This window comes from Coffea arabica, chromosome 10e, assembly GCF_036785885.1.
Source record: "Coffea arabica cultivar ET-39 chromosome 10e, Coffea Arabica ET-39 HiFi, whole genome shotgun sequence".
Lineage (NCBI taxonomy): Eukaryota > Viridiplantae > Streptophyta > Magnoliopsida > Gentianales > Rubiaceae > Coffea > Coffea arabica.
This window is the reverse complement of record NC_092328.1, coordinates 14,837,245-14,975,409: the sequence shown is the minus strand read 5'-3', so window position 1 is coordinate 14,975,409 and position 138,165 is coordinate 14,837,245. Positions and strand designations below refer to the sequence as shown.

Here is a 138,165-nt window from a genome sequence, read left to right as displayed (position 1 = left end):
TTCTTAATTTAGTCTATTTTAAAATTATTTGCATTGATGTTATGTAATTTTATTATTTTAGCATTAATTTTACTTAAATTATATTTTTATCGTTTACGCGTCAAAATTTTTCAAAAGTTGCACCGGCGCGACTAATTGGAGATTTGGAGAATTAATTTTAGACTCGTAAGAATGAGTATTAGTGGTGCAAGAGGAACTACTTTGGAAGATTAGTATTTAAATGTTGCAATCAAGAAGGAAATTGGTAGTGCATGACACTATTGAACCACCATTCATGGTTGACCTTCTCAACCACCAAAAGTTAACTTGTCACTCAACCTCACATCACAATTCATCTTCATCTCCTCTCATTTTCTCTTTCTAAGTGGCCGAACACTCTAGCTCAAGAAGAAGGGAGAAAAGCTCCAATTTTTACCCACCAATCTTGCTCCAAGATTCATACAAAATGCTCAAAACCTTTATTAGTTGATCTAACTTGAAGGAATCTTCCATCTTGTGGTGAGTTCTTGGTGGATTGTTGGTGCAAAGCTTGGCTCCAACTAGGGTTCAAGAGGCTTTGAAGAGGTAACAAGTTTCACCCCTCTTGATCTTCAATTTTATACAAGAGTTAGTGGCGGTTATGGGTTGTTTGCATGGCATTTTGGAAACCCTAACCCAAAACTAAGCTAGAGGACTTGAGGATCTCGTTGTTTTTCTTGATTTAATCCTAGGTAGTAGCCTTGAGGTGAAGTTCTAGGTAGAGGACTTGAGGATTCTTGCTTGTTTGGTTGTATTCTTGTGGTTTATGGCTTGGTTGTTGGCTTGAAAGTTGGAAAGAAACTTGAAGATGAAGGGGGAAGATGCTGTCGAAATTTTGATGGTTTATCTCCTTGGTTTAATTTCGAATTTTGTTGCTCAAATGGCTGCAAAAATGCTTGTTATATGTTGTATTATGTATGTAAAAATTATCTCTCAAAAATCATTTCAATTGATTGGGTAAAATTTGAGTTTTGCAAAAAGAAGTAAATCTGGAAAACTGGTTCAGGATGGCCGACCATGGTATCTTTGACTACACATAAATTTTTGTACAAGAATAGAAATCAAGTGCGGTTTATGGAATTTGAAACTAGACACCAAGAGCTTTGTAATGGTATAAAATTCCCCTGCTAATATGTTTTGTACGAACCGTAGCGAACCAGCAAAGTGGATTGATCTACTTCTACTGTTTACCCGATAACATCATACAGCTGCATATTGTGGCTCAATTTTGTTCTTTTTGTGAAAAGAATTTGAACACAATTTCTTCTAATGATTTATAGTATTTTGAATCTAGTTTTCAACACCATAGACCATTCCCAATTTGGACTTGTGTAGCATTAGTTATGGCCTGATTTCAAAACTGTGTCGAAATTTTGTGACTAAAAATCCATGGAACAGGTTGCAAAAACCAGTTTTCTTAAAACTGTTGTATCTTGGTGTTGAAAAATCTGAATTGAGTTCTGCTTGTTGCGTTTGAAACTTGACTTGAAGTTCTTTCTGTGTTATAAATTTTAGAGGCTAATTCAATTCCTGTGAATTTTACTGAATTTTCAAACTTTATTGAAAATTAAAACTGTTCCTGCCCTGTTTCAATGAAACATCAAGTTTGAGCTCAGATTTGAATGATTTTTCAAGTTTTGTCACATAAAGCTGGAAATTTCTGGTTTCCAACAAAATGAACTTTTAAAAACTTCCAACTTCCTTTTGAGATCGATAGTCTATTTTAAGCTTGATTTCATGGATGATACAAGTTCTTTTGTGATTTTAAATTTTCATTTTGAATCTCGATTTTCGATGGATTAAAACTCTTTTGAGGCGTTGTCCTAAGTTCTAAGCAAATGCATTTTCTTCCTTGAATGCTAAGTGGCCTAGGCCCTAGGATATCCGTGAGTGATGATTGGTTAATATTTTTTTAAGTGCTCAAGAGAATTTCAAAAGGAATCTCAGTACGGACAACTAAAGGACTTAATTGCTTGCTTGATTTTGGAAATTGGTGAGTGTCAAGTGCATGTTTCATTTAATATAATTGAAATGATATGTGTACAAGTGTTACGTGCAATTGTCATGATTTATGAATTTGTCGAGGCAAGGGTGTACTTTATCGCCCTTGTCTTCTCCCTCTTGAATACTTACTACTTGTATATGAAATTGCGTGACTTGAACTTGTGCTTGAACGTGCTTGTAATCGTGAGTATTGAGCGGTAGCATGTACCACACTCTATTCGGGTAGGAGGTGCCTCTCATCCCAACTCAATATTATGATTGATTTTTAATTGATTTGAGCATTGTCTCATCGATCACTCATACTCGTGGGGATGCCCAAAATCCAATGGCTAGGCATTCAACCCAATCCAGTAAGGGTTTGGTTGAGGAGTTTGGTGAACCTTGGACTCATATACTTGTCTCGATATACTCAAGTAATATCAAAACTTTTTATGTTCAGGCCCGGTAGAGGGTGTAACGGTCGACGAAATTTGGTGAAAAATGGGTTCTACGGACTTGTTACTTGCTCGGTTGACCGAATGTCAACACTTGGAAATTATGGATCAAGATTATCGATGAAGCAGTGTGGATTTAGCTCCTGAAAGCTCTCGTATCTTTCATTGATTGTGCTTTTAATTTCTTTTGTGATTTTACATGAATATTATGGCTGCCTTTGTATTTATATGTTATTATTGCTAGATGTACCTGCTTGTTGCCTACTTTTCTTGGTCTCATTAAGCGTTAGCTCACCCCAAATTTGTTTTCCTTAACAGGTTTTGGGAGGTGGAAGTTGAGGATTTTAGACTAGTGACTTTTGGTCGAAACTAGTAAATCTTGTGTATAACATTGGAGACTTTTAAAGTGTAAATTTTGTTATATTTGGGTATTTTGGTTTGTAATTATAAATGGTAGCCTTAGGATTTGTGGCTTGTACATTTGAAGTATTTATTAAATTCTATATCTGGTTGACTTGTGGATTCCTTTTAAGCTTGAATAAATGGGTGAGTCCTGACGAGAGTTGGGTAGACGTCTTGTTGATACCCTAGGGTTCGCCCTAGGAAGAGATGGGGACGTCACAATACATATAATAATTAGCTCATTCCACAGTCAAATTTTACATTTATAAATTTTTAAATATCCCACATGTAATTTTTCGCAAGTATACGAGTCATTTATTGAGTATAGAAATATTAGGTGTTTATCCGACAGGAAAGATTGTCAATTACCAATAATTTTTGAGCTCCTTTATTATTTAGACTATAATAAATGCAAAAGATAAAATCTATGCTACAAACATGAAATAAAAGCAATAAAAATAACAATATAAAACTCCTAGAGGTATGGAATTCCTGACTACTCTTACAAATAAATTACCGGTTAAATGAATGCTATTATTTTGGTTAATTGTGACGTAATTTCCTAATATATGTTATACATGTTTTCACTGGTGTACCAACTATATCTCTAGTTAATTTATACATACTTACATGGTTATGAAACTAATTACAAACTCATTTTTTCTATAAAATTATATGAAACAAATCACTAAAGTCACAAAGGTGCATCTCTGCTTTCATAAGTGTACTTTCTAGATTTATCACTTTCTTGAATTAGTGCTAAATTCGAATTTTCATTGTAAACTTAACACCTTAAAATTATCACAATTAATGCCGATTAATTATGATTAGAAAAGTAAAAGTGATAAATAACTTGTTCAAAATAATATTATCAAATAACCAAGTAAATATCACTAACAAGATATAGAAAATTCATCCATAACTTTAGACATAAATTTTAACTACACATAAGGAACAAGATCCAAACTTGTATTATATCTAAACATGAAATCAAATACAAAAGAGAAAATGATAGGAGAGAAGTCACCCTTATCACATGAGTGTGAGGATCGAAGACAACCTAAGAGGGGAGTGAATTAGGTTATGTAAAAACTAATCAGGTTATGAGACAATTTTTGCTTAATATAAAATTTACTATCTTTTCTATGTGACCACACAATGAACAATTAATCAAAAAAGCAAGATTGCTTGGGAGTAGAAGAGATAATCAATTTAGAATTACCAGACAGTAAGTAGTAAGGAAGAAATAGCAAACCAATTTACTTCCAACCTCCTCTTGAGTTTGAGTATCACTTTATAAAACAAGCCTCTTCAAATTGATCAAATACAACTAATCTTTGTGTACAAAGGAAGGATCACTTCCTCCTTGCCCCAAGTTACACTCGGTCAAGTTAGGAAGTTTTATTATCACTCGAATAACCCTCACAAAACTGTACTATTGAAGTATTTTTCTCACACAAGAAGAGCTTACACGAAATTCATACAAACAAGAGTACAAATCTTCTTTGAAGAGTATTTTCTCAATAAAACTACTCTAGATCTTTCGTATTCTCAATGTGCAAAAGTGTCCTGAAGATAATTGACCATGCTCTATTTATATGGGACAAAAAATTTCTCTATTAATGCTTCCAACGGATAGAAGGCAGCTGAACAGTCAACTAGCCGTTGGGAGTGTCGGACGTCCGGTAGTCCTGTTTCTTGCGTCCGACAGCAGGCAGTGAGCTTGAGAAATTTTCTTCAATTCTTTTGGACGTCTGATACCTTTAATGCTTGTATCTGAAAGCAGATAGTGAAATTGAGAAATCTTCCTCAATCCTTTCGGACGTCTGGTACCTCCAATGCTTTGTTCTGAAATGCCGCATTGTTTATCGGACGTCCGGTGCTCTAATGTTTTGCATCCGATCGAAATCAGTGAGCTAGAGGAAATGTTCTAATTCCTTCGGACGTCCGGTGATGGAGTTCATTTTGCGTCCGAAGTTGCGCGATGATTATCGAACGTCCGATCCTGTCTTCACAAACGTCTGACAGCTTTCAACAACCTTTGTTTCTTTCAATTCACTTGATTTTTGAAACTGATTTGTTTCATAGCTGGAAGTGTTTCTTGACGAGATATTAGTATCATCCATTTGTTTCGTAAACACCAAAAGTTAGGGACTAAGATTAACAATGAGCTCTAATTCTCTATCTTTACTCTTCAAATTTTCTTCCAAATCTAACTACAAATACAAGAAGGATAAACTACTCTAACTATACTATACTACCCTAACTAATGAACTAAGAAAATTCTAATGAAACTACATTTTTGTGGAGTTTCTCTAGCTTTCCCAAAGTTTTTAAAATGTTCCTCAAAGGCCTCTATTTATAGAGGATTCAAGAGCCAAATTGAGTTGTTTTTAGTTGGCATTTTTGACTCTTGAAACTCTCAAAGGTTACTTCTCAAAGTTTCCATGCTCATCTGCTCATTTTCAGCCAGAATCTTTACAGAAAAAGTGGTCAAAAAGGTTGTTTGAATAGAGCACAAGTTGTAGAGTAAGTTGCAATCGGAATCCATTAAAACATGGGTAGAAAACGCGGCCTATGCCTGTGTTTTGGCCTCTCGTTTTGCTCTTTTTGCAGGTTTACTCATTTTGGACAGATTTCATCCTTGCTCTATTTTTTGTTCAATTTCAACTGATATTTTCTCAATGATGGAGGCTGAACTAACTCTTGCACAAAACATGAAAGTTGTAACCTTTTGCATTAACTTTCCAATGGCTCAAGAATCCAATTTAGAGCTCTGTGGACCAAAAAATTACCAAAATACTCTCAACTAGTCAGAACTCTATTTCAGCTTTCAACAATGAACATGCACTTCTGTATTTCGATATTTTAACAAGAAAAATGACTAAATTGGATTTTGATGTCTTCATACCAAATGTAAATCTATCTCTTAGTTTTAACATGGTATAAGAATCATCTCAATCCAATACTTGTAACTCAAGATATAGTCGAAATACCACAAGGTGTCAAAGCTGAAAAACTTGCACTTCATCCTTTCAGTATCTTGCACTTCTTCTTTTTATCACTTCAAATCATCAATAACCATCTAATTATCTCCTCAATTCATTCCATTTGATGATTGAATCATTAAACCTACAAAAATATGAGATTTTCACCATTAAAATCTATAGAAATGCAATTTTTACCACTTAAACCACAAAATGCATATTTTCACTAGAAACTTAGTTAATTAACTATAAAAGTAGTTAAAACACACTAAAACTAAATAATAAAACACGCTTAAAATATGTAAAATATGCACTTATCAAACTCCCCCATACTTGAACCATTGCTTATTCTCAAGCAATTAAGAATTACAAACCAACACTGATCCAAAATTTTGAAAATAAACATATATGCATAATTCAACTTCATTTTCTCAAAACAAGGTAAATGATCATTATGTAATCACTCAACTAAGCTTAAGTACACATAATATCAAGTAAAAGAGAGTCAATTATACCATAATTTTAACTAGTTCAACTCAATTTCTTATCCTTACCCGATTTCACAAACAAGTAACGCCTATGGTCAAAAAAATACTTCCTAAACCCATGATTAGGGGTGGCAATTTTTGACACGACCTGAAAACACGACACGAACCTAACACGAAATTAATGGGTTTGGGTTGAGGTTTCGGGAATTCGGGTCAGAATCGGGTTGGACCCGATGAACCCGAAAAGAAAACAGGTCGATTTCGGGTCAACCCGTGGTGACCTGATATGACCCGATATGACCCGTTTACAAATTAAAAATAATTTAATAAACATAAAAATAATTTTATCTAACTAAACTAAGTTATTCTTTTTTTCAAAGGCATTAATTACTTAATCCTAAATGAATTTATTTAATTTGTGTGAAGTTGAAATTATTATATTTGGATAAATAATATATTATATTATTTTTTACTTTTATATTGTTTTAATTTATTTTATATTTTGTTTGAGATAAAACACTTTTACGGTGTTTAATTTATTTTAGATTTGGTTTGGAATTATTTATTTAAATTTTTATTACTTGATTATGTAATTAGTTTTGTGAGAAATTGATTTTATTAGAAATTACAGTGATAAATTAATAAATTAAAATTAAGTTTCGGGTCATTTCGGGTCGACCCGCCAACCCGTCAACCTGAAATTTTCGGGTTCAGGTCAGCATACCTGACCCGTCACGGGTTGGCGGGTCGGGTTCGGGTCAACAGATTTTCTGGCGGGTTGACCCGAACCCGACCCGCCAACCTGATTTGGACCCGAATTGCCACCCCTACCCATGATCATCTTCTTATTCAAACTTAAAGAGGAATTTTTTTATATAGTATGTCTAACTATATACTCAAGTTTGTGAAAGTGTCTTTTTACACGAAAATCAATATTTTTAGATGAAAATTTTCGATTACTCAACATTTCACATTCTTAAATTGCGTTGCATACTCGTTATTCAAGTACCGTTTTACGTAAAAGTCAATATTTGTAGATGAAAACTTCCGGTTACTAACTACAGGAACCATTGGAATAGAACAACTTTTATTCTCTTTTTTTATTTTTTTTCTACTTTTTTCTTCTTTTTTTTTTTAAGTAAAGATAATAATTCTTAAAAGTATAATCATGAGAAAAATATTGCACTTATTGACCATAATTATCACTTAACTATGTAAAATCAAGTAAAGAGAAGAAATTTCATCAAATATGTAAAATGTAGAAATAATTTTCTCCACTTTACACCATATACTTTTCTATAAATGCACAAATTATAATCACATAATAGTCATTTCCAAATCAATTGAGAAAAGAAGTTTTTAAGTCACATATACTTATCTCAAAAGTAGAAGAAATTTGAATTACTAATGGTGCGGAACTTGTTGCCCTTTGGATAAAAAAAAAAAAAAAAACCTTTTGGGCCATTTTTGCAATTTTGGACAAGATTTTGAAAAAAATTTGGCAGAATTTCCTCTTAAAACTGAATGAAACTCCTTGCCAGCAAACCCAAGATTGACATCATTTAAGTGCAATTCATATTTCAAATCTCAAGTCCAAACAATCAAAGCAAAAGTACTACAAGTACTACACATTTTCTCCCCCACACTTAAAATACACATTGTCCTCAATGTGTAAGGAAAGAAAAACAACAAAAGATAGAAAGAAGTACTGCCCAGTGCAATGGCTAAGATCCAGATCAACCATGATTCATGAATCTTCGCTAAAAGACACAAACATCTACTAACACTGTCCAAAAGATCAAATGTAAAAAAAAAAAAAATTAACATCACCCTATATAAGAAAAGAAAAACTAAAAGGAACATAGAAGCAAAGCAAAATGGCAACTCAAGGTGTCGGCCCAACGCCTCCCTCACTAGCGAATCCTTGACCACCACCACTATCCCCAGGAGTAGTGCGAGACTGAGGAGTAATGCCTAAATGATCCTCCATTCAACGCATCATAACATCATAGGAATCTAGGCGAGCATCAATTCGATCAAGTCGCTCAATGACTTGAGTCTGATGGCAGTCTAGAATATCGAATAGTGCTAATAGTTGGAATGCTGTGGAGGTGGAGGAGGTGGCGGCGGCAGTGGAGCAAAAGTAGATGGCCCGGCAGAAGTAGAGGGACCAGTAGAAGTAGAGGGACCGGCTTTGCCTTACTCAATGTGACCAACTTGTCTTGATCTATCTCTCCCTGGACGAGGTAAATTATCTGTCGGAATGCCCATGCCAATAAGAGTAGCAACATTTAACTCGTCGATAGGTTGCACCGGAGCTTGCGGGATACCCTCCAAATTGACGCCTTCCCTTTCGAAAATTAAGGATAGGAGATATGGAAACCCCAATCAATAGGAAGTCGCACTTTTTTGAGCGGCTGTTCTTATGTTGCTAATGATTATATTCGTAAGTGGAATGCGAGTATAAGGAGACTTCTGGTTGTGGAACATGTGACCAAGAAATAGATATCGCTATGTCGAACCTCCCCTTGTCCACTTTTTTTAGGAATCACGTTGTGCGCCAGAACATAAATAATGAGGCGGTGTCAATAGTTGAACATGCGTACAAGGATGGCCTCTTTCCTCGATGAATAAAATGGTTGGTATTGTAGATCAAACCTTGTCATGGCATGTGAAGGGTCCCAATGCTTATTTAGCGAAGTAAATCCCTTCTTTAAATCAATGACCAATTCTTGATTATTGCACTCCAGAATTCAAACAATTGTGGCTTTAGTGATTGTCAACTGTCTCCCTCTAACAAAAGATCGAATCTCTTCACCACTATGGCCTCTTTTGTTGTCAATATTGACATAGAATTCTCGAACCAAATCAGGATATATGTGGTGAGGGAGAGTAAGAATAGGCACACATTCCAATAGCTCAAAAGCCTCTGTCATTCGATAGATGGCATCAATGTCCAGAACTATGTGCATTTCATTTATGAACTCTATGTACTCGCGCCCTTTGAACCAATCTTGATTATCTTTGGAAGTGAAGTGCTCGATATCATAGTTTGGAGGAGGTGGCTACCTAGATGTGCCTCTTCGCGAACTTTTTTATTGGGACACCGAAGATGGTGTCCTCTCGACTTCTTCTTCACTAGAAGATTCACGAATAATAACCCGTCCTCTTCTTACCATGGTATCTAAAAAGAAAAAATCATTAAGTTTCCTATCCACCTATCTAAAGTATAGCACACACTTACATTATACAAGAATTAAATCCTATAAAACACCAAAAAGAAAAAAATATAGTAACCGTATGCATTTAATAGAATTATCATTCATGTATAGGGATTACAATTTGTTCAAATAACCACAAATTCACATCGTCATGTCATAAAGAATCAATTAAACATTCAACAATGCTCAATATTAAAACATGAGAGACATGACATTAAAATTATCAAAAATTTATCAAAAATTGTCAAAATTATCAATTTATTAAAATAGACAACAAATATGTCCCAATTAATGAAATTGGCAATAATCAAGTTTATAACAATCCTTAATTAGCAACAATAATCCACATTGTGCCATAAACATAATTAAGCAAAAATTATTCCAAAAATCATAAAATTTATCAAAATTACTCTCTATACACAATGCAGATATTAAAACATCATCAACTAATTATTTTTAGCCATAATCATCTATCAAAAGAGCTCAAATAACAATCCAAGTTACTTTTTCAATTTTATCCAAGTATAGCAAATTAAAAATTTAAACAACTAATAATCCATTAATTTGCTACATTTGAACATGTAAACATACTTAATCAACCTTAATAAGCATAATGGAGGCAAAAAAATCAATAAATATCATCAAAAATTAGAAATTAAAAGATGTCAGAAAGCTCAGGAAATTGGAGAATATCAACTTTTAAAATACGAAGATTTGATGAAGAAACTTATCTCAATCACATAAAAGGATACTTGGTGATGCTAATGATGCAAAAAATCCTATGAAACACCCTCTAATTGACCTCTAATTGATGAATTTTAGAACCAAGAACCCTAGCCTTCAATCTTCTTAAAATCAATTTTTGAGGTGTTTTTTTTTTTTAGATTTTAATCTGTTAAAAAGGGTCTATGAAGGTTAGATAATGTTGGATTGATGTTTGTTTGCAAAGAAATGGAGTAAAAGAGAGAATTTGTGAAGGTGTGTGTGAAGTAGTAAGAAAACGCGGGTGCAAGAAAGAAGAACAAGATAAAGAATAAAGCTGCGTTTTCAATTTTTAAAAGAAGAAGAAGAAAACGCGGGGAGTTAATGCGGAATTGGTTGTGTTTCATAGGGTGCGTTTTCAATTTGGACCTTGCAGAATCGAAAACACATGGACTAAAAATATGGCCCTGGTCGCATTTTCTAACCTGCGTTTTCAGTTTTTGTTCGAATTAAAACAGGCATAAAATGCTGGTGTAAATGCAGGTATCCTCGCATTTAAGTTCGCGAAGTTACACTAAAACGTGACCCATAAATGCGAACCATGCCCACGTTTTCATGGGTGCATTTTTTAATTTTGCACTTTTAGTGTAGAATTTCTGCATTTTTTTAAAACCTCATTTTTCTAAAATATAGCATAGATCATTCTTTTGTCAAAATAAACAATATACGCACATATAAAATGATCTAAACATGCATTCTAAACCTCTTTAATCCATAAAAAATCACAATTACTCAATTTGAGGTGTTGAGATCTTTGATCAAATTTCGCCTTTTTCACCTCATTTTGCCACCTTTGCTTCTAGTTCCCAATCCTACAAATGAAAAGCAACAAAACAACTTAAATGCATAATTTAAACATAAAATCACACCAAAATAACACAAATTTAAACAAACATTGGGTTGCGTCCCAACTAGCGCTTCTTTATAGTCATGAGTTTGACTATTTCACCTCATTTTTCAAGGAGACTTTATTAAAGAATAATCCACCATTTTAGGACGTGGTGGATCATTAAAAGGTGGCGTGATAGGAAAAGCCACATAATCAAATGATATGAGAGATGGAAGTGATTTACCAAACTCAAGTGAGTCGTAGATATTATCTTGAATGTGTGTCACTTGAGCACTTACCAAAGGAACATCCGCTTGCCTTTCTTGGGCAATAATACCTTTTAAACCTATACTTTCAACATATTTCACAAGAGGGGTGAAACATGAATCATTAATACTCACCTCTTGAGATTCAAAGTTAGTTCCAAAGGTATTATCATGTGAAATGGATATTTCTTCATTAAAACAGACATTAGATGCATCATTTTCATCAAAATGCAATCCATTTTCACATGTAATATTCCCACCATTCATGCTAGAGTCACTTTGCACATCATTAGAAAAAATAACTTCACACAAAACATGCAATTGTTCTTGTATTCTACAAAAGTAAGAAGTTAATTCATCTAACCTTTCTTTAATCCTAGCAAAACGATTGGAGGTTGCATTAGCTAACTTTTCTATAACTAAATCAAATTGATTAGAAGATTCTTCTATAACTAGCTCCCAAGATGCATTAGAATCATTCGGTAACGGTTCACTTTCTAATTTCCAAGGTAAAGATGCATTAGCTAACCTTTCTATTGCTAATTTCCAAAATGGCTTAGAGTAATATTGGACACATTCGGATTGGTAATCATATAAACAAGGAGAAGTGTGACGGCCCCACCTCCCCTAGGGCGTACCCCAGGGTTCGGCGGGTCGCCTGCCCAGCTCTCGCCGGGACTCAATCAAACACCTCAAGTAAAAATGAAAATAAGACTACAAGAACAAGTGTAACAATAATTCCAAACTTAAAACATATATGTATATACATTTCGATCTCAAAAGGAATAGAACTCAAATATACAAAGGTTCTCAATTCTTCATACATCCAACCCTTGCCAAGCGCTAGGGTGAGAACCATTACAAAAAAAAAAAGTTCAAAAGAACTAGACTAGGCTAGTTTATATAGATCTCTCGTCCTTACTCGCATCCCCTGTTAAGGAAAACAAAACTAACAGAATGAGTTAAAAACTCAATGAGGTTCCAGACACATAATCAACTTAAACAAGGACATTAATCATGTAATAACAAGTAATCCAGGAAACATTTACAATATGAAGCAATGATAACACATTCATTAAAAGGATACATGCTCACATGGAGCCTTTCGTTCTTTCATTCACCTTTCATTTCCTTATTCCTCCAATCATTTTAAAATACATTTTGTAAGTGAAAACCCCTCCATTGACATTGTTACTCGTTCATTCATTTCATCATTCCCCCTTCTGGACATTGGTCAGACTCCACCCGACAACGTGGTAATACTCGAGTATACCAAACTTTCACCCAGGGTCACCAAATCGTCCAACCGAGTCCGCTTCTGGCTCGAGTCGACCGGTAACGAAGGGCAATGGCTCAATTCAGCCACAAGGCTTACATTCATGCACAACTAACAGTTAACCACTTAAACATTGAAAATTTCACATTTTATTTAGGTCGAGTGCGATAAAGTAAACACTCGCCTAACAAAATTCATTTGTAACAAACATTTATCATTTCATCAAATATCCACAACAAATCATATAGTTAATGGAAACATAACAAACAAAGAACACCCACCTATTTACGCAAAATAACGTCCAAAGTAACCCTCCGGGTAATACCCTCAATCACCGATGAATCCTAAAATTAATCAAGAGCATATATTACAGTTCATCTAGCAAAAGTTAGGTGAATCGAAGGAAATCCGAAGTACAATGTATATGCATGGTTGTTGGGATGAAAAGAGTACCTTTAGACTCAAAGACATGAGTAACGAAGAGTTTTCCAAATCAAACACAAAACTAAACTCAGAAAGTTTGAGAAAGAAATGAGTAAACAGTGAAGTTCAAAACAGGATATTTGTAGTTATTCTTCATGTTTAAAACGGTTAAAACGGTCATCCCATTCATCAAACAAAAATATATCCGGTCAAATACAATGTAACTCATCTACCACCCTTCGAGAGGGTCTAGGTCGTTCGAAGCAAAATAAACCCAACTTGTCACTAAAATCATCTTTCACTCATCACTTTTACTTACTCCAATTACAAGAAAATAAACGGACAACATTTCCCCTAATTTCTTCACTTTCTACCCTACAATCAAACACCAAATCTCACAATAAACAACCACAATTGCACATGTACATCATAGGCTATTAAACCCCCTTAAGATACAACCAATTGGTGGCTCCAAAACTAATTCCAATTACACCAAAATTGGAAACCCTAAATCTGAAATTATGCACACAAACCAGAAATTTCTTTAGACAAAGTAAACTAGCACTAAAACACTAGATATTCCACATATCAAAACTAGTAAATCATGGCTAGCCTTTAACCTTCATATATAGGCAGAAAAATTCACTATAAAACTGAAAATCCACGTATCACCACTTCAATCCAAGAAATCTTGCATAAAACTACCAAAGTGGCAACCACAAGCCACTAATTTCTAACTATTAGAAGCAAAGAGAGATGTTCATAGCAAAATACCTTAGAACCTCAAAGAAAATGGTAGCTTAGTCTTTCCCCCTCCAAAATCACTCCACCACAGCCTTTATTCCTCTTTAGTGTACACTTGAACGGAGTAGTTTGTGATTTCACCGGTTAAAACTCAAGATTTGAGCAAAGATTGAAGCTAGAAAATGAAGAACTTTCTCACTTGTTTTCTCTCTCAAAACAGCCGGCCAAGAAAGAGCAAAAATGAAGACCAAATTCAGCCAAAAACAAGATAAGAATGAAGGAAAACGGCCAGTCAAAGTTGGTTGCCGGAGCTGACACGTCACAATCTGGCCGGATTCCAAGCCGGATTTAGGGCAGTGGCGATCCCTAATTTTTTTCAAATTCCAACAACAATTCGGCTAGCAATCCGGCCAAGAACTATCCGGATTCGGTACAAAATTTTGCCACCAAAATTTTTTTCTTTTTTCTAAATTCAAACGACACGCTCGTCCGTTCTTCCAACAAAAAGACCTACATCCTCACTCAATTACACTTGATATACACAACACACACTCATATATATAGAATGAAAACTCTCCTTATAAAAATGGATAGCAAATTTTAAAATTTCTAGAAAAGGGGAGTGAAAAATAAAATAATGCCTAGAACAAATGTGAAAATTTTCGGGTTCTCACAAGAAGCACTATTAGCACGTTGATTATCCCAACCATAAGCATAAGAATTACCCCAATTAGGACCATATTGATCAAAATAAGGATTGTAATATCCAAATTCATTAAAATAATCCACATTTTGTGTTTGCCTACATGTATGAGTAGCATGATAACCTCCACACAAGTCACAAATCACATGATAAGAATTAAAAACATTAGCATTCCGCTTTTGCTCAATCTCATGCATAATGGTGTCCAATTGAACTTTTAATATTATAACATTAAGTTTAGCCATAAAACTCCTTAAGCCATTTTCAAATGATATCCCTTCGGTAATTTCTCGGTTACCTCTATTCAAGGAGGTTTGCACTTGGTAACCATCCATTGTCGATCTTCCACTTCTCAAGCATTGTTCGCCCATGTATTCTACTTTTCTTGAGTCGCCAAACATGTTTTCAAAGTTGTTCAAAAACAAATTTAGTCAAGAAGAATAGGTGACTCGACACATATAAAAGCAACACTAAACACAAAATAAAAGACTTAACAAGACACCACACATAACAAACAAGACACTAAATACAACAAAAATAAGAAAAGCAAGTAAAATTGTCTAAATTAATAAAGTAGTTTTTAGCACCAATATTGAGCAAATCTTCCCTGACAACGGCGCCAAAAACTTGACGAGCACAGGGTATACATATAACAATTAGCTCATTCCACAGTCAAATTTTACATTTATAAATTCCTAAATACCCCACACACGATTTTTCGCAAGTATACGAGTCATTTATTGAGCATAGGGGTATTAGGTGTCGATCCCACAGGGAAGATTGTCAATTACCGATGATTTTCGAACTCTTTTATTATTTACACTATCACAAATGCAAAAGATTAAATCTATGCTACAAACATGAAATAAAAGTAATAAAAATAACAATATAAAACTTCTAGAGGTATGGAATTCCTGACTACTCTTGCAAATGAAATTATCGGTTAAGTGAATGCTATTATTTTGGCTAGTTATGACGTAATTTCCTAAAATATGTGATACCCGCTTTCGCCGATATACCAACTATACCTATAGTTAATTCATATCTACTTTCGTGGTTATTAAACTAACTACAAGCTCATTTCTTCTATGAAATTACATGAAACAAGTCACTAAAACCACAAAGGTGCACCTCTACTTTCGTGAGTATACTCCGTAGGTTTATTACTTCCTTGAACTAGTGCTAAATTCCAATTTTTATTGTAAACTTAACACCTTAAGATTATCATAATTAATAGTTGGTTAATCATGATTAGAAAAGCAAAAGTGATAAATAACTTACTCAAAATAATATCATCAAATAACCAAGTAAATATCACTAACAAGATATAAAAAGTTCATCCATAACTCTAGGCATAAACTTTAACTACATATAAGGAACAAGATCCAAACTTGTATTATAGCTAAATATGAAATCAAATACAAAAGAGAAAGTGATAGAGAAGAAGTCATCCTTGTCACATGAGATCTAACTCTCCATCTTTACTCTTCAAATTTTCAACCAAATCTAACTACAAATACAAGAAGGATAAACTACTCTAACTATACTATACTACCCTAACTAATGAACTAAGGAAATTCTAATGAAAGCTACATTTTTGTGGAGTTTCTCTAGCTTTCCCAAAGTTTTTAAAATGTTCCCCAAAGGCCTCTATTTATAGAGGATTAAAGAGCCAAAATGAATTGTTTCTAGTTGGCATTTTTTACTCTTGAAACTCTCAAAGGTTGCTTCTCAAAGTTTCCATGCTCATCTGCTCATTTTCAGTCAGAATCTTTGCAGAAAAAGTGGTCAAAAAGGTTGTGTGAATAGAGCACAAGTTGCAGCCGGAATCCATGAAAACATGGGTAGAAAACGCAGCCTATGCCTGCTTTTTGACCCCCCGTTTTGCTCTTTTTGCAGGTTTACTCATTCTGGGCAGATTTCATCCTTGCTCTATTTTTGGTCCAATTTCAACTGATATTTTCTCAATGATGGAAGCTGAACTAACTCTTGCGCAAAACATAAAAGTTGTAGCCCTTTGTGTTAACTTTCCAATTCCTCAAGAATCATCCAATTAGAGTTTTGTGGACCGAGAAATGACCAAAATACTCTCAACTAGTCAGAACTTTGTTTCAGCTTTCAACAACGAACATGTACTTATGTATTTCGACATTTTGATGAGGAAATGACTAAATTGGACTTCGATGTTTTCATGCCAAATGTAGATTTATCTCTTAGCTTCAAAATGGTACAACAATCACCTTAATCCAATAGTTATAGCTCAAGATATAGCCAAAATATCACAAGATGTCAAAGTTGAAAAACTTGCACTTCATCCTTTGAGTATTTTGCACTTCATATCTTCTTTTTATCACTTCAAATCATCAATAACCATCTAATTATCTTCTCAATTCATTCCATTAGATGATTGAATCATTAAACCTACAAAAATATGAAATTTTAACTATTAAAATCATAGAAATGCAATTTTTATCACTTAAACCATAAAATGCATATTTTCACTAGAAACTTAGTTAATTAACTATAAAAAGTAGTTAAAACACAGCAAAACTAAATAGTAAAATACACTTAAAATATGTAAAATATCCACTTATCAACAATGATAATTGAAAAAAGAAAGAAGTTCATATTCTGTTCAAATTTCATATGGTATTTAGCTTGTAAAAAGCAACAGAAGTTATAGCAATAAATCAACAATTAAAATCAAATATTCAAAGCTCTTCACCTTTTGCACATTTTTGTAGCAAAATATAGATGTAACCAACCAATCTCCTAAAGGCATTTACACAACAAATGCAGAAATATCATATATATCTCATTGTCCAAAAGAAAAAAAAAATCCCTTCCATCTCATCTAAACAAACCTCTAAAAGAGATTAAATAGATCATTAACAAATTTAAGGAGAAATATTTCATAAGTTCGATTGGCATCGATCCTAGGTAGGGCGAGCCGCTCGCGAGCGGGTAGGGTTGCAAACGAATCGAGCCGCTCGCGAGCGGGTAGGGGTGGGCGCGGGTCGGGTACCCGCCCCATTCACCATTTGGCTGATCCGACCCGCACCTTGCGGGTCAGCCATTTTCTGACCCTTACCCGCCCCGCATAGGGTCGGATCAGCGGGTACCCGCTGAGATAGGGTCGGATCAGCGGGTACCCGCCCCACCCCGTTTATTATTTAATTTGTTTTAAAAAAATGATTTATACCAATTTAATTTTATATTTTACACATTCATTTAAGATTTAATAATTTTTTTCTAAAAAAAGGTTTCCCACCAAGAAACAAGCATATGAAGAGAATATAAGATAAAGGAAAAAAATTAAAAGAATTCAAAATCAATAAAAATTTGAAATAAGTAGCACAATTTTTAATATATATGTTCCACATTAATTAAACTTTTTTCTATAAAATATAAGATCATGGCCTTTACAAATGAATCTTGTAAATAAACTATAGTCTCTCATATTTGTAATGCAATTTGTTCAATAAAATTACTTATTTAGTTCTAACTTATTATTTTATAGTGTGTGTATAAAAATAAAAATAAAAATAAAAAATATATATGCGGGGCGGATCGGGTACCCGCGGGTTTTTAATTATGTGACCCTAACCCGCCCCGCATCTTAGCGGATACCCGACCCTCTTTTGACCCGATCAAATAATAAAAATCGGATATCCTAATTTTCGGATCGGATATGACGGGTTTTCGGGTTAGCGGATAATTTTGCCCACCCCTACGAGCGGGTAGGACTGCAAACAAATTGAGCCGCTCGCGAGCGGCTCAAATCAAGCTCGACTCGAGCTCGATCAATATCGAGCTCGAACTCGAGCTCAAATTATTAAGCTCGTAGTGTATATATATATATATATATATATATATATATATATATATATATATATATATATATATTATTTTTTTATTTTAAGTATATATATATTTTATATTTTTTAATTTTAATAGTAAAATTACATATATATCCTTAATATTTTATTATTTATTAAGAAAAAAAAATATTATTTTGCTTATTTTTTAAAAAATAAAATAATTATTTTTTATTTTTTTTCGAGCTCGAGCTTGAAATTGTTAGCTCGTCGAGCTCGTGCTCGAGTTCGAGTTCAATGAAATTATGTCGAGATTCAACTCGATTAGGCCAAAACTTGACTCGACTCAGCTCGTTTGCAGCCCTAATCCTAGGTAGGTGCTAGGATAAGGGTAGAGTAAAAGTGTACGTGGATATAACAAAAGATGCATCGATGACCCAAAAAATAAAGTATATATCTTATTGAAAGATTATAGAAAATTGACAAATTTCAGACAATTGGACATTACTGTAACTTAGTTTCATAATTTTTTTGAAAGTAGGAAAGGGATGAGATTTCAAAAGTAAAGAAGGAGAAGATAATAATTAATTCCACAACCTCTAATTTTTAAAATCTCAATCTTAACTATTAGAACAAAACCTCCATGGCTTAGCTTTATAATTTAACATAGAGTTTGTTTAAAAGTTTTGGATTCACTTTAGGATAGGGCTCCGAAATCTCCATTGTCATTTCCCATGCCAAAAATTGTCTCATTTTCTATTTTATCGTAACGTGTAAATTATTGAATGCGTACACTAATCTTTACGCATATCTAGATGGTATATTGTGTGTGCTAATCGATACCCTTTAAATGAGTTAAAAGTTGTTTATCCAACTTTTTTTTAAAGCGAGGTTTCACACATCCGTAGACTGTATACGTGTGAATCTAGACCACCACAATCATTTGCAGCTATCAAGCGAAATTAGAGATTGATGACAAAATTATGAACTGGCGGAGCCAAATCAACGAGTCACACCAAATAAATTAGATTACTTTTCCATATTTTCATGAAAGACATTTATTCACTATTCTACAATCTTAGGTTTTCTCCAAAATTTTTGCAATCCATGCAAAGTAGATTTTTGTCGAAATCTTAAATCCAACTGTACATTATCTTAAAACCTAAGTAGCAATTACAAAACACTAATGACAACGAAAGTAAATCCAACTGTATATTGTCTAATAATCCTTAAAAAACTCTTAGGCCGCGTAGTAAATTTAATGGATGACTCGTAGCTCTCTCATCTTACACAGGTTTCCTCAATTAAGAATGATTTTTATTGTTAAAGGAAAAATAAAATAAAAATTACGTATGCTTTTTTGCTGAATCATGTTATTAAATTTTAGTTCAGTAATTTTTTTCCCTCGATGGAGAGATTATTTTAGTTCAATTAACTATATTAAAATTTTAAAATTTTACTTATTTCCATGCTTCCATTTCAGCAAGTTTTTTTTTTCCTTTGTGGTTCTCTTTTTCCCTTCGAATCAGGAATCCATGATATCTCATTTCTTACCATTTCAGTCACATTTTCTACGTAAATTTATTATTACAAAAAACTCACTTCTTATATATTTCTTTTATTGAGATTCTTCCATATATACAACACGCACAATCTTCTTAGAATCTTGATCCTTGGGCTGTCATATCTTACCTTCCATTTATATCTCCAGATCAACGCCAATAAATTCAATGGAACTGAATGGAGAAAACCCTAGCTAAAGCAAAACAACAAACAACAAACCCTTGACCAAAAAGTTGTCAAAGTTTAGAGTAGCACAGGCAAAGGCACAATTCCACCATGGATACTCTTCATAAGAATTTGACTACAGCTGTGGAGCCAAATCCCAAGAGGTAATAATTTTTTAAGTTCATATCTTTCTCATTTATTTATCAATTTGTTTCTCAATGCTTTCTTGTGTTCTCGTTTATTTGGGTTTTTCCTCTGAGTAGGGGATTATCCAAGTTTTATGATGGGAAGGCCAAAACCTTTCATGACCTTTCTCAAGTTAAGTGTGTCAAAGATTTGGAGAAAAACGAGCCAGAGATAAACAAAAGGAGGAGCATGCAGATTAGAATGGAAGAGCTGCGTATCTCAGCAAAGCTATGACTGAAGTCATTGGTTTCTTTTTTGTCAATAAAGTCATTGGTTTTATGATGTAGATGGAGAATAGGATTATAATTTTCTAGGTTTATGAGGGTTTACATGATCTAGAAAATGTTACTACTTTTTAACATTCAGATGGATTTTAATTTAGAATAATGCCACAATAAAGATTATGTTTGACATTATATCAGAAAACAATTGCATATATTTGTTGTCCGAGTCAACCTTGTTTCAACATATAGCAGAAAATACTGTTCTCTTATGCAAATTTAGTATTACAGTAGTGGTAAGTGGTAAAGTAACGAACATCTTTGTGTTCCAATGGATGCTGTGAATTAAGGCGTGGTCTATCCAGTAAGGCCTCTAAAATTTGTGTGTTTTCTGCTTGAAATAATTTCAACATTAAATTTCATTCTTTGAATTACTGAATCCTACGACACTTCTCATCCGCTTCATTGCTTCAAGAATAGATTTTGGAAGTTTGCCTGTTTTTATTGCCCACTCTATGTATTTATATGCATGTATAGCAATAAAACAGGTCGAGGTATTGAGTGTTTCTGCTGTTGGATATTTCCTCTTCCATAAAAGGGTCCATGCAAATTGTTGCTGAGAGACATGGATTAAACGTAACATCTTAAAACAAATAAAATGCCATCAACAGTCAAACTGCAGCACCCCACTCAAGCCTCACACTCTGCGATTGAAAAATCTAGTAGAGTGTGCCACTGCACTCTTTTAGTTTATCCCTTGTACAATTCAATTATATCTCCCTCCTTTTTAGTTTGTTAGAATATTGGTGTCGCTAATTGTTGAAAAAAAAACACCAAATTAAATGGTCAAGACTACACGATGAAGATGATGTCAAAGTTTAAAAGCTTCTTATCCAAAGATGAAATTCGGAAAGTTAGAAATTCTCACAGCTTTTGTGGATAAAAGAAAGCCAGATAAGTTCCAGGGAATTCATCCATTGAGCCATTTGTTAATTGCTTGGGATCCTCTGTCTATTCTCTTTGTCCAAGTTCCCTGTCACATATTGATGACATAGCTTTTCATCTTTCCTAGCATCTCCCGCGATCATCTTTTAGGTTGAACTTTTTTCTTATTACAAATTGGATTTATTTTTACAATACGATTAGTATATATAGTAACGGGTTTAGATGATTAATAAATATACAAAATCTAAATATAAACTCTAAATTTTGTACATGTGCCAATGCATTTAAACCAATTAGTATATATATTGTTAGAAAAGTTTGTCATTCTTTACAACGCCTTACAAATGCATTTCTCATGATTTGTCTTATTGATTTGCATCGATTATGGACTCTACCCTTTGCAAGATTCTTTGCAGCTCCAAAGTTTCCATTTGTTATAATGATTTATTTTTTTTCCCAATAGCTCTGTAAAATGAAAAAAAAGAGCCAAAAAACAGAAGGAAAATAGATGAAAAGTCACTTCAATTTTTCTTCAGTGAAACGATGTGGATTGGTGGTGAGCAGAGCACTTGGCCAGAGATATTCGACAAAGGATAGCATCCATTTGCCCATCGTTGAATCTTTTGGAACTCAAAATAAAAAGACGGTGCATTAGCATCGTGTTAAACATACTTGTGAGAAATTATTGGTAGCTTGGGGAAAAGAAACCTAGATAGCCCTTAAACTTTTTATATTGTATACTTTTGACCCTCTAATCATTAAATGTATAATATTGCCCCATGAACTTATGACAAAATAGATACTTTTAACTCTTCTATCAATTTAAGTTGTTAACCCTAACGGAATATACCAAGACAATGTAGTTTTAATTTTCTTCTTTCTCTAACTATATTTGGTGGCTGTTGGCAACTCCCAACAGTTGACCAAAGATTGACTACCATTGACTGGCAATTGACCACCACTATCACTCGGTCAAATTTAAACCAATTTATACATTAGATTCTATTTTTTATTCCTCGATCTCAAATCTGGTCTCGGTTTTCTATGGATCTTGCTAAACAAAACTAGATTGCAGTTGTTTTCTATGGATCTTGCTAAACAACACTAGATTGCAGTCAAAGTTTGGATATAGTCTTATCTAGCAAAACTCATAGAAAACTTACGCCAAAATTGGAAGCTACAAGAGAGACGGAGTTTATAAGTTTAATTTCGTTGAGTATTATTGATTATATAATAGTGGTGGTCAATAGTTGGCTAGAAAGGTGTTAATAGCATTAATACATTGGCTAGGAAAAGAAGATGATCAAAACTACATTGTTTTGGCTTAAATTGATGGAAGGGCTAAAAGTATATGCTTTTATGAATTCAGGGTGCAATAACATACATCTAACGGTTAGAGGGCCAAATTTTAAATTTGATGACCATTTAGGATTTTTCCCTAATTCAATGCATAATTCTAAACTAAATAGAGAAATATCTATGGTTCCTTTTGGAATCATCCCTTAAATCTTGTATCTCTAGATGACGATAATTGTGTAATTTCAATTATTTGAAACTGTTACAATCTAACTGTCAAGAAATATTAGTTTCACCATCTAATAGGGGTGAGCGTGCATATTCGGTTATTAGATTTACAGAAATCTAAATCGCTTTCAAATTCGAATTGGAGATACCCGAATTCATTCAATTCCGAATTTGAATTCGGAAACGGTAATGAATTCGGGTTAACCGAATTCATTTTTAAAAAAAATTTGCTAAATCCTTTAATTGCAGTTTCCGGCCTAATTAAAATAATAAGTATTATAGTTATACTAAATATAGTTATGTATTATACCTATACTTATTAATTATTATTTAATTCTAGTCATGTATAAAATAATAAGTATTATAGTTATGTTATGTATTGTTGTATATTTGTATTATTATAGTCATATAACAATTAACAAATATTAAAATAATATATTGTACTTATTATATATTATTATTATCATAAGCACATGATAATACCATATACTAACTATTATTAATAGCATTTACCTATATAATATAATAATATATTAGTAGTATATACTAATACTAAACCAATTCTTTATAAACGAATTCGAAATCAGTTATTACCAAATTCATAATCTCATTACCTATTTCATATCATATTAGAATTCGGTGAATTCGGTAAATACCACTTTTGTACCAAATTACCAAATACCGATTTCAAATTATCAAATTGAATTTGAATTCGGATATGAATTCGATACGTACCGAATTTGCTCACCCCTACCATCTAATGTTGAGGTTAACTCGGTAGTATGATACTCAAAAAGAACTCTAGAATTTCGCACAAAATGCTTGACATCTTCATAAAATGGCTGTTTTGAAAAATGTCTACCATTGTTTCTTAGGGATAATTTCATAAGCCCCCTTTGAGGGTTTTGACAATTTTAACTAACTCCCATCTAATTTTAAAAATTATACTAACCTCCCCTAGAATATTAAGTTATTGAAAATGACCTTCATTTTCTCACTATTTAATAAGAAAAAGAACTTGCATTCTTAAAGAGACAAAAAGCAAAAATAATTGGAAAAACTTATAGGATAAGTTTTTTGCAACATTTCAAAATAATTGCCAATTGGAAAAACTTGCTTAGTGGATGATTTGATTACGGATTTTATTGAAAGTAATTGATAGAAGTAAAAACCATGATATACAGAGAGATGTGTTTTTTTTTTTTTGGGCTAGTAGCCTATGAAGCATCTTTTTGTGAGTTTCTAGTTTTTTATTTTTGCCAACAAACTATGTCCTAAGAGTATGATAGTAGTAACAAAAATGAAATTGCTAGTGGTGGTGTGACTCTAGTGATAGAAAGGAAAGAATATTTGAGAGCTTATTTTTTTATTGTCTTTCTTTTTTTCCTGTCTAGTTGCATGACAACCTATGATAGTGGTAATAAAGATAGATTTGGTGGTGGTTGTGGAAATAAAAAGAGAGTAGTGATGATGGTTTTGGTGTTAGAGAGAAGAATGTAAGGGAAGTTTATTTTTCCCTTTTTAACAAGAAGGGTAATTTAGGATTTTTATAGGAAATTTATGTCTTATTTTAGACATTGTTACCCAAATAGTAAATACACGGGAGTTCAGTGTAACTTTTGAAATTAGAAAGGAGATAGGTGAAATGAGAAACCTTAAGAGAGGTTTCTGAAATTATCTCTATTTCTTAAAGTTGGAAATTCTTGTCTGCTAATTCTAGAAAATTTGAACTTGGAAAAATAAAGTTAACGAGTTATGTTCTATACTGCATTATCTCCTACGGAAGATGAATTAAGATTATGGTCGGCTGTGAGATGCACTTGAAGTTTGAACTAGGTATTTATAGTTTATCACGTGGTTAATTATTTTAGTTAGTAGAATACTTAGTGACCTATTATATATCCTTGAAATAAATTAAAACTTGCTGTAATGTTTTAAACTTTTAGATACACTTATTCACCTTTTAATTTGCGAAGTCATAAACACATTTTTGGCAGGTTCAATTGCAACTTTTAAAGTTGGCAGTTGTTCACGGACAAAAATTGATGCCATATTTGAGCCAAAAGATACAGTACCACTTCATATCTTTTTGCCCCCACCATGGTTTTGTAGTGAACTAGAGGTAGAGGGCAGTTCAGTAGAATATTTGGATTCAGTAAAAGCATGGCTTCTGCTCTGGATATTTGTTGATATAATTTTACTCTTTATTTTACCACTACGTTTATTCCATGGATATCAAATTGGTATAGAAATGTTAAGTCCAACCGTACATTATCTTTAAACCTACGTAACAATTAAAAATAATTGCAAAACACTAGGTCTAGATTCCATGAGATCTCTACCACATAGGTTGGGTTACCATCTCTATTGACTACTTGTAGGTCTAGATTCCATTTCTCTAGAAGTTTGAAGAACTAATTTTCATCACATAGGTTTAGTCAAAGGATCGGCCAAATTGAGAGGATTGGTCAAATTCACTTCTGACTGCACATAATTAATGAAATTATTCCATCTTTAAGCAACTACTTTACAATATCATGTCTTAATTTCATATATCTACTTTTACAATTATAAGATTTACTTTTAATAAAAGCAATTGTCACTTGACAATCACAAAGTATAAACACGGGAGGCAATAGATCCTTTGTAAGGGTATATTAGCTAAGAAATTTCTTAATCAATCGGCCTCAGAACCCGTTGGTTCTAAAGTTACAAACTTTGATTCCATAGTCGATCTAACAATGATCGTTTGTCTAACAGATTTCCATGCTATTGCACAATCACAAGGGTGAACACATAACTACTAGTGGATTTTATCTCATTTAAATCAGAGATCCAATTAATATCAACGTGACCTTCTAATATAGTGGGAAATCCACTATACAGAATATCATAGTTCATGGTACCTCTTAAGTATTTCATTAGTTTAACTAATAGAGTTATTATCACTTTACCCCCTATAATTATATCACTACTATCAGTTTACCCCCTAACATTATCTTTTAGTCACTTTATCCCCATAAGTAATTCAACTCAACATGTTAAGAAATTTTGGACAAAAATACCCTTTTATTTTATAACATTACTACATTGTTATTATCACTTTATTCGTTTGGATTATAGTGATACAATCACTTTAGTTCTTAACATTATTTTCTATGTATTTTACCTCATCATTAATCTAACTAGTATGGTCAAAAAATTTTAAATATATTTACCCTTTTTATATATAATTAAAAATAAAAAAGTTGGAACGGCTATTCTTCCTTTTTTTCACTTTAAGAGATCGAAAAACATAAAATAAAAGGGTTTTCTCAAATTTCTTTTTTTCACACTTTTTAATACTAGGAAAAGAAAAAGAGATAGGAAAGAAGGAGACAAAAAATTAGATTTTGCAAAAAAATAATAAAAAAATAAAGAAAAGTCTAACATTGTCGTATTACTTTAAGATTGTTGGGATTAGAATTAGAATTTGGTGGTAAACAAAAAAGTGAAATAATTTTAAAATAATAAAAGTATTTAATTCTTTCTTATTTCTAATTTTTAAAAACAGAATTGAGCTCTCTCGCTCCCTCTCCCTCTCCCCCACCCCCTCTCTATCTTTCTATTTTTTTTCAATATTAATAAGATTGCCAAGAAGAAAGAAATTAATACTTTGACTTTTTTTGTTGATACTAAAAAGGAGAAGAGTTACTCTAAATTTTTTATTATTTTTATTATGCAAAGAGGAGGGTATTTTTTTCTAAAGTTTTTTAACTTCCTAAGTTGATTTAATGGTAGAATAAAATGTCTAAAAAATAACTCTAGGGGGTAAATTGATAATGAGACTATATTTTATGGGGGTAAAGTGATAATAATTTTAAGGGTTAAACATGTCTTTTCACTTTAATTAACAAACTCCATTAAGTTTGACCATTAGTCTTTGCGATAAAGTGACTAAAAGATAACGTTAAGGTGGAAATTGATAATAGCACCAAACGTTAAAGGGGTAAAGTGATAATAACCTTAACTAATGTAAATCAATGTTCATTATTGGGATTTTGAGTACATCAACTCAGTCTACGCAAAGAATAAGCTATATTAGACCTTATAAAATTCATTAGATGTATTAGACTCCCAGTAATCTGAGCATATTTAGACTGAACAATTGGGTCACCAAGATTTTTTCTCAAATGAGTATTAGCATGATAAGGAATGATTACAGGTGTCACATCAAAATTTTTAAACTTTCTAAGAAGTCTTTCTACATAATGTTCTTGTGACAACATAATAGCATCACTTCTTCTTATGATTTTAATATCCAATATCTTTTTTGCTTCACCAGATCTTTCATATCAAAATTAGAAGATAAAAAATATTTAGTACTTTTAACAATTTCGAAACTTGTAACAAATATAAGCATATCATCCACGTTCAAACAAATTATCATATATTAATTATTTACAACTTTAGTATATACACATTTATCGAGTTCTACATATAAGAATCTATCACTTATCAAAATTTGATTAAGTTTCTCATTTTTTATATTAGTTTATGCACTGTACAACATGATGACCGGGTTTCTCACAAACAAAATAAATGTCTTTCTTATTCTTGAAGTTGCATTATTAGGCTTGTAGTTTTGAGACTTATTTTCGTATCTTTTACTATTTCTTTGCACCAAATTTGCTTTAAAGGCAAACTCCTTGGCTTTAGCGGCATTTGACTCTTTTGTATTGGTATCTTCCATTAATCTATGGGTCACAAGCTTCTCAATGTTGAAAGCTTTTTGTTTGTGCTTCAAGCCATTCTTGCAGTCACTCCATGAATCAAGCAGTTTTTCAATCAGCACACTTGCAACAAACTTTTTGGGCAGTATGATTTCTTCATTCTTCAAATCTTCAACCAATTTTTAGTACTTGTTGATTTGAATCTTCATCTCCTTATCATCAGTCATTTGCTAGTAATAGTATTTTCCTACAATGAATTTTTGCTCGGTTGCATCTTCGGCAGTGAACTGCTTTATTAAAGCTTCCCAAATTATTTTAGCATCATTATAGCTGTAGTAGACATCAAATAATTTATTAGAAATAGTTTGTAAAATGGTGTGACTCCATATCTTATTAGCATGTTGCCATGATTGTTGAATCTTGTCATTAGCATATGAAGTTAGTTGTGGATCAACTAGTGTATGGGGAACTCCATTGACATCGAGCAAGAGAACACTCGTCTTACTATCTCCTGAAGTTTTCGTTGGCAACCACTTCAATTTTGGATATGCCAAGAAAATGCTTGGCATATGGTAGATTCACTAGTACAATAGTAGGTTGAGTTTAGGGTAGCTGAGCAGTATCATGAGATGGATTTGCATTGTTGGAGGCCATAGTTTCTTTAGATTGTAGGAATAAGTGAACCAAAAATGTTAACAATACTTGAGTTATGCTGGTGAGCCCTATCCTAAAGAAAGTATTTCGAGGTGCCGAACTATTTTCTCAAGATAAAACAAGCCTTCCTCTGTTTATTTTAGAGGGATCATGAACATCAAGATGTAGAGAACCAGCAAGAACGAGAAGAAGATAAGAAGAAAAGGAGAAAGCAACCATGAAAGTTCATTTGGAGATTGTTAAGAGTACTTGAAGGATTAGGAAAATCCACTATTCACAGGTCACCAAAATAACATTAGAAGGTTCAGAATTTTTTGGATAGGATTTGATAACAAACTCTAACGTTATAAAAGTGTTATGAATGTTAATTTTTTGGATGGGATTTGATAACAAACTCTAACATTATAAAAGTGTTATGAATGTAACGTTGTTGTGCTGAAAATTTGTTTTGGATAAAATTTTTCTAATAAAGTTTAATGTTAGTAGAAGATTTATCATAAAAATCACATATTCTGAACAAAATCTGTTTCTTATGGAACAAGTTAAAATCTTATCCATTGGGTTAAGAAAAAAGTAAAAGTAATTTTTGTGACGCCCCCACTTCTCCCTAAGGCGAACCAAAGGGTATCCGCGGGACGCCTGCCTAGCTCTCGCCAGGACTCAAGCAATTCCATTCAACTTATAGCCGGACCACTCAACACAAGCCAATAACTTAAATACAATAAATGCGGAAGTATTCAAACTTAATAATAATCATCCATTCTCCAAACCACACGTCAGAATACAGATTACATTTCGTCCAAAGGTTACATTTCCATACCAGAAGTACAATTTCAAAACCAAAGGCATAATCAAAAGTAATAACAAGCCCTAAACAAAAGTACATCAGAGGGCTTCTCCATTTTACCTCCGAGTTCAAACCTGTTAAGGAAAACAAATCTACAGGGTGAGCAAAAACGCTCGTGAGGCCAAGAACACACATGCAGACACATAGTTCAGATAACAAGTCCAAATAACAATTCAGGTAATAGCTTGCAAGTAATTAATAACGCCAACAAAGCGTAACCAGAAACAATTCAAGGATATAGAAGCTCTCAGGAGCTAAATTCCACATTTGCCGATGTCATTTGCATATCTCCCCGTGATGACTCTCCGTCAACCGGGTTGATATTTTCATATCCGTAGTTCACCACTTACTTCTCATCCGTCTACCATACACCACTTCGGGCCCGCACTACATTTATAAGGCGATACTATACGAGTATGCCAAGCGAGATCTCTCAATAGATCAAGCTTATCATTTGAGTCTCATGGCTCACCGAGGTTCCCGACCAAGCCCATGCCGGCTCGAGTTCCAAGGTCGGCCTATGAGTTTGGGCGTCCCCCATTTGTCATGTAAATGTCGAGGAGATTCACTCCATCGACATATGCAATCATAGCATACCATTTCATGTATTCAAGCATTTGATAGGTTTAAGCAGACATTTCAAGTCATGTAAACCAAGCAAATCATGTTAAGCATGAGTCATTCGTTTCAAATGAGAACGAGTGCGATCAAGTACACACTCGACTCCATTTTGTCAAAATCAGTTAAGCTAAGCATGAAATCAGGTGAATCAAGCATGAATCAAGACTTTAGGGTTCAAGTAGGCATACACTTGACACTCACCAAGTTATGCAAGCAAGTAAATTGGAGGAAGAGTTCAAACTTCCACAGTAGGGTCCTCTTGGAGGTCCTCGTGCGTGCCTGAGCAAATAATAGTGAATTATCACCCATATCCCAAATATCGAGGAATAATTCGTTCACTAGTATTACTCTAGGAAATTTCGTGAAAATGAACCTCAATTACTCGTAAATCGAGGTTCGAGAGAGGTTTAATAACATTCAACAATATTTAAGTCTTTATCTAGGAAATCGGGGATAAAACGTTTAGATAATATCAAAAGAATAAAGAGTTCTTGAAAAACTCTATTTCCTTGAAAGTTGGAAAATTTTCAGTTTTGTTATGAATCTTTGAAAAATCGTAACTCACTCGGCATAAGTCGAGAATTGGAAAACTTTATACCGTTGAAAACCTCTTAGAAAGTACTGCAAGTTCCTAGAAGACACTTTTCCATGAATCGAAGTGGAAAGTGTTCAAAAATGAGCCTAAAGTTGCTGTTCTAGATTACCAGGATTGAGCCGGGGTTGGTTTTTCGCTAACTTTGGAAATTCGGAAAAAATCACTCGTTACAAACCGGCCCTTGAAACTTATAACTCAATTAGAAGTACAAGTGAAGTTTCGGACAGAACAAGCGGCTCAGGAATCGGAGTTTCGAGCACCAAGATATGATAGCTCAAAGTTGGGAGAAATTCAAGACTGTTACAAAATTTCCAGATTTGGTTCCGACTTTGGACCTTTCATTAAGTGTCGAAACGGACTTGGATTGACACCAAATTTTGCAGTATAATACTCCCATATGACAGGTATCTCTCTATCAAATTTCATGGAAAAATACCCTCGGAAGGGTGGTCATTCAATCAACCAAAGTTTGGAAAAATCCTTAAGGCAATCTGCCTTTAAACTTTCATTACCCATTTCAAAACGTTTAATCAAGCAAACTATCCAATCATGGTTCATTTGTGAAATAAAGGCCTAAGAAACATCCATAATGCCTTTGGTAAGTGTTTTGTATCAAGAACATCAATTAACAAGTTCACTACAAGATCTTGTTCCAAACCAGTCCAACATTAGGTTTTTTTCCAAAACAGAGCAGTCCACTTGTTTCAGTCACAACTCAGTCAATTTAACTCGAAATCGAGCATGGCTTACGCCTTTGGAAAATACATTCATAGGGGTAAAATATCACAGAAGAAATCGTTTCCAAATTCGGCACCCATCTGGTTCAAATTCGGGCATCAAGTTGCTGCCTGAACACTTCATTCCAGATGAACAGAGCAACAGGACAGCGAACTTAAAACATTTGGTTCGGCTTGCTCACAAAGAATCAGAACGTGAATTATATACCAAATTAAAGCCAGGAATGTCTAGTTTCCAACGCCACCAACGGCACATGATTTCGACATCCGAGGACAGAGTTATAGCCAAAATACTACCACTGGTCAGAATCATACGCGAACAGTTTTCCAGACTTGCTAGTTTCTCAAGAAAAATTCATTTGCTCAATCAAACATCAATATTTTCTAATGAAATTTTTCACACATATAATACATCCTATAAACATCCAATTCAAGCCATTAGACCATTAAAAATTGGCCTGGAAATGGCCGAACAGAGCAGGGGCAAAATGGTCAAGTTTGGCCCTTGCTCTCTACGTGAGTTTTCTAGCAGTTTCCTTCAACAAATCCATAACTTAAACACTAATCTGATATCATAAACTTCATCAAGCACAGAATCAGCAACAACCCAAGAGTGGGAATTCATAGAGCCCACTTTTCCAACAATACAAGCTACTAGAGTGACGATTCTAGCTCAAATGCATAAATCAAACTTCATAAAACAAGTTTAAGGAGTTAGATGGCTACCTACTTTGATGGCTGTTCAGATCAGAATATTTCGGTCCCTAAGAAGCCTGAAGACAGCCGTGAAACTCCTCCCTTTTCCAGCCTAAGTTGTTGTCCAAGTATTGAGCTAGTTGTAGTTAAATTTTGAGAGAATTTGGTGGAAGTTTGATAGTGATTTGCATGGCTTTGGAAGAAAGAAATGGTGAGAGTCTTTGGTTGTTTCTCTGCAGCAGTTGGCCGACTATGAAGCTAGAAGAAAGGAAATGAATTGCGGTTCTGATGACTTCGCGTACGAAAGACGCTTGACGTCTATTATATTAATTACGTCAAATCAATTATAACTAGTGTCCTACGTGCGCGTTTTGTATCCGATTTCTCTTACGTTTGTTGCACTAGTGCACTAAACCTCTAGGGCTCTTACATTCATATAAATATTATGCATTCTTAATTGTCCCAAAATAATGGTCCAAAGTCCCTCAATTAAGTGCGCACGTGAAAACACGTATTTCTAATTTAGGCGTAATAAAAATTAAAACCTTTGAAAAATTCTTATAACGATCGTACCACTAGTTATTACTTGTGTGTTTAAACCTAAAATTGTCTATTTTAGGTCCATTGTATAGGTCTTAAATTTTTAGCTTATTGTAATCCCAATTGGCTAAAGTTTTTAGACACGTTTCCACTTTTTCGCTAAATAGGCTTATAAGAAAATACTTATTTATTTATCTATGTTTTTATTTTATTATTTTTAAAATGAGACACTTTAAAAATATAACGAACTATAAAATCATGTACTTAGGTCTAATAGGCTAGAAAATATTATTCGTGGCAAAAATCCAAATAAATAATTATTTTAGCCAAAATTAGGGATTTTAAAATAATGGAATTTTCGAATCCTCACAATTTTCCCCAATAAAAAGCCTCTTATCCATTGAGTAGTCAAATAATCATAAAATAAAATGACTCCAAGACTGGCCAAACTTATGTAATAAAATTATCCTAGATCCTTATCCTTTTGAAATATTTAACAAGTAACAACATTTTGGCAAATGAAGAAAAAAGGGATATTACTTGGCTATTGAATTTGGTCTGAGAAGGAGAACTACATTTTGGCAGAAGAAAGCAAATGGGATATTACTTGGCTATTGAATTTGGTCTGAGAAGGAGAACTTATGGTGCTTCAGGTGAAGGAGAACTTATGGTGCTTCAGATACTGGAATGTTGCAGAGGATAGTTTAAAGAACTCTTTTGATATTATGTCTATTTTCTCCTCAAATTTCAAGATATGGTGTAGTTCTGGCCTAATGAAAAGCACTTCCACAACTTAGACCACATGTATACTACTTAAAGAGCCTCACACTTTGTGCGAGGGGTGCCAGGTACTAAACACACTTTGTGCGAGGGATGCCAGTAACACTTTTGACCATTCAACTTAGCTAAGTATAAAATTTCCCCAATAATATCTATTACTCTAAAGGGCAAAAAAGCATTGCCCGCTATTAAACTATTGGAATTGCACACTTTTAACCATTCAACTTAGCCAAGTATAGAATTTCCCCAGAACTATCTATAACTATAGGACAAAAAGCTTTATCTGCTATTAAACTATTGGAACATTACACTTTTGGCCGTTCAACTTTTTGTGGTTTCAAATTTGTAAGTGCTAGACTTGGATCATCCAATATTTTTTTTTTAGTTTCAAATTGATCACTCAACCAACAAAAGTATTACACTAATAGCCATTTTGATGGATTTCGTCATTAAATCTGCAGAAAGCACTACACGAGTAGTTCATGTTCTGAAGACGATTGGATAATTAGTCTAACCATGGTTAGGTTCTTATTACCTTAAACCAAATAGAAGAAAACCGCAAGTCATTTTTACCCACCCAAATCGAGCAATTCATTTTCCAAAAACGATTGACAAATTTGTCCAACCATATTTAGGCTGTTATTAGTGATTACCTTAAACCCAATAGAAGAAAAAACATGAGCTATTTTTAGCCACCCAAATGGATTTCCCATCTCTAGATAAAAAAAAAAAAATCCAATTCATCGTTCTTCTACTTCCATTCGATCTTCAAATTTAGGAATAAAATTTAGAGGCCAATCACATCAAAATAGAAGGTAAAGATAACTCTAAATTATGCTCTTAGTTGTGGATTGGAGTACTAAAAATGACTCTTAATTACACTAGTATAGCACTTCTGTTAGTTGAGTGATCAATTAGAAATAAAAAAAAAAAGTTAGATGACCAAAGTATAGCATTTTTGTTAGTTGAGTGACCAATTTAAAACCAAAAAAGGTTGGATAGTCAAAAGTTTACTATTTCAATAGTTTAATAAGGGGCAGTGTTTTTCGCCCTACTATATGTTTATAATCATGCAACAGCGGAACCAGGATTTTGCTTCACAGGGGCGAACGTTACACAAATATATTATATGCTAATACTCATCATAAATTTTTAAGTTTTAAATTTAGAATAAAAATAACTATTTAAATATTTAATATCTAGGATTTATGATATAATGAAAGAAATTCTAAAGTAAAATAAAATTGTCTTTAAAAAATAGAGTTTAGCAAAAGAGACAATGCTTAAAACAGGTTTAATGGAGATAGCAAAAATTGATGCTTGATCAAATAGAGACAGAAGTTGAAAATTGTGGTGTTTATTTTGACTAATACTCCTGTTTTTCCCCCCATTTTTTTAGCTCAAGTAAATTTAGCATTAATAATTTGTGCCTATGGTTAAATTTTCTTTAACTTGTGTGCGATTTCTTCTCTTTGTCTTGTCTTTTTTTGTTTTATTTTGCATATTGATAGAGTGTTTCTTAAGTTACTATTTTAAAGTTATGATAATCATATCTAATAAAGGAATTATTTGGATAGCAGGTGCCTAATGAGAGACTCATTCAGATGGCCTCAGATGTGAATTTTTTAAAAAGCATAGTCAATATGTAACTGTCTAAATGCAAGGGTAAAATAACTGTGATTGTTTATAATCATATGGTAAGTTGAGTATAATTTAAGTTGTTTACTAGTACTCACTTGGTACCTGCTAAAAGAACGCATCTATTTGCTTAGTTATTTTTTAAAAGTTATACTAACTACTAATGCTATAAAAAATATTAAAGTGAAAACTGTTAGGTATGCTAATATAAGGAAATTAAGAGTTCAATTGCTATATATGTGATATGTTTTATAAAGAAAATTAAAGGAGACTCTTTAGTTATTTAAAAATAGTATATATCAAACATAAAACTAATTATATACTAAGATTAGTTTTATAATAAATTTATATATTATGCTAATATAAGAAAGCTAAGAGTTGGTTTCAAACAGTGACATTTAAATAAATTCTCTAATCAATATCTAAGTATGATAATGATAAATATGTTTGGGGCAAAGTGATGAAATTTGATTTAAAAAGTAGGACTTCATATATAAATTTAAAAAGCTTTTAGGGGCCTATATATATTTTTTAAGAAGTTTTTGGAGGGGGGCAGGCGGGCGGTGGCTACCCATGCCCGCTCCCGCTTAATTTCATCCCTGAAATCCTTATACTATATAAGAATGAGTTTGGGTCAAAGAATGGCTTTGAATTTCAACTGCAAGAGTAGGGGTATTTTGGGATTGTGAGGTTGTTTTGAGTGTAATTATAGTATTGGGTACTACTTTAGATAGCATGTGTATTATTGTGTTTACTGAAATATCCTTGTATTCTAAAAGATGCAATGATGATTTGTTCAAAGGTTTGGGTAGTTTGGGAATATGAGATTATTTGGTCATCTTTTCTACAATGGGTACAACCCATAATAGCTTCTTTATTGGTATAATTACTTAAATGTCCTTGCAGAGACATTCATTTTGGTTTGTATCAATTATTACTGTTACTTTGCTATTATAATTTGAAGAACTTCAAACGTCATTTTCATCTCAATTAAAGCAAGGACAATGTGGTTTATTAAGGAATTTATGATTGAGCATTAGTTTCAACTTCAATTCTTCAAATGTCTGCCCCTTCCGTTATGTTCCTTTCGTCTTCCGATAAATACTTATTTATATTGCCATTGTACTCTGGATTTCAATATGGTTCTCTGATGAAATTATTATTGGTAGTTCAACTTGAGGTGAGGTTTCATTATTTTTTTTAATGGTATAATTTGCTTTGTAAAATCGTAATTTCTATTGTTAGCTAAATGCTTTTATTCCAAAATTGGACACTCTGTTAGCACAATTTAATGTTGATATTATTATTTCCCCACAAAGTTGGTTGTTCTATACAATTAAAATGATGTGGTTTTGTTGGAATAGGTTTGGAGATACAAAACTTCCTCTTTTGGTCTACTTACATGGTGGAGGCTTTTTGATCAAATCTGCCTTCTCTCATACATATCACGCGCACCTTAATGTAGTAGTTGCAGAAGCTGGTGTTGTAGCAGTTTCAATTAACTATCGGCTCGCCCCTGAGCATCCTTTGCCTATTGCTTATGAAGATTCTTAGATTGCAGTCAAATAGGTTGCCCCTCATTCAAATGGCGAGGGTCTTGAGGTATGGCTTAGGGATTATGCTAACTTTGATAGGGTGTTTTTTGGTGGGGATAGTGCTGGTGGCAATTTAGCACATAACATGGCATCAAGGGTTTGGCTGGAGATACTAGACGGCTTTGATCTTGATGTGATTTTTCTCAATTGTCCTTATTTTTGGGGGAAAGATCTAATTAGTATGGAGTTAATGAAATTACAGGTAAAGGCTTATGTTAAGGGCATTTGGCATTATGTTCACTCAAAATCTATGAGGGTTGATGATCCATTGCTGAATCCTCGGATGGAACCAAACCTTTTGAGGCTAGGCTTTGTCGTTGTTAAAAAAGTTGGCTACTTTCATCAACAAGAATGTTGTGTAGATGCATCTTTAAGTGGATAATCACTTTGTTTATTACCATTAATCATTTGGGTATCTGTTTAAAGTTCATTTAGTCTTGTTAATGAAAAACTCATATACAAGTGTTTGTTTCAAAATATATGAACTGAGCAAGATAGCATGTATAATTTCCTTCTCCATCTTCCAGTATACATTAGATATTTTATTATTTCATATTGTTATTCAATGTGCGTTAGTTTTTTGATATTCGCTTGAACTACCGTAAAATCTTCTTTAACCACAAGCATCAAACACCCGTGCGATGCGCGGACATTCCCCTCCTAGTCATAATCATGTAGACGTGTGCTGCTTTCCTCTTGTAGTGATGCCTAATCAAGCGTTACCAATTAGAATTTTTATCGAGTTTCCTAATTAAAATTAATTATAGATAAGGCACATTTAATGTCGACAAAGCTACTAAACCACCAAAGAAAATCACATTAAACCAATGCACTAATGGCTCAGAAGTGTTTTTTATTTCCTTATATTATATAGGAATGAGTTTGGGTCAAAGAATGGCTTTGGATTTCAACTGGAAGAATAGGGGTATTTTGGGATGGTGAGATTGTTTTGAGTGTAGATATAGCATTGGGTACTACTTAAGATAGCATATGTATTCTAGTGTTTACTAAAATGTCCTTGTATTTTAAAAGATACAGTGATGATTTGTTCAAAGGTTTGGATATTTTGGGAATGTGAGATTATTTGGTCATCTTTTCTACAACGGGTACAACCCATAATAGCTTCTTTATTGGTGTAATTACTTAAATGTTCTTGTAGAGACATGCATTTTGGTTTGTACCAATTATTACTGTTGCTTTACAATTATAACTTGAAGACCTTCAAACGTCATTTTCATCTCAATTAAAGCAAGGACAGCATGGTTTATTAAGGAATTTATGACTGAGCATCAGTTTTAGCTTCAATTCTCCAAATTTCCACTCCTTCACATTCTTCCGTTATGTTCCTTTCGTCTTCCGGTAAATAGTTATTTGTATTGCCATTGTACTATAGATTTCAATATGGTTCTCTGGTGAATCTATTCTTGGTGGTTCAGCTTGAGGTGAGCTTTCATTCTTTTTTTTTTAAAGGTATGATTTGCTTTATAAAATCGTAGTTTCTATTGTTAGCTAAATGCTTCCATTCCGAAATTGGATACTTTGTTAGCACAATTTAATGTTGATATCATTGTTTCTCCACAAAGTTGGTTGTTTTGTATAATTTAAATGGCATGGTTTTGTTGGAATAGGTTTGGAGATACAAAAATTCCTCTTTTAGTCTACTTACATGGTGGCTTTTTGATCGAATCTGCCTTCTCTCCTACATATCAGGCGCACCTTAATGTAGTAGTTGCAGAAGCTGGTGTTGTAGCAGTTTCAATTAACTATCGGCTCGCCTCTGAGCACCCTCTACCTACTACTCATGAAGATTCTTAATTGCAGTCAAATGGGTTGCCTCTCATTCGAATGGCGAGGGTCCTAAGGTATGGCTTAGGGATTATGTTGACTTTGATAGGCTGTTTTTTGGTGGGGACAATGCTGGTGGCAACTTAGCGTCAAGGGTTTGGCTGGAGATATTGGACGGCTTCGAGCTTGATGCAATTTTTCTCAATTGTCCTTATTTTTGGGGGAAAGAGCTAATTGGCATTGAGCTAATGAAAATACAGGCGAAGGCCTATGTTGAGGGCATCTGGCATTGTGTTCGCCGAAAATCTACGAGGGTTGATAATCCATTGCTAAATCCTCTAATAGAACCAAACCTTTCGAGGCTAGGCTGCAAAAGGTTGCTGATTTATCATTTATGTTGCTGAAAAGGATATTTTGAAAGACATGGGGTGGCTTTATAAAGAGGCTTTAGAGAAGAGTGAGTGGGGGTGGAGATGTGGAGGTTGTGGAGGCTGCAAGGGAAAATCATGTCTTCAATTTGTCTTTTCCCAAAGGAGAGAATGCTTTGTCGTTGCTGAAAAAGTTGGCTACTTTCATCAACAAGAATGTTTTGTAGATGCATCTTTAAGTGGATAATCACTTTGTTTATTGTCATTCTTTGAATCATTTGTCTACCTATTTGAAGTTCATTTAGTCTTGTTAATGAAAAGCTCATACACAAGTGTTTGCTTCAAAATATATGAACTGAGCAAGAGAGCATGCATAATTTCCTTTTTCATCTCCCAGTATACATTCGATATTTTGTTACTCTATATTGTTACTTAATGTGGGCGAGTTTTTTGCTATTCGCTTGAACTACTGTAAAATCTTCTTTAACCATAGGTACCAAACACCCGTTCGATGCGCGAACACTCCCCTCCTAGTTATTATACTATATAAAAAGCACTTTGATTTCAATGGCTACTTGTGTGTTTTTTTTTAATGTCGACAAGCTACTAAATCACCAAAGAAATTCACATTAAACCAATGCACTAATGGCTCAGAAGTGTATTTTTTTTAATTAATACCATATAAAAAGCACTTTGATTTCAATGGCTACTTGTGTGTGTGTGTTTTTATCTCTTCGTTGTATTGAATGAAGCTAATTAGTGTTCGAGAAACTATTACTACAACAAACTCAAGAGTGTATCAACAGCTGGCTTTTCTGCTTCTTCCATTGGTTTGTAGGATGTTTATTATGCTAACTAATCATTTAGGAGTTGTTAAGAAGTTTTACTTTTTATTAGTGAAGTAAATTATTTTCAACCATTACAACTATACAACTAATCTTAGATTATCATTCGAACCTTATGTAGCATAATGCACTGGTTAGATATGTATACACGTTTGTAAATTAATTGTCCTGACCTTAATGGGGAAAAATTGTTTTGGGTATGTAGAAAGACAGCCTTGATCAGTTTTTCAGCCTTGACGGCTTTCTTTCACTCGGCTAAATAACTCAGCAACTCACTATATCCTTAATTATTGACAAGCGGTTTCAAGAATTTGCACCTTATTTATAACTATCTTTCTCACCAGATTCCTTGATTTTGATCTCCTACTTTTCTCCATCCTTATACCCTCCTCCATGATCATCACTTATGTGCATTTCATCACTCTCTACATCATTGCTGATCTAATGGGCTTCTAAGGTTTACTGTACATATCGAAAACAAATTACATGTTTAACCATGAATTTTTAGATTTCCTTCTAATCATGTTGTCTGATTTTTTATTATTCAATTCTTATGCTTGTTGTGTTTGATTTTTGCTATTGCCACTTTTTTGCAGGCACAAATAATGCTTGTTTGTTTAATTATATATCTTTTCGCATGGAGAAATATTTTTTTTATTCCAAGCAGAGATCTTATATGATATTTTTCTTTTTTTTTTCTTTTTCTTTTAACTTTTTCAAGTGATAGGCTACTGTGTATTTGTGCAAGTTAATAATTTATAGGGACAGAAGATATTTGATGAGATATACAATAAAATGAAAATAGACTTTTGAAAGTATTCCATTGGCTAAAATCTCTGATTTACTTCTATTTTCATTCATGCTAGTTCTTTTATAGATCCAATCGTTTATAACTCTATACTTGTACTAGTAGAGTACACTCATCATCAAGGATGTAGTCAAGTATTCTTCACCCTTTTTAGGTGCTCATTTAATTGGCTCCAAATACACGTAAAAGCTCTGACAATTAATTATAGTGGACAAGTACAAACAATTCTATAAAGTATTTTCACTATAATTGTTTTAGAGAATTAGCATGTACATAGCACCTAACTTTCTTAATGGAGTTAACAATTATAAATAGAATTTTGTGGTGACATTTTCAATTAAATCTTGAATAATTCAAACTTTTTGAGTTTTTTTCCATCACTAATATAAGGTAACATTTTTTCTAACATAAATCCAATAATTGAATAAATAATAAAAACGTATCATAATGTTTATATACAGGAAGTTAAGAAGTTATCATCTCAAAATTCTTTTAAAAGAAGAGTGAAAGTACAATGTGCACCATACAGGCACCAAAAACCCATTCCTTGCGCTGGATTCCTTGCCTAGTTATAATACAATGTATCACTTAACTTAGTGATTTAGTGCACTATGACTCATAGCCAAAACTTGGGTAAACCTAGTTTTCAAAGACCCAATGACCCAGATTGTGCCACACCATTTGATGAGATGATGTGGTATAATCTGAACCATTGGGTCTTTGAAGACAGGTCTTTCCAAGTGTGAGCCATGACTCGCAAGTCTATTTCAATGCAAAGAGTGACACACTCTGCTTCACAGATGCTAAACACTGGTTCACAACAGCAAGCGTCTCAATCCTAAAAAGAACAGCTAATTAGCAGACCCGCCATGGCCAAAAGACATGGAGGGTTGCTGCAATCGTGAAGGTTGGTGTTAGGACCGGGCCAGGAAATAGACAAACTCAAGTTAGCACAAAGTAGGCGGTATGACCGACCATATAATAGATAGGCGGTAGATACCAGCCATATAATAATTAGGCGGTAAAACCGACCATATAAAGACAGATAACAAAGCAAATAAAAGACACAGAAGATTTACGTGGTTCGGTCAAATTGACCTACGTCCACGGGCGAGGGAGGAGCAATATTTCTACCATGAAGAAGAAATACAAAAGCCGTAGGAAAGTGGTTCCTAGGCCAATAGGCACTTACAAAAGAGTTTAGAAAATATTCCTAAACTCAAAATAAGAGAGCCTAAAATATTTGACTGAATGGGCTAAATGACTTAAGAAGCTAATAGCCCATATAACTCTCTTAAGTGGTGCGAGTTAATTCCTTCAATAAGCTTCCTTATTTATAGGAAACCAGAGAAGGCTTTCCTCAAGCCTTTGTCGATGTGGGATGCAAAATTTTGCCACCAATTCAACCGTGGTGGGCGTTGAAAAGTCAACAAATCTCCACCTTGGCATAATTTTGGATTCCACCCAAAAAACTGCTCCACCTTCTTCACATAAGCCCCAATGGGCTTAAATCACCAATAACGAACACCAATCAAGTCCAAGCACTGCTTGAACTTGTAAACTGGAAGAGGTTTCGTAAACATATCGGCTGGATTGTCCTTAGTATTGATTTTCTGAATAAGGACTTTTCCCTCAGCAATGATATCCCGAATGAAGTGATACTTCACATCAATATGTTTCGTCCTCTCATGATACATCTGATCTTTAGTCAAGTGTATGGCACTTTGACTATCACAGTGAATATCAGTAACACCTTGATATAGACTTAGCTCGCTAAATAAACTCTTCAACCACAAGGCTTCTTTGATTGCCTCGGTCACAGCCATATATTCTGCTTCAGTAGTAGACAAAGCTACGACAGGTTGTAGAGTAGCTTTCCAACTAACAGCACAACCGCCAATGCAAAATACATAGCCTGAAAGTGATCTTCTCCTGTCAAGATCCCCAGCGTAGTCTGAGTCTACAAAACCAACCAAAGTGTTATTATTTCTTCCAAACTCCAAACATGCATTTGAAGTACCTCGCAAGTATCTGAGAATCCACTTCACAGTCTGCCAATGTGTTTTACCAGGATAAGACATATATCTGCTAACAACACTGACTGCTTGTGCAATATCTGGACGAGTACAAACCATTGCATACATAATACTGCCGACTGCACTGGAATAAGGAACCCGTGCCATATAATCTTCCTCTTCTTCTGATTTTGGTGATTGAGCAGCAGATAGCCGAAAATGGCTAGCAAGAGGAGTAGATACTGGTTTAGCATCTTTCATGCCAAAACGCTCCAAAACTTTCTCAAGGTAATTTTTCTGGGTCAAAAATAACTTCCCTACTCCTCGATCTCTTTTGATATCCATGCCAAGAATTTTCTTAGCTGCTCCTAAATCTTTCATTTCAAATTCACTATTTAACTGCAGTTTCAAAGTGTGAATTTCTGACAAATTCTTGGCAGCAATGAGCATGTCATCAACATAAAGCAGCAAATAAATGAAAGAACCATCATTTAACTTCCGGAAGTAAACACAACTATCATACATGCTCCTCAAATAACCATGACCCAACATAAAGGAATCAAACCTTTTATACCATTGTCTTGGAGACTGCTTCAATCCATATAAGGATTTCTTCAATAAGCAAACATGGTCTTCCTTACCTTCAATCTCAAAACCCTGGGGTTGTTTCATATAAATTTGTTCTTCAAGTTCGCCATGTAAGAAAGCTGTCTTAACATCAAGCTGCTCTAACTCCAAATTATACATGGCTACTAAAGCAAGCAAAACACGAATAGAGCTATGTTTAACAACAGGTGAGAATATATCATTAAAATCAACACCTTGTACCTGACTATAGCCCTTTGCAACCAATCGTGCTTTATATCTTGCATCTTCAACCCCTGGAATACCTTCCTTCTTCTTGAAGACCCATTTGCATCCAACAATTTTCTTAGCTGACGGCGGCTTTACAAGAACCCAAGTTTCATTACGATGAAGAGATTCAATTTCTTCATTCATCGCAATCAACCACTTTGCAGAATCATCACAAGAAACTGCTTCTGAATAGGTGGAAGGCTCACCAACTGCATCAGTTTCTTCTGCAATAGACAAAGCATATGCAACTAAATTTGCATATCTTTGTGGTGGTCGAATGTCTCTCCTTTGTCTATCTCTGGCTATGGAATATTCCTCTTCTTCTGAACTATCTTCCACAGTAGACTCAGGTGCATCTACTGGCATTTGTTGAATAAAAGATTTGGTCTGAGAAGGACCAGAACTGCCAATATCAAGCTCCACCTGCTTCTGTGTACTATCAGTAGTACAAGGACTGAAAGACTCCTTCTTGGAAGATAACATAGACAATTCATCAAAAGTAACATCTCTACTGATTACAAATTTTGGGAATTTGGGATCAGGACACCATAATCTGTATCCTTTCACCCCAGAAGCATACCCAAGAAAAATGCACTTTTTAGCCCTAGGCTCCAATTTTCCATCATTCACGTGCATGTATGCTGGACAGCCAAAAACTTTTAAATTGGAGTAATCAGCAGGAGTACCTGACCAAACTTCCTCAGGAGTTTTGAAATCAAGAGATGCAGAAGGAGAACGGTTGACAATATAACAGGCCATATTGATCGCCTCTGCCCAAAAGTCGTTTGTCAACCCTGCATTGGAGATCATACATCTTGCTCTCTCCAAAAGAGTTCTGTTCATACGTTCGGCCACACCATTTTGTTGAGGCGTCATCCTGACGGTGTGATGCCGAACAATTCCTTCATTCTTGCAGAATTCATTAAATTCACCTCCACAAAATTCCATGCCATTATCTGTTCTCAACCGCTTAATATGTTTTCCTGTTTGTTTCTCAATCAAAACTTTCCATTGCTTGAAAGTTAGGAAAACATCATTTTTATGCTTAAGAAAATAGACCCAAACTTTCCTTGAATAATCATCAATGAAAGTCAACATGTACCTGGCACCTCCTTTAGAAGGAGCACGAGAAGGCCCCCAGAGGTCTGAATGAATGTAGTCTAAAGTTCCTTTGGTCCTGTGAACTGCCGGCAACTGGAAGCTAACTCTCTTCTGCTTTCCAAAAATGCAATGTTCACAGAGTCCCATCTTTCCAATACTTTGACTACCAAGAAGACCTCGTTTGCATAAGATAGATAAGCCCTTCTCGCTCATGTGCCCCAATCTCATGTGCCATAATTTGGTAAAATCAGAATCAGACAAAGTTGATGTAGAAACAGCAGCAGCACCTGTAACAGTAGATCCCTGCAAAATATATAAAGTACCAGATCTGTGTGCCTTCATAACAACAAGGGCTCCTCGACTGATTTTGAGAACTCCATCTCCACCTGAATACCTGCACCCAATAGACTCAAGAGTGCCTAAAGAGATGAGATTTTTCTTCAAATCTGGAACATGTCTAACATCTGTGAGCGTCCTCACAATACCATCGTACATTTTAATCTGGATTGTGCCTTTGCCAACAACTTTACAAACAGCGTTGTTACCCATTAAGACAACTTCACCTTCAGCTGATTCATATGTTGAAAACCAGTCCCTGTTGGGACACATATGATACGAACAACCCGAATCTAAAATCCACTCATTGTTAGACCTAAAATTATTTTCCGTTGCACAGAAAATGGTTCCATCATTCTCATCAGCTGCTATACTAGCTTCAGCGGATTCAGTATTTTTCTCAACAAATTTCCCCTTTTGCTTTTCTTTATTTTTCAATTTAAAGCAATCAGAGATAACATGGCCCTTCTTTTTACAATAATTGCACACCACATTTTTATGTCTGGACTTGGATCTACTTCTATTTTCTGTGTTTCTCTTTTCAGATCTACCCCGAACAAACAAGCCATCGGCTTGACTCCCACTAGTTTCCCCAGTAATATCCCTATCTATCTGCTCTTTAGATTTTAATGCAGATTTAATTTCCCGATACGAAATTGTTTCCTTTCCATAGATCATAGTATCACGGAAATGCTTAAAAGATTGGGGAAGGGAACACAACAGTAATAGGGCTTGATCTTCATCATCAATTTTCGAATCTATATTCCCCAAATCCATAATAATGGAATCAAATTTATCAAGATGGGAGAGTATAGATGTACCTTCAGACATCCGAAGCATGTACAAACTCTGCTTCAAATATAGCCGATTCTCGACTGTCTTCTTCATATACAAGGCTTTCAATTTATCCCACATAGCCTTGGCCGAAGTCTCCGTTGCTACCTCACGCAATACCTCATCGGAGAGATTTAAGATTATGCTGGATCTGGTCTTCTTATCCATATCGGCGAAATCCGCATCCTTTACATCTTCTGGTTTGTTCTCGATTCCGTGAATCGCTAGATCAACTCCGTCTTGAACAAGAATGGCCTCCATCTTGAGCTGCCACATTCCGAAGTTGACATTCCTGTCGAATTTCTCGACAACCGTCTTTGTTATCGTCATTGTTGCCACAAAATCTGTAACGTGAAGTTTGTCTCAAAAAAAAACTGGCCAAACAAATATGCAAGTCTCGTGAGCGGGCCCCACAGGGTGAGCGGACCCCACGAGATAAGCGGGCCCCACGGGATGAACGGACCCCACAAGGTGAGCGGACCCCACGGATGAACGGACCCCACAGGATGAGTGGGCCCCACAGGATGGACGGACCCCACCAGATGAACGGGCCCCACCAGATGAACCTGTCTTGCAAAATATAACAACCAGCTCTGATACCAGTTTGTTAGGACCGGGCCAGGAAATAGACAAACTCAAGTTAGCACAAAGTAGGCGGTATGACCGACCATATAATAGATAGGCGGTAGATACCAGCCATATAATAATTAGGCGGTAAAACCGACCATATAAAGACAGATAACAAAGCAAATAAAAGACACAGAAGATTTACGTGGTTCGGTCAAATTGACCTACGTCCACGGGCGAGGGAGGAGCAATATTTCTACTATGAAGAAGAAATACAAAAGCCGTAGGAAAATGGTTCCTAGGCCAATAGGCACTTACAAAAGAGTTTAGAAAATATTCCTAAACTCAAAATAAGAGAGCCTAAAATATTTGACTGAATGGGCTAAATGACTTAAGAAACTAATAGCCCATATAACTCTCTTAAGTGGTGCGAGTTAATTCCTTCAATAAGCTTCCTTATTTATAGGAAACCAGAGAAGGCTTTCCTCAAGCCTTTGTCGATGTGGGATGCAAAATTTTGCCACCAATTCAACCGTGGTGGGCGTTGAAAAGTCAACAGTTGGAAGTTCAATTCAGTTTAGTTTTAATTGGAATTTAACTGTAGTGATGCAAATATGCAAATGGGGCACTATTTGCATTTACATCTATTTGGTGATTGAGAACTTTTAATCTTCTTAACTTCGGTAAGTTTAATGAAAAAAGAATGTTGGTTGTGTAAGTTTTAGTGTATTAGATGAGTTTATGATTTATTGTCTTGCAAAAGAGGCTATTTTCATTACGAAGGCTTCTTTTATTTAAAGGTTTTTTTTACTAACATTTGAGCACTTTGATAGGAGTTTATTTTGCATGTTTTTAAGTATGTTTATTTGATTACTTTTTGTGTGAATTAGGGTTTTTAAACATGAAACTGGCTTTTTAATCTGTTATTTTTATAAGTTTCATTCTATAGCTAAAATGGGTATTTGAGTATTTTAATGTGCAAACTTGGTTGCATTTGTAGGATTTGAAGAGCAGTGAACACTTCGAATCAAGGAGGATTCATGCCATTACGTTGGACGCGATATGAGGATGATTTGGAGAAAATTAGACCGACAAATGCAGTTCTTTGGCCTTGAAACAGGACCTCAAAACGTAGGCAATTTTATTTTTATCTCCTTGATGAAACTGGAGCAGAAAAAGACAAAAAAAATACAGGAGAGACAATACGTACCCTCAATACACAGCCTTAAGGGTGCGTATTTTGTAAACGTGATTACAACTCATTTGGCGAAACTCATTTTGGATCTTGGGAGCTTGTTCATCTACTTGGCTAAGTTTTTCTTATCTATCTTTTACTTGTGAGTCAATATGATTTCGTGCAATGAATCTATAAGCCTTCTTGTTTTATATGTTATGTTGAGCTAGATTCTAGATCTAGGGAGTAGATGAAACTTTTGAGACCATAATATGAGTTGAATGGGATTTACACTTGTTACCTCTTGTATTAACTTGTCCGTTTATGTATGCTTATTACTTGTTATTGGTTAATCACTAATAGCAAGTTTCTATTTCTTGTTACTCAATGAGAATTGATAATAATAATGGAACAAGATAAATGGAACCTAAAGAGTAGGCTCACGAAAGTAGAGGTACACTTAAGTAGATTTTCTTACCATTTCATGAAGATAAATGACTAGATTTACCATGAGAGTAGGGAAGACTAAACTAGTTTATACCACTACATCATGAGAATGAGTTTTGGTAATATTGGAAATGAATCCATAGTCAAAAAAGAGTTGTAACAAGAGGTAAATTCATTTACTTATATTTTGGACCATAAGTGGATTCTACACCCTAGAACCTAAATATTCAGTGTATTTTCTCCAAATATTTCTCTCTATAAGTTTGTCAATTAAAAAGTTATTAAGTGATTTAGTTGCTTTTTCTTGCTCTTTACTTGATATTAGTCTAAATAATAAGATAAGATAAGGACCTAGTACTTGTATATTAGCTCCTCACGGGCTCGACCTGAATATGCCCTAAGCCACTAAGTTGGTATACTTGCAATAAACCGAGAGTATTTTAGAATTCTAACTTGCACACATATCTAAAACCCATCACACTTCATTTATTTATTTTGGATTGCCTATGTTTACTCTTGGTTTTGTCACTACATAATACCTCGAACGATTTGAATGCTTATGCAATCAATTTATTCATTTGTGACTCCGGGTTTGCTTATTTTTTCACAGCCACCAAATATTGTGGGTTATTTCGAAAAGCATGCTTCGGAAAAAGAAGAAAAATTCTGATACAAATATTTGAATCTTTAGCATTCTATTGTTGAGGGAAGCATTTCTAATGTGAGAGTTAAATCAAGAAGTTAACTAGTACAAGACCAATCAATTGAGGGAGAGTATTCAGATATTTACAAACTTCAAGCACCTGTAGGATATACTTCTGATCTTGGTTTTTATTTTTCAAATCTTATATGGTTTAGGTTATATATTACTCTTTTTAATGTCACTTGCAATCCAATTTTCTGAAACTAAACTTAAGCTTCGACACATTTATGTTGCCTCTACAAGATGATGAGAGAAATCCATGCACCAAATTTTGTTAAGTAAAATTCAGTTCCAAATAAAATTCGAAACTTTAGATCTATTAAGGATGATATTAATGCCGATACTTATTAGCATGTACAAGAAATTTTTGAAACAAAAATTACTACTCCCTCCGTCCCACTTTGATAGTTCTGTTTCTTTTTTCACACAGTTTAAGAAAAAGTAGTTAACTTTATTAGAAAAGTAAATTTAAATTGCTATTTTCCTAAAATACCCTCACATTAAATAGAGTACAACTTTATGGGAACTTGAATTGATGGTAAAAAAAGAATCAACTCTCATTAAATGGGGTAGGTTTATAGGAACAACAACTTATATTGAATAAGGGCATTTTAGGAAAATTAAAATACAACTACATTCTTCAATTGGAAAGTGGACTACAATTTGGGACAGACGAAAAAGGAAAACAGGACTATCAAAGTGGGACGGAGGGAGTAATAGAAAATGGATAGTCTACAGATGGTGAAATGATTGTAATACCCATAATACTTTGCGGGCCAAGTTAAATAGTATTATTTATGTATCATTATTGAAGGGCATAAAGAAAATTTCAAAGTACAAAATAGTTAGAAATATCAAACATGACAAATATTTTGAAACGGCCAAAAAAAGAAAATAAAACACTTTCAATGAGAGGCGAAAGAGGAAAGTGGAGTTAGAATTTCACAATTATGCTTATGAGAAAGTTTTTTTTTTAAATGTAAATAGGAGGTCTCGGGTCTCTTACTTACACTCAGTCTCTCCTTACCACTCAATCCATCCTTTCTCTTATGAGAAAGTTAGAGAATCCTTCCCCAAAAAATTAGATCAATGGTGAGTTTTGATGTGACAACCCCACCTCCCCCTAGGGCGTATCCCAGGGTTTAGCAGACTACCTGTCCAAATCTCGCCAGTACTCACTAACAACCTCATATTAAACATTAACAAATCTAACCAACAATCTATACCTTAACGTCATTGTCCATACTTAAAGTTACAACAAAGATCAAAACTTTCACTAGTACAAAAGATTAAAACCTTTACAAGAACAACAAAAGAGTAAAGCTATGAAGTGGTTTGCTAGTAGTACACTTGACAAAATGACTTATACAAAAGCTCAAGTCTTCACGAACTCACGTCCTAGATTCTTGCCACCTGTTAAGGATAACAACTAATGAAATGAGTTAAAACTTAGTAAGGTTCCTAACATTCCCACTGTAGACATCAAAATTTTATCATTTTATTTATTTATTTTTAGTTAAAATTTTATATATATTTTTTTTATTTATATTTTTATCTGTTTCATTTTATATTTCTTGGAAAAATCATTTTTAGAAAATCAAAAAGAAAAGAAAAGCAAGAAACAAAAAAAAAAGAAAAATTAATGAAAATGCATTTTTCTTAAAAAAAAAAATCCTTCAAGCGCGCGTGCATAGCACACGTCATCTTCTTCCTCCTGCTGGGACGATGAATAGTACCAGAATTGCAGGCACCATTTCTTCCATTTTTTCCACTCATTTCTCTCCGTTTTTTCGCTCCATTGGATCAAGCCAGTACATGACCACCTGGCTTTGATCCAACAACATCAAGAGATATAAGATTAAAAGCCATCTAATGGCTTGAAATAAGAGACCAAAATGTAGCTCTAAATCTCCTCCATTAGTTCTAGGTTTTGGGGGATTTGATGCCTATAAAAAAGCTCAAGAACAGGAAGGAGAGAGTAGAGGCGGCGGAGAGTAAAGGAAAAAGCAAAAAACAGCAGAAAACAGAGAGAAAAGGGGAGAAAAAGGAAAAATATTTTTTGCAGAAAATTGGTGGAAAAGGCTGGTTCTGCATCCATTTTTCGGGGCACTTTTCTCTTTCTCTAGAGCTTCTCTTGAGGAAATTTGAATTTCCACACCATATACGTAGCTAGAGGAAGAACTTTCATTCAGAAGTTTTGCCGAAAAAATGATTGGAACTCCTTCGAATTTGGCCATAAAAACGCTGCATCATCAACCCGGTTCCACTGCAACCTTGCTAAGAACTTCTTCAACCCGTGTTCATTCGCATTTCTTTGGCTCAAATCTATTTCCGAAGCTTCATCAGGTAGTTTTCCAACCTTCCTTAGCTTGATTTGACGGTCAGGCAACTTATTTGGAATAAAATTATGGATGTTCATGCTTTAGGAGCTTAGATCTAGTGTTTATTCATGTTTTTTGGGATGTTGGCCTTGGTTTGATGTTTACTTAAGCTTAAAATGCCATGAAATACATGTATATGTGAAGATCCGCTTTTAAAAGTTGGTAAAAATGGATTCCGGCGATGTTCCGGCCAATATGGTCGACCCGCCGGAAGCTTCATGGTGTTCTTGACAAAAATTTTTGGGTCTTTTATTTTCCTATTTATTGGCTTGGGTGATCTTCCTTAAAGCTGTTGGGCTAATTCTTGGTGTTTCTGGGCTGATGATTGGGCTAAGATCTGTTTCTTTAGTTGGGTTTTATAGTCAAAACCTAACTCTTTTGGTTGGATTTGTTTTGTCAAAGAATAAGGGCCGGTCCACCTCTAGCCTCTGGGTTTTGCGTCGGGCTTAGGGAGTTTTGGCCAAAAGGAAAAAGCAAAAATGGCCCAGTGGCCTGATTCACCAAGAAACCAGAAAACGTTTTGCAAATCAGTCCCTAAACTTAATATTAATTATATTACAGCCCTAAAACTTTAGGTTTCTTTCAATTAGGTCCTTAATTTTATTGAAATAGGTCTCTAAACTTTATTTTTCTTTAATTTTGACCCCAAATCTTTATGATAATTATAATTTAACCCTTAAAACTTTCTTATTTTTGCAATTAAGTCCCTAGCAGATTTGATTTCTTAAATAGAAGTTGCTTTTTCTCTTTAATTATGACTTATATTCCATTTGAATGTTTCAATTGATTGATTTCATGCTTATTTCCATTTTTATGATTATTTGTTAATTAAAGTGATACCTTGACTTTTTTCTTTGTTTTAGAGTGTAAGTAAGAAAATTGTCATTTCCTTAGATCACCAATTCAAGGGAGGTATAATCTATCATTTATTATTTGATCCTATGTGTTTCTATATGATTTTATGTGTATAATTGCATGATTTTTGAATGTTTTATTTTATTTTCGTTTATTTATTTATTTAGGCACTTTATCTGTTTTAATTTTGCGTATTTATTTTAATTTAATTTTTGATTATTTGAAAGGCATTCAAATGCCAAAATTGTAATAGTTAGGTATCTATTTTATTTATTCATTTATTTCCCTTTTAGATTGTAGTTAGGGCTCCCCCAATGTAATAGTTAGGGTTTTATTTACTTTATGTGTTTTGCATGCTTGTGTATTACGTGTTACTCGCTTTCTTAGGGTCTTACATCTAGATATCATGCTTATGTGCTATGTGTTTTATGTGTTTATTGGCTTTATTATATTTTTATATGATTTATTAGATTATAATACATGCATGACGTCACCACACTAGTCCAACGCTAGTTGTGACTCATTGTTCCGATTTCTCGCTAGTCCAACGCTCGTCGAGACCCTTTCCTCCGATTTCTCACTAGTCCAATGCTAGTGAGAACTTATAGACATAGGTTAGTCCGACACTAGACCCTTAGAAACCGACCACGCATTAGATCATGTTTGTGTGACAATCACTACATTTTCATACATATTTTTTACTTTTTAAAGTTTTTTAGCATTTTACATGACATTTCCCTTATATGTACATCCCTTATCCCATATTTCACTATATGTACATCCCTTATCCCATACTCCCCCTATATGTATATTCCTTATCCCTATGTGTGAGACATGACATTAGATTTGCATCTCATTTTAAAAAAAAATTAGAACTAGGTTAGGTCATTTGCTTGACTAGATAGGAAATACCTCTCGAATATGGGATATGGACGAGTGTGGCTTTCTAGCCTTAGCACGCTCGTATTCCCTCTATTAAAGGAAAAGTTAAAGTCACGAATAGTTTCCCGCACCCATTATGATGCATTTCCTTAGATCATGTATATTTGTATATTATTATTTTCTTTCTTTCTTCGAGTCTCATCTTTTGCAAATTTCGTGACCTCTTCAAAGTGTCACTTTTGAACATCGCAATTAATGCGATTAGCACCAATCAAATTTTGAAGAGGCATATTGACCCTTCCGATAACTATTAGGTCTAGGTTTGCATTCATATAGTGACATCCAAATGTGATAAATTTTTATATTAAAATAAGAAAATTTTTTACTAAATCACGCAACTAGTTTTGGCTAGATTGAAAGGGTGCCTTGGATTCTATCATTGCCTTCCCTTTCTTCAAATGTGGCTCCCGAACACTTTTCTTTGATTTGCGTAGACTTGGAGTCATTTAAAAAGGATTTTCTTTATATTTTATTTTAAAAAATTCATTTTAGGTGACTTGGTATACCTTAACTCAATACCAAGTGGCGACTCCTATTTTTTATTATTAAAACCCTTTTTAAACTATATTTTGGGCCAAAAATCGTCACACTTTAAGTCTCATTTCTTTATTTATTTTCTCTATTTATCAAAACTCATTTTCACTTAAAATTAATAAAAATTCACTCCTTTATTCATTTCCTAATTAAAAATGCCTTTTCACTCAAAATAAATCAAAAATTCATTTTTTATAAACACGTTATTTTTTTTATTTAAAAATGGGGCGCAACACCCACAATTATCACAGTTTAACAAAAAAGCATATTCAACATTTAAGTAGTCCCAAATACAACGATAACCATTCGAGAAATAATAAAACATTTGGAACATTCAAGGAACAATAACACACTCATAAAAAGGATATGTGCTCACTTGGAGTCATTTCATTCTACCGTTGCTGCCAACTCCGCCTTTCTCCTCCTTATAACCTCCGAAACATTCGAACAATCCCCTACATTAGTCATTTGGCCATTAATCTCCTTGTAACTCTGGTGGTAATACTTGAGTCTACCGAAAAAATTGGCCCAGGGGTTACCAACCTACTCGACCGAATCCGCTTTTGGCTCGAATCGGCTGGTAACGAAGGGCAAGGGCCTAATTCAGCCGATGCGATAAAGTACACATGGCTTACATTCATGCACAGTTAAAGTTCAATCCTTGGTCATTTACCATTCAATCATTTGAACATTGAGCATTCAACCATTTGAACAGTTCCAATTCACATTTAATTAAGTCGAGTGCGATAAAGTACACGCTCGCCTATGAACAATATAACAATCATTGGAAGGCATTTAACACTCAAACAAACATTCACAACAAGTACTAACATAACATAGTCATTCAATACACAAACATGCAAAGAACACTCATCGATATCAGTAGATTAAACGTCAATCTCTGGATGATAACATTGATCGCTACCAAATCTTGAGGCAAGATTCACAATCACAATAGATTTAAACTTAGTAGTTTCAACTAGCCAAAACATATGCATCTAGTATTCCAAGAAATTCCATATGCTTTTCACTTTAAGCTCAAGACTTTAAGATAAAAGCCCAACACAAGTATTCTAAAAGTAAGGAGAGTAATTTAAGCATCCAAAATCTCACTAAATTAAGGTTTCAAATATTAGAAGTCAAGTTCAAATCAAGGGGGAAAACCACATATATGCTAGATTAATGATTCAAATGCTATGTGGAGCAAAAATATCTCGATTATAACCAAGAGTTTTAAAGAAAACTAGTCAAAACTCTTTTGATTCAAAGCTTGAAAATTTTCAGCAAGCAAATAGTTTGGAAAACTAGGTTTTTTCCCTCTTAAACCTCTTTGTTTTGGGTCAAACCTGACATACGTGTAAAGATTAAGGTCTTATAAAGTATGTTGAACAAGAATATATCAAAATCACCACAAAATTTCTGAAAAGAAAGCTGAAATTCTCTCTCTGGCTCTCGGCTAGCCATAACAGAAATTTTCCAGCAAGATCTCCATCAAAGATTCCAACTTTCTTACTTAATTCCATGGCAAATGCACTATATCTTATAACTAACATGTCAAATGCACTATATCTTATAACTAACATGTCATGAGACTTATGACATATATTCTTTGCAAGAAAATCCATCACAACTTCAAAGATAAAGCTCTAAATCACAACTTCAAAGATAAAGCTCTAAACTAAGTTGTTCACTACATGCCTTAAAGCTGGAAATTTAACTAGCAACTTGAAAATTAAAGGAAATCCTCCATAAACTCCTTCCTTTTAACTCTAATTGCACCATATGTGAAATATAAGAGACAAAAGATAGGTTTTCTAGCAAGTTTACCTCTTTTTCTCCCCACAAAAGATGGTGAGTAACCAAGAAATGATCACAAGTTTCTCCCTCCAAGCTTGATTCAAAGATTTGTGGAGTGCAAGATATTTTCCTCTTTTTTTTTCTTCCTCACTAAGTTGGACAAGAAACTTAAGACTAGAAGTTGTATTTTCCTCACTCTTTTCTCTCTAATTTCGTCCAAGAGGAAACCCAAAGAAGCAAGAGGAAGATTCTAGTGAAATAACACTTTGTTGGTTTGGAAAAGTTTGATCTTGGTCAAGACCTTGTATGGATGTTTAACAAATGGCAAAGTCACAAGTATTTCCACCAAAATATCTTTCTTTTCCTCAAATATCTCCTAATACTCCCTTTTTATAAAATCTCCTTTGCACAAAACTCCCTCTTTTGCTCACAATTTATACCACACACCCCACTAGTTGGTCGAATTGGAATAATTCCCTTTGAAAATCAACATGCAACAAATTAGAGGAGCAATAGGGTGCACAATCATTCCTCAACCATTAAATCAACCAACCATTAAACCCGAAGCCCTAAATCAATACAAATAATTTAAGAGGAAAGTTAAACAAATAGATTTCGGATCCTCACATTTGGGCCATCCATTTCTCAAAGGAGCCAAAGAACACAAAAGGCTTAGTATAAAAGAGGGGCTGGCTTAGTGTAAAAGAGGGGCTGGCTTAGTGAAAGACATGGCTTCCTACTTCAGATCTTTTATCCAAACTCCGTATTTTTCCGTCTTTTCACTCTTTACTTGCTTACTACGTGTAATTATACTACTCGTATAGGCATAACTCATAAGAGTGATGATGCACTATTCCGTAATCAGTGCATATAGTTTCTAACAAAATTAATTGTATGTCCTAATTAGTAGAGTCCCTTGATCACACGTAAAGAATTACTTTTTCTAAGATAACTTTTCAATTTACACAAGTACAAAAAATGAAGCGGTAATAAATGTCATTGATCTGTAGTCCTGTTATGTGAATCTAGACCGTCTTATTTGCAAATAACTGTAGAAACTAGAGATTGATGACAAATTTGTGAACTGGCGGGGCCATGTCAATGAGTCACACCAAATAAATTAGATTAAATATCCATAATTTCATGATAGATAATTACTTGTTCCTCAATCCAGCTCTTATCCAAAATTTTGCAATCCGTGCATAGCACATTGGTATCGAAATGTTAAATCCAGCTGTATAGTATCTTTTACAAAACACTAGTAACAAAGATGGTAAACCCAACTTTATATTGTCTTAATCATCCTTAATAAACTCTTAGGCCATGTAGTAATTGCAATGGATAACTCATAGCTCCTTCATCTAAAACGGTTTTCCTCAATTAAGAATGATTTATGTCGTTAAAGTCAAGCTAAACCCATAATTACGTTTCTTTTTGCTTAGGCATGTTCATAATTTTAATTCCAGTTGGGATTCTTTTTTTTTTTGATATGGCAACGATTATGAGTTAAATTAACTATAGTCCATATAAAATAAAATAAAATAAAATAGCTCAAAAAAATCATCTATACAAAATAAATTAAACTTTGAGTTATTTTCCGTGCTTCCATTTCAGCAAGTATTTTTTCCCTTTTATTTACAAATTCATGATTTTCTCTTTTCTAACCATTTCAGTCACATTTTCTACGTAAACTTATTATTAAAAAAAAAAAAAAGCTCACTTCCTATATTTTTCTGTTATTCACCTTCCTTATATACAACACGCACAATCTTCTCAAAATCTTGATCCTTAGGCTGTCATATCTTATCTTCCATTTATACCACCAGATCGATGCCAATAAATTCAATGTAACTGAATGGAGAGAACTACCCAAGATGAACAAGAAGGAAGAGAAAACCCTAGAGCCAAAAACCCCAATGGATACTTTTTCTAAGGATTTCGCTAGTGCTATGGAGCCTCCACCCCAGAAGTAATGCTTTTAGTGAATGCCCTTTTTCCTTGTTTATTTGATCTCTTTTTTGTTTTTTATATCAGAAACTCTAACTCTAAAGAACTTACAAAAAATATTCTCTCTTTTTTTTGTCAATTCAGCTTATATTATGGCAGAGTGCATATTTTAATTGTTAATGCATTTGTTTGTTATTGTATTTATGAGTTTTTCTTCAAGTAGGGGATTGTCCAAATGTTATCATGGGAAGGCCAAATCTTTTAGCAACCTGTCTGAAGCTAAGTGTGCAAGGGATCTGGAGAAACACGAGCCGGAAATTAATAGAAAAAGAAGCATGCATATCAAAATAAAAGAGTTAAATAAGAAGATCAAGCTGAAGACCTCAGCTAAGCTATTTATTGAAGATGAAGCCGATGAAGAAGATGAAGAATTGTTCAAGTTCAATCTGGCCAAGAATGAAGTCTCATTGGAGAATAGTGATAGTGAGTAGGATTTTAGTTTTCTAGGTTTATGAGGGCTTATATATATGATTTACAAACTGTTCTTTTTACATTCAAAAGAACTTGAATTGGAATAATGCTAGATATTGTAAGTAATATTTGGTATTACATTCAGAGAATGTTACATCATGATTGTAGGAGAAATATTGGTAATATTTTACAAATTCAGAAGTAGTTTATTAATTAAGAAGTGTGTATTACACTAATTTTTCCTCTAGTTTTAACAAAAATTAGAGATCTCCCCTCTTGATTTAAGAATTATAGTAACCTCCTCTCTTGTTTGTTAGATCACAAATTAAGCAGTCGATCTCAATTTTTTTTTTTTTAAAAAAAAAGAGCCTTGTTTTAGAATGATTATGGCTTTTTAGGTACTTTATTTTTTTGAAAGAGAATTAAAGAGTACAATAAAAAGTCCGATGTAGACTAATCCCTTTCAGCATAGATAGGAATGACAATTGGAGCGAGTGCCCGCGGGGAGCTATTGGGGCCGGGCGGGGGTTTCCCCGTTAAGAAACGGGGCGGATATCCCTGCCCCATCCCCCTGCCCTGCCACCCGTTAAATATATTTATATATATATGTATATATAATATTTAATGTAATTAGTTACAATATTATAATAATGATATTATTAGTTATAAGTATTATATAATGTACATTAGTATATGTAATATAATTGATATTAACAATTATGCTAATAATTATACATGTCTACTAACAGAAATTATTAATTAGTTATACTAAATTTACTAATATATTTATACTAAATTCCTAATTACACTTAACACAATTACACTTTTTTCTCAAAAAAAAAATATAACAATGACTTAGCGATTGTATTTATTTCAAAAGTGAAAACTTGACTACTTTAGTTGTATTTGTTTCATCATGTTGGATTGTATTCAGATAGTTTTTGTTTGATTATTTTTGTGGATTTCAATTGTAAAATTATAATGGATAATGACTTGATGATGTATAGATATTTTAGTACCTAATTATTTGTTAAAATTTGACTACAATGAAATTATATAGCAATTTTTTATTAACCCTATGGATGCCCCTGCGGGGGAAGTGGGGCGGGGCGGGGAGAGCGGGGGGGCAGGGGATGGGGCGGGAGAGGGGTCCCCCGCTCCAAACCCGCCTCGTTGCCAATCCTAAACATAGAAGAATGCTGGTTTGCACTGTAGTTCCTTATCCAAAATTATGTTAAATTTGCAACCACAAAGTACTATAACTAGTACAGATTAACCAAAATTTTCAATTTCCTGAGTTGATGTAACCCTATGAATTTACTTATCTTCTTCAGCAAAAGATTTAAAAAGTTTATTGAATGTATGTGTATCTTTGAATATACACCCCTTTTTTTTCAATGGAAGATTCTAAACCTTACAAGTAAAAAGGAAAAAAGGAAAGGAATTCATAATTAAACCAAGAATTTTGAAATAATCTAACCAATGTCCTTACCAACTAAGTTAACTGATACCTGCAATCTTACGGGTGAATTCTTGGCAGGCTTATCAAAGAATTCAGGGGGTTATTGATGTAGAGATGGTGTGTGGCTATTGCTGCAAGGGAAGTTGTAACTTTTGCTTTGAATTTATCAATCCCAAACTCAACTCTAGAAGAAGGCGCTGCATTAATAATTCGGAAAATCAGCAGTACTAAAGAGGTCTTCTCTGCTATTGGTCAAACGATTTGCAATGCTGTCCTATTTAGTTACCCAAACATTGATGTTAGTTGGGTTCCATGAACTGCAGATAGGGTTGTGCATGAATTCTAGTGTAATATGCCAAAACCCCTAATTTTGTCGAGTCTCTTTGGAATTTACTCCCAAGCTTTGTTCATTGAATTTTCAGCAAGTTTAGTAATAAAATTTTTTTTATTTTATCCAAAAAAAAAAAAACTAAGCTGGGATTGGCACATCACATCTTGTTACTGTAGGCCTTTTTTTAAATTTTTGTTTTTGGTCTTTAATGGGGTTTTGTGTCAAAACGAGCAAAGCTTCTTATAAATTGGGATTGGGCTCAATTCTTAGGCCCAATTGCAAATGAGCCTAGTTTGGGCTTCAATTGACCCAGCCTTTCTCTGCAAATGAAATGGAGTTTGTTTTACAATGATAGCTCATCATCATCATATTCTTCGTGTGTGTGTGTGAGAATCCCTGGTGTCCGGTAACCAGATGACTTCTAAACTAATCCAGAGTCGAGCCCCGATACTCATTTTGACATGCTCGGATTAACCACTTCTTATGATTCCTAAATTTGTGGGCAATGTGGTCAGCTGTGATTTATTGCTGTCAATTTGTTTGATTACCTGTTGGTGAAGACAAATTTTATATGGAAGCATATTTCTCCTCTTCCTTTAGAACGAGTTAGTTCAAGAGGTAGCGTTTTAAACGAGTCGAACTTAGTCGAACGTTTTGGCTTTCAAGCTGGACTCATTAAGCTATCCAGCCGAGTTTGCTTTGCTTATTTATGTAACAATTTGAAAATTGTGTTTGAACTTAGCTTGTTAAAATTATCCCAAATTTGAATTCGAGGTCGAATTTGACTCGCATGACATAAACAAGCGTAGTTCGATGAGCTCGATCTCAAAAAAATTCAAATATGCTTGAATATCTTATACAATTTTGCAACTGAAAAAATATAATCAATTTGATTTTATCTATTGAATAAAAAAAAAATTCAACAAATATAAGAAGATTCCAAATATTTAAACAAAACACAATTCTAAACCATCATGACAAGATAAATCTACATAATTACTAAGAACAACTAGTAATACTAGCTTGAATAAATGTACAAATGAGCTTAGAGCTTAAATAAACTATTCGTGAGCGGAGCCAAACTCAGCTCATTTAGAAGACAAGCTTAATTTGATGTTTGAACTTTCTCATTTAATTAAATGAACCTAACAAACCGAACTCGAACTTATATGATCCGAGCCGAGTTGAGCTCACAAGCCGCTTGTTCGTTTAACAGCTCTACCCAGAGGCGAGCTAACCCTTGCATTAGGCTGTTTATTTCATCCAGCATTTCCTCATGCTTGTTGAGCTGTGTGGGTACTTTGGGAGCAAAAGAGGATTGCCTAAAAAAACTACAACCACTTCCATACTGTCCAATGGAAATTGCAATTCTATGCAAAATTCTAGAAAATGTTATGTAATCAAGAACTCTCGATAAATTTGTGTTTTTAGTTAATATGAACGTAAAATAATTGACATCTTTTCATTTATCATTTTATACAGAATGCTGAATTCTTTTTTGGTTAACTCGGCTAGATGACTAACCATGCTCTCGAGGGAGACCAAGAACCTGAGAACATTCCTACCAATCAGAATGAGTCTATTCGTTAATCCTGCTTGTGAACTGAGCAACAAATTCTTTCAGGATGCCTTGACCCAATTAATGTCCTTAAGGGTTTTATCTTTGTCTCATTATCTTAGTATTGTTAAGCTGCCCAATTTATTTAGTGGCTTGAAACAACTTCGTTTCCTAAATCTCTCCTCCACAAACATACAAAAGCTACCGAATTGGATATGCTCCCTGTACAATTTACAAACCTTGCTGTTATCAAGTTGTAGGACCGTTGAAGAATTGCCAGCAGATTTTGGACAATTAATTGACTTGCGCTACCTGGATATTAGAGGAATTCCATTGAAGAAAATGTCACTATAAATGGGTAGACTAAAAAACCTTCAAGTTTTGAGTAATTTTGTGGTAGGCAAAAATAGTGGTTCGACAATTGAGGAGTTGGGCAAGCTTCCTATGCTTCGTGGTAAGCTATTCCTTTCAAGGCTTAAAAATGTTTCTGCTGGTAGAGATGCATACATGGCAAACATGAAGGGCAAGAAACACCTTGAAAAGCTTAACTTTGAAGTGGAATGGTGATACTAATGAATCACAAGTTGCTAAGGATGTGCTTAATAAACTCCAACCTCGTTCGAATTTAAAGCGTCTAAAGATCGACGGATATTGCCGGACAAGCTTCCAAATTGGTTAGGAAACCCTTCGTTTTCCCCTTTGGAATCCTTGAGTATATCCAGCTGTGAAAATTGCTATATCTTGCCTGCACTTGGTCAACTACAGGCCTTGCAGTCACTTGAAATAAATGGACTGAGTAAGATATCAACCTTGCCTGCACTTGGACAGCTATGGTCCCTGAAATTACTTGAACTTGTTGGAATGGGTAATATAACAGCCTTGAGTGAGAGTTTATGGAGACATCACCACCAGCGCAACCAAACCATTTCTGTCTCTTAAAAAGTTTGAGATTTAAGAGGATGCCAAATTGGGTGAAGTGACATATACCGGAATGTGAAGAAATCTATAGAGAGCTTGGTATAATTGATTGTCCCAAGCTGATTGAAGAACTTCCCAGACAACTTTCATCACTGCAAAGGCTTGAGATAGGTGGTTGCCACAAACTTGTGCTTCCCAATGGTCAATTGGGTATATTCCAGGGAGACGTTAAACAATTCTCATCTCTTTCCGTATTAAAGATTTCATGGATGGAGAATTTGAAAGAGCTGTGCCGAGAGCTCAAGAAGTTAGCTAGTCCTGAATATTTGGAGATATATAACTGTGGGTCTATATTACCTTTTCCCATGAGTTACCTACCCGCCTCACTAAAAACACTTGTATGTGATACTTGCCGCAATCTGGAATTAGAGAGTGAAACCTGGCAAAGTGGGAGCCTGGAGTCTTTGGGATGGGTGCCGCTCTCTCAAAGCTCTGTCATTAGGCTCCTTTCATATGCTGAAACATCTCCGCATAAACTTAATGCCAAAGAATTGAGATGCTCTCGATTCCTCCAAGTGAGATTGGGAATCAAAGTAGCAATCTGACTTCACTGCAATCCTAGGACATCGGGGTTGCTATGATCTAATATCTTCTCCAGGTGGAGGATTGCCAGCCCCCAATCTAACAGAGATTAGTCCAAGCAATTGCACGAAGCTGGAACAGATGGAAGCCCTTCTCACATCTCTTTGGTATTTAAGCATATATGATTGCCCAGAAATCGAGTACTTTCCAGAAGAAGGTTTGCCCTCCGGCATTCAATCCCTTGTGAGTTGTGATCTCTGATTGTGAAAAGCTCATGAGTGGCGGAGAGCAATGTTTTCAGAACCGGACCGGACCGGCCGGTTGGACCACGAACCGGCCATGTCACCGGTCCGGTCTAATGCTAAAGCCGGAAGTTCATGGAGAACCGTTGAAACCCGGACGAACCGTTTAGAACCGTTAACCGGCGGTTTTTTAAATTCTTCAACAAAATATCAAGAATGATATAGCTATGATTCGAACCTGGGTCTCCAAGTTTGGATATGACAATCTTACCACTAGACTGTAGTTAAGTTTGTTGAGAATTCTACTTGACTAAAAAATATATTAAAACATCAAGTTCTTCTCTTATTTTTTTTTTTCCAATTTTTTCTTCTTAACCATTTTTAACCCAAATATCCACAACAAGATTTTCTCAAGTCTTCACCATTATTATCAGGTTATTATCTTTAGCAGATTGTAAACAAGTTGAAAATTTCAACTTTTGTTGTTTTCCAACATCTTGGTAAGTTTAATTTTTTTCTTTTCAAGGTTTTTTCTTATATATTATTATCTTTAGTTGATTTTTTTGCATTTTCTTCTTTTTCCCCTCAATTTTCATATGTTTCCCTCATTTTTGTTTTATTTTTATTTGATTAATTAAGGATGAAATTTTTGCAAAAGTAGTGCACATCCGTGTAGGAATTGGGTAGGAATTACAAATGATAACATTGGGCTGGTAAAAAATATGGTAGTTGGCACATAATCGAAGCTATTGATAATTGAATTTAAAATAATTAATGGTATAGGATCATTGAATTTAATATAACATGTTAATTAGTAATGTTTAGTAGCAATTAATTTTTTATGTGTTTAACTGTATATTTGTTTTTCAAAAATTTTTAGTTTTTTTGAATTTGAGCAATTAGATTTATATTTTTATAATAAAATTTTAACTTTTTCAGCTTAAGTTGATGAAATTGTGAAGATGGTGTGGTTGCTTATTATGCCACTGATAAAAGTTTGCTATTCAAATGGTTTGTCTTAACTTGAACTCTTTCATGGATTTTTTTAAGGGTTGTAAATTTCAATATTTAATTTATTTATTTTTTGTGTTTTTATTTGTGATAATTGGTGAACATTTGGATTGTATCTATTTATGTTTATAATGAATTTATGAAAACTTGTGGTGAATTATGATATTTTAATTATATTTATCATTCCATGTTTTATGTATAACTTTTAGAAAATTTATTATTATCATAACTTAAATTAAGTTATGTTGGTAAAGTTCAAGTGTAGAATGAAACCTGCTTAGTACTTAACACAAAAAAAAAAAAAAAAAAAAAAAAAACAGAGAACGGTTGAACCTGCCGGTCGGACCGTGAACCGGCCACCTCTCCGGTTCACTGGCCGGTCCGAGTTTAAAAACATTGCCGGAGAGTGGGATTTGGATAAACTCCCCCCCTCTCACAAACTTGAGCATTGATGGTATCAATGAACTAGAGTCACTTCCCAAGGACTGGTTTATGCCTTCACTTAAATCTCTAGAATTGTGCAGCATGAAGAATCTGAAAATGCTAAGCTATTCTGGTCTTGGGAACCTGACTTCTCTTGAAAATCTAAAGATCAGTTTTTGCATTTGACTCCTGTCCCTACCAGAAGATTGATTGCCAACCTCCCTCACTACACTGGAAATCACTTACTGCCATCTACTACAATTGCTGCCAAATACAAGACTGCCCGCCTCCCTCACTACACTGGCAATCACTCATTGTTATCTACTCCAGTCGCTGCCAAATGCAGGACTGCCCGTCTCCCTCAATGCAATGCGAATCGAGCACTGCTCACTGCTGAAACCAAGCTTAGAATGAGGGAGAGGAGAAGACTGGCCCAAGGTTGTTCATATCCCCTTCATACTAGTCGATTTTGGGATAGTCCCTTAATGGAGACACGTGTTACTTGTTGAGAACTTTCACCCAAGGTTACAATACCTCCGTTACGATCCGCAAGTAACTTTTTCTGAATATGCTCTTTTTTTTTCTTTTCTTCAACTGTTTTTTGTATTATGCATTCATTTATTCTACTATCTGCCACAAATTCAAGCAGATAAATCTATACTCCAAATCACGCTTGCGCTTTATTTGGATTTTTTTTCATTCTTTTTCATGCATTAGTGTAATTGATAATGTGCGTAAATTGTGCATGTATTCTTAATGGCAGTTTGCATCTTTAAAGGCACAATCAAGGATAATGTGTTGAATTCAGTTCTTTAACTATCTAAAAATAACAACTAATAAATGCAAGCAAGTCTTGGTTTTGTGTTTAAAATAGAGATCGGGTTCAATTATCCCTCTTCCTTCTCTCGACTTCTTAAATCTCACTCTTCTCTACGAAAAAAAAGTAATAATAATAAATGCATTGTCCATTCAAACTTTCCAATCTCCTCAAGCTTCATCTTAAATTGGTTGTGGAGAGTTCCTTTTCTTTTAGAAGGCAAAAGGAATATTTCACTTTATCAGCAAGAGAAGATAGGGAAGGATTTCAAAACTTTCTTTCAACTCCAAATCCAGTTTGAAGGGGGAGCTGCATGTCAGCTTTATTGGATTAATTCTTGCCATACATTTGATGTAATTACTTTTCTCTACTTTCAAGAGCCCATCATTATGGACCCTTGGCTGCATAAAGCTCTAGTGACATTGTGTTTAGCTATGCGATTCAGGGAAATCGAGGGCTTGAACGAAAGGAAACAAATGTTCTTTGTATTATAAGGTCCAATAACCCTAGTACTCCTGGTGGTTTGGTAGTATGATATGCTATAGCAAGTGAATAGTGGAGCAACAAATATAGAAACAATAATAGGATGTGCTAGTTTGAATACATTGTATTCTAGGATGATACCACCATATTAGCTTATTGAGTAAAATTTTTTTGAAAGGTATCAAATTGAAAAGATCCAAAAATAATGGCTTTGAAATTCAAGTATGTTTAGTTGAGCTTGATTGAATATTTGGGATATTTTATGCTTTAATTTGAGCAGACTTTATTAAAGCTGTGGGAAAAATAGGTGGACGCCCATGATGGGTTGTCCAACTCGGTTTCTACCTGAAAGTAGAAACAAAACAAAAAGAAAGGAAAATGAGTAAACAAGTAATCTTTTCCACCGTCCCACCGAAAAAGGAAAGGAATAGAGACCGACAAATGTCTCTATAAGAATCGATAGAAGAAGCAAGAAGAAGAGTGAGCTTTCGAGTCCTTCTTCCAGTTTTCTCCTCCTCTAGAAAATAGAAGAACTAAGAAAATATAGTCTAGGATTTGGGTTATGAAAAGTGTGTGATTTTCACTATGATTCACACCCGACCAAGAGCATGTGATTCAGTTGAACTATTGAATCTGAAAAATTCGCTGCGACCAAAGCTTCAGTGTAAGGTAACCCGATTTTGCTCGTCTTTGATTTCCTACAATGGTATCAAAGCCTCTAAGGCTAAATTCATGCTCAGCCATGCCCTGAGAAGTGTTTTGCGCTGGTTTTTTGGTTAAAGTTTAGAGCATGAGCTTTAATGGCCAATTTTGGCGCACATAATTTCAGGCCATGAAATTTATGGAATATGTTCCTCATGTGGGTTAGAATATACCTGCAAAATTTCATCGTTTAATTCTCTCTTGTTGTTGAGTTTTTTGAAGTTTACATATGTGTTGTCAAGCTATTTTCGGAGAATTTCTGCGAATTGTGTGTGCAAAATTGAATATGTTTTATTACATATTTATGAAGTACTCTGAAAGAGCTTTCCAACACTATATCATGTGCGCAAAATGGATGCTCAGACAGTGAGAAATCTGAGTTCAAGAGTCCCTAGTCACATAACCTATAGCTGTATTCATTGACTTATGTGAACTAATGAAGAAGATGACAGGCACGTGAAGACACTTGCCATGTTGTGTGGCTGGGGCTGTACTAGCTAATAAAAAAAACCAGAAAAATGCAACAAAAATGAGTTTTTCTTTGAAAATTTGCAGAAAATCATCTATGAATCAGAAAAATGTGATTCTTGCACCAAATTTTTCCTATTTTTTGCTCTCTTGGAATATATGATAATTTGAACTACCAGTTACCATTAGAAAATAGTTCAAATTTTTTTTGGTATATTCATGAAATTAAAGAAAATTGGAATAAAAGCTTGTATTTAAGTCCCTAATTTTTTTTGGGTATGATTTATATATTTAAGTCATGTGTGCATTCTATTTGGAATGTTTTAATTAGGGATATCTAGTTCAATTTTGTCTATGAATAATTGATAATAATTATTGAATTATGCTATCATTTGAGAAAAAGCATTTTTTTTTCATGAATATTAATGTGTAGACACCAAATTTTTGGTGTAATTTCTTTTACTTTTTATTCTCATTTGTCGTGGTTGCTTTTAGTTTTTTTTAGTTTCTAGTTTCTATTTTAATTTTTAAGTTTTAACGTAGAAAAATCATGGAAAAAAAAAAAAAAGGAAAAGCATTCAAAAATTATGCTTTAGTTGTTTTGATTTAAATTCAATGTTTTCTTGGAAAAACATGAAAAATGAAAAAGGGGGAACCCCGATTGCGGGTTTTGGGCTATTTAAGAAAAAAAAAAAAAAAAATCAAAAATCATAATTCCATTTCTGCCGAATCCATTTCCATTTCACTTCCCAATCTAGCACCTTCCATTGCTATTGCCGACCAACCCCACTCACAATAACCTCAATATAAACATTCCATTAACCATACACTCCACAATATACCATTCCCAATGCACTACAATAGCACTTCCATTTTTTTCTTTCTGCCGTGAGCTGGAAGTGATCAACCTTCCTTGGAAAGAACGACCGAGTGAGAGAGCCGAATTCCTTGCTCATTTCTTTTCTGTCCGTAAACTAGAAAGAGAGGAGAGAGACTAGCTGACTATCTTCCTTTCATCCGTGAGTTGGTGAAGAGATTGAGAGCCACATTATCTTCATCCTAGTCGCAGGTTGGAGCAAGGGAGAGGAAGAGTTGCAGGCTGCATTTCTGGACTGCCGAAGGGAGGAAATATTTTTTGCAGCTAGCCGAGGGTGTTGAGCTCCAAACTGAGGTAATTTCTGGACCTAGACTAGATGTTTATAGGTTGATGAAGTTGTTTAAGGGCATGCATGTGAGGATTGTGTGGCTAGATGATAACTTAAGTTATAGAAAAATCTGTTTGTGAAGAAAATGGTTGCCGAGAGTTCAAGCTGGAAATTTGCAGCTTCGGTTGACCAAGTTTTGATGATCTGAGCTATATGTATGTTTAACTAACCAAAGTCTGGATGATCTAGCTCTGCATGAAGCTAATTAACTTGGATTAAACAAGAAAATTGAAGGAATACCAAAAATCCGGTTGCATGCATGTCAATCGAGAGAATTGGGATGAATTTCTGGTTAAATGGTGATTTTGATGACATTTGAACTTGATTTTTGATCCAATCTGATAGATAGTTTGTTATTTGGTCTTGCATGTGATCTTTATGGCTGGGAATTCGGTTGTACGGCTGGAAAATTTTATTGGATGTTGCTGGATTGTTAAACCAATCTTCCAGCTTAGCCGATGGAGTTGTTTTGGGCATTTTAGTATGAAATTTGCTGGAAAGTGCTTGATCCTCACTTGGTTGTGTGTTTAGCTAACTAAATACTGGATGATCAAGCCCTGCATGAGATTAATTGGCTGTGTGTAAACCAGAAATTTGAGTGAAGCAAAAATCTGTTGCACGCATGTTTATTCCAGAATTTTGCATGATATCTTCTTGGGTTTCTTGTTTGTTTGGATTATGATGGTGGGTTTAGTTGTGGGCTTGGTCTAAAGTTGTGACGTTGAATTTAATTACATCTAATCAAGGTTGTGATAAAAATCTGAGTCATAAAAAATTTGCTGCAAAGTTGTTTGGCCGGAAACATTGCTGAAGCTGAAACCTTTTATTGTTGCTTGCATGTTATTTCAGACCTGAATATGATGTTTTTCTGGGTTGTTAGCTTGCTTGGATCATGGTTGCTCAAGCCAAAGTTGTTTGTTGCTTAATCTTGGTCAAAGTTATGTATTTGAACCAGAAAATTTGAGTTAGTTTGCAAGTAAAAATGCAGCAGATTTCACTTTCAGCTATAGCAGTTTTCATTCTTCAATGTTTGCATGTTCATTCTTCAACGTTTGAATGATTTCCACCTTTGTCTTTGCTGATTTGGGATGTTAAACTTATGTTTTTACTGTCTAAGTTTAAAGTTTTGGATGTTAGCTTTGGTTAAGGTATGTGATTGGATGTGGAGTTGGCATTTGGGAGTGAAACCAAGGAAATTGCAGCAGTTTTATATCCAGTGCTGCATGCTTTCTCTACCTGAATTTTGTGCTTCAAATCCTAAAGTTTTGTGTTGCAAAGTGAGATGATTAGGTGGTTGTCTTGTTGCTTTAGTTCATATTGAATTTGAATGTGTTTAGGAGCTGTGGAAAGCTTTGCGGATAAGAATTGCCGAAAAACTTTGCTGCACTTTCTTTTTCTCTTTCGATAAAAAATCAGATTTGTCATCTTAATCCTGCAAACAAAATTTCATGTTTTGATTTGGGTCAATAATTTTTGGTTTGGTGAACTTGTTTGTATGATGAAATGGATGTATTTGCTGCTAAAAATTGCTGAAGTTTTGGAAACAAAAGGGCAGCAGCATGCGTTGGTTCTTGATTTGCAGAAGCTTGTTTTGTAGCTTTGAATGAAAACCTGCATGAAACTTTTCCAACAAGTGCATTATTTAGACATGTTCAGCCATGTTTTGATTGGAACTTGTTTCAAAGCCGTGGCATAAATTTGGTTTGCTGAGATTACGTGAAGTTGCAGCAGCTTTCTTTCTTCAAATGTTTGCATATGTTCCAGATTTTTGCACTCTTTTCCCTCTGAACCTTATGCTGAACGTAGGAGTTTAAGGTTAAAGCTGGGAAAAACATTTGATGATCTTGCTTCTTTGATCTAAGTTTTAGTTTGTTAAGCCATTAGCTGAGTCGGTTTGGCAAACAATGGGTTTTGTGCATTTTTCTGGTATGAAACATGCCTGGTTTGGAGATGCAAGAGTTGCGGCAGAAATTGCAGAAGAGTTTCTACGTTGATTGCATGGCTTTTGCATGAAAATGACTTTCAAAAATCGTACTCCAACCCCTTGGCTTCCATCTAATGCTTCCATGGCCCAATTAATTGGAAACTTAATTAATTTTGTCCTCCTAACATGCCATTTCCTCTTTAATACATCTTGATTTGTTTTGGGTAAATACTTAAGGGATTGTAGAATGAATTTGAAGGGTCTAATAATTTCTTTTTCTTAGACTTGTAGTTAATTTGATTTTTTTTTTTTTTTTTTGGATTCTTTGGCATTTGGTTGTTTAGCTACTAGTAAATTGCTCCTCGTTTACCTTTTTGTGAATTTTCTAGTTTGATTTGGTAAGTTTCACCTTAGATTCTTAATTTTATTTTATGTTTTTTAGTTCCTTAGTGTTTATAATAGTAATAAATTGGCCCTTTAGACCTCTTTATTTTTTTTCAATTGGGTCTTTGTTTGTCTTAATTGGTTAAGTACGAGTAGTTTACTTGCCTTGGAATGCTTCGAGTGATTCAATTGGATGGTTGTTTCCATTTTCTTTTAATTTTTCTCAATTAAAGTGGTACCTTGACCTTTTTATTGTTTTGAAGCCGTTTTTCTTTCATTTGGACACCATTCAAAGGAGGCGGTATATTTTCTTTTATTCTTTTTTTGTGTTTCTTCTATGTGATCCAACGTGTTACGTGGAAATTACATGACTATTTGCTTTTATTGCCTTTCTTTAGTTCTTTCATTTCATTTACTTTTGCTTTTATTTAAGTTCATCTTTATGGGGTATGTGTACACCTTTTGGCTTGTAATAGATAGGGCTTGGAGGAGCATTCAATGAAGACCTATCGAAGACGTGTGCCTAGCTAGCAAATGTAATAGTTAGGGCTTTAATTGCCTATGTGTTATGTGTTACTTGCTTTAATTAGGTTCTTGCATCTAGTTGAGCATGCTAAGTGTTATGTGCTATGTGTTTATAAGTATTTGGCATGTCTACTCGCTTTCCATGGTCATGAATGAATGTGATGGACGAATGTACGTTTCCACTAGTCCAACGCTAGTCGGAATTCATAGAATGGGCTAGTCCAACGCTAGACCCTTAGGGACTTCCCCTCGTTAGTACATGCTTGCATGTTCATTACATGTCATGCATTTTTTTTAGTTTTATCATTTTGCATGCCCCTCGAACCCCTTTTCCCTCCATTTTAGGATTTTTGCATTTCATGCTAGTTATAGGGTTCCATTTGCTTGAGGGTCCCCTTAAATATGGGATATAGACGAGTGTGGCTTTTTCTAAGCCTTAGCACGCTTGTATTCCCTCTATAAAAGGGCAAATTGAGTCACGATTTAGGTCTCCCCGTACCCAATATGCATGAATTCCTTAGGCTCATGCATTCCGAATCCACTCTATCATCACACTTTCACTTTTCCTTTCACTTACACACGGACACCATTTGGCACACGTGCACCTTTATATCTTCACTTGCACACGAACACTTTTATCATCACTTGCACACATGCACTTCATATTATCATTTCATATACCGTACCTTGCCCACTCACGTGCACATTTTCATTTACATATTTATTGTTTTTTATTACTTTTTCAAACTCATGTCCTCACATTGCATACATGCATTTCATTCATTTGCATCCCACTCGCATTATTCGTGACCTCTCCAAAGGGTCATTATTGGGCTTCACAATTAATGTGATTGGCACCATTCAACCTTTGAAGAGAAATTTCCCCCAATACCCCTAGGTCTAGGGTTTGCATTCATATAGTACATCCAAATGTAATAAATTCTTTGGTTAAAACAAGAAAATATTTGATTAAATCACGCAACTAGCCTTGGCTAGGTCGAAGGGGTGCCTTGGATTTTTATCCTTGCCTTCCCCTTCGTCAAATGTGACTCCCGAACCTTTTTCGTTGGTTTACGTGGACTAGGAGTCGTTTAAAAGGGGTTTCTTAATATTTTTTCCTATTTTTCTTTAAAAATTCATTTTTAGGTGACTTGGTACACCTTAACTCATTACCAAGTGGCGACTCCGATTTTTTATTTCAAAAACCCTTTTTAAACTATAATTTTGGGTCAAATCGTCGCATTCTCAAACCCCCATTTAGACCCATTTTTCTTTTAAATAACAATTCATTTTCCAATCACAAATTGAATCAAAAAATACATTTTTTTAAACCAAGTATTTATTTTTCTTATCAAAAAATGGGGCGCGACAGTTGGCGACTCCACTGGGGACTTTCGAGAGTCCGAGCAAATTTGATTTAATCAATCTTTTTCTTCTTTTAACCTTTTCATATATCACATTTGGGTGTTTTAAGGTTGCATTTTTTCCTTTTTTAGGATTTTTTGCATTTCACGCGTATCCAACTACTCCCTCGCTCGTGAATGTATGATTGGTTGATTGGATGTATGTTTACTTGTTTATCTCGCGCTTGCATTGCATTTGGGTGGGGGACATCACCTTAGAGCCTCGCGTTGGTTCTTGATCCCTCCCCTCCAAACGAGCACTAGCATACGTGCATACGCTTTAATTATTTATCCCTTTTATTTTTCTTTAGTGGCTTGTCACGCCACTCCACCCTATTAGGATTAGGTGACTCACTTGGACATGTGATCACGACACGATGTGTGTGTAGCATGTTCCAATGGGTCACTCAATCTTCCGCTTAAAGCTATTGGTTGATAGCCTTTAGCTTTTGGTCGAAGATTGAAGTTTTGATAGATTCACTCAAACACGTAGCCGTGACACGATGTGTGCGTAGCGGTGTTTGGGGAATCGCTCGAGCCACCGGCAAAGAACCTTGGGATTGATGACCCTTGGTTTCTAAGTCTGAAGGCTCGGGGGCCTATGACCTATCGAGTCTAGATGCATTAGTAAGCCAAGCCTCATGCATTCATATTAGAATTGCCTAGGGTAGAGTCAGCCATTATCCTGAACTAGGGACACTATTCACGAGGGGAGGGGTCCCAACCCTCTTTTCTTATTTATCTTTATTGCCTTTTATATTATCTATTTGTCCAAATGTGTTATGTGATTATGTGTTGAGCTCACGTTTCCTTGTTTTTTGTTTTTGGCATTCACAAACATTAAGAAATAAGAGGTCTGGCATGACCTTCTTTTAAGACCTACCCTTGTAGATAGGCTATTGCACGTTTGACAAATTATGGTTTATTTTGTTCATAAATTCATAATGCCATACCGTTTTAGGCCTACTCTGGCAAATAAAGGGTTCCTTAGGTCACGTTTCATTTCAAATTGCATATTTTATTGTTTTAATAAAATGGCATCATGCATAAACCCTAGAAAGGGAACGCCACGTAGGGAATCCCGTTTTAGGAATAAAACCAACCCTTTTGTGTCCCATGGGTATTTAACCCTTCAAGGGACTGCACGTTTAAGTTATCGCATAACTGGAGGAATGAGACTCGTAGGTAAGGTAATTGACAAACTACCCTCTTCATTATCAGATGGCTTGCCCTCGCCGCATCTACCAATTGTTAATACCGTCGACTGAGGTTCAACAATGGCCCACCTTCATGTTACCTAGTGAATTGAATCAAGTAGCCCAATTTTTAGGACCAATTGGAGACTTTAAGCAGATCAAATCCAACAATTACTTGGTAGAGGCTTTAGTTCATCTTTGGGACCCCGAGTGTACTGCTTTTAGAATAGGCAATAGGCAAATGACTATAACACTCGAAGAAGTAGCTGGCCTCCTTGGTTTACCCACACGAGGAACTGCCTTGGTGCTTCCATTTGCTTCCGACAAGGCCGAATTTTGTCAAATTATAGGATTGAAAGAGTCCGTGCTACGAGGGTCAGATCAGGGCGTCGCTGTGAATATTCTGTTTGAACGATTTGCGCCACGCGATGGATTCGAGAGGCATGTGACGGATTTTGTGTTCACTTCCAAAGCCGTATGGGAGCGCAAAAGGCTACTAGTATATGGGGTAGTTATGGCTGGGACCTATCTCTTTCCGCGAAAAGATCAAAAGATAGCCTTCAAATCAGCAAAAATTGTGAATGACCTTTTCTTAGGAATTCAGGGTAAGCAATGCTCTATAGTCCCGACCATTCTCGCAGATATTTTCTTAGCTTGTACTGGTTGTCGAAAGGGAGAAAAGTTTTTCCATGGGGCGAACTTGGTTCTATACATATGGGCTACGGAACATTTTAAGAGACAAGCATTAGTTGCCGATAGTTTGCCGATGGTTGGATATAATTGGGTAATCACACATCCCAAAAGAGTCAACGAGGGAGATCTACCTAAGAACGCATCCGAATGTGTGGATTACTTGGAAACATTGCAAGATTTCAACATTAGGTGGGTATTAGATTGGACAGACTGCTTTGAGCCGATACTTCGCACTAAGGAATCCAAACGTGTTCTCTTGCTGGGAACTCAAGGAATCATCTCATATACCCCGAAAAGATTTCTCAGACAACTAGGTCGCATTCAGGGGCCACCACCGATTTCCGAGTTTAGTGAAGTCACCATTTTCTTTGATCAGGGGGTATGCCCAAAAGAGATCCCTATGAAGAGTCAAATCACTGAATCTTGGAGAACAATATCCGACGATAGAAGCATTCGTTATCTTCCGGAGCTCAAACAGAAGGGGGTAATGACCGCACCATACGAGGATTGGTTGAAAGATTCCACCACGCAAGGGTTGCAACATGAGCCGTATGAGGAAATTGAGAAGCTGAGAGCCATCATTAAAGCCAAGGACATGGAGGTGGTACAGTTGAAGAAATCCATCGAAGTGCACAAAGGAAAGGCAGAAGAAAACAAGAGGTTATATGAGAAGGAGCGAGAAAGGCGCCAAGAGATGAAGCGGAAATGTGGGGAATTATATGATCAAGCCGAACGTGTCCAGATGCCATATACTAGAGAGAGTAAAGACTCTGTACTAGATAGGCTTAGGAACTTTGGTGATCTTGTACAAAATCGCCTTCGCAATATGATGTAAACAGATGTATTTGGTTTTTGCAATGAATCCCTTCTCACAAAGTGTTTGTCAAATAACAGGTTTGATTAATGGGTCTCATTCCGAAAGTGTTGCATCATGCTAGGCCTACCCTTGGCACAAAAAGGGCCCCCCCATAGGACATGCATTCGAATTTTCGAATAATTACTAACTCATGCCTTTTTCTTTTTTCTCTTTTTGAATAAATTGCAGAAATTCAGTAATCATTGGTTTATCTAAGGGAGTTCTTTCTTCATTTCAGGTAAATTTCAAAATAGCTTTTCGGAAAAGCCCCATTATTACGCGATCCCGAAGTAAGGCCCAAAGGAATCGTGTAAACATGAGTACTCAACCAGAATCATCCGATAAGGCCGTTGCCACTACCCAGCCGGAAGCTGCAAGTCCTGGGGTTCAGTTGACAGAGTTACTCACAAAATTTGGGGAAATGGCGTCAGAAATGGCCGCTCAGAAGAAGTTGATTGACGAGCTCGTTAGTAGCGGAGTGCAACCTGAGCCTGTACCCGCTACACAACCACAATCCGAACCATTTGTTATTCCTCCATTTCAAACCACCTTTGAGGGAACTTTTAACCCGCAATATGCTTTTACTCAAAATCCTCCTTTCTACCCTCCTTATGGTCAAGGATTTCAGCCTCAAAGCGACCCAAACATGCATCAGAACCCACCAGCTTTTTATCAAACCACCGCGGAGCCCGTGGTGCCGGAGCACACTTTTCAAAATAAGCCAGAAATGGGAGAGTCGTCTGCCCAGATTAATATGAAGTTACTTAAACGCTTGGATCGTTTTGATGAATTTATCCGGAAAAGCCAAGGTTTAAGCAAACAAGGGGTGTTGGATTATGATGATTTGTGCCTGTTTCCGAACGTGCAACTGCCAGTGGGGTTCAAGACCCCTAAATTCAACAAATATGATGGAACAAGCAACCCTAAAACGCACCTGCGCTTGTTTGCTAACAAGTTGGGCAAGCCAGTGGATGACGAGAATTTGCCGTTGAGATTATTTCCAGAAAGCTTAGAAGGGGATGCGCTTGACTGGTATTCCAACCTAAAGCCGGAGGAAGTGAAGACCTGGCTCGATCTGTCCAATGCCTTCATTAGACAATATGAGTATAACTGTGAGCTAGCGCCAACTCGGACTACTCTGGAAGGAACGAAAAGGCGACCATCTGAAGATCATAAGACATATGCCAAGAGATGGAGAAAGATAGCTGCGAAGGTGGAGCCACCGATGACTGAGGATGAAATTATTCGCACATTCATAAAGGCGCATGATCCTCCATATTTCGAAGAAATTTTCCGTATGACTGGTTGTTCTTTTGCTGCAATTGTGAATAAATTGGAAGAGTTTGACGACTTTGTGAGAGCCGGGAAGATTGTCAATGTCTCTGCCCTGAAATCTCAGTTGGATGCTTTACAAGGGCAGGGAAGCAATGTGAAGAAGCCGCCGTTCAAAAAGAAAGAGGGGGATGCAACATTTATTTGGAACCAAAACCCTTCACCCAGACCCCGATACCAACACAGCCCAATCTACCAACCCCATTACCCTTACTACTCAAATCCGCATCCTGTATATACTACCAACATCCACCACCTTCGACCTCGCCCAAGCTATCCAAACCCACCTTCAGCCCCTTTTCAAATTTCCCAATCAAATCCACCCCAAAACCGACCTCGCCCTCCATATAACCCAAGATTTCCTCCACCAAATAGACCTGTTTACAACCATCCTCAACCTCCTGAACCTTACAACCGACCCCCTAGCCGTACATTTACCAATTTAGGCAGGCCTCTGGACCAATTGTATGACCAGTTGAAGGCCGCCGGGAAAATTGGTACAGTACCCCCTCCTACCTACCCATATGGTATGCCCGCGTGGTATAATCCACAAGCTGTCTGTGCTTATCATTCTGGGGCCCCCGGACATGCCACCTTTGATTGCAAAGCGCTTAAGCATAAAATCCAAGATATGGTTGAAGCCGGGGAGATTGTAATCCGGAAAAGGGAGGCGCAAGGGCCGAACGTAAATAGGAACCCTTTACCGGAACATGCCAATACCATTGGGGTTATTCTGGATGATACGGAGTATGTGGAACCAGTCAAAGAATTGGCAAGGGAAGCTGAAGTGTTTGGGGTCACAGACCAACCTTTTGTCATAGAACTGCCATTTGAAGAGGACGAGAAACCCTTTATCTTGGATCTCACGCCAGCTGAGAGTGAGTCTTTGGAGCCGGTGGTTATTGAATTCCCGAAGCAGGAGCCTGTCCTGAGCCTGCAACAAGTACCATGGAATTATGATGAACCTGACGTGCAGATTGGGGAAAGGTCAATTGCAAAGAAGGAAGTATCAGTGGTCACAAGATCGGGGAAAATTGCAAGCCCGTTTGAAGCAACCATTCCGATTCAAGCAAATAACTCTGAGCCACCCGCCAAACCAACAATTACCGAGAGAGAAGCCTTAGATTTCCTTAAAAGGCTCCAAAGAAGTGAATACAATGTGATCGAGAAGCTTAGCAAGTCGCCCGCTCAAATATCCATGTTGGATCTACTTTTTTCATCAGATGTGCATAGGGATGCATTGCTCGAAGTACTGACTAAAGCTCAAATTCCTAGAGACATTTCAGTTGATAATTTCTCACACGTAGTTGGGAATGTACTCTTCACCAAGCAAATTACTTTTTCCGACGAGGAATTGCCGTCGGAAGGCATTGGACATAACAAGGCCCTGTACATAGTTGTGAGGTGCAACGGAAAAATGCTGCCGAAGGTATTAATTGACAATGGATCTGCTCTTAATATATGTCCCTGGAGCACCTTGGAAAAGCTAGGATTGCAAGACGTCAAGTTGAGGCCTTCAGGGACCATAGTCCGAGGTTTTGATGGAGCGCAAAGAGAGCCAATAGGAGAAATTGATTTAGTAGTTGAAATGGGGCCCGCCCAGTTTCAAATAACCTGCCAAGTCATGCATTTTTCTAGTGTTTACAACGTTTTGCTTGGCAGGCCATGGATTCACAAGTCTGGGGCTGTGCCTTCTTCATTGCATCAATTGCTAAAGTTTGTAGTGAATGACAAGCTGATCACTATATTTGCCGAAGAGGATTGCCTTGTAATCACTGATTCTGGGACAAAAGAGGATGGAAGCCGCAATGTCACCATGACTCCCCATAGCACGGCTGATATCGTCTCTGTAAGTTGGATCACAAACGAGGAGCAAGTTCTACCAAAGGCCAGTGTTATGATGGCTAAGGAAATGATCCGAGGAGGTTATGAATTTGACAAGGGACTAGGACGAAATCTGCAAGGAGTTTTGAAGCCAGTGGAGATTATGGAGAAGAAAGATTCATTTGGCTTAGGGTTCCGACCAACTGCTAAGGATATCAAAGAAATGAAGGAACGTAAGAAAGCAGAGAAAGAGGGCAGGCAAAGGGTTTTTGACATTCCACCACTGCGGTATACTTTTCCACGACCAACAGAGGTTATCACATCAGAGGTTAATCCAGTCGACGAAATTGAAGCAAGTTTGGCTCAATTGTTCGTTGGGACAACATTTGAGGATAGTATTCCAGGCGAAGCTGAATTTCCTGACATCCCCGAAGGATCAATTCCCAATTGGACAGCCGAGTCCCTGCCCGTTCGGAAGGAGTTTCGGTAAACTAAAAGGGGTTTATTATTCATGTGAATTCATGAAAATACCTTTGCATCTGTAAATAGCCAATGAAAATAATTTTCCTTTTAACTAACGTTTGTGCATGTAAATATTGTTAAGTTTTCGTTTCAATTTGCTTTCAATCAAAGGTCTTTATGAAAATGCAAAAGTTGTTCTTGTCATTGTTGTGTTGTTTATTCGATTGTTTATATTCATATTGCTTGATTCATTTGTTTGTTGTATGCTTATTTACTTATTATCCCACATTCGTTAATTCTTTCAGATGGCCAAAAATAAAATTATTTGACCCTTTGGATATCACAGTTCTGGAATACGATAATGGCAATCTCTATATCACTCACGACTTGGAGGTCTGTGAATCTGAACTCCAAAGCGAGAGTGATAATGAGGAAGTATTCGATTCTTTTGCAAAGGACTTTGAACAATATGAGGAAAAACCAAAACCGAACCTGGAAGAAACAGAAAAGGTTAACATTGGCACTGAGGATGAGGTTAAGGAGTTGCAAATTAGTATTCATTTGAATGAAAGGCAGAAAAAGGAGTTGTTTGAATTCTTGACCATGTTCCAGGATGTATTTGCGTGGTCCTATGATGATATGACTGGCATTTCAACTGATGTGGTGGTGCATAGGTTACCCACAGACCCTTCTTTTCCACCCGTAAAACAAAAACCCAGAAAATTCAAACCAGATATAAGTCTCAAAATAAAAGAGCAGATTGAAAAACAACTCAAAACCAACATTATCATTGTTTCCCATTACCCAATTTGGCTTTCAAATCCTGTCCCTGTTCCAAAAAAGAGTGGAGAGGTAAGAGTTTGTATTGACTATAGAGACCTTAATAAAGCCAGTCCTAAAGATGATTTCCCTCTACCAAACATTCACATTCTCTTAGACAATACGGCCGGACATGAGATTGAAACCTTTTGCGATTGTTTTGCTGGCTACCACCAAATTTTGATGGCAGAAGAGGATAGGGAGAAGACTGCTTTCATTACCCCTTGGGGCACATTTTGCTACCGAGTGATGCCTTTCGGTTTAAAGAATGCCGGAGCAACATATCAGAGGACCATGACAACCCTATTTCATGATATGATCCACCGAGAAATGGAGGTCTACGTGGATGACATTATAATCAAGTCTAAAAGGGCAGAAGACCACTTGGTTGATCTGAAGAAATTGTTCGAGAGACTACGGAAGTACAATTTGAAGTTAAATCCTGCAAAATGCGCCTTCGGAGCACCTGCGGGTAAGCTGTTGGGATTTATTGTCAGTAAGAGAGGCATAGAGATAGATCCAGCAAAAATCAAAGCAATTCGAGATATGCCAGTGCCAAAAACTCAGAAGGACGTGAAAAGCTTTTTAGGGAAGATCAATTTTATCGGGAGGTTCATTGGCCAATTAACTGCCACCTGTGAGCCATTGTTCAAATTGTTGAGAAAGAATGTACCGTTGTATTGGAATGAGGAGTGTCAACGGGCTTTCGACAAGATTAAAGATTATTTGTTACATCCGCCAGTCTTGGTACCACCGAAGCCCGGTCGACCATTAATCATGTACCTATCCGTGCTTGAAGGAGCAGTTGGGTGTGTTCTAGGTCAACATGATGACTCTGGAAGGAAAGAACAAGCCATTTACTACCTAAGCAAGAAGTTCACGCAGTACGAGGCTAATTATTCATTCATTGAGAAAAGCTGCTGTGCATTGGCCTGGGCAGCCCAAAAGCTTAGACACTATCTGTTGAGCCATACCACGTATCTTATTTCCCGGTCTGATCCTTTGAAGTATCTTTTGGAGAAGCCGATGTTGACTGGGCGTCTGGCGAAATGGCAGATAATTCTATCAGAGTTCGACATTGTGTTCACCTCGCAAAAGGCGGTCAAGGGACAAGCTATAGCTGATCATTTGGCGGAAAATCCAAGAGATGATGATTATCAACCACTCCGTACTTATTTCCCTGACGAGAGGGTCTTATTTGTAGGCGCTGCAGATGATATAAGTGAACAAAGTCCTGAATGGAGGCTTTTCTTCGATGGAGCTTCGAATTCTCTCGGAGCTGGAATTGGAGCTGTTTTGGTGTCACCCGAAGGGAAGCACTACCCTGCCGCTGCCAAATTGCAATTCGCTTGCACGAATAATATGGCTGAATATGAAGCCTGCATTTTTGGTCTCAAAATGGCTTTAGAAATGGAAATCAAAGAGTTGATAGCTTTCAGTGATTCAGATTTGCTCGTGCACCAAACCTTGAAGCAGTGGATAACCAAAGATTCTAAAATTCTCCCCTACCATTGTAGTCTGCTCACTCTGGCCAAGCAATTTCAAAATTTGGAATTCAGACATCTCCCGAGAGCCCGAAATGCATTTGCCGACGCTTTGGCCACTCTAGCCTCTATGATCCAGTATCCAGATGAATTGAAAATCGAACCAATCCAGATTCAACTTCAAGACAAGCCTGCCCACTGTTGGGTTGCAGACGAGTCCTCTGATAATATGCCTTGGTATAAGGATATTAAGGAGTTTCTCAAAACTGGGTCCTACCCTCAGCATGCTGGTACAAAAGACAAGAGTTTTCTGCGTAGAATGGCTTCAAAATTTTTCTTAAATGGAGAAGTGTTATACAAAAGAACCTTAGATTTGAACCTTTTAAGGTGCATTGATGAAGATGAAGCTCAATATATGATGAAAGAAGTGCATAGTGGCGTTTGTGGATCTCACATGAATGGCCATTTGCTAGCGAAGAAAATCATGAGAACCGGATACTTCTGGCTTACTATGGAGCATGATTGTATAGACTTTGTCCGGAGATGTATAAAATGCCAAATGCACGGTGACATTATACGCGCTCCACCCACTGAATTGCATAGCATGACCGCCCCGTGGCCCTGTTCAATGTGGGGTATGGACGTGATTGGGACAATCGATCCTCCTGCTTCAAATGGACATCGATTTATATTGGTGGCGATCGAGTACTTTACCAAATGGGTTGAAGCTGAATCATTTAAACATGTAACGAAGAAAGTAGTTGCCAGTTTCTTGAGAGATCATATCATTTGTCGCTTTGGAATACCCGAAACGCTTATCACAGACAATGCCAAGAATCTGAACAATGACATGGTAGATGGACTATGCGAGCAATTCAAAATCAGACACCGCAATTCTGCCATTTATAGGCCACAAATGAATGGAGCTGTAGAAGCCGCAAATAAGAATTTGAAGAAGATTATCCGCAAAATGACAGAAAGGCACCGCGATTGGCATGAAAAGTTGCCCTATGCATTAATGGCGTACCGGACTTCTATCCGAACATCGACTGGGGCAACGCCGTATTCACTTATGTATGGGATGGAAGCTGTATTACCAGCTGAGGTTGAAATTCCGTCGCTACGAATCCTTATGGAAGCTAAATTGGAAGAGGCTAATTGGATCAAGCAGCGCCATGAGCAATTGACTTTGATAGATGAAAAGCGATTCAACGCCATCTGTCATGGTCAGTGCTATCAGAAACGTGTGGCCCGGGCTTATAACAAAAAGGTCCATCAGCGGACATTTGAAGAAGGTGACAAAGTACTAAAGCGGATTCTATCAATGCAAGATGAAGCTAAAGGCAAGTTCGCTCCAAATTGGCAAGGGCCGTTCGTTGTCCAAAAGGTATTACCTGGCGGAGCTCTCATTTTGGCGGAAATGGATGGACGGGTTTTCCCTCAACCCATCAACTCAGATATGTGCAAAAAGTTTTTCATTTGATCATGCAAATTTTCTTTAGAAATTCATGCAAATGGCGAAATGCAAGTCAGGCCATCTTCTTTTACACTAAAAAAAAAATTTATCTCTACTTGTCCCCTTTGAGCCATCAGAATTGACAAATTTCGTTTGATAACCCTTGAGAATTGCAAACCCCACACTGGGGCAAATTTGTTTCGAAAATCGAAAATAAGAAAAAAAAAAAAAAACCCTACACTGGGGCAAATTTAGTTTCCAAAGAAAAATGCAAAAAGTGAGGAAAATACAATGAAAAATGCAAAGAGGGAAAATCTGATCAAACTGGGGCAAAATTTTCCTCAGTTTTGGAGTTATTTTCAGAAGAGTGCAATTTTAAGTTATTTCACCCCTCGTATCAAATCTGCTTTCAAGCCTTAACTTTTCTTGAAAAACACCCCACCTGACCTCATTACAAAAGCCCAAAGTCCTGGCTTTCATCACTTGCTGCATTTCTATTAGAAAATTTGTTAATCAACTGGCAGGTGATGTCCGTAATGTCTTCGCCTAATTTTACAAGGGAAGTACATTTTACTGATGCCAGAAATCTTTAATTCATGTTTCTGAGTCGATCATGGTCGAGACATTTCAGTCTTCTTTAGGTGAAAACCCGAAAGGGCACCTCGAAAGAAAAAGAAAAGCGAAAGAGGAAAAAAAAAGAGAAAAAAAAAAAAAAGAAGAAAGAGCGAAAAAAAAAAAAAGGAAAAAAAGAAAAAGAAAAAAAAAAGAAAGAAAAGAAGAAAAAAAGAAGAAAAGAAAAAAAAAAGAAGAGAAAAAAAGGAAAGGAAAAGAGAAAAGAAAAACAACAAAAGCAAAAATAAAAGGGTGGGGGCAACGTTGGTGAAAACCCGAAAGGGCGCCAAGGTAGGTTTTCACAACGGTCAAGCTCGAGAAGGAACAGCTGGTGACCCGGTTCATTGAGGGTTTTCCTCATATTTGTGAAACTTCTGCTAGTATCGGATTCCGAAGCGAAAAATATCCGAAGTCTTGAATATGATATTCATTGGCTAAACTTGTATTTTCTGTATAAACACCATTTTACAAAATGTAAATCTCCTGGTTTCTTTAATTCATTTGCCTTCTACTATCTATGGTTGTCTGCATTTTTCTGCATGATTATCTTTGCCTGACATAGGAAATAATCTTGCATATACATTGATTGTTATGTGATAAATTTTTACGCATCATTCTTTCACCATTAAATTCAAATAAATGATAAACCCTAAGGTTTGGGCAAAGATAAGGGATTCAATCATCAGCTACAGTGAGTAACATGCAACAAAGCTACCACCTGGATTGGGTGACGTGGTAAATCTGCATTTTATCAGTCTCAGAAATTAAAAGGTTTAAGGCAGACGCCGCCAAGCCGAAATAAAAGCATCACAAGACTCATGTTTACACGATTCTCAAGGCAAACCGGATCAAATAATGGTGGCAAGCCCATTATTTCTTCTTTTCTTGCAGGAATGTGGCATTTACAAACAAAAGCAGCCACTCTCTTTTTGGCACCTAAACCGATGTCAGACAAAGCTTCCCAGTAAACAAGGATCGATGTTATTTGCAAAACTCGATCATAAGAAACAGCATCAGCTATCGTTTCGGTCACAGAAATCCAAATTTCCCTCTTGGTACAAAAGTTGAACTATTCTCAGGTAAATAAAAAAAAAAAAAAAAAAAAACTCAATTCATTGTTTAAATTTCCCCAGTGCAGTCCCGTTTTAAATTCTTGTTCGGGCCAGTCCCGTTTTAAATTCCTGTTCGGGTCAGTCCCGTTTTAAATTCTTGTTCGGGCCAGTCCCGTTTTAAATTCTTGTTCGGGCCAGTCCCGTTTTAAATTCCTGTTCGGGTCAGTCCCGTTTTAAATTCCTGTTCGGGTCAGTCCCGTTTTAAATTCTTGTTCGGGCCAGTCCCGTTTTAAATCTTTGTTCGGGTCAGTCCCGTTTTAAATTCCTGTTCGGGTCAGTCCCGTTTTAAATTCCTGTTCGGGCCAGTCCCGTTTTAAATTCCTGTTCGGGTCAGTCCCGTTTTAAAATTCCTGTTCGGGCCAGTCCCGTTTTAAATTCTTGTTCGGGTCAGTCCCGTTTTAAATTCCTGTTCGGGTCAGTCCCGTTTTAAATTCCTGTTCGGGTCAGTCCCGTTTTTTCTGTTCGGGCCAGTCCCGTTTTAAATTCCTGTTCGGGTCAGTCCCGTTTTAAATCCCTTGTTCGGGTCAGTCCCGTTTTAAATCCCTTGTTCGGGTCAGTCCCGTTTTAAATTCCTGTTCGGGTCAGTCCCGTTTTAAATTCCTTGTTCGGGTCAGTCCCGTTTTTAAAAGTCCTGTCCGTTCAAATCATTCTGCCACCGAATAAAGCAGGTAAGTATTTGGTGTCTATTTCTTTGTCTCAAGTTTTTCCAAAACTCAGACAAAGAGGGGCAAACTGTAGACACCAAATTTTTGGTGTAATTTCTTTTACTTTTTATTCTCATTTGTCGTGGTTGCTTTTAGTTTTTTTTAGTTTCTAGTTTCTATTTTAATTTTTAAGTTTTAACGTAGAAAAATCATGGAAAAAAAAAAAAAGGAAAAGCATTCAAAAATTATGCTTTAGTTGTTTTGATTTAAATTCAATGTTTTCTTGGAAAAACATGAAAAATGAAAAAGGGGGAACCCCGATTGCGGGTTTTGGGCTATTTAAGAAAAAAAAAAAAAAAAAATCAAAAATCATAATTCCATTTCTGCCGAATCCATTTCCATTTCACTTCCCAATCTAGCACCTTCCATTGCTATTGCCGACCAACCCCACTCACAATAACCTCAATATAAACATTCCATTAACCATACACTCCACAATATACCATTCCCAATGCACTACAATAGCACTTCCATTTTTTTCTTTCTGCCGTGAGCTGGAAGTGATCAACCTTCCTTGGAAAGAACGACCGAGTGAGAGAGCCGAATTCCTTGCTCATTTCTTTTCTGTCCGTAAACTAGAAAGAGAGGAGAGAGACTAGCTGACTATCTTCCTTTCATCCGTGAGTTGGTGAAGAGATTGAGAGCCACATTATCTTCATCCTAGTCGCAGGTTGGAGCAAGGGAGAGGAAGAGTTGCAGGCTGCATTTCTGGACTGCCGAAGGGAGGAAATATTTTTTGCAGCTAGCCGAGGGTGTTGAGCTCCAAACTGAGGTAATTTCTGGACCTAGACTAGATGTTTATAGGTTGATGAAGTTGTTTAAGGGCATGCATGTGAGGATTGTGTGGCTAGATGATAACTTAAGTTATAGAAAAATCTGTTTGTGAAGAAAATGGTTGCCGAGAGTTCAAGCTGGAAATTTGCAGCTTCGGTTGACCAAGTTTTGATGATCTGAGCTATATGTATGTTTAACTAACCAAAGTCTGGATGATCTAGCTCTGCATGAAGCTAATTAACTTGGATTAAACAAGAAAATTGAAGGAATACCAAAAATCCGGTTGCATGCATGTCAATCGAGAGAATTGGGATGAATTTCTGGTTAAATGGTGATTTTGATGACATTTGAACTTGATTTTTGATCCAATCTGATAGATAGTTTGTTATTTGGTCTTGCATGTGATCTTTATGGCTGGGAATTCGGTTGTACGGCTGGAAAATTTTATTGGATGTTGCTGGATTGTTAAACCAATCTTCCAGCTTAGCCGATGGAGTTGTTTTGGGCATTTTAGTATGAAATTTGCTGGAAAGTGCTTGATCCTCACTTGGTTGTGTGTTTAGCTAACTAAATACTGGATGATCAAGCCCTGCATGAGATTAATTGGCTGTGTGTAAACCAGAAATTTGAGTGAAGCAAAAATCTGTTGCACGCATGTTTATTCCAGAATTTTGCATGATATCTTCTTGGGTTTCTTGTTTGTTTGGATTATGATGGTGGGTTTAGTTGTGGGCTTGGTCTAAAGTTGTGACGTTGAATTTAATTACATCTAATCAAGGTTGTGATAAAAATCTGAGTCATAAAAAATTTGCTGCAAAGTTGTTTGGCCGGAAACATTGCTGAAGCTGAAACCTTTTATTGTTGCTTGCATGTTATTTCAGACCTGAATATGATGTTTTTCTGGGTTGTTAGCTTGCTTGGATCATGGTTGCTCAAGCCAAAGTTGTTTGTTGCTTAATCTTGGTCAAAGTTATGTATTTGAACCAGAAAATTTGAGTTAGTTTGCAAGTAAAAATGCAGCAGATTTCACTTTCAGCTATAGCAGTTTTCATTCTTCAATGTTTGCATGTTCATTCTTCAACGTTTGAATGATTTCCACCTTTGTCTTTGCTGATTTGGGATGTTAAACTTATGTTTTTACTGTCTAAGTTTAAAGTTTTGGATGTTAGCTTTGGTTAAGGTATGTGATTGGATGTGGAGTTGGCATTTGGGAGTGAAACCAAGGAAATTGCAGCAGTTTTATATCCAGTGCTGCATGCTTTCTCTACCTGAATTTTGTGCTTCAAATCCTAAAGTTTTGTGTTGCAAAGTGAGATGATTAGGTGGTTGTCTTGTTGCTTTAGTTCATATTGAATTTGAATGTGTTTAGGAGCTGTGGAAAGCTTTGCGGATAAGAATTGCCGAAAAACTTTGCTGCACTTTCTTTTTCTCTTTCGATAAAAAATCAGATTTGTCATCTTAATCCTGCAAACAAAATTTCATGTTTTGATTTGGGTCAATAATTTTTGGTTTGGTGAACTTGTTTGTATGATGAAATGGATGTATTTGCTGCTAAAAATTGCTGAAGTTTTGGAAACAAAAGGGCAGCAGCATGCGTTGGTTCTTGATTTGCAGAAGCTTGTTTTGTAGCTTTGAATGAAAACCTGCATGAAACTTTTCCAACAAGTGCATTATTTAGACATGTTCAGCCATGTTTTGATTGGAACTTGTTTCAAAGCCGTGGCATAAATTTGGTTTGCTGAGATTACGTGAAGTTGCAGCAGCTTTCTTTCTTCAAATGTTTGCATATGTTCCAGATTTTTGCACTCTTTTCCCTCTGAACCTTATGCTGAACGTAGGAGTTTAAGGTTAAAGCTGGGAAAAACATTTGATGATCTTGCTTCTTTGATCTAAGTTTTAGTTTGTTAAGCCATTAGCTGAGTCGGTTTGGCAAACAATGGGTTTTGTGCATTTTTCTGGTATGAAACATGCCTGGTTTGGAGATGCAAGAGTTGCGGCAGAAATTGCAGAAGAGTTTCTACGTTGATTGCATGGCTTTTGCATGAAAATGACTTTCAAAAATCGTACTCCAACCCCTTGGCTTCCATCTAATGCTTCCATGGCCCAATTAATTGGAAACTTAATTAATTTTGTCCTCCTAACATGCCATTTCCTCTTTAATACATCTTGATTTGTTTTGGGTAAATACTTAAGGGATTGTAGAATGAATTTGAAGGGTCTAATAATTTCTTTTTCTTAGACTTGTAGTTAATTTGATTTTTTTTTTTTTTTTTTGGATTCTTTGGCATTTGGTTGTTTAGCTACTAGTAAATTGCTCCTCGTTTACCTTTTTGTGAATTTTCTAGTTTGATTTGGTAAGTTTCACCTTAGATTCTTAATTTTATTTTATGTTTTTTAGTTCCTTAGTGTTTATAATAGTAATAAATTGGCCCTTTAGACCTCTTTATTTTTTTTCAATTGGGTCTTTGTTTGTCTTAATTGGTTAAGTACGAGTAGTTTACTTGCCTTGGAATGCTTCGAGTGATTCAATTGGATGGTTGTTTCCATTTTCTTTTAATTTTTCTCAATTAAAGTGGTACCTTGACCTTTTTATTGTTTTGAAGCCGTTTTTCTTTCATTTGGACACCATTCAAAGGAGGCGGTATATTTTCTTTTATTCTTTTTTTGTGTTTCTTCTATGTGATCCAACGTGTTACGTGGAAATTACATGACTATTTGCTTTTATTGCCTTTCTTTAGTTCTTTCATTTCATTTACTTTTGCTTTTATTTAAGTTCATCTTTATGGGGTATGTGTACACCTTTTGGCTTGTAATAGATAGGGCTTGGAGGAGCATTCAATGAAGACCTATCGAAGACGTGTGCCTAGCTAGCAAATGTAATAGTTAGGGCTTTAATTGCCTATGTGTTATGTGTTACTTGCTTTAATTAGGTTCTTGCATCTAGTTGAGCATGCTAAGTGTTATGTGCTATGTGTTTATAAGTATTTGGCATGTCTACTCGCTTTCCATGGTCATGAATGAATGTGATGGACGAATGTACGTTTCCACTAGTCCAACGCTAGTCGGAATTCATAGAATGGGCTAGTCCAACGCTAGACCCTTAGGGACTTCCCCTCGTTAGTACATGCTTGCATGTTCATTACATGTCATGCATTTTTTTTAGTTTTATCATTTTGCATGCCCCTCGAACCCCTTTTCCCTCCATTTTAGGATTTTTGCATTTCATGCTAGTTATAGGGTTCCATTTGCTTGAGGGTCCCCTTAAATATGGGATATAGACGAGTGTGGCTTTTTCTAAGCCTTAGCACGCTTGTATTCCCTCTATAAAAGGGCAAATTGAGTCACGATTTAGGTCTCCCCGTACCCAATATGCATGAATTCCTTAGGCTCATGCATTCCGAATCCACTCTATCATCACACTTTCACTTTTCCTTTCACTTACACACGGACACCATTTGGCACACGTGCACCTTTATATCTTCACTTGCACACGAACACTTTTATCATCACTTGCACACATGCACTTCATATTATCATTTCATATACCGTACCTTGCCCACTCACGTGCACATTTTCATTTACATATTTATTGTTTTTTATTACTTTTTCAAACTCATGTCCTCACATTGCATACATGCATTTCATTCATTTGCATCCCACTCGCATTATTCGTGACCTCTCCAAAGGGTCATTATTGGGCTTCACAATTAATGTGATTGGCACCATTCAACCTTTGAAGAGAAATTTCCCCCAATACCCCTAGGTCTAGGGTTTGCATTCATATAGTACATCCAAATGTAATAAATTCTTTGGTTAAAACAAGAAAATATTTGATTAAATCACGCAACTAGCCTTGGCTAGGTCGAAGGGGTGCCTTGGATTTTTATCCTTGCCTTCCCCTTCGTCAAATGTGACTCCCGAACCTTTTTCGTTGGTTTACGTGGACTAGGAGTCGTTTAAAAGGGGTTTCTTAATATTTTTTCCTATTTTTCTTTAAAAATTCATTTTTAGGTGACTTGGTACACCTTAACTCATTACCAAGTGGCGACTCCGATTTTTTATTTCAAAAACCCTTTTTAAACTATAATTTTGGGTCAAATCGTCGCATTCTCAAACCCCCATTTAGACCCATTTTTCTTTTAAATAACAATTCATTTTCCAATCACAAATTGAATCAAAAAATACATTTTTTTAAACCAAGTATTTATTTTTCTTATCAAAAAATGGGGCGCGACATAATGCATATTAAATGTATGTTGATGTATGCATTTTATGTTATTACTGTATATGTTTTATTCAAGTGAGAGGCATGGGTTGGTCAAGTTAAAATTTCCACCCAAAATTAGTATGTATATATTGGAATAATATTACTTTAGAAGTTTTTAGTTTACAAGAGATGATTGGACGCTATGCGAACTTTCGATCTTGTACTAATTACTTCTAGTAAATATTATTTCAATAATAATGGCTGCAAATGAATAATATATTTTTAATGCTATTTTTTTTTTGTTTTTTGTCTATGTGTAGCTTGATTGAGAACATGGCTATTGCGACAAAAAATATTGTGGCTGAATTAAACAAAGGGGAGAAACTGAACGGAGACAATTTCAATGTTGGCATCGAAGGGTTCAGTATATTCTTGAAGAGCAAGAATATTTGGAGGCTCTCCATCATACCATGAGTGAACCAGAGTATGAGGATACTCCTCACCATCAGAAAAATCTAGAGGCTTATCAAGCCTGGAAAAAGAAAAATAGTAATGCTTGCATCACACTCTGAGCAGTATGCAAGATAATCTGATGGTTGAGTATGAGAATTATCCAATAGGTCATGAACTGTGGATTGCTTTGAAGGCAAAGTTTGGAGTGACTTCATCTACTAAAGTCAGACAGCTGACAATCAAGTTTGACACTTATGTGAAAAAACAACATCACTCGATGAAGCAGCATCTGAGAGAAATGTCAAACATGATTATTGAGTTAAAGTCTGCTGGACATATATTGACTAATGAGCAACAAGTACAAGCTGTCATTAGATCACTTCCCCAGAGTTGGGAGCATATGAAAGTCAACATGACTCACAACATTAACATCAAAACATTTAAAGACGCAAGGCATCATGTTGAATTGGAGGATGAGCGCCTAGAGGCAACTAGATCTTTCAGACAGGCTTATGTTGCTGAGTCAAACACAAGTAAGCCCTCTGACTTCAAACGTGACTTCAAACGTAACAAGAAAAGGAAGGCGTTCAAAACGGCTATCCCATAATTTAAGAAAACTCAAACTGGCAACAACAAGAGAAGTAAGCGCGGTGGTAAGAAAAAGGACAAGAGCAATCAATCTTGTTATAATTATGGCAAATTAGGTCACTATCGTGAATGCATTGAGCCTAAAAAGGTATTGCCCAATTCTCCTCTTAACTATAATTTTGTTTCTAGCACTATACTGCTGCTGAAACGAATCCTCTTTGGACTCTAGATTCAGGAGCCATAGACCATGTAGCTAGAGAAAGAGGAGCTTTTGTCGAGTATCGCCGAATTCCAGCAAACACAAAATGGGTATATGTAGGAAACAATGCCAGAGTTGCAGTTAAGGGTATTGGCACTTGTAAACTATGTTTGACAAATGGCCAAACCTTATTCCTACATGATGTGCTGTACGCACCAGACATTCGGTGAAACTTGGTTTCAGTTACTGTCCTTATGCGTTTGGGTTTTTACATGAGTCTTTATGGTCATGATGTAAATATATGTCTTGGCACTCAATATGTTGGTTCCGCACACCTTTTGGATAACTTTCTTGTGCTAGATGTGGTACAAGAAAATGTAAATTATGACTATTGCTTTTCTTTGATTGCATCTTCTGGTAGTCATAATGTTGATGCAAATACATGGCATGCTAGATTTGGCCATATTGGGCAAGAAAGAATGAATAGGCTAGCCAAAGACGGACTTTTGGGTGATATCTCAAAAGTAAACTTGTCAATATGTGCGCATTGTTTAGCAGGAAAAGCAACAAGAAAACCATTTAGTAAAGGAACTAGAGCAGAACTTCCGCTGCAACTGATCCATTCTGATATATGTGGTCCAATGAACATTAGGGCAAGGCATGGAGCCTATTATTTTATCACTTTCATCGATGATTTTACTCATTTTGGTCATATTTATTTGATTTCCCATAAGTCAGAAGCATTAGATTGCTTCAGAGGGTATTTGAATTTGGTTGAGAATCAATTAGACCAAACGATTAAAACATTGAGAACAGATCGTGGACATGAATATCTGTCAGATCAATTTAAATATTTATGTGATGAAAAAGGAATAAATAGGCAATTAACCATTCCTGGTACTCCGCAACAAAATGGTGTTGCTGAAAGAAGGAATAGGACCTTGTTGGATATGGTTAGGTCGATGATGGCACAAGCAAATTTGTCAATCTCCTATTGGGGAGATGCTTTGTTGACTGCTGCATATATACTTAATCGTGTGCCAACTAAATCAGTTACTTCTACTCCATATGAGTTTTGGACAAAGCGAAAGCCTGATTTAAGCAATTTGCGACCCTGGGGGTCAGCAGCATATGTTCATGATCCAAGTCATATGTATGGAAAATTGGGTCCTAGAGGAAAAAAATGTATCTTTATAAGATACTCTGAACATTCAAAAGGATATGTGTTCATTGGTGAACACGTGGATGGAAGTGTAACTGAAATAGAATCAAGAGATGCCCAGTTCTTGGAAAATGAATTTCCAACTAGAGGTGAAATTGACAAGGATCTTGATTTATATGAAATGGAAGATCCTGATAATGTAAGTACCCCAAGTAGTTCTAATATGAGACATAAGGAGATTCCTTATTCTCTTGAACCGAGTGGGAGTAACATTCCATCAAATGAATCAATTTCACAGGAAATTCAACTACGTAGAAGCAATCGTAATAGCACTCCTCGTCGTCGTTTTGAGATTGAAGAAGAAGCTTTTATGATTGCACCATATGATGAAAGTGAACCTAGAACTATTGAAGAAGCTCTTTCATCAATTGATAATGCAGAATGGAAGAAAGCTATGGAAGAAGAAATGGAGTCTATGGAATTAAATCATGTTTGGGATCTAGTTGATCTGCCTCCAGAGCGTAAGGCTATTGGGAACAAGTGGGTTCTCAAAATAAAACGCAAGGCAGATGAATCCATTAAAAAATTCAAGGCACATTTGGTAGTTAAGGGATATACCCAACAAGAGGGTATTGATTATAAATAAACTTTTAAAGTTTGCCTCAATTCGTCTTATCTTAGCTATTGTTGCCCATTTGGATCTTGAGTTGCACCAAATGGATGTTAAAACTGCTTTTCTTAATGGAGAATTGGATGAAGAAATCTATATGCAACAGCCTGTAGGTTTCATTATTAAAGATCAGGAGCGCAAAGTTTGCAAACTCCTTAAATCAATATATGGTCTTAAACAATCATCCAGACAATGGTACTTAAAGTTTCATCGAGCCATAACTTCTTATGGTTTACGATGATTGATGAGGATCATTGTGTCTATATAAAGCAGTTTGAAGATAACTTTGCAATATTGTCACTTTATGTGGATGAAATTCTATTGGCTGCAAACAACATAAATGTTGTAGTTGCCATTAAAGAATGGTTATCTTTCCAGTTTGAAATGAAAGATATGGGCGAGGCAGCATATATTTTTGGTGTGAAAATACTTAGAGATCGTTCGAAGAAATTTCTTGCTCTCTCACAAGAGGGTTATGTGTTGAAAACTCTCGAACGATTTCATATGCAGAATTACAAACCTATTGACACACCTATAATAAAAGGCAATTCCTTTAGTAAAGAAATGTGTCCTAAGACTTCAGAAGAAATTAAAAATATGGAAAGAATTCCATATGCGAGTGCTGTGGGAAGTTTGATGTATGCCATGATGTGTACTCGTCCTGACATCTGCTATGCGGTTGGAATAGCAAGTCGATATCAGTCAAATCCTGGACCAACTCATTGGCGAGCAGTAAAAAGGATATTGAGATATCTTAAAGGTACCTCCAATTATGTTTTGTGATATCAAGGTGGTAATCTACATTTGGTAGGTTACACTGATGCTGATTGGAGTGGGGATCTAGATGAACGGAAGTCTATGTCAGGATACGTATTCTTGCTAAATAATGGTGCCATATCTTGGAGTAGCAAGAAACAAACATGCATAGCCTTATCTACCATGGAAGCTGAGTTCGTTGCATGTGATGCAGCTGTACAAGAAACTATTTGGCTAAAGAGGTTTTTACAAAATTTGTGGATTGGTGTCAATTCCTCTGTGCCTATTGTGATCAATTGTGATAGTCAAGCAGCTATTGACTATACTAGAGATCCCAAATATCATGGTAAAACGAAGCATATAGACACTAAATATCATTTTGTTAGAGATATTATCGCGCAAAAGAAAATAATCTTGCAACATATATCTACGCATAAGATGGTTGCAGATCCTCTTACCAAGCCGATTACTAGAGATGTCTTCTTGTATCATGTTAAGACTCTTGGCTTGCGTAGATTATGATAAGATGTATGCTTTTTTGAATTAGTAATGTAAATATTTCATAACTATAATGAAATAAATATGTTGTTTGTTATTTACATTTGTTAGCACTGATATATATTTCAATGAATATGTCTCCAAGCATTGGTCGACTTTCTCATACAAGTGACCACCTCAAGCGCTATGAGAGGGAGTTGAGATAAGACTAAATTACAGTCTTTGATTAGTTGACAACTTCGTGTCGCTTATGACTGTACAATAGAAATGTCGCCTTGACCAAGGTCAAGATGAGGTCTAAATAAAGCAGACCAGACATGATATCCCACAATCATGTAAGCTTTGATTATAGCCGAATACGAAATCTGAATGAGATGCTTAAAACAATGAGCTAGTAAAGATTTCGGACTAGGCACTTATGTGAAAGCGCTTGAGTCAAGATTCGTATGATGGTATATTTGAAAAGTAAAGACATATGCTCTATTTATAAAGAGTTACCCACCATAACATATGATTCATACCACATGTGCTATGAGGACCATAGAAGGAAAGTGAGTGAGTTTTCATTTGGGAAATCTCTGCCTCCTCACTTTTATGAGTTCCTTCAATTGTGCCCTATGTGACTTTTGACAATGTTACAAGGTGATAAATAAATGTTTGCTACTCTAGCATGTTCCTTATGGTTATGATTGATTCAATCTTCCAAGCATGACTGAGAAAGCCATTTGTGCGTTACCAAGTGACATATGTGCAATAGGAAAACTAGTTTGGTCACACCTTTCACATGTATTTACTGGTCGACCAATTGTATTTACTATTTAAGATGTAATACAATTGTGAATGCATTATGAAATATGGATATCAAGTATGACTTTTGAGAGATTGGGTATACTATGATGGTGTGATGAAATGAGTCTGGGGCACAACAAGATAATGTATTCTTGTACTTTCTTTCGGGTTGAAGCCGCTATGTCCTCCCTAACAGGTGCATAGTTTTTTTTTTTGTGGCTCCCAAAGTGCAGGTATACTCATAGGTCGCACGACCCACTTTCCTGTATGAAGGTTATAGTGTTCTTGAAAATAGAGTTTGAGGAGATTTTAGATGGATCTATCCCATCATGTGCGAGTGGGAGAATGTGGGAAAAATAGGTGGACGCCCATGATGGGTTGTCTAACTCGGTTTCTACCTGAAAGTAGAAACAAAACAAAAAGAAAGGAAAAGGAGTAAACAGGTATCCTTTTCCATCGCCCCATCGAAAAAGGAAAGGAATAGAGACCGACAAATGTCTCTATTAGAATCGATAAAAGAAGCAAGAAGAAGAGTGAGCTTTCGAGTCCTTCTTCTAGTTTTCTCCTCCTTTAGAAAATAGAAGAACTAAGAAAATATTGCCTAGGATTTGGGTTGTGAAAAGTGTGTGATTTCCATTGTGATTCACACCCGACCAAGAGCTTGTGATTCAGGTGGAATATTAAATCTGAAAAATTCCTCTAGAAAAGAGCAAGTGATTCAAACTTTAATTTGAATTCTTTTTCAAGAAGGAGTAAGTGGAGAACCACTTTTAATTCTCTTAACAAAAAAAAAAAAATTCTGTTCCAAGAAACCATGTTCCAACATACTGCAAATTTCGTTTTCTGCCATGATAACCACAACATCCTTCACTTTCCATCCAATACATTTACTTATCTTGTTTGATTCAGAACACTTAGTGTACAATAGAGCTAAAGCAATTTTTTTTTTTGTTAGATAGGAGGGTTCGAACCTAGAACTTCTCACCTACTGTCCCTTCCCCCCTCCCAATTTTTTCTTTTCTTTTTATATGGTTGTAAGTTGGAGGTCTCAAATCCTAAACCTCTCACTCACACTCTTTTCCCCTATACCATCCAATGTATCCCTCCCATCATACACAATTTGTTGTAAAAGGAGTTAAAGTTTTTCAGACTCTATTGGATTGATTTCCTGTTGTAGTTGAATGACTTTCTCAAATATAATAAACCACTAAGGTTGTAGGATCCGAAATCGACCAAGATATTGTCATACTAATCTTTTGGGTTCAAGGTGTTTATGAAAAAACTATTTTTGTCTTTCTAAATTAATAAATTTCAAAAATAACTTCAAAAACAATTCCAAAAATACAACCTTTCAAATACACCTAAAAACGGCCAAAAAAAAATTCCATCTTTTTGCTTCCACACATTACTCACCACCGTCACCTCCCATCACCCTTCACTGCCACTTCCACTGTCACCACCCTTCCACCTCTAACACCGCTAGCACTGTCCCCCTCCTCTCTCCTACCTCCCTCTTCTTCTTCTTCCTCTCTCTCCTTCTCTCTCCTTGCTCCTCCCTCCTTCCCTTCCCTCCCTAGTCACCCCCCTCCCCTCTCTTCCCCCTCCTAAACCCCTCCCTTGTTGATCGCTGACAGGTTACATTTTTGTTATTAAATTTATGATTATTTTTTCTTGATTTTAGCCAAATATTGCATTAATTGATAGATTCTACTTATTTGGTAATTGGTACTGGTTGTAGGGATTCGGAGGAAAAAGGAATTAAAGACATGATTTTTAACTAGACCTTTGTGCAGTTTAGCGCGAGCATGTCAAAGTCTTACCTGCACGTCTGGGAAGCTTGAGATTTGGCACGTGAGAAGATCTCCAATTTTAAATCGAAGTTGTGAGGATCAGAGTCTCTACACCGAATGGATAATTTTTCACTTTTGATAGAACACTAATCTAGTCTATCTATCTTGATTTTTTGAAAAGAATCTATTGCCTATTAGGAGTTTGTTTTCGTTTAGGAAAGGAATTTTAGTAGATATTGGAGAACGAAGCCAAGGGAATAGGATCGTCATCTTTTTCTTTCCCGAAGGAAAAAGAACGATGTTTCTTTTGCTTTTCTTCTTTTCCTCTTAACACTTTATCTCATATTTTTGGAGAATGGTCTCGGCAATTGATCCAAATATTTTGCATGTGGCTTTTTTGGTGGAGGTGAGCTAAACTTTTCATTCTAGTCAATGAACAACGGAGGACTTCGTTCAACTAAAATTGTGAAATCGTATTGATTATATTTATTTCTTTTACTACTAGTATTTGTATGTTCCCTGATTTAATTTCTTACGATTATTATGTTGTTTGAATATTCAGGGCCGGTATTTAAATTAATATAATAATTTAAAACCAATTAGAACAATTAAATTCGTAATTGTTTAATTGTTTTAAACTAGTGGTAATTGACATGATTGAGTTTGTGTCAGGGGGACGTATGGGCTAACTTAAAATAACCCTTGTAACGTGTTATTTGATTAGAACAAGACTTCTCTAATTCTTAAAGCAATTTGGAAATTGAACTCTAAAGTCGTATCTAGTATTATTTCTTGATTAAGACAGTGGTTAACGACCGTACCTTAACTATCAATACAGTAAGGAGAAGTTGATTGTCATCGTTTATTTGGTAGTTATAACTTGTTTATCAGTGAGCAAATGAAGTTATTATTGCATCAATGACCAATTGAGTGAACCATTTTCAAAATTATTTCTTGGCTAGAGTTTGTTTATTATTAATTCAATTTCAATTAATTGTAATTTAGTCCTTTTTATTTGAGTTCTTTAATTATTCCCAATTTTATAAAAATCCCCCGTAAACAAATTTTTTCCAGTCCTTGTGAATTCGACCTTAGTCACTGTTATATACAAAAATTTGTATTTTATTTGATTAGGTATTTATGATTACACAAGTTTGACAACTGTCAATTTTTAGCGCCATTGCCGGGGACTGTACTTGATTAATTTGTTCCTTTTTGAATTCATCTTATTTTAATTTTTATTTTTCTCTTATTTTTTTACTAATTTATGACTGCTAATATTCAATATTTTGGTGATAGACTGAATTTTATTCTTAGAAGGGTTAATGAAGCTCGTGTCTTTTCTAATAATCAACATTTACATACATTAACCTCTCTTGTAGAAAAATTGGCTGTTGCAACCTGTGAAATTTGTTATGTCTCGGATCATTCAACCGATATGTGTCTTGCATTTCAAAATGACTTGTGTCGCAATTAGTGCTGTTAGTCAAGTCGAGTATTTGGCTGCCGAACTCAACTCGAACTTAACTCGAACCAAGCTCGAGCTCGCTCGACTCGACGGATGAGCTTTGAAATGTGCTCGGACTCGACTTGCCAAATGAAACATGTGGCTTGAGCTCAAGCTCGAGCTCGACTTGTTTATCACAAACGATCCGAGCTTGTACGAGCTCGTGCAAATTGACTGCAATAAAGTCTATAATTTTCAATTTTTATACTTTTGAATTGTGAAATGACATATGTACCATTCGTTATCGAGCCTAAGCGAACTACTCAGATAACAAACGAGTCGAACTACTCAGATAACAAACGAGTCGAACTTACTCAGCTTGTTAAGCTCGACTTGTTAATTAAACGAGCATATCTCAATCTTGAACTCGACCCGTTTATCTCAATTAACAAGTCGAGCTCAAGCCTTATTGAATCGAGCTCAATGGCTTTCGAGCTGCTCGTTCCATTTAACAGCTCTAGTCGCAATCAATACTTTTGGAGGTTTTCCAGCCCTGTCTAAAATGTGGTATAACCCTTATTCAAATATGTATGATCAAGGATGGTGGAACAACTCCAACTTTAATTATACAGGAAGACCATAGGTCTTCAACATCAATATCAGCAACAACAACCATCATCCACAGCAGGTATATCCCTTGAAGAAATTGTTAAATTACTAGCTACTAATACATATCAAATTCTACGAAAAACATATCGATTTCTACAGTAAACAGAAATGAAAATTAGAAACTTAGGCTAATCAAATGTGAATGCTAGCATCTACAATGATGGCGCCAAAAATTATATTTCTATAAATTACCATGCGACTTACATTAAAAAATATATATATTCCTATAAGTTGTGCGACTTATATTTTAATAAAAGCTAATATAAATTCAATTTTGTTCAACGCTCTCATTTGCAGCGACCCTTGCTAAGAAGCTAAGAAACTACTTTCTCCGGAACATCAAATTTGTCATGATTTGTTCTTTTGCCATTATTTACATAAATTCGCCAAACACTGGCATCCTTAGATCAAGATCTCTAGATATAACTATTTAGATATTAATAATTAAAAATGGAGAATACTCCGATCTAGTGACGGATACCAGAAACAGTTGCACAAGTAGCTTTATATGAGAACCGTTTTTCTATTCGGAAAAAAAAAAAGAAAAAAAATTCAAACTGAGCGTCTACTCCTGGACTAATCATCAATACCAGGTGCCCGAGAACAGATTCTACAGATTACAGGAAATAGAGTATGAATTGCGTAGCCTTGCTATGAATGAAGTTCTAGGAAGAATACAAGAGATACATATTTAGATGATATTGAAGATCTATCCCTACAAAAAGATCTCCATGTTAAGCTCGACGAAGGAGCACGGATCTGGAATGTCAAAGTTTTGCAACACCTGATATCCACAAGATAAAGAAATAAAGGATACTAAATATTGATAGTCATCAAATACAACAAAGAATTATAGTCACGTTCTGTGCTAGTGGCAGTTAATTACAGAATGCCTCGAGAAACAAAAAATTGCATACAGATCATAGAATCAGCTAAAAGAGCATTCTCATTTATGTATAGTGAACCAGGTGTAAAAATTGGCATGGAAGCTTGATATATGATTAAGAATACAGATTTAAGTGTTGAACCTTGTGTCTACAGAATTATAAATGGGTATAATTAGACTAGTAAAACCAAATGCACCACACCAAAAATTGAAATGATGCAGCCTCAAAATGAGCTCGCTTTATATGAATACTGTATAGAACTTATATTCAAGATCTTCAAGCTTAGTAGCCTATTCACTATCAATCAGTCCAAGAAAAGGGCAGCTGGTTCTTGCACCTTAAATTTGACCTACAAAGCATTCACTTGAATGTCAAGTGACATACCTCTGGATGCACTATACCAAAGGTCCCTATCTGCTTCCCCTTGTAAATGATGCTTGCTTGTCTACCGGGAAGAAATTCAGGCTCCTACAGCAAGCAGTCAAAATGCATATATATCACACTGCAGAAATGTAGTTTCAAGAAATTATTGCAATAAGCCTTACATCTGCACTTTTGATATAGTAGCCCACATCATCCCCAGGTGATACAAAAGGTGTTCCAGTGACTTCCATAATTCTGTCTACCAGACCATGTATCAGCTGCAAAAGAAAATATCAAGTCAATTAATCTAGAGGCTGCCACTTACAACTTCAGCAATATAAATATCATGATTGAAAAATCGCATGAATGATGAATTTAAAGCCCTGGAAAATAGTGATGATGAAAAGCAAATGAATTTCGTAAACCATGGCCAGAAGCTATATCATGTGGCTTATTGGATTTGGATACTTGAAATTCACAAAATAAACAAATCATGAAGTTCCCGATGCAAGACTATCATGCATAGATCCCTTCAAAATTGTCCATGTTACAATTAAACCTCTTAGATTTGGAAAACTACAAGCAGCATCTTCGTGTAGAACAAAATGCTGAAATTTTGAATTTTCTCCACTCTATCCCCAAAGGCCAAGTTAAAGATAAACACAAAGTTCAATAAAAAGATAGGAAAGAAAAAGAGATAAAAGCAAAAGGAGTTTCTCAAAATCAAATACTTCCCACAGTTTAATCCAAACAATTTCAGTTTCAATGTTGCTTTTGATCAAAATTAAGCCCCAATATTTTATAGTATCTTTTGTTAAATTACATAAATGCCTGCAGTAAAAGCTTTCAATGCAAAAGCCAAACTGAAAGATGCAAACAAAAACAATCTTCATAATGGCAAAAACAAAAAATAAAAGTAAAAATATAAAATACGGTTAACATGCTTAATCTTTAAATTTCAAGGTTCAGGTTTTGAAAGGAATATCATGTCCCTCAATAACACACTTTTAACCATCACAGTAATTAGCTAATGCCCACTAGAGCCATCCACAATTGTGTAAACACAAACAAACATCAAAAACACCCAAGCAGTCTGCCCAACACCTTGTTCCTTCCTCCAGGCAGATTAAAAAAAAATGTGCTCCCCCATTTACATACCAAAATATCACACCAAAATTTCCTATCCTTCCCCCATCTCCACCAGCACAGTTCTCCCATCTAAGATCTGACCTCCTGTGCCATCACCTTGCTTAGAAAAAAGAATAACATGTATGCACCCTTCCCACCTCCTTAAAATATGTAATAATCACAGTTTCCCCCTTTCATTGGAAACCTTCCCAATCCCAATGCATTAATAAAAAAACAATGATAAATTAGTAAGACTTCCAGGAACTTTTGTTTAATTGTTAAAGCAAGCTCAAATGAATTTTTCTGTAGCTGAGCTCAACTTTCTTCCTACAATTATCAAAATTACGTTTGTCAGGCACAGCTTGAGCTGCAGTTGATGTTCCAACAACAAAAATAATAATTGTTCAGATTAGTCGTAGTATCCAATAATTTGCACAGAAAGAAAAAATCTCCTTGTAATTCAATTGCAGAGACACCCTCTTCAAGCCTTCACCAACAAACACATCAAGCACAAAACTGAAGATTGTATAGTACTTGCACCACCTTGTAGAAATAAATTAACACAAGGGTCAAAAACCACTACCTGTTTCCAAGCACAAAGAAACATGGCATACTTTCAAGCAAAGGTCAGATTCTCCAAAAAATATCACATGTATTCTAAAAATATAAATTTTTAGATGACAACTATACTATGGGAAAGAACAATTACCTCAAACCCAGAATTAGCACCACAATATAAAGCTGCAATGTGACGACGATTTGTTGCACCAACATCTTTTGACTCATCCAATAGCACTACATCACCCACCTCAAATATCTAAAATGATAATGAAGTATCAGAAAATTTCGATCATACAATTAATATCCAGAATGTGTGCATGGCAACATAATCAGCAACAGGCATAATGTTAATGCCTACAACAGAGTCCTACGAAAATCTGGCCCAAATCAATCAGTTTGACCGGTTCACCAAAGCACATACCTACCAATCCCAGTGATCCTAAAACCCACCAGGCCAAAACAGAGGAACCTTGGGTTCTTATTTCAAGCATTTGAATTGAGGTGTTTAAAGTTACCTGGTCTTTCAAAAACAATCCACTGACAAACAGACTAAGTAAAAATAAATAAAAAAAAAAGAAGAAAAAAAAAGGATCAAGAATATATGAGATACCTCAAAATCATATCTTAAAAGCCTAATCCACAACCCTAAAGTCTCCATCTACAAACCACTAAGTCACCAATGTTCAAAATTCAGCACATCCCAATCAACCAAACTTCCATCTCCAAACAAAAAATAAATGTCTATTTAATTCTGTCCTCACCTACTAATCTTTTGCTTTTTATGGTCATAAATTACAGTTCTTATTCATTAAAGGAGGCTAGCAATCAATTGATACATGGATTTCACATTAGCCCATTTCCAAGCTCTATTGCTCGCAAGTTTAGTTCTTAGAACTTAAGAGTTGACAAAAACTAAAAGGAGAAAGGTGAAAGCAAATCAATAGCATTTAGAGAAACAATGTAGGGAACTTTGATTTAAAGTTGATTTTTGGAAGGGAAGAACTGAACCAACTTTTTGGTAAATCTAAAATTTGAATTACTACCATTGAGGCTTTCAGATGATGTCCTCGGGATACCTACTACTTTTTCTGCACCACTCAACTGCCACGTGTGTGGTGAGGACACAAGAGTTGCTCAACCACTTGTGTTGGTCAAAAGCGCATGCTTAAGCACAAAACAAAGCAAAGCGCATGCTTAAGCACAAAACAAAGCAAAGTGCAAACTAGCAGTTGCTGGAGTCCAAAGTCAGCCATTATTCTCAGGTGCTGGAAAAGCACACTAAGTGCAAAGGAATGCTGAAACATATACTATTATTGAAAAGGAAAACAGAAAGCTCTAATCCTTTGCTGTCTATCTTTTTGGGCCTTGCTTTTCTTAAGAACCATAAGAACTCTGCTTGTTTTTTCTTAAGCCTAGATTAGTGAGTAGTGGGATATCATTTTGGTGTAGAAGCATAGCATAACTGATTATAAATAGGTTAAGCCTCAATTCTCTATACATAATTGATGAAGTCGTGAAGCTCAATATTACATTCATTTAATAAACTCAGTAGCAAGAAATTTCCTCACTGGTTGAAGTTTAACTGCTTGTTTGGTATATCTCGCATTATATATATCTCTAACCATGGTTATGTTATTTGTTATGGCACTTTAGTTTGTAAACTTTGGCCTTTGGTGCACTTATTTGCACTGTTCTATGCTAGAATCTCTTATTCATCAGCATCTTTAGTTATAGACATTCCAAAATAAGGCTATACAAATGAGCATGAGACACTTCAGACATTAGTGCACTGAGATCTGATTTCACGTTTAAGCCCCTCGCTTTAGTGCACTCGGTGCAGATGTTATTATTATTGTTCATAAACCTATAAGTTACTGTCATCTGAGTAAATCATCTGCGAGTGAAAGGAACCCAGAAGACGAGCCTATCATTTAATGCCACTTCATACTTCTGTTTCTTGAGACGTGTAGTAAAACATTACAATGATGTCAAAGTTAATTTAAATTATGCATTTGCAGGGACCAGCAAATAATGCCATTTACCTTGATAGGTTTTGGATGATCTTTGTTGTGTGCAACTGTTTTTAGTATGCCAGGCATGAGACTGGTGCGCACCACCTGCAGATTTAAACATGCAGCAGACCATGCTGAGAACGAATGTGGCAGATAAGAGCAAATACATACCATTTTGCAAGTGAAAAGTGGGGGATGCTATGTGAATAATCTTTTACTAATTTAATGAATCCATTCCAATCACTTGATGAATAAACAAGATTTTCTACAAAATCAACAGAGAAAATTTGATAGAGCCTTTTAGATATCTGCCCTCTTGAAAAATCATTATCATGGAGTTTCCCAGTTCAAACAGCATATGCTATTGAACTCATATTTTTTAAACTCTTCCAGAGTACATAGAAACAAAAGAGCTGTATCATGTATCTCTCGGAGGCACAACTCAACAAAATGGAGAAGATCACTGACTATACTGAAAACTAGAAGGAACCACAATGCTAATCCAAAAGACTGGCAAGAGCACTCCCATTTCTTATTTACAGGAGGTGCGCAGCCTATTAAGTTCCCTTCTAAACACATCAAATATAACCATCAAGTTATTCATGAAAACTAGATGTCACAATTCTCAGCAAAGGGTACCATGAAGATGCAGGAGATCTTCCATAACTGTTCATCCCTTTCTTTATTTTTCTAATGTTTATAAAATGACATAAAGACACATAACACAAATTGGTTACTGTCAACATGCATCACTGTCAAACTTCACAATACACATTTTAAAACAGACTGCATAAGATCTCCACTCTTGCGTCACATTACCAGACCAGGAAACCAATTTGGAAAAATCCAAGCAAAAAAAAAACTTTAAGAAAAACCATTATATGTAGTCAGCAAGAACACCATAATGTTAAATTTTTACGTGATCACACTATAAATAAAACCAACCTCAAAATCAGCAGAACGAGGATTTCCATTGATTACTGCTGTTGCTTTATCATCCTTGCGGTTGAGCATGGTGAAATTCTCTTTATATGAGCAAAGTATCCATGTTAGGACTTCTGTGAAACCAACCATTGCAATCTGAATTGTAAAGCAAAAAAAGAAACGAAACCAAAGTTAGAATCATGGAACTGATTAAATCATATTCCACGTGAACAATACTAATGAAAATATGACCACACTACAGAGAAAAATGTATTATTATGCAAAGCCATGGGAGACCACAAGGACAACCAAATAGCAAATCAATTCAGCAAAATTCAAACTACTAGGTATTTTCAAGATAAGCACGACTGAACATTGTATTCCAATTAAGGCAAAACAGCCTTCCCCGAGATTTTTCCCCGCACAAGCACCTGCTCTTACTTTTCAAATAACAATAACCTCCCTTGTTAACTCTTTCTGCTTATACAGAACCAAGAGAAACTTTTTACACTTCTGGCCATTGAAATTATATACTTAACTTTGTATCAAATTTCGATAAAATTCCAGAGAAGCTTTTGCCTTCTAATACATCTAGCAACAACTATATAATATCCATCTTTTCCCCCCCAACCAGAGACAATGAAAAGTAAATTAAAGGAGCCCTTAGTCCAACTACCTTTTAAGATAATTGGTTTAACTCCTCCTTGTCACAAGTGAACTACTCTAGCTCTCTGCAGGAATTTCTAGAGTCAAAGACATTAACATGGTTTCATCCACAGAATCAAAATCTTTCACTAACATTCCCTTGGGTCCAGTTGCACTATTTTCACAAGCAAGGACAGAAGGTTATATTCTTTTCCTTTTATCTTCGTCTTTTTTTCTCCACTTTTCCAGTATCTTCATTTTTTAACACATGAATCAATTATGTTTCCCTCACCACTTGTGTCTCACTGGCACCACCATTTTGCTAGCAGCTAGCCCCCCTGTTGCAACCCAAAAACAGCAGTTCATCTCACTCTCACTCTCTCTCTCTCTCTCTCTCTCTCCACCTGTAGCTGTCTTTATTCTTCCCTTGCTATGGTGATGTAAAATAAGCATAACCACATTTAAACTTTGACTTTTAGGAAGCAAGACCAGTTCTTCTTTGCCTTCTTAAATACACTTCTAACCCATGTTCAATCCACAAAAGGTTTCAGCGCTTCTTGAAGATCTGGCTCTCGATGCTGGCATTTGAGGCGGTGCTAACAGCCATGCTGGCAACCATTAAGTACGTCATACGGGTGGTTAGATGACAAGTAACAAGATTTATAAACAAATAGATATTTCCCATCAAACTTACTAAAGAAAAGACATATAGCGATCTAGTCTGTAAGAAAGCTCACATAAGGGTAGATTTCAAGGTTTTAGGAAAAAAAAAAATCTGTTTTATGGCATTGTACCAGTGGCTTATTTCATAACTTGTGTTTCAGTTTAAACTTCTAACTCATGATCTCTGTGTCAGTGCATGACTACCTTTAAAGAAAAAAAGAATCGGAAGTCAGAAACACTTAACCATGAAGCCAAAAGTGGCTGTTCGCACGAGTAAAGATATTTTGGGAAGGAATCGCTGGTATACGAAATTGTCGCAGGAAATGACCATAATTTTGTCATTAAAAGAAAAATGATCTGCATTTATTACTATAGCAGAATTCAACGGATGTGTACTGCCCCATATATTTAAGTTGTTTGCAAGCAAAAAAATAAGGCAAATCACAACCCATCAAAGATGATGCATGGTTTGTCTAATTGAAACACCAAGAGCACAATTTAGATATTAACAGGTTCCAATATTTTAGCATTTCTAAACAGCAGATACCAAAATATGCACAGGTAGCAACCTTGAAAAAACCAATAAGTCACATATTATACATATTAAGTCATGAGAACTCCCCTCTCTCCAACCCACACCAACATATCAAAAAGAAAGACAGTAAAGAGAGAATATTCCTCTCTAACAAAGTGAACAGGCTTAGAAGGTGAAACATCCGAGACCATCTTTACTAACACAACAGGAAAAAACACTGTATCCACATAAATTTACATTTAGCACAGATTATAATTTCAATAGACATCATTCTCTAAAATTAGAGCAAAAACCTAACAGTTACTAGATTATTACAACACACACTTTAGGTCAAAATTATATTTTGCTTTCCAAATTCCCCACCCAATTGCAAAAGTGTTGTGCTTGTTGCCAATCTGTCAAAATTGGCTATCAAACCACATGAAAGCATAGCAAATGAGGGTATAATTTTCAAAAAAAAAAAAATTCTTTAATTTATCAAGTCAGTGACTAACACAAGGGATGACATAAGCATTACCTCCATCCTGATTAGATCACTCAGCTGATTCAACGAACATGGCTTCAAAGATGAAGGTTTTGTCTTGGGTACTTCATTGTACCCATAAGCTATTGCAACATCCTTGAGAAACAAGAAAGCTATAGTCAATTAATGATATTATAAAATGACAAATAATGTGCATTAGTCTTAAAAAGGAAAAAAAAGTCAGGAAACTACCTCAGCCACATCACAAGGATGCAGAATATCACTTCTGGTAGGTGGTACAGACACGGTAAAGTTGACCGTTTCATCTCCTGATATAGACAGCTTGGCTTCTAATTGCATTCTATATAGTAAACTGGCTACCTGAAACAAGTTGACCCTGTCAAATTAGTGAGGATGTAGGTGGCCAGAACATGAAAACACAGTTTTACACAGAAAAATATACAGCAAGCACCTCTTATTTTCCAGCCTTTAGTTAAATAGTGGGTGGGATGCAGTTCTTAAACAGAAAGAATGACTATAAAGAGGAAGTGATTATCCCATCCAACTGTGCATCATGCAATCTATAGACAATGCAAGCAGGTAGATTTATTTTTTATTTAAAATCATTTAGTTCGAGTATTTGTTTATGCCATTGTGCAGTATTCAATTCATCATTCTTGTGTGTATTAATAGATTCTGGTTGACAAGGATCTATGTACATAAGAATAATTGATGTATAATAATGTATATAGCCAGACTTTTGTATACCTGTGACTAAATGTGACACATACATAGACTTGAACATATCAAGATGAATATCACTACCAAGGCATTATCATGATAGAGTTTATTCTAACCGAAACATATGGTAGATTTAAAGGTTGTTACAATCCCACAACTATACAGTTAATTGCACATTAACAATCCAAACTCAGCTAGTATAATCAAACTTTTTCAAACCCTTAAACTGAATCTATAATGAACCTGGTAAACAAGTTTAGAACAAGCAGATTTTTTAAGTTCTGGTTTTAAGGAAGTATAGCCAATCACAACTTTTAAAGTGGGTTGGAAAAGAGTGGATGCGAAGAGAGTTTCATATGTCTAATTTTTATTTCATTCCTCATCCCGAAAACATGAAAAAAAGGCATGAGTAAGAAAAGCAGGAACACAAATCTCAGAACTATTGAGGCTTCTGGCAGCCAAAAACTTAGCATAGTAGTGCTAGGCCATAATATAAGATGCACATACATCCTTTTAGAAGTTTGGAAAATTTTAATGAAATCTTCAACATCCGTAAGCAGCAAAAATTTCAACCTGTCAAGTTCATGAATTTGAATTTACCTCATCACTGTCAATTTGGCAATAACCAATTTAATAGAAAGACTTATTTGCTAACAGAGGATAACATACAATAGTAACTTGAAAAGATAGCCAGATGAAAGTCAGCTTAAAACCCTTAAAATCATTTTGACCTGACCTATAAAAGAAACATTAGAAAATATTTTTTCATTTACTGACCTGTTGCTACTTCAAAAAGCTCCAGTTTTCAAGGAATCAAGGAGCAACTTCTAGAAGATGCTCTTTAATTTGATTACAAACTTTGCAACTACTGCCAGATTACACTAGCAAAAAATGATGATTCATGATTATATGTAAATATTGAAAACCCACCCATCAGCTCTGAGTCTAGCCTGTACAACTGCTTAACATAAAAAGACCTGTATAAAAAGCAGTAAGAGGCGGTAACGCTTCAAACCATGTGCAGTTGAATGCATTAGGTCATGTTGTAGCTACAAAACCAGAAAGGGAAGCTATTCTAGCTCAGAGACGAGGGAAGAGACAGAAGAATGGAAAGAAGAGCTCTGTAGTTGACAACAATTCGTCGCACATCTTGAGTGCAGCAAAAGAAATCACTTGAAAAGGCAGACAAATTTACTGCTGAAGATAGTTAATGTATCCAATCTATTTAGAAGTTTGATGGTCTAGTAATTAAGAGGATGCAAGTTCAGGATTATTAAGCAAAGATGAGTACAGAAAACAAATGACACAAAACATAATACCTCCTTCTCTGGCAAAGAGACTCCAACTATTCTGGTTATGTATGACAAAGGCACATCCATGTGGTAGACTGATAGGTCAGGGCAAGAATATGATTTCCCATCAGGGTAAATTACTTTCACTGGTTCAACCTGGAATTTTTCTTTACAATACACTGAGAACATGGTCACCTGCAAAACGATGCACAATCAAAAATACTTGCAGGAACCAAACAAGACAATTACGAACACCACCTAAGGGCTCCAGTTTCTTACCATAGTGTTCAAAACGATATTGGCCTTTGTTAAGTCAGTCGCAGTGCATTCAATGAAAACATTTTTTGTCTTTAAAGTAATGGCAGAATGAGCACCATTGATTATTGGGGGTAAAGACAAAACAGTTCTGCAGAAGAGTTTCTTTACATCAGAGAAACCATAAACAAATTTCTCAAGACAAACAGCATACAAGTGACAAAACTTAAACTTCTAACACCAGGAGAAATATGAGATACATGGAGCTTATACTGTTCCAAAAAGCACATTACCTAACAGAACCTCAGGAAGTTTAATCATTCTTAAAGAATTGAAAAGAAAACAAAAGAATTTGGACAGTGAGGAAACCAATTGCCTAAGGCTGCACAAGCAAGTGCCATCATATAATAAACATTGAGAACTAGTAAACTGTAATTACCTGTTCTGATCATATATGACAGGGAAAACAGGTGAACCCTCGATGATGTGTAAGAATTTCTTCAGCTTTTGATCTGACTGCGCATATAATAAGGAAAGCAACTTGTCAAAACTTTGCATCAATGACCACCATAGACCAATAAAAGTTTGAGTATAGAAAAACCACACGAATCAAAATAATCCAATAGAAAAATTGGATAATGCCTACAGAAAAGAATCATGGAATACAAAAGTGAACATTAACAAAAATAAGATCGAAGAGAAGCCTAGAATTGCTTAGTAGTAATTGCTTACTTGATAGAATTCCATCAATTCATTGGCAGCGAACTTCCTTGTCTAAACAAACACAAAACCCACAAATCAGTCATAGTAATGGATGACATGAAAAACTTCTAGCTGAAAAGTATTCGGACCAAGTAAACATGTTTAATAATAGGAAAATTCAACAGGCGCATTTAGAAATCGTTCTTTAAAACTGACACAAAACCACACAGAGATAACAAGAATTAGACAAGAAACTTTGTCATCTGCCTTTCATTATTGACAGAAAAATACCATTAATTCCCCAGGTGGTTTCTTTATGTCATATCAGCAGATATTTTTACAAAAACATATTGGATTTACCATATCACTTGACACCTTGGTACCAGTAAGAAATGGTTCGTTCAAGAGCTGACATCACAAAGTTCCCATCCAATATCTTTTTTTGGATCTCCACATAAATTTGTTGTTGCAATAATACTAAATCCAGTCTTGACTCAGAAATCTCAAAACACAGATTCAAGCTAGAAAATAATGGTCCTACCTGCTTCAGTGGCACAAAATTAATTTCTGAAGGAGGCAAAGCCTACAATTGAAATGAAACTTGAGTAAGTACCAAGAGCCAACATACATGAATTTCACAATTACAATATATTTTAAACATACATCAACTCCTCCACACAACAGGAAGAAAAGAATTATCAGAATGCTTATTCAACCAACTACAAGAGGGAAGCATCCATGCTGTCTGTCAAGCTTCAATAGATTCAAACTTCTACTCCACAAAAAGGTAGCAGAAACAGTCTGGAAATTCAAACTTTCAGTTATATTCTAACCATGAGGCATGAGTTACAGATTTTAACTCCTAAGCATGCAAACAAGCTCTATAACAGAAATCTAAACTAATGAAATAAAGATATTAAACTAATATCAATTTTCATACCAAGTATACGCACAATAAAGACATCTATTATGTCAAAATCTGTCTACAGGAAACAAAAAAACAGTGTACCTCATATGTGAATGGGCCTTCAATTGTATCTAAGTCATGCGTACCAATTGCCACCAATGTTCTTCGCCTAAATGGAGAACAATTGAAGAGTAAGAAAACAAAAGTTTAATACCTTCAAAAGCCGTTGCAATATATAAAGGGTATTGGTCATGGCAGCCAAAGCTTCAAGAGAATTGCATGCATCAGAACAAATTCAACAATTCAAATCTCAGTGGCACAAACTACACGGGCATCACTAAGTATAATTAGTATGTTTCCTGTAAAACAAAGCATATAGGTAATGTGGTAATTATAATTAACACATATTCTGTCTTTATGGAGATTAATTTGCTCCCAGTCATGAGACAAGCAATACATAAGAAACTTAGATCCATCAAACCCCAAATATACCAAAAAAAAAAAAAGAAAGAATCATTTACCACAACAAACCCACATGATAAAATGGAAGAAGACCAACTTAACCGATCTGAAACTGCAATTGGTTTGATGACAGAAATTTTAGTCTTTTACCATGGCAAAGCCAAAGATCAGGATGGAAGGAAAATCCAAATTTTCCACATTCAAAATAGAATTGGCTGACAACAGCACAGAAAAAATGAAAGAGAGATTCCAGACCAGAGAAGGATACTCTAGCAATCTGTCTAGCTTGTGAACCAGAAAAACAGAATCTTCAACTTGTGGATTCTTAAAAGAAACACATGGAAATTGTAACCACTTGGTTGCTAGAGAAAAGTAGGCAAACAGCTACAGTAATTGAGAAATTTCTGCAGCAGATGCAAGGATACCAACTGATATAGCAAATTCTACGATCTATGAGTTAAATGAATCCCCAGGGGTAGATCTGGTCATATTCTCTTTCACTTCTAGCTTTCCATGTTACAATTACTCAAGCAGGGGTGCATGTCTAAGTATCAGATTCATCAATTTCCAAAATTAGTATATAGTGACACTGCCACATTATTGGATATGACTATCAGGACATGCTAAAAAAATTATTTGTCAAGTATCTCTTAAAATGTGGTCAAATTACCGGCAGATATTCTGGTGAAGCCGATCTTGAAGATCAATAAAGCTGTTGTAGCGGGCTTCATCAAATGTTACATCTCGTAAAACTGCACAAACAACATATGGCCGTATCCTAGATGTCTGGAAGGACAAACAAGAATGTCAACAGGATCTACACAATGCTAACTATAATTCCCTCCAACAGTGAAGTACAATCTACCAGTTGTTGCAACTGCAGTCCTAATATAGGGAAAAATTCCTTAGTTTTCGAAAACACATACCTCTGATTTTACATGCATCTCGAGAAATGATTCTTTATTTATACCAGCAACTTTATATGTAGGAATCGGGTCAAGCCCATTAAATATACGAAGGGCCTGAGCCAACCCTTCAAGACAAAGTAAATCATATCTGCATAACATCAAATTATACAAATAAATGATACGTCTGTTTACCTTTCCAGAGATTAATTAGTTAACAAAATATATGCACCTTTAGAGAAATGAAAATGCCTAAAATTTGCTAAAGTTATCTACGACCAACACTGGAACACATCTAAGGAACCATTTTTCCATTTCTGATCTACTATTAATTAATCAAGCAACCTTTACATCGACATACTTATGAGGAATGAAGCCATTAATTGTGTATGATCACCAGGAAAGCGTCAGAAGACCAAGATCAACAAAATACTTTGGTGCAATTGATTCCCAATATTTTATATTTAAAGAAACTTTCCAATGGGTGAGCTCCAGAGACAAATGGTGCACCTCAAAGAACAATCGTGTGCTTGAAGAAAAATATTTAAGAAGGCAGGATTTGTGTATTTATTATTAAGGACATCAATTGTTAAAATGTACTACAGTTATACATGATTTGTACCATTTTTTGTACAAAATTCCCTTGCATAACATACATTTGATAATCTCAGTGATATAAATAACCAAAAATTGCACCTTTTTATGAAGATTTTGTTCAAGCATTTCTTTTCCAAAATTTTCCCTCTTATATTCCTAATAAGAATAGAAAAATCCTACAAGCAAATACACATATGAATATCATTCTCTACATATACCTATTCGCTGGCACCTCAATTTTGTAGATTACTTCTTCATCCTCTGACCCTTCCTCCTCTCCCAAATTCTTTTCCTTCCTTATAATTGCCTTCTCTGTTGTCTGAATTTCCACATAAGCACAACAAAACATGCTTGAAACTTTCTTCCACTATATATCTCAAAACTTGAAGCTAACAAATTAAAAAATCATTTCTCAAAATTCCTTTTTCTCTCATTTTGCAGATAAATAGCAAATGAGAAACTAAAGCATGCTGCAAATTAGTAAATCATCAAAGAAATTCATAAGGAGCATACGACGTCATCAAGCTCGATTCCGAATTTGAAGCACAGCTCTTCGAACTCTTCCTGAGCTGCTCAGATTGAAATCATCCATAGCAGAATGTGCCAAAAAAAAGAAAAAAAAAAAAAAAAACAAGGCCACGAGAAATACACATCACTGTCCGCGTATTATTCAATCGATTTGAATTGGTAAGAGATTCTATTGGACTTACTGTAAGTACGACCCAGGGCTTCAAAAAGTCGGTCTCTGCCAACGCTCACGGTGGGCATTGCGGCGGCGTCGGCGGAGGCGCTGATATGGCGCCGCTGCGGGTTCTAAAGAAGAAGTTTATTTAAGTGGCTTCACTCGCGATTTCCGATAGGAAAAAGCTAAAACCCTGGTTTATGTTACTTTCATGGGAAAATGGCCAAATTTATCCCTAAATTTTTTGTTAATGTCAATTTAATCCCTGACTTTTGTTTTCGGCCAATTTAATCCCTAAACTTATATTATGGTTTCAATTAAGGATCGCTACGGTCGCGCCATCACGAAAAATAGATCAAACTCCTAATTTATCAACTAAACAGGGGTATTTTAGGAACTTTTGATATGTCCTCCTTGCACCATCAATCTCCACCACCTGCCACCTACCTCCTCCTTCTTTCACCCTTCTTCTCCCACCTCTTTTGCTCCTCTCTCTGTTATGTCAGTCATCTCTATAAATTTTGCAACTAAGAATCGATCAGGAACAAGATGCGATACTTTGACTTCTGGGACAGAGAAGGGTGCGAAGAGGAGCCAATGATGGAGAGAGGGTAGAGTTTGGGAGGGATTTGAGGGCCTAGATATTCCAAAAACTAAGCAAAGAGACTCCCTTGGATTGGGTGAAGCCGAAACCATATGATGCCCCAAATCTAGATGTTGGGTTAGTATCGGATCTGTTCTAGTGAAGATCTAGACATGATGAAGTATGTTGTTTTTTTGGTAATCATTAGTAATGATTTTGTTGATTAAGGTGGATCTAATCCAGTGATTCTCTACATACAAGTAGTAGTAGTAATTTGAGTTTTGTAAGCACTATATTATCAAAATCAAATATAGGAGCAGTACCAAAAATGGTGGATTGGATGGAGAGTGAAGAGTAAATTCTCTTTTTTTTTTAATTCATTTTTATCCTCCGTCCACGGAAGAAAAAGGGCATGTTCATAGTTAGCAAGAACATTCCGGCAAAATTCAAAAATCAAATTACAAGACAACATGATATGTAAAAACTGGAGGACTACTGGAGGCATGATTTGATGTATCACTTATACCCAAAGCTACGAAAAACTTTATTTCAATGTATCCATATTATTTTTGCAGTGTACAAGTTCAGCAAGGCCAAAATTTCCCAAGAAACTAACAAGGATTTCATGGCTTCGCCTAACACTCATCATCCACCACAACAAAAGTCATTTTGATGGCTGCTTGGGATAATCCTTTGATTCCTGCTTTGAACTTGGCATGGCTATAGCTGTGTAGAAGCAAGAAAGAGAGAAGCTTTTACTGCTATCTCTTTTGAAAATGGAAGCCTCTTCTTCAATGTAAGAAGGATTGTGTTTTGGGCTGCTCAAGGACTAGTTAGTGAGCTGCAACAAAGATGATGGACATGATAGATGGAGGGAATGGAGAGGTTGGAGAAGAAGGGTAGGAGTAGAAGGGGGAGGTGGCTGGTAGGCCGTAGGAATTGATAATAGAGGGAGGAGATATCTAAAAGTTCCTAAAATACCCCTGTCTAATTGGTCAATGTGGAGTTTGATCTATTTTCGGTGGTGGCGCTGCCGTAGAGATCCTTAATTGAAACCATAATATAAGTTTAGGGATCAAATTGGCCGAAAACAAAAGTAAGGGATTAAATCGACATTAATAAAAAATTTAGGGACGAATTTGGCCATTTTCCCTACTTTCATTCTAGAGAACAAGTTTTTTTCCCCCTATTTTACTTGGGGTAAATGATCATTTTAGTCCTTCAACTTCCGTGCTAAAGCCTATCAATTTTTGTTTTGGCCATTTTAGTCCTTAAATTTTATTTATGTGTCCTATATGATCCTTTTATAGCGGCACCTAGAGCTGCAATGAGTCGAGTCAAGTTGAGTTTTAACCTAATTGAATCGGATTTTAACTTAATTTTATCAAACTCGAACTCGAACTTAAGCTCGATGAACTTCCAATTTAAAACTCGAGGTCGAAAAAATAAAAAATAATTATTTTATTTTTTAAAAAATATATAAAATAATAATTTTTATTAATCAATTATAAAATATTAGAAATATATATGTAATTTTACTATTAAAATAAAAATAAATAAATAAATATATATACATATATATTCGAGCTCGCGAATATTTTTGAATTCGAATTCGAATTCGATTTGGCTAATTCGAACTCGACTCGAGTGGTTTGATTCATTTGTAACCTTAGCTGCACCACCACTAGGAACATAATAGAACCGATCTCCTCGTGAGCAGCTCGCAAGTAGCTTGATTAAAAACTTGACTCGTACTCGATCAAAATCAAGTGCGAGTTGAGCGTGAGTAGCTCGATAATTATTCAAACTGCGAGTATTGGTTTTCAAGTTCGGTGGTTCATTGGCTTATTACCGAGCACAAAGCAATTAATTAAAAATTATATATTTAGTTATTACAAATTTACTTTTTTGGGCTTGAGAGTTGTATAAATTACTAAAATTACTCTTTTAGTCAAGTCAAGTACTCAAACTCGATTATACTCGCAAGAAAATCGAGTATAATTGAGTCGATTTCGAGTTTCTAATCATTTTTCGAGTTTAATTTTGAACACTTTCTACTGCTTGTTTGAGTTCGAACTCGAGTTCGGGCAGTACCTCTCTACCATCGAGTATAGTGATACTTGTATTAGACTCGACTCAATTATATCTCTAGGCACTACAGCTTGAAATTTTTTTTAGCACAAAAAACATTAACCAATCTAGGGTACTATATTAACTACAAGCTAAACTCTATTTATAAACAAAAGAACAATTAGTGCCTTTTAGGAAGAAAAATGAAATTATCTACTAAATTAGGAAAAAATTGGCAAAAGAAGTCCTAACTATCATCGTCATCCTACCGCTATAAGCCCCTAACACCAACTTGAACACCACAAAATTTTAGTTTCAAGAACTAAAAAGCTGTCTCTATTACCAGCTTGCTTCTTCTTATCAACATAAGTAGATAACGTGCCAACAGTTTCGTCGTCCTCTCACGTGCCCGGCATGTGGGTTGAGAACATTATGCTGTACGCGCATCGCGCGATAACGTACCAACAGTTTTGTACGGATTTTCATCTTCTCCTCTGACAGTATCCCATGTGCCTCCTGCTGCGGCGTCTGCCGCGTCCCTTCTTCCCAATGCATTCTCTCTCTCCTTCTTCTGGCCAATGTTGCTCTGTTGCTTATCCGACTGTTCTTACCCCTGGTACAAGAGCGTGTTGAGAAATCCGGTTCTCTTCTTACCACGCAGGGAGCCTCGAGCCTCGTTCTCTCGCGTTCTCTGGGTTGCAGCGATCCAGACGTTTGGTTCTCTTCCTCTTCCTCTGTAGTGAGTTTTCTTCTTCTTCCTTTTCTTCCTTTTTTTTCCTTTCCGGTGAGGTGCATTCTTCGCTGTGAGCTTTCTGCGTGATCTTTAGCCTGAAGGTGATGTTCTTGTTCTTTGTTCTTTGTTTCCCTTCTCGAGCCGCGCAAGGAGCGTCGATCCTCTGTCCCTCGCGTTCTCTTGGTTTCATCAACATAAGTAGATAACGTGCCAACAGTTTCGTCGTCCTCTCACGTGCCCGGCATGTGGGTTGAGAACATTATGTTGTACGCGCATCGCGCGATAACGTGCCAACAGTTTTGTACGGGTTCTCATCTTCTCCTCTGGCAGTATCCCATGTGCCTCCTGCTGCGTCGTCTGCCGCGTCCCTTCTTTCCAATGCATTCTCTCTCTCCTTCTTCTGGCCAATGTTGCTCTGTTGCTTATCTGATTGTTCTTACCCCTGGTACAAGAGCATGTTGAGAAATCCGGTTCTCTTCTTACCACGCAGGGAGCCTCGAGCCTCGTTCTCTCGCGTTCTCTGGGTTGCAGCGGTCCATACGTTTGGTTCTCTTCCTCTTCTTCTGTTGTGAGTTTTCTTCTTCTTTCTTTTCTTCCTTTTTTTCCTTTCCGGTGAGGTGCATTCTTCGCTGTGAGCTTTCTGCGTGATCTTTAGCCTGAAGGTGATGTTTTTGTCCTTTGCTCTTTGTTTCCCTTCTTGAGCCGCGCAAGGAGCGTCGATCCTCTATCCCTCGCGTTCTCTTGGTTTCAGTAGTCCAGATCAGCTGCCATTCGTTCAGTGCTCCTCCTCTTTCTCCGTTGTAAGTTTTTTTCTTCTCCCTCTCAGGTGAGGTGCGGTCTTCGCTATGAGTTTTCCTCTGTAAGTTTTAACCTGGAAACTGATGTTTTTTGTTCTTTTTTCTTTGCTTCCCTTTTCGCGTGGCTCCTGTTTTGCTCTCGGGGGCGGTCTCTCGGGGGCGGTGCGCTCTTGCCAACCGTTTGGTTCATCGATCCTCTGTCCCTCGCGTTCTCTTGGTTTCAGTAGTCCAGATCAACTGCCATTCGTTCGGTGCTCCTCCTCCTTCTCGGTTGTAAGTGCTGCTGCTGCTGCTGCTTCTTCTTTCAATCATGTGATAAATAACGAAGTAAGCATTCATCAAAAGAACTTACGATTGACTGCTGGGAGCTTCTCCAATGCAAACTGACTCATTGGGCAGTTTAACGTGAAGCGCATCTTTATCTATGGTAGAGTAAACAACAACACAAGGAATTCCCATTTCATGTGCAGTTCGACTGACATGAACAGCAATTTCTCCACGATTTGCTATCAGAATTTTCTCTGCACGACATGTAGTGGCAAGAGCCCCACCACTTTTTCCAGATTTAGAAACAAGCCGAGAAGCTTGAGCAATCTGCCAAGGGAACTGCACCTTATTTCCTACCACGAAGCTACACTGGGAGCTCCTAATATGCCTCTTATTGTCCCCAGGAATAAACCCTAAGATGAAGCAGCAGCAGCAGCAGCGCTATCAAGTCCTGCCTTCTACACCGATGTTGTTTTCAAGCCCCCTGACTATGCCATTGAAGCCAACGGCCGCTCTGAAAGTCCCAGTCAACACTCAAATTACTCAGCTTCATCTTTCTTGGTATCTCCCTCTTCCAGCTTCGTCTTTGTTCTCGTCAGTGCATTATAGCTCTTTTCCTTTTCGCTCTTTTCTTTTTTGCCCTATTTTTGCTTTTACTTTTTCGCCCTCACTCCATTTCTATGCAATTCATGTCTGATACATGGTAAGGTGACGGGATGGGAAAGACTCTCCGATGATGGGAAAGATGTTTTTCTCGCTCTTGCTCTGACTTGAGAAGTGGTCTTCGTCTCTCTCTTGTACTGAAATACATTTTTTTTTTTTGTGTTGAAGATTCTTCTTTGCTTGGTTCCTCCCAGATCCAATTCTTGATGTAAGCGGTTGGGAAGACTTCGTCAACCTTGGTAAACTCCCAACTTTTCCAATTTTTTTTTCCAGTTAGAGATCAACAGATTCTTTCTTTTCCGTTCTTCCTCTCATCCTCTCCTCCTCATAGAATTTCTCATCTATTTTCTCCCTCATTTCCTTCTGCTAGAGACTTGTCTTTTGCAGTGAAAAAGCAGTCTTTTTACACATATTAATGATGTTTATTTTTGAGTAAATTTAAGTCATGACCTACATTTTCTGCATTTTTTTGTACTTTTGGTTTCTTGAGGATCTCAGGTTTTCTTGCTTCAATTTCTATGGGTTTTATGAATAATATGTTGGTGTTCTGCTTTAATATTGTGGGTGGGGAGGAGGGTTGGTCTCAGCTTTTGTTATTTATGTGATTTTATTGTAGAATTTTGTTTCTACCAAGTTTAGGATTGACCTTGAGTTGGCTATGGAGGCTTTTTCTTCCTTTCAATTTTCATGGAGTCTAATGTAAATTTGGAATTTCAAAATTTTCCTTTAACTAGTCTAATTTTCTAATTACTATGGGATTTGACACATAAAATCAAGATGTTGTTAGGTTTGTTCATCTGTGTTTTTCTTTGGTATTGATATGAGAAATTCGTTTCTGAATAATTGTAAGTTTTAATTTCTTGAGTTAATTTATTTTGTGGAGTTTGAAGAGGAAAAAACGTTTTTGAAAAGGTATGCTTATCTTAGTTGAATTTGTTGACTCCCCATTGTATTGGATTGTAACTATTTTGATTCTTGAATTCGAGTGTAGATGATGTTGGCCAATTGTCATGCTTCTTTAATTACTAAACATGACTTTGTTCTTATATGGAGCAGCAACTGTGGGCCGATATTGCTGAGACTGAAGCTGATAAGGTTGATAAGGCTGCCAAAATGGCAACACTAATGGCTTATCTTGGGGAAATGAATGTTAGCTTACTGGTAATGAAAAGCATGAACCTAAGTGTATAAAAAGTTACTTTTATAATATGTTTCTGTTTTATCTGGTGTTTCTTTCTTGTGTCCAAGGTAGAGATGATGCCGGAAAGAGGCATCATCTCTACCTTAGAGGTTGTCGAATTAGTATTTTCTCTGAAATGTATTTTTCCCATGCTTTCCTTCAAAACAGAGGTGACCAATGGAAAAACATGACTTTTTTCCATTACATGTTTGTGTTATTCTTTGGTTTGTCTCTTTTTCCTTGTTTTTTTGGATTTACCCTTGTCCTTTGCTTCTCGTGTTTGATCCTTGTGTTTTGATCGTATGTGACTTCTTTGCACATTTTTTTTACAAGTTTTTTGCTGCAATGGCGCTTGAATTGACTTGATTGGTGACAAGTTTTGTGTTACATTTTATGTCCCTATGATTTTGTTCTATCTATTTGTGATATTTCTTTATGTCTGTTTTCTTGACCTGATTGCCAGTTTCGTTTTTCAGTATTGTTTGTCTTCATTCCAATGGGAGCTCGCTGCTCTAAATTAGACTTTTGTTGGTGGCCTTCTAACCTCAAATCCAACATCCCTTATTCCTCTGATCTTGGTGATTCTTAAAACTCTATTAAATGTATAAAAATGTAATATTTGTTCCCTTTTTCTGATTTTTTTCTTCTGGGGTTTTAGAGAAATGTGGAGAAAATGAGAGGATGAAACTGCTAGCATTTAAAGAGTGCAGTTTAGATGAACTGAAGGTGGCGACTACAGGATTCTCAGTTGAATGCATTGTATCAGAACATGGAGATAAAGCTCCCAATGTTGTCTACAAAGGGCAGCTTGAAGATAATAGCTCTTGGATTGCTGTCAAACATTTCAATAAGTTTGCTTGGCCAGATTCCCAGCAATTCCTGGTTGTTATTACTTCTTTTAACCAAGGCCCCAGCTACAGTGTTTCACAAATGTGATATTATCTTATTTATGTACGTGCTTTGATATCAGCCATAGTACTTAGTAAACCATGGGTATGGTGGATGTTATTCAGATTTAAGATTTGTTGCATGCAATTTGTAGGTTGATAAGTGAGGAAACTTATTGTAGGTTGATATGAATTGAAACATTGATTATATGGTTGTTATACCTTTGTTTAAGGTCAGATGGAATGAAGTATTTTGTTTCTACCAATAAGATAAAGTCGATTTCATTTTTTTTCTTACTCACTTTGGCCCTTACTATTTTGCATTTTCCTACTTACAGCCCTAATTAACTCTCCTCCTTCACTTTTCTTTTCTTTTTTTTTTTTTAAATTTTGAGAATGATCTGAGAGCATGGAAAGATAGTCAAATCTAACCCCTAATGATGCCTATAAGTTTTAAGGAGCTACATCATTAGGAAATTAATGGACCTCGTAACTAAATCATAATGCAACCTAACCTTAAAATAGCAAGTGCAAATAACAACCTAGACGAAGTCTTATAATATTTTGGTTCCTTAATGAGAATAACACCCGCTATTTTTTACATGATTACATACTTAGATGAAAGTTTACTCTAATTTTGGTTTAATATTTTTTTTTTGGTTTATTTGTAACTAATTCCATAAAAACAAACAAATTTCATTGATGATCCATTTTGAATTAGTACAAATTATTTTATTAAATTGGGCATCTCCATCCTTTTTCCCACCGTGCGTAGCACGGTTTATGCCTCCTAGTATCTCTAGAAAGCCTCCTTGGTTAGTTGGACTCTTTACAAACTGGAATCCTAAGATCATCTTACATCTAAGCAAACGAAGGAAGGTTCTCATAATTACAAGTCTATCAAATGAAACTATTGCATTTTTTTTGTTGATAGAAGACATCAACACAGGTGAATATGATTCCAAAAGCTTTTTCAAGAGAAGCAAAGCGGGCTTTTGTCCAGAAATAGAAGCTTGTTATTTCATCAAAAATGAAAATTACATAAAATAAAGGGATAATTTCGGAAACCTCCCTTGAGGTTTCATGAAATATCACTTAGCTTCCTTGATGTTTTCAAAATCTCACTTAGCACCCCTCGAATTGACATTTTGGTAACATTGTCACCCTTCTAACCAAAAGTAATATTAAAAAATTCATGTTTGAGGAGAGAGATTATTTTAGTGCCTTTACTACCCTTAGGCTATAGAAAAATGAACATTTTACAAACCAAGGAAAAAAAGTACTAAATTGGAACCATCTGAAAGTGAGGGGATGAAAATTGATAAGATTTTATGTTATTGCCAATAGTCATTTCTATAGTAGAGAGAGACAGTAAAAGCATATATTTTTTAAACCATTTCTATAAATAAAACCCTCCATAGCATTGAAGGCAATTAGCATGTAAAAATCATGCATTTGAGCCAAAAAAACTCAGCAATAGATGAAATTCAACTTCAATATCATACAGAGAATTTACTCAAAATAGACGGACTTTTTTTATGGGCATGAAATATGAAAATTTTATTATTAAAAACTCAGAATTTGAAAAACTGCAGTTCGGAGTTTTAGTTACTTTATTTCTCTTGATCTCTACATGAATAGGAACAAATAAATAAATAAATAAATAAAGTTGTGAAACACAAAAAAAAAGGGGAAAAAAGAACCTGCAGCTATTTTTCTCCAAATGCGCTGAATATTTCATTGATTAAATCCTATATTTCATTGACATTTAGAGAAAGAAAAACAAGTTTAGAAAATTTAAATATGATGGTATTATTGACAATTCATCACCTTTGATATTAGCATATGGCCCTACTATCACTTCAAGGGTGTTAAGTGAGATTTTGAAAAGTTCAGGAGAGCTAGGTGATATTTCATAAAACCTCAGGGGAGGTTTCTGAAATTATCCCTAAAATAAATAAACAAAACTACCCTCCATAACTCGGTGGTTGTTGCATCGGAAATGCTTCTCTCTTAAATTTGTTGTAAAACTGAATAAAATTGGATTAAGTTATATGCTAAATAACTAGAGATAGATTGTATATTCTACACATTGAAACTATTTATAAAAATGCCACAATGAAAAAATATAAAGGGCAAATGAACATCTGCTCCTGTCTACATGCTATGTTTTACAAGAATAGAGGCATTGCGTCCATGGCCAGCGTTCCGTAGTATCAGCGAAGAGAAAAAACGGGAAAAATGATCTCTTTTACCAAAACAAAAATTTTGATTTCCTTAGCTCTTTTGTTGTTCTGGTTTCGACCACAAATTTTATAGTTGCTTAATGGTGAACAATTCTTATGACTTCTGTGTTTGAAGACAAGATTGCAAGAGGAGTTTGGGGAGCTTTTTATCCACTATTAGAATAAGAAATTCTTCATCCTTCCATCTTTCATTTAATTGTTTTTATTCATGATTTGTTGCAAGAATAACTTGTACTTTCATTTCATATCTACTGTGAGTAGCTAAGTTATTTGTATCGCAAGGTTGTGATGAACTTTTGCTAGTTCATGTGTTCCTTAATTTATTTATGTAGTTTTTTGATCATTAATTGCAAACTATTAAATCTATTATTTGAGAAATGAAAGTTATTTAACAATACAAGATAGGAATTCATGAACCTTAAATAGTATATACTCACAAAAGTAAAGATACATTTAGGTGGTTAACTCAAGTGATTTCACTCCTCTATTAAACCTGCATCCAGTTATTCAACCATGAAAGTAAGTGAAGATTAGGTGTAGGTATATTTTGTTTCATTGGCAGAAGCGAAGTCCAAACACTTTAGGAAATTACATTCTTGGCAAGACATAAGTTACGAGCGTAATCAACTAATATACACTCATAATCTATTGCAAATGAGGGAGTAAAAAACCCTACGATTCTACTCCTAATCATTTCATCCTTTGCAATTTACTTTCTTATTGCGTACTAGTATAAGTTATAATTAGTTTAATCATTCGAATTCATATTTGTTTCGATAATAAAGTAAGCGATTGGTTTTAGTAATTTTAATTGTTCCTTGTAGGATGAACCCTGATTTACCTTTTACTCAAATAAGAACCTATATACTTACAGTAGATGGAACTAGCTCATTTACTTGAATATCTAGACCAAGTCATCATAAAAAAAAAAAGGGCCTTTAGTTTTATAGCTAGAATTAAGGACTCTGAGTATAGTTTCTCCGATGGATGATATTAAACAATCTGTGGTTAATTTTTTTAGTAGATTATTTACTGATGACAGAGATTTTATTCATTGTTCTGCTTTTACATTTTTATTTGCCCCAAGTCTCTTGTGATTATAATGATTTCGATTTAATGAGATTTTTTTTTATTCGGTGTCTAGAATCCTATCTAGAAATTGGTCTTTCGTTGCAATTACTGGAGAGGCAGTGAGGTTCCTTAAGTCCTTCCATGGCGTTTGTCATTTGTCAAGGTGACCCCCTTTCTCTAGTCCTGTTTATCATTGCTATAGAGTTTCTTGGAATAGGCTTATATGATTTATTTGATAGTAGAAATCAGAGGTTATTTTATAATTCTGCCGGTGAAAAAATTTCCTACTTGGCTTTTGTAGATGACATGATTATATTTACTACTTATTCTAAATGACGATTGAGGGATATTTGTCAGTTTATTCTTCAATACGAGTCCTTTTTGGGGCAGAAGGTTAATATGGACGAAAGGTCATTTATTTACTCTATGAAGCTGTCCTTGGTCAAGGTCCATATGATCCAAAATTTGTTGGGATTTGGACACCAAAATCTTTCGTTTACATATTTAGGTGTTCTCTTGAAAAGGGATAAAACTAAATTTTTATGCAAAACATGTGCAAGTTATATTTGAGGTTATTTTATCCAAGATATGTGCAAGATTAGTGGGATGGAGTACTAAGTTTTTATCTGTCCAGAGGTAAAATAATTTTGATCAATAGTTCCTCTAAATCTGTTTTTGCCTCCCTTGATCAGCTTTTCTGTCGATTTCTTTGATTCTGAAAAAAAAATAAAAAAAATCATTGATTGGCATGGGAAAAGGTTTTATTTGCCAATGGAAGAAGGGGGTTTGAGTTTTTCTTGATCTTCGTAATGTTGTTGATGCTTTTAGCATGAAGTTTTAGCAGATTTTATAGCCTAATATTTCAACATGGTGTAAGTTGATGCATCAGAAGTATTTGAGGGGTTTTCATCCTTTACAAATCAGTAATATATCTAGATTGGCTACTTGGAGGATATGATTGTTTATTTGGCATAATGCTGAGTCTTATATTTCTTCTTCAGGTTTATTCCTGATTTCTTCACCTTGGGAGGCTGTGAGACAAAGAGAGAAAATGTGTCAATTAGTCTCAAAGATAATTTAGAATTTGAAATTACCACTAAAACTTTGTTTCTTCAGTTGAAAAGTTGTTAATGGTTTTTTTTGCCCACTAATGATTTATTGCAATCTAAAGGCTTGTCTTTGGCCTCGTGATATGCTGGTTGCTTTCATTCTGAATCCATTAGGCATTTGTTTCTTGAATATCCCATGGCGGTGGCAGTTTGGAATCGTTATATGAGGGAATTTGGTATTTTATATTAGTCTTATGCGTTTATTTCTAGAGTAAATCTTATATATACACTGACCGTGTATACACTATCACCATTGAATTTATAACATATGTATAAAAGTTGAATTTCAAATTCAAATTTTCGCACTATCAATGTAGGAAAGTTTAATCCTTATTTCTACCAGATTGATAGCGTGGTTCCTTTCTTGCTAGGTGGAAAATTTTGGGCATAGTTGCTTTTTTGTTTCGATAGTGGTATTATGGTTTATTTGGTGTGCCAGGAATGAAGCTCGATTCTTGGGAATATCTTTTCAGGTTGCTAGAATCATTTTTGCAGTTGACAAATTTTATTTCTCTTAGGTAAATTGTTTATGTTGTCTAGTCCTTAGTTGGTCAGGGGACGAAGAAACTTTTATGTGGCTAAATTTTTGTATATGTCCTATTAAGAAGGAGGCCATTGCCATCTCCTAGAGTCTTCCATCTAATGGCAAATTTAAATTGAATTCTAACGCTAGTGTCAGGAAAGAGCCTTGGGTGGTGGTTCGCTTAGAGATCAATAGGGTATGGTGATATTTACTTTCTTCATGGAGTTTGGAGATGCTAATGTGATTGAAGTTGAAGCTTTAGCATTTTATTACGATCTAAATTTTTGTGCGCAAAAGAACTATTTGGATATCACATTATAGATTAATTTTTCCTATTTGGATATCACACTATTAGTATTTGGATATCACAGTATATATATAAATTGACGGGGTGTAGTTGTATGTCATATCATCTAACTTTAAATTTAAGTACCAAACTTTACTTATATGACATGCAACTAAACCCGTAAACGTATATACTTTTAGTGCATAAAAGATTTACACTTTATTTTTTATTTGTCATGTACTAGAGGTATTGCTCTTATTCCCTTCCTTTTATTTTTTTTTATTATTTTTAAATAAAATGAAAGGGCTGGCATTCCACTCCCAGGGCTTTGTCAAATTATAAATGAAAATAAAAATAGAAATGGAGTTTGAAATTAGTTGAAACTTTTGTATGATTAACAGATTATATTAAATACTTAGATAAGAAATATTTATTACTATGGTTGATTTTGGCTTTATTTTGAACTCTTACCCCATATATAGCAACAAACTTCTAGTAAATGACCCCTAAGAGGTACCATTTGAGTTTTAAATAATTGATCATTTCATTATCTAATAACCTGAGTTTTAAATTATTTTTTAAATTAAATTCGTGCCTAGTTTAGGCATAATATCATGCATATCACAATATTCGACCCTGTTAATATAATAATTGACTAATTACACTATAATTAACTATGCACATTTAAAATTTAAAATTATATATAATCAAAACAAAAAAAATTCACTAAGATGAACTAATAATTAAAAGAAAAAACTAAAATTCACTAACTAATTGAAAAAGGAAACAACAATTAGTTAAAATACACAATTCCTACCGAAATAAAAAAAAAATTGGGCTCTTTGAAATCTAAAGTTGGCCTTAAGTATGTATAAATAAATGGCTGAAAAGTTGAGGATGAGTCGTGAATAATAACAGAAGAGAAAGAATACTAGAACAAGGGGAGAGTGGCACAACAGGGAAAGAGGCTAAAAAGGGGCTACATGGACGAGGGATATGATGAGGAAAGGAAAGGAGAAAGAGTTGCAAACTTCAAGAGTAAAATTTCAGGGGTCATTCATTTAACTTCTTTAAATGACATATTTCCTTGCATGGGATAATGGTATTTTTATCCAATGGCATGAGAAGGGTGAACTTATCAAGGCCAGAAATTCTGATGGCATAATTGTCTTTTCAGCTACTGACATAAACCAAAGTTCATTTCATGGCTTTGACTATTAGTCATGGGGTTTGACCTGCATACTTGGTGAATAAAGGGGCTAAATTATAATTGAGCCTGATTGCGTGTGGCTACTTTAATTAACCTAAACTTATCAAGCTTGGATCCATAACTCATTCACATTAAAAACACTACAACTTTCTTCTATAAATCAAGTTAGTTGTCGAGACATATATTAATTTGTTTTGTTTGCTCCACCGTCAACTAACCATCATAAACTTTGAGGTTCATCAAACTCTTAAGAATAGAGTAGGAATACAATGTTGCAAACTTTGAGATTTGCATCCCTAATATGAAGTGTCTTATAGTGGTTCTTATAGATTGTTTACTAATGAGAGATTACTGGTAGCGAGACTTGTATTTAAAATTTCATTAGATAATGTGAACAAACCTTACCAACTAAATCCACTCTCATGAATGCCAGCAATACAACAATATGCAAAATTAAAATGAATGTTTCTCTTCAGTACAACTAATTGTGTCTTAATCAATTTTATCAATCCAATTTCAAATTCACCACCGCCATGTGGGTCATCAATTGTATGATGTAATTGCCTAGCAATTTCAGAAAGTTCCTTCCCCTAGTTGACCACCAAATGAAATTTATACATATAAAATGGAAAGTAAAGCATGTGGGATTTTAGGTAAGGGAAGATCTAATAATCTCACAACACGAGGGATTATCTATTTGGAAGAAATATAGTTCTGGTCCCCAATGTTTAGCCTATATGCCAAATTAGTCCCCAATATTTTTACAAAATAAATTTACTCCCTGAAATTAGTGATTTTAGATAGCTTTAGGACAACTAAAGGAAAATCATCATAACTAATGGTTATCATCAAATTGGCGTTAGTCAAAAGTTTTGAATTCGTGTTTCTAGACCCTAATGTTCGAGTTTGGATCATTACGGTCCTATGAGTTTTAAGTAGTTACAATTAGAGCTTTGAAAATAAAATAATATGTGAATTAAATTAATTATACAACGAATATGTTTCTAAATTTCTATAAAATTTCATGAAAACACATTATATCAACGCAGCATGGTGGTAGCCTATTTATATCTTTGTTAAATAAATTATAATTTGGATGACAATATAGCAATAATAAATAAAATATAAAGTAGTGGAAGAAAAGGAGAATTCTAGTTTTATAATTTAAGTTTATTATAATTACTACTACACAAATTGTTGCATGTCTTGTGCATGTAGATTTTAAATTCTTGTAGTTAGCCATTGTACTCATAAAAACTAATGAAAAGAAGTATAAATGTGAAGTGATTATAGGAATTCTTTATAAAACTTTCTTTTATTTCTTGTTGTCTTTCCCATTAATTAAAATTCAATGTTCCAATACCATAGATTTAAAGGATTTATTTTAATATCTATGTACCTTAATAATCATTTAATGGTCCATATGATGTGTACAAAATACCAATTTCCTTTCAAACTCAATTGTTAACCTATTAAAATGTAAAAAAAATTAATTAATTACTTACAAAAAGTATATATTCAAAGGGAAACTTAATTAAGTTTTTTAGTTATCGTTAAAAATAAAAATAATAAAACTCATAATCAATTAATTATTAGTAGTGAGAAAAAATAAGACAGATATATTTTAACAAATTTTAGACTAACTATGCAAAAGAAAAGAAACAAATGGGATAGTCTTGGCATGAATAAATAAAATAATAATAATAAAAGAAAAAGGAGTTTAATTAGAATTCCTATGACCCATTTAATTTACATCTCATTTAATACTAAATCCTTAATATCACTGTTTAAAATTTAAGAGAAGATAATAATTCAAAATCAAAACATTGAGGACTAAAAGTGCAAAGTAAAAATTGTTGACTAGTGCAATTTGATGTTGATCATTAGTCATTGGTCCATTTTCGCTAATTGTCATAAATCTGTCTAAAATAAAAAACTTTGGGGAAGTTCCTGAAGATAGTTATAAGACAGCATTCACAACACCTTTTGGCCATTATGAGTGGAAAGTAATGCCATTTGGACTAAAAAATGCACCTTCAGAATTTCAAAATATAATGAATGATATATTCAACCCTTATAGTTCATTTAGTATAGTCTATATTGATGATGTGTTAATATTTTCAGAATCTTTAGAACAACATTTTAAACATTTTAATATATTTTTAAAGGTAGTTAAGAAAAATGGATTGGTAGTATCAGCATTTAAAATGAAATTATTCCAAACTAAAATAAGATTTTTAGGATATGATATAGATAAAGGAACAATAAAGGCAATAAATAGAGCTCTAGAATTTGCAAATAAATTTCCAGATAAAATAAAAGAGAAAAATCAATTGCAAAGATTTTTAGGATGTTTAAATTATATTGCAGATTTCTTTCCTAAATTAAGACAAGAATGTTCCATATTATTTAATAGATTAAAGAAAAATCCTAAACCTTGGTCTGAAAAACATACTCAAAAGGTTAGATATCTTAAAGAAAAAATTGAATCGTTACCATGTTTATGTCTTCCTCATCCTAAAGCTTTTATGATAGTAGAAACCGATGCATCAGAATTAGGATATGGAGGAATTTTAAAATAAAGACTAGATGATTTAAAAGAAGAATTAGTTAGATTTCATTCAGGAACATGGTCTGGTCCACAAAAGGATTATTCTACTATTAAAAAGGAAATTTTATCTATAATATTATGTATATCAAAATTTCAAGATGATTTGTACAATAAAAATTTTTTACTTAGAATAGATTGTAAATCGGCAAAAGAAGTTTTGCAAAAAGATGTTCAAAATATAGTTTCAAAACAAATTTTTGTTAGATGGCAAGCAATTTTATCAGTATTTGATTTTGAAATAGAATTTATTAAAGGAGAAAATAATTCTCTTCCTGATTTTTTGACAAGAGAGTTTTTACAGGAAAATGGAGCAAAGTAGAGAATTGCTCAAGACAATTCGAAAGAGATACAATGATAGAAATAATACTAGAAAATATCTTCGTATTATTTCAAGAGATATAGTACATTATGTGGTTCAAGGAGAAAAATTTAAGAGAATCGAAATTTATGATATTCCTAAATATGATGAAGTGAAGATGAGACATTCAAGAGCTATTGTTAGCATTAGAGAAAGATGCTTTGCAAAAAGAAAAATGATTGATTATAATATATTACAAAGAGAATGGGCAAAAAGAGTTAATGGAGAAAATGATGAGTCGATAAAAGGATACAATGAAGAAATCAGAGAAAAGAAACAAAAATTGAGTTGTATTATTTGTTAATTTTGCAGGATTATGGATTCAAAAGCAGGAAGTTCTAGACCAAAGACTCCTCAAGACTATGAGATGAGTCTTACTCCTGTAACTCAAAATAGATTTCAACTATTGCAAGACTTTCCAGCATTGACTTACAGTCAAGCTACTCGTATTCCAACTACTCCAACTTCTCCTCAAATAAGACCAATTCAACAAATTCCAAGAACTCTAGAAAAATTCAATGAAAAATCTTATTTCACGAAACCACTTACTCAACATATTACTTTAACCAAATTCCAAGAAGTGCCTCTTTATAATGCACTTAATTTTTTAATTCAAAGACTTTTCCCTTCAAAATGTTTCTGACAACCAGATGATCCATCAAAAAATTTGGATTATTATGAATTGATTCTCACTGATACTCAATCTATTGAGATTTTTCCTATTCCAGATAAAAAGAATCCAGATTAATTTCCTCTTGTTGTTTCTGATGTGATTCATATGTTTTTCTTTTTTCCTATGCTGTATGCTTACTTGGCCACATATTTACAATTTTTTCGAATGCTTTGCATTTGTAGGTCGAAAGTCAACAAGATTCATACAGTCAAGTTGTTAATCCTGTCTTAATATGTAGTTCTTTTAGTTCAGTTTTTTTCAGAGTTATGGTTATCATGCTGACAAGTTTGGTGACATTAGTTACACTTTTTATTTGGCAACTCCGTTTACTAGAAAACCGCCAAAATCAACACTTTTGTATTAATTAGGATAGATTACACTTTAGTCTCCTGTGATTTAGTGCTTTTCCATATTATCCTTTTACCATTTCAAAAACTATATGTAACTCCATCATGAGCATAGCATAAGGAGACTAAGCAACTCAACGAGTTTTTCTGTTGACACCATTACAAATTTACAATGGTGACATACAGCAAACTAACTAGGCGTCTTGGAGAAGGGAGTGAGGATGAGAGGATGGCTCACCTGGCCAATTGGTTTAAAAGGGCTTAACCATCGCGTGAATCTTTTTCTCAAGACAATGTAGTTGAGCATGCTTATTCATTAATTAATTTCCCTGTATATTTCCCATCCCCAAACTCAGATTCTGCATTTCTTTTCTTTACCAGAATGCTGCCAACCTTTGATCCAAGAGATACTGAAGCTGGTTCGAGGATTTTGGAGGATATAACCAGCAATGCTGGTCATATACAAGAACAGGTCCTGGAGGAGATTTTAACTAAAAATGCAAGCAGCGATTACTTGAAAGGTTTTCTTAATGGTCACTCTGATAAGGGACTATTCAAGAATAAAGTTCCTGTGGTAGATTATGAAGATATCAAGATTTACATCGATCGAATTGCACTGGATGGAGAGCCATCTCGGATTTTAACTAATGAATCCATTACTGAGCTACTCAAAAGGTAAATCAGTTTCTTTGTTTTGTTCTAATCAGATGAAAGGAAACTCCTGAATGGAGTGAGATCAATAATGCTGAAGCACGAGTCATTTCTGTTCTTTTTCATGAATTTCTTGTTTTTCTTAACTGAAATCATTAACTTCGTTGGCAGCTCGGGCACTTCAGGTGGGAAGCAAAAGTGGATTCCAAAAACTGCTGAAGAGGGAGAGCGCAGGGCCTTTTTTTCTTGTCTCTGTGATACTGTTTTAAACAGGTAAAGTCTTATGCAATGAATATACAGTTGTTATTTCTTCAGTAGAATTATAAGAGTCAAACAAAAAGTGCTAAACGTATAGCTTTGAACTAAGGTACCTACAGGGCTTGAGCGATGGGAAAGCGCTGTTATTTGTCCTTATCAACCCGGATATCCACACTCCTGGTGGCTTAGTTTTAAGAACAACCTCAGAAAGCGAGATAAAGAACAGAAAAGACAGATATCCTCAGTTTATATTGTGTGAAGATATCAATCAGAGTTTGTATAGTCAATTACTTTGTGGCCTTGTGCAGCGAGATGCGATAGCAAGCGTTGGTACATATTTCGCCTCGGGTTTGCTAAGGGTAATCAAATTTTTCGAGGAACATTGGCAAGAAATGTCTTCCAACATAAGAACTGGACAAATGAGTGATTGGATCACTGACCCTAACTGCAAAAGGGCTGTCTCCTTGATTTTGAGCAAACAAATGCCGGATTTGGCTGATTCAATTGATCTTGTATGCCAAGAAAAGTCTTGGGAAGGGATAATTAAGAAGATCTGGCCAAGGACCAAGTATGTCCTGGCCATTATTACAGGGTCCATGGCACAATATATCCCTGCACTTCAGTTCTATACGGGTGGGTTACCTGTAGTTTCACCACTTTATGGTTCTTCAGAGGCATTTTTTGGGATAAACATGAAACCTTTGTGCAGTCCTTATGATGTCTCGTATACTTTTATACCAAACATGGCCTACTATGAGTTCTTACCAATTGACAATCATCAAGATCCAAACTGCACCAACAGGAAAGATGCTCATTTGAAAGATCACATTGTGGATCTTGCTAATGTTAAGATTGGCCAACATTATGAACTTCTTGTCACGACCTTTACAGGTGAGATCACTGTACTTTTAAATCAACCCTAACTGCCTGTGGCGTACCACAGATATGAACTATAATTCTGTTAGTCAGACCCATGAAAAAGTATTCGATAAAACACAGAAGTGCCTCTTGAAGGTGTCTACTGGTCTCCATTTTATACCCTTTATCATGTTCTAAAATGGACGGTAGTTCCATTAATTTCTACTTAACAATTGCCTTGGACATCTAATATGCACAACTTGTTCTGATGTTCAAATTTGTCGAATATAGGTTTATTACATTCTGTTTTTTCTGTACATTTATTATCCTGATACACACAACCAATGATGATTAGACAGTTTAAATGCTTAAGCGCTCTAATGTCTAGAATATTGATGGAAGAATGTATTTTCAGGTTTGTACAGGTACAGAATGGGGGATATTCTCCTGGTGACAGGTTTTCACAATTCCACTCCCCATTTCAAATTTGTACAAAGGTCAAATGTGGTTTTGAGTATTCACACAGATAAAACAACTGAACAAGACCTCCAAAAAGCAGTTGCAATAGCAATGCAGATCCTTGAACCACTTGGCTTCTTTCTTTTGGATTACAGTAGCTATGCTGATACATCTTCTATTCCTGGTCACTATGTACTCTTTTGGGAGCTTCAACTCAGATCAAACGATGATATACCAGAACTTGATCAGGTTAAAATGGAAAAATGCTGTAGTTTAGTGGAACAATCTCTGGACCAGAAATATAAGTTGCTGAGGAATCAGAGCATCAGTACCATTGGTCCTTTGCAAATTAGAGTTGTAAAACAAGGAACATTCAATGTGCTCATGGACTTTTATGTTTCTCAAGGAACTTCTTTAAACCAGTACAAGACACCTAAGAACATAAAGTCTGAGAAAGTCATTGAAATTCTGGACTCCAGAGTAGTGGGAAAATTTTACAGCAGAGAAGTGCCTAATCAAGACTCGTAGCCTGTGGGCTTCAAGAATCTTTTTGCATATTTCATCCTAGGCGATCATATACCTTGTCTTGCAATGTCGAAATTTAAAAGTACTTCACCATTGTATGGATGCATTTGTGTTCTACTATTTTTCAGTTTGTTTGTGAAGCTTGGTGGATGAGGACAGTATCTGAAACTCTTGTACTCATCAAATTGAGGGCAATGCTATTCTAGTAGCAAAAGATGTTATTCTCCTCTCATGGAGTTTCCTAGTGAGAGTTTATTCTCTCTTAGGGATTTTAAGTGACAGTTTCTCCTCTTCTTGAGATTTCTAATGATAGCTTTTGTAGTTTTTTTCTATTTTTTGTATTAGATCTAAGTTTTCTCATATTTGGTTGTTGGATCTAGAATCGTTTAGATCTACTTCGTTAGATCTCACTTTAATGTCTGAATTTAAATCAGTTCATTAGCAGATTTGGGAGAAAAGAAGCAACACAGTTGGAAGCATGCATAGATGATATTGGGGTAACAAGTGTTTTATCTTTTGATATTTTTGGAGTTTCACAGTGTAATATTCTATTAATTTTCTAGATTTGTAATATCAAGTATTTGTTTTTTAGATCTGTTTGCATTTGTGGATGATTGATGTAATTTGTGCTATTAGTATGGATTTAATGTTATGATGATGTTTTATTAAAAAAAAAAAAGCTGGTCAAATGTAATTCAATAATTATAAATATGGATTGCTAGGCTATGACTGGATATCAACAATATGGAAGAAACTAATCTACCAAGTAGATGGGGAAATTTAGGAACCCAAATATGGAAGAATGGCTTGACTGGAGCTTAAAACAATATGACATTGTAGAGATAGAAGATGCAGATTGGCAGGTGTTTGATTCAAGAACTTTTTTATTTTGCCTGGTATGCTGGAACCTATATTATTGCAACTAAGATAAAACCAATTCTCAAACAGTGATAGCCCAAGCCGATTTCAGTTAGGAATCTCTCTCCAACTATCATAGAGTAGTACAGAAGGAGCTGAAGTTTATCAATTGGAGTAAGCCCCAAATTGGATGGGTGAAACTAAATGTTGATGGAGCATCAAGCAACGGTTTAGGACAAGCTAGAGTAGGAGGACTATTTAGAGATGAAGGGGGCTACTGGATGAATGGGTTCAGTGTCAGCTTGGGAACTACAAATAACATGGTAGTAGAACTATGGGCCATCATTTATGGGTTGAGCATGGCAAGGGATAGTTGTTGCGGAAATGATCATTGAATCAGACTAAAACGTGAGTTTGGAGCTGAATAACAAGGCACCTGAGGAAATCCCACACTACACTCTAATTTAGCATATAAACAGTTGGCTAGCTAAACAATGGAAGTGAGAATTGAAGCATGAATGGCACGAGGGTAACAAGTGCACAGATTATTTACCAAAACTAAATCTCCATTCGATTATCCAATTCAACACTTAAATTTAATGAATTCAGATCGTAATATATTCGGATGCATTTGATAATAAAAAATAGAACATTTGAATTAATTAAATGGCACTAAATTTTCTGGTCAAAACATGCTCTAAAAAATAGAGTAAATTTTTTATACACTGACAGTGTATACACTATCACCGTTAGATTCATGACCATGTGCAAAAGTTAGATTCAAATTCAGATTTTGCATAGTTGTCATTCATCCAAGATTGTAGGAAAGATTAATTCTAAAAAATAAGTGATAAGTTGTTCACTTATCACATAATGTAAAATACACCTAAATATATCATATTTAATAGTTAATAATTTAATTACTTAATGAATTCAAAATTTAGATTTCAATTGTTAAATTTTTGTTTTATCAAATGCACCTTAAGACTTAAATTCTTTGACGCACCACCAGAAGAGTTTAGAAAATTATTGAATTTAGATGTTATGGATGTAACTATACCCAGATTGGTTGCTATTATACCCAGACAGGGTATAATAGTTAGTAATGAGTAAATTGGTCGTTATGACATTGAGAACAGAGTTGAGCATACTCCTTTGGATTTGACCACCTGTCAAAATGCTTAGTTGAGACTAGCAAACTTCAAGGGGTAAAAACTTGGGGGTCATGCATATAACTTTTTCAAATGACATATTTCTCCAATAAGAGAATGCTATTTTTATCCGATGGCATGAGAAGGGTGAACTTATCAAAGCTAGAAATTCTGATGGCATAATTGTCTTTTCAGCTACTAACACAAACCAAAGTTCGTTTCATGACTTTGACTATTAGTCATGGGGGTTTGATCTGCATACTTGGTGAATAAAGGGGCTAAATTATAATTGTGCCTCATTGCATGTGGCTACTTTAATTAACTTAAACTTATCAAGGCTGGATCCATAGCTCATTCACATTAAAAACATTATAACTTTCTTCTATAGATCAGCAGTTTCAAGCTGATTGTCGAAACATAAATGGATTCGTTGTATTTGCCCCACCATTAACTAGCCATCATAAACTTTGAAGTTCATCAGCCTCTTTAGAATAAAGTAGGAATTCAATGTTGCTCCATTAAGTTAGTAGTAGAGCAACAAATCCAGACAACCATTTTTTTCAACTAGTTTGATCAAAACAAGTCATAATAGGACGCCACAAAAAGGATGTAGTCTTAATTTCTTTTTGGTTATAATAAAGTTTGGGTGGAGAAAAATATTATCTTATTCCAATTTAGAGCAGGCTAATGACGTATTTATCAATATAAACAATGCTAGGAAATTGCACGACAAATTCTTCTTGAAATTTTCCATATGTCATATGAAGCACCTCGAAATCCTCCGTATGTCATATGGAGTGATTTATAGTGGTTCTTATAGATTACTTACTAATGAGAGACTGCTAGTAACGAGACTTGTATTTGAACTTCCCTTAGATCAGCTTCGAATAAAAAAAAAAATCCCTTAGATGATGTGAACAAAGCTTACCAAGTGAACCCACTCTAAAAAATACTAGTAATACAATAATATGTAAAATTAAAATGAATGTTTCTCTTCAGTGCAACTAATTGTGTCTTGACAAGCAATACTATCAATCCAATTTCAAATTCACCACCACCATTTGGGTCATCGATTGTATGATGCAATTGCCTAGCAATTTTAGAAAGTCCCTTTCCCCAATTAACTACCAAATGAAATTGGGTAAATTCCATTTGACCCCCTAAACTATATCCGATTTTCCACTTCAATCCCTAAACTTTAAAATGGGACACTTAGGTCCTCAAACTACTGAATCCATCCCAATTAAGTAAAATTGTTGACAAAATCCATAAAATGGTTAGGGTTTTCCGAGCGTTCAAAACAAGTGCCATTGACCAAGGGCAGGGATGCAAATTCAGAGAAAAGATATAAAAACAAAGAAATTTATTTAGCACAAAGGAGGGAAAAGGAGGGAAACTTTCTCTCCTTTTATCAGGCACATTCGGGTCATATAATTGACCGGATCCAATTCATAAAAGGGAAGAGATGTGCCCTAATAAAAAAGAGAGCAATTGGCTGAATATCCAAATGAGGGGTAAGAACCAAGAGGTTGAGAGCTTTCAAAAATTTGAAGATAAGAAAGAAGACAAAGGAGAGATGGTTAGGGACACATGCAACCATGGAAAACAAGCATTGATGATGACATCATGGACAGATTTAAACCCAAGAAGAAGGTTTTGTCGATGTCCAAATTACAGGGTAATTCCATTTCCATTATATCTGTTTGTACTTCTTCCCCTATGGTTCCGATTTGTATGCAATGCACCTAAGTAAACTTGTATTTACTCTCTCAATGGTGTTGTTAATGTAAGAATCGGAGGGATGCAGGTATTGGGATTGGGTGGATCCTGAGATGTGTCAAAGGTCCAAGGATAGAATCCCTGGACTGATAAGAACAAAAAACAAATTGAAATCTGAGATTGAGAGGTTACAGGAGAACTCAAAGCTGCAGGAAGCAAAACTAAGGAGGGTAATGATGTACTTGTTTCTTCACTGGGTTGTTGCTCTTGTATGGATCCTTTTGTTCAAATCTGGGCCATAAAGGTCATCATTGGAGTTTGACAAGAAACATGTCCATCTATGTAGGAAAAGAAGCAATGGTGTAGTAGAATAACATAGTGCAACATGCAATGCAATGCAATGCACAATGGGGCTATGTAATTGGGATGGAAATGATGTAATTTTTGTCTCTCTGTATAAGCTGCAGTTCTGGTGTAATGTAGCATATGCTTGAAGGAGCACTAGGTTCACTAATTTTGGATACAATTCATAGTTTAGGGGATTACGTGCTCTTTTGTTTGAACTTTAGGGACCTAAGTGTCCCTAGCTAATGAAACATTAGGATTGAACTATCCTTTTTTGTGTAGTTGAGAGACTGAAGTGTCCCAACTTATTGAACTACTTTTAGCAATAAATGATAAACCTGTAAACATTTGTAACACCACCAACTGTTTGAGACAATAGATGCAATTGAAAATGGACTGAATTTGATCATGTTTAGCCTTACACCAAAAGACCAGACGTTTCACAAATTTACAAAACAACAGCAGAAATTTCTTGGTATTTACAACATCAGTTGCCATTTACAAAACATCAACTCCCCAAAACATAATGTGAACAATTTATAGCAATAGAAATTCCTAAAACCCAGCTAAACATAGAGCTGCACATTGCCATTTACAAAACACAACTATTTTCTTGTGTGATTTAAATTTTCTAACTTCGCAACTTCATTTGCATTCCTATAGAGCTGAACATTGGCCAATCCTAGTTGAATTATTCATATGACCTGCTACTGCCTGCAATGTAGACAGATTTACACACATGTTCCCCCTTCAAGTGAAAGGGGTTGGTTGAAGTCGTCTGGTGACACAACTAGTTGAACCCAGCTCTTCTGTCTACCTATCATCAATGTATGAGTCTGGTGGTTTCATTGTTA

The 138,165-nt window shown here is 35.3% G+C and overlaps 2 protein-coding genes and 2 long non-coding RNA genes across 6 annotated transcripts; 2 read left to right on the top strand and 2 right to left on the bottom strand.

The window, feature by feature from the left end:
• Positions 1-29,071: 29,071 nt before the first annotated feature.
• Positions 29,072-32,149, bottom strand: LOC113711733 (uncharacterized). Its single transcript, XR_003453149.2, has 3 exons — positions 31,872-32,149; positions 30,015-30,092; positions 29,072-29,266 (listed from the first exon to the last, which is right to left on the bottom strand). It is a non-coding gene; the product is annotated as an uncharacterized lncRNA (long non-coding RNA).
• Positions 32,150-65,424: 33,275 nt separating this feature from the next.
• LOC140015521 (uncharacterized) lies at positions 65,425-89,987 on the top strand. Its single transcript, XR_011822163.1, has 2 exons — positions 65,425-65,655; positions 89,449-89,987. It is a non-coding gene; the product is annotated as an uncharacterized lncRNA (long non-coding RNA).
• An 8,640-nt stretch (positions 89,988-98,627) lies between these two features.
• LOC113712577 (phenylalanine--tRNA ligase beta subunit, cytoplasmic-like) lies at positions 98,628-113,083 on the bottom strand. 3 transcript variants are annotated; one of them, XM_027236060.2, is made up of 19 exons: positions 112,902-113,083; positions 112,705-112,760; positions 112,410-112,510; positions 111,616-111,745; positions 111,360-111,475; positions 110,330-110,396; positions 109,862-109,903; positions 109,351-109,392; positions 109,058-109,134; positions 108,643-108,769; positions 108,391-108,558; positions 106,583-106,711; positions 106,385-106,486; positions 104,046-104,180; positions 103,131-103,205; positions 101,237-101,344; positions 99,582-99,677; positions 99,421-99,504; positions 98,628-98,933 (listed from the first exon to the last, which is right to left on the bottom strand). In XM_027236060.2, exons 1-19 carry the CDS (start codon positions 112,957-112,959, stop codon positions 98,865-98,867), a joined length of 1,782 nt encoding a protein of 593 aa, XP_027091861.2. In that variant the 5' UTR covers positions 112,960-113,083; the 3' UTR covers positions 98,628-98,864. The 3 variants fall into 3 exon arrangements, with proteins under 3 accessions (XP_027091861.2, XP_027091862.2, XP_071923367.1); XM_027236061.2 differs by having other exon boundaries at positions 112,708-112,760; XM_072067266.1 differs by lacking the exon at positions 112,705-112,760 and having other exon boundaries at positions 112,902-113,040.
• A 17,683-nt stretch (positions 113,084-130,766) lies between these two features.
• Positions 130,767-133,452, top strand: LOC140014983 (indole-3-acetic acid-amido synthetase GH3.17-like). The gene is made up of 4 exons (XM_072066734.1): positions 130,767-131,162; positions 131,310-131,411; positions 131,506-132,287; positions 132,670-133,452. The coding sequence occupies exons 1-4, from the start codon at positions 130,870-130,872 to the stop codon at positions 133,239-133,241; spliced, it is 1,749 nt and encodes a 582-aa protein (XP_071922835.1). The 5' UTR covers positions 130,767-130,869; the 3' UTR covers positions 133,242-133,452.
• Positions 133,453-138,165: the final 4,713 nt, after the last annotated feature.

Coding starts and splice junctions, on each gene's coding strand:
- LOC113712577 (XM_027236060.2), bottom strand. CDS start 112,959: ATGCCCACCGTGAGCGTTGGCAGAGACCGACTTTTTGAAGCCCTGGGT. Junction 109,904..110,329: donor AAGGCCCATTCACATATGAG/GTACACTGTTTT, acceptor TTTCAATTGTAG/GCTTTGCCTCCTTCAGAAAT. Junction 98,934..99,420: donor TTGGTATAGTGCATCCAGAG/GTATGTCACTTG, acceptor TGTGGATATCAG/GTGTTGCAAAACTTTGACAT.
- LOC140014983 (XM_072066734.1), top strand. CDS start 130,870: ATGCTGCCAACCTTTGATCCAAGAGATACTGAAGCTGGTTCGAGGATT. Junction 131,163..131,309: donor ATTACTGAGCTACTCAAAAG/GTAAATCAGTTT, acceptor CTTCGTTGGCAG/CTCGGGCACTTCAGGTGGGA. Junction 131,412..131,505: donor TGTGATACTGTTTTAAACAG/GTAAAGTCTTAT, acceptor CTTTGAACTAAG/GTACCTACAGGGCTTGAGCG.